Genomic DNA, 144179 nt, shown 5'->3' with positions numbered 1-144179 from the left:
CAACACCATTATTATAAGAATAGCGTGGGCCATGAAATCAAACTATCAAAAACAAAATTCATTAAGCAGGCCAATGTCATGAGAACATATTATGGAGTTGAAATTGGTATTCGTTTGCTAACTTTAAGCCAGTAGTTTTCAAATTGATAAAAAATACATGTCAAAGTTAGCATTGCGTACATTAATAATCAAGAGGCGTTATAAAGAACATCTTAATATTGACTTTTCTGTACATCAATCGATAAAACTATCAGGGGTATTCCCCTTTGTGTAATTTTGTCAACCTCAATTAATCTTAAATGATATATTTAGACAGCTTTTTTTAATTTTTAATCAATCACATTTAAAAACAACTAGACCAAGTTATTAATATTATAATTATATATTTTTTTTGTTCGAGACATTTATTTTATATAACTTCTAAAATACCAGACATTCGACGAAAGCTATGATGCACCAACACGGTACAAAAGCATAGTTAATTTGAACTATTTGATTTTTATACTATATACTGCAAATCATATATTTTTTTGGTCAATATTGTATTTTTCAAGATAAATTGTTATGTTTACTGCAATGTCATTGCTATATTATTGTATTATTTGTTATTGCTACATTTCGATTTGTGCATGTATATGTTATTGGTAGTGTCATGTTTGTATATTTTATTACTATTGTTAAATTTGATTTACGTCTTGTAATAATTGTTATTGATAAGGTTGCTCCCAATGCAGTTTTTACACATGTTTTTGCCTTTGTTATGGAATGACAGGTGACGACGGATCTGTTCTGATTGCCGTTACCACAATCCTGTCCTCTGCTCCCTGCATGTGACCTACCAAAACCAGATTTATCACTAGATGTGTACGTTAATCAGTAATTAAACGGTTCTACACGTGGAGCAGGATCTGCTTAACCTTCCCGAGCACCTGTGTTCACCCAGGGTTTTTGGTGTGATTCGTTTTGCTCAGTTTTGTCATATGGTCGGTTTATTTTTTTTTCGCCATGGCATTATCAGTTTTTTTTAACTTGAGTTCGGTCGACTACCTCTTTAGTATCTGCTGCTTCCCAATTATTTTACGCTCAGTTTCCAGTGGTAGTCAAAATTTCCCCGACTTTCTTTCAGAACGGCCTCTATTACATGAACTTCTTTTTGTAATTATCGTTCTGCACATGCATAACATGCTTGCCTCTGGACAATAAGCATACAACAATCAATCAAACATTACACAAAAAAGATTTTCTACTAAGACATTGACTGTTTTATCCAGCAATGACATGTTTTATTGTTGACTGGGTTTTTTACCTGTCAGGTATGCAACTGCAGAATTGTGCCTACAATAAAACGCGCGCCTGGTGTGTTAAATTATATGTCTAGTAAGCCTGGTAAGTTTTGATGAGGACGAACAAATTCCTTGGACTTTATGTTGTATCTTATAGACTGTTAATGTTTTGTCTTTGTTTCGATATTTCGCACTGGGGTAAGTGCATGAGCGATGACAGTTGTCTTTAAATTTTGAGTCCGCCTCTCTTCACGTAATACTGACCATAACAAATATTCTCAACAGATCTCTTTTTATGACACAGGTCGTTAGTATGAATGTATGGGACTAGTTACAACAAGCTGACTTTAACAATCTATCAATCAAATTTCCACAGAAAGGAATACGTAAATGCCACACTTTGTTTAAACGTTTTGTAGAAATTATATGCTTAATACAAACAACATAAAATTAAACTTATGCTCGTCTCTTTTTTTTTTTAAATGGCTCAAAAACGAGGTTGTCTGGAGCAAGCTACGAATAGAAGTAAATTAAAACAGATTCTTAAGAGGGGACATTGAAATTGAATTAAATATTAAAAAAGGTACATGTAATCTGAAAGGATGTTGGTTATCTGCATAAAAATAAGGTCAAATGAACGTCGTTGTTACACTGAGAACGTTTTGGTGTAATAAACATACATTTACTTCTCATTTCAAATTTGGTATCTTATTTTTCTTATTAATTTTTTTGATGATTTCTTAAAACAAATCTTTTTAATTGTTTGCGAAACAATTGCCATATTTTTTTAATTCTATGCACGGATACTTTATATAATATATGTCACCAGAAGACCTTTAAATGTAACCTATATTTCAAAACAGATATATAATCATCATTTAAATAATTTAAGACCATTTTTTTCATTTAATTACTAAACACATCAATAACAGTTTAGCATAAATCAATAAAAATGCCATAAAATATAAACTTCTCTAAATATTTCTGCACAATGTCAATAGATTATAGTTGACATTTAAATCTGTAATTATCAATTCAATGACGTAGTCAAAGAGCAGAAACTGACTGATATTATATTTCAAATTGACTGAATGTTTCCTTTCAAAACGTTACCGGTACTATTGTTCCGCTTTATTTACAATCAATGTAAGATGTTCTTGTAGGCACAATATTGGTTACATAAAGAGGTAGAACCAATTTACGCTGTATTCACTGTCCTAATCGATTTTTCTGTATTTGTTTCACTCGCAGTGTCATAACATTTCTCCTGAATTCATTTCACTCAATGTGTCGAAATCGCAAATCATTCTCTAGTACTCGCCTCACAAGCAGTGTTAAATCGCAAATTTTTCTCTTGTTTTCATTTCACTAGCAGTGTCAAATCGCAAACCTTTCTCCAGACCTGTACTCGTTTAACTTGCAGTTTTAAATCGCAAACCTTTCTCCAGACCTGTACTCGTTTCACAAGCGGTGTCAAATCGCAAACCTTTATCCAGACCTGTATTCGTTTCATGAGCAGTGTCAAATCGCAAAACTTTCTCCTGTACTCGTTTCACAAGCAATGTCAAATCGCAAACCTTTCTCCTGTATAAGTTTTTTTAAGTTTCCAAGTGTTCCACTCAACCCCTTTCTCAAGTTCTTACTGCCATACTCACTGCAGTCAAAGAAGGACTGCAGAAATATTCCTATAGTCAACTTTCCATTTTTGTGTAGCAACATCCCGGCGGCACCAGCATATGGAGTATATGTGTCCCAATTGAAACGTTACTCTAGAGCTAGCTCAAAGTACGTTGATTTTGTTGAACTAGGAATACTGCTTTCTCAAAAGTTGCTAAGACAGGGCTATGAATCAATCAAATTAAGGTCATCACTCAAGAAATGTTACGGTCGCCTTCATGAGCTGATTGGCCATTATGACAAAAGTTTGTCAGAAATCATATCTGATATTCTTCCTCAGTCATAATAACCTTCCATCATTACTGAACTGAACAAAGAAATAACACGACGAGTGCCGTATACGGTGCAGGAAATGCTAACCCTTCCGGAGCACCTGATTTCACTCCCGGTTTTTAATGGAGTTCGTGTTGTTTCTTAATTGATGATGTAAATGTCATTTGGTTTTGTGAGTCTTTGTTTACTCCTTGGTTTTGATTGTTATTGTCTTTGACATATAAACCATATATTTGCCAATGTACTTTTGGCTTTCTACGTATGTTATATTAGTAACATGTTATTAGTGATAATTTAACTATTGATAGTGCATCAAGCTGTTTTCCTAATATTCAATCGGCTATAAACATCCTGAGTTAATTAAACGATGATTAATGGACATTAACCGTTTTTGTTTTTGAAGAACACGGATATACAGTTTTTTTTAGCAGTGGTTGTTTAATGGCAAGTAAAAAAATGAACAAAAGTACATTTTCTTTGTTTATAGTGATAAAATTTAGTTTAAAATTTTGACATTAATTGGAGTAGAATTATGTTATGGAGTACAAATTATACCATTATCCTTTCCCACAAACAATAAAACATAAAAAGAAACACCACTTTACCTTTGAAGATGACATTTGAAATAAATGATTTAGTAAAAAATTATAGCATTACATTATACAAATGTAAAATAAACCAGTTTTTTGGGATAAGTACTATTAAGTTGAACCCTTTAATCAATTGTTCATAAACTAAAGGGAAAATTAAACAAGGCTCACAACTTGAGCAACATGATGGCTACAACACGTGGAGCAGCTTATCGTTCCGCGGCACCTTAGACCCCCTCAAGTGTTTGGTGGGGTTCGTGTTGCTCATTAATCTTAAGTTTTCTTTATTGATTTGTATTTGCATTATTGTTTTTCTGTTTGTCTTTTTTTCTTTTTTATCAATGGCGTTTACAGTGTATTTTTTGTCTTAAAGGTTTGTATCTTTCACCACTATTTCACAATTTATACTTTCTATCCCTTCATAGAGCAAAACAAATTGCACAAACCGCATAGGTTTACGCCATCAATAGTCGGATAACAGAAATGAGAGTTATACAGCAGCATCTTATGAGACAGTGATACAGTGTTATTTTCTTAGCATGGGCCTAGTTTTCGAAAGCATTATTACACAAAGGCTAACACAGCATATGACATGTCTTAGACTGTAAATAAAGCTTTCGTGGTTAGTCAAAATCAGAATGGTCTTATAAAAGCGCTAAATTATACGCAACTTTTATTTAAAAGTATAATCCATCGTCCACATTTAAAATACCTCGTTTACTTTAATAATTACGGAAGCCGATTAGGGCCATTAAAAAAAAATATGTTGTAATTACGACATAGCATGTCGTAATTACGACATGTTATGTCGTAATTTCGACATAACATGTCGTTATTACGACATCGCTATGTCGTAATTTCGACATAACATGTCGTTATAACGACATCGCTCTGTCGTAATTTCGACATCGCTCTGTCGTAATTTCAACAGACATATCATGTCGTAATAACGACATCACTATGTCGTTTAACGACATACATGTAGCCATGTCGTAATTACGACATCGCTATATATAAAAGAATATGTATATATGATTGCCAAGAGACTAAATGACACAGAAATTAACAACTATAGGTCATCATAATGCCCCAAATAATTAGCAAACCCCCGCATAGTCAGCTATAAAAGAGGGAGGGAAAATACCAGGCAGAGGAAGAGTCCCCGAAATGCTGTGTGGCAGACAGTGTTATTAATTAATTATTAGCTCCCTTGGTAAAACTCCAAATTTCATATTTAATGTATTTCATTGTTAAATAATTTATATGAAGCTTAATAAGTATATATTTCTTAATTGCATAGCTTTTGCTATTTGAATTCATTGGTTAAAGATATTTATTTATATTATAAAGTTTAATATTTGCATCGTCGTAAATCTTTGGTAACCTTCTTTGGATACCTTCAGTCAGAAACTATGCGGAGCTTTTCTAATTATTGGGGGCATTATGATGACGGGTAGTTGTTAATTTCTGTGTCCTTTAAAAAGATAAAAAAAAAAATCTGTGTCCTTTAGTCTCTTGGCATTCATAATACATATTCTTTTATACATAGCTATGTCGTTTAACGACATAGTGATGTCGTTTAACGACATAGTGATGTCGTTACATGTATTACGACATGATATGTCCGACATAGCGATGTCGTTCTAACGACAGGTTATGTCGAAATTCACTTTGCGGGTGCATTGTCTCGGTAGTCCTCTATAGCTAAAGATTATGCACACTGTCATAACGCAAAGGTATTGGATAGTACTGCAACGTGAGGGTGAAGAATTTCTTGGCTAAGTATTTTCTAAGGTCAAACTTTTAATCCGTAACTCAAATAAAACCCACATTTAATAAACTTCGCATTGGGGTCACCCACTTTCCAACCCATTGCCTCGACAGTTCTGTATGGGCTAAATGTAAATAGCTATCTGTTGTTATTTATGTATTATTGTCATTTTATTTATTAGCTCACAAAGGGCCAAGTGAGCTTTTCCCATCACTTGGCGTCCGTCGTCCGTCGTCGTCGTCGTCCGTCGTCGTCGTCGTCCGTCGTCGTTAACTTTTACAAAAATCTTCTCCTCTGAAACTACTGGGCCAAATTAAATCAAACTTGGCCACAATCATCATTGGGGTATATAGTTTAACAAATGTGTGGCGTGACCCGGCCAAACAACCAAGATGGCCGCCATGGCTAAAAATAGAACATAGGGGTAAAATGCAGTTTTTGGCTTGTAACTCAAAAACAAAGCATTTAGAGCAAATCGGACAGCGGTAAAATTGTTTATCAGGTCAAGATCTATGTGCCCTCAAATTGTCAGATGAATCCGACAACCCGTTGTTGGGTTGCTGCCCCTGAACTGGTAATTTTAGGGAATTTTTGCTGTTTTTGGTTATTATCTTGAATATTATTATAGATAGAGATAAACTGTAAACATCAATAATGTTCAACAAAGTAAGATTTATTAATAAGTCAACATGACCAAAATGGTCAGTTGACCCCTTTAAGAGTTATAGACCTTTATAGTAAATTGTTAACCATTTTTCGTAAATCTTTATAGTAATCTTTTACAAAAATCTTCTCCTCTGAAACTACTGGGCCAAATTAATCCAAACTTGGCCACAATTATCTTTGGGATATCTTGTTTAATAAATGTGTGGCGTGACCCGGCCAATCAACCAAGATGGCCACCATGGCTAAAAATAGAACATAGGAGTAAAATGCAGTTTTTGGCTTATAACTCAAAAACCGAAGCATTAAGAGAAAATCTGACAGGGTTTAATTGTTTATCAGGTCACGATCTATCTGCCCTGATATTTTCACATGGATGGGACAACCCGTTGTTAGGTTCCTGTCCTGAATTGGTAATTTTAAGGAAATTTTGCCGTTTTTTTATTATTATCTTGAATATTATTATAGATAGAGATAAACTGTATACAGCAATAACGTTCAGCAAAATAAGATCTACAAATAAGTTTACATGACCAAAATAGTCAATTGACCCCTTAAGGAGTTATTGCCCTTTATAGTTAATTTTTAACATTTTTCATAAATTTTTGTAAATTTTTAGAAAATATTTTCCACTGTTATTACTGGGCCAAGTTCATTATAGATAGAGATAATTGTAGCAACAAGAATGTTCAGTAAAGTAAGATCTACAAACACATCACCATCACCAAAACACAATTATGTCATGAATTTATCTGTGTCCATTGTTTAATATCCACAAGACCAAAGTGAGCGACACAGGCTCTTTAGAGCCTCTAGTTTTCTTTTGTTACATCTTTTGACATCGGACTCGGACTTCTCTTGAACTGAATTTTAATGTGCGTATTGTTATGCGTTTACTTTTCTACATTGGGTAGAGGTATAGGGAGAGGGTTGAGATCTCATAAACATGTTTAACCCCGCCGCAAGTTTGCGCCTGTCCCAAGTCAGGAGTCTCTGGCCTTTGTTAGTCTTGTATGATTTTTAATTTTAGTTTCTTGTGTATAATTCGGAGTTTAGTATGACGTCCATTATCACTAGTACTGTACAAGTATACATATTTTTATGGGCCAACTGAAGGACACCTACGGGTGCGGGAATTCTCGCTACATTGAAGACCCATTGGTGGCCTTCGGCTGTTGTCTGCTCTATGGTCGGGTTGTTGTCGCTTTGACACATTACCCATTTCCTTTCTCAATTTTATTGTATTTAACTACAGCGAGTGGTTAAATAATTTCTGGGGTAAGCATTGTTTAAAGCCCAAAATTTGGTTCAAAATATGGAAATCAAGACAAATTTTATAAAATACTCATTTGGGTCACTTACTTTCCGACCCATTGTCTTGATAGTTCTTTATAGCAAGTGATTACAGACGCTGCCCTGACGAATAGCTTTTTTGTAGTACAACAACGATGGGGTTAAGAATTTCTAGGGTCAGCATTCTAAAAGGCCGAACATGTCGTCCGTAACACGAAAAAAGTCAAATTTGAAAAAATACGCATTGGGGTCACCCACTTTTCAACCCATTGCCTCGGAGTTCTGTGTAGCTAGAGATTGTACACTCTGGTATAATATGATATTGGATAGTACTACAGCGGAAGGGTAAAGAATTTATAGGGTTAGCATTCTTTAAAGTCTGTAACCCGGAAATAGTCAAATTTGATACAATAATCATTGGGGTCATCCACTTTCCAACCCAAGAACAATTGCTAAGCTAGAGAGCCGTGGTGTAGTGGTTAGTGCTTCGGACTACTAACACAAAGGATCCTGGTTCGATTCCCGTCTGGGATGAAAATTTCAGGAACTGAATTTTCGGCTCTCCCTTGACACTATTTGCGAGTATGGTTTCGAGGGAACGATGATAGTCCGTCGGAAGGGGACGATAAATGGCTGACCCGTGTTAAGAGAGAGCCATATCTCTTGCACGTTAAAGACACCCTTGGAGATTTCGAAAAAGAGCAGGCTAATGCCGCTACAAGGCAGCACTCGCACCCGCAAAGTGGAAAGGGATTAATATAAGTAAATATGTTTAAATTAAATTAATTGCTAAGTTGATTAAATCATTGTTATTTCAACGTTTTGCAAGCTTAACAGTTGTTTTGTGTATCTTTGTTTAAAATGCAAATCACATAACTGATCTTATACAACTGAACTATATTTGGTACGGTGTGTTCTCATTTCGCCTTAACTGGAAATTCCAGGTAAAAAAGGTAAAAAATATACTAAGGCCAGATGGGAATTGAATTAAGGCGAAATGTGAATTTAGATGAAAATATTAAATAAACAAATTAAACCTCTGTGTTTTTATTGCAATTTAAGCAACATGCAATTAGGGAATTATTTCTCTTGAATTATTATATTTAATTAAAGTGACCATTTTTATGATTTCAAAAGTTGTGAAATCAGGAAAAATCTAAAATAAAACATTTTTAAGTAGGAAAGTTGCTTCTCTTGAAATATTGTTTTGTTTCATATTTAATAAAAGTTTATGCAGTTAGAAAAATCTAAATAATCTAATTATCCTCAGAATTATCCTTTTACATTATGCAACACACAAAAAAGTTTAATAGAACAAAAAAAAACATGTTTTCAAACAGACTTTTATAGAAGAAACTTTAATAATAAAAAAAAAATGAATTAAAAAAAACTGTGCTTATTGTATATTAAATTTGTAAGGATTCCGTTGAACCTTGTGTCTCGCCTACTTTTGATATTAATCGCAGCCTCAACAAAAATGAGAATTTTTTTTTAAAAGATATTCCTCTCTATGCTAACTTTTGATTGTCCAAGTTTTGTAAAAAAACAGGATAGTTTATGAATCTAATAAATGTTTTAAAAACTTTAACTGCAGACTATATGTAATGCATCTAGAAGAAAAGCTAAGTCCATTGTTAAGTAAAATAACGAAATAAAGACGGAACAAGCTTCTGTCCAAGTTTGGTACAAATCCAGGGGTCGTGTCAACAAAGCTGTCCTAGGACTAAGACATGTCTTAGGATGGTCTTAGGACACGTCTTAGTCCTAAGTCGGGTTAACGAGAGTCTCCTAAAATAAGATATGTCCTAAATTTGGTCCTAAAGTTAGGATATACAATTAGGTGTCTTAGGATAGTCCTAAAGGTTACATCGTCCTAAAACGTAATAAAAACAACAAATATGGCATAAACTCAATACTAAAAATACTAATACAATATTAAATTATCATTAGATAAAATTAATAAAAAAAAAATATTGTTTAATGTTTGTTAAAGATTTAATTGTATTATATTAAATTATTTCGTGCTGCCTTTTTTGAAGCCTAAACAATACTACCATCATAAGCAACATATTTTCGAATATCACAAAATTTTGTGACCATTTACTTTTGTTTTCGTATTAAATTCATTTATATCTTTTATCATATTTAATAACGTATTTATTAGTATTCCGTAAAAACTTTAACTTTTATTTTCAGGGCCGTAACTACATTGAGGCAAATGAGGCAAATGCCTCATCTTTTAAATTTCAAAAAAAAGAAAACTAAAACAAAAGATTGTCTTCATATGATTGTCTTCATATCAAATTGTTTTCACTGAAAGTGTCTTGCAAGAAGCAAGTTCTCTTCACTCTATGATGTCGCCCCTGCATATTTTTCGTAATCCATGTTTCTATTTTACTTTTGGTTTTTAGAGTTGGTGGTCTATTGTTTGTACTTCTGTGTCCCGGGTTTGTCTTTTGTTCATTTATTTTCCTACTTAATGACTAGTCTGAGTGTTGATTTTCATTTATAAATGTGTCACACTGTGTGATGTTGCATGTCCACCGATGTCCAGGCATTATGCGAGAAAATATTTTAAGAATATACGATGCTACTGGACACAGAAAAAAAGTGGTTGGTTTTGCATGGAGAATTGAACTTGATAACAAAGAATACGAAACTGCGTTTCTTGTATATAAAACCATACCCAATTTTTCTTAGTATGGATTGCAAAATTAGGTATTTTCTGTAGGTGAGATATGAACAGAAGTGATAGATATGTATTAAAAATATAAAAAATTGAATATCTTAATCAATAAAAAAAAATTAAAAAAAGTAACTGTATCATATACCCAAGTGTCTGTGGATAAAACTAGATAGCTGACATGGTTTAAATTGAAGTAAGACCACGAATTTCCCGCGGTATCAAATCATTTGTTGGAAAAAAACATCAATAAATTGCCATATGACCTTTTACATTCAAGGGTTAAATTTGCATCAAGTCGTATTCAGACTATTTAACAGAAAATAAAGAAATATGAAATACACGTGCACGGGAGCAAATCGCACACAATGTCAATGTATAGAAAAAAATACAAATGATCAATGGTCAAAGTTTTTATTCTTGTTCTTCATCTTGATAGTTGCTGGAGGGTCTTAAATTATGAAAGAATCATAAAAACCGTAACACAAGGTCATGATATATGGTCCCTAGTGTCGACTTGAGCAGTACTAGTATTTAACGTATATTACTGCACTAATGACTGTCACAGTTTATTTAAATCTAGTCATAAAAATCTCTAGTCAGCACAATTCAAGACAAGAACAGACAGACAGATCCGGTATTAATGATTATGAGAATAACGAGTTTTGCTTTATCCTACATATCGGTCTTTTAATGTTTTGAATTTCCATAAAACTTTCAAGTCTTAAATAACAATGAATCTATGTTTTTGCTTTGAGACCAGAATATTGTCGAAAAAATAGCTAAAAATGATTTGAGATTCTATGTAAGAAAGAGTCCGGGAAACGCTCAGAATGCACGATTTTGCGTTATTTTTCTCAGAGCTTCTGGGGGCCTTAAGCGGCCCCAAAGGCCCCCAGACCCCTCGCCAAAATGTTTTCGCCTCGGTACGCTCGGCGAATTTATTTTGCCTCAGATTTAAAAGGGGCTAGTTACGGCCCTGATTTTGCGTTAATTGTTTTCTATATAAGAGTCATCCTCCCTCTCTTTACATATAGGTTCTAAAATACAATTCAATCCATGTCATACAAATCTCTACATATATTTTCAATTAAAAAAAAATGTGTTAAGATGGTCCTCTTCAAAAAGAGAGATATTGGAAAGACGGGCGTATGACATTTGCGCCGATTTTGAAAATTTTCATTCTTTCATTTGCGCCGATTTCATTTTTTCATTTGCGCCGATTTTATATTTGCTCCTAATTAGATTTACAGGTAAGTTAAAACTTGTACATGTACTGTGCTATACAATTGGTAAAATCTGGTTATAATTGTTTTTCATCCATGTTTAAGTTAATTTTGATTCATATTGTTCTGGAACTTCGTTGTAACTTGATGGTCATATTGCACATTGAAACGGACCGAGAAGTAAATTTCGCAATCATCGAGGGCCATACATATCGGAAGGTCAGTGTTCTCAAACATAACTACATATCTTACTAATGTACCATAAAATCGTGTAAACCCGGAGTTACCACGGATTCTATTATCAAAACACAGATCGAGCATAACCATGTGGTAAATGTCCGAAAGACAGATGCTAAAGAACTACGGATACGGTCAACAAGGAAAAAAGTCTGGAGATGTATCTTGTAGGCCTTCTTCCACCTCCCAGTGGTGAGCAGGGGACAACAGTTATATATACATGTTGTGATTGACAATTCATTACATTTGTACAAGTGGCAAATGGAAGAAGTCTATAATGATAAATGAAAAATAACATGACTTGGATGGAGAGTTCTCTCATTGACACTCACATCTTCTTATATATATTCACCTGTAATTTACCTGTAATAAAATCGGCGCAAAATTAATGAAAACAAAAATCGGCGCAAATGAAAGAAAAAATCGGCGCAAATGAAATGCAGATCGGCGCAAATGCAAAACGCCGTGAAAGACACAAAAAAATACATCTTTTAAAAAGCATTTCAAGACTGATTTTGACATTAAAATAACACATATCAAACATAATTGCAATACAAACAAAGAATAACTTAATTCGATTGTTTACACAAGTTCCCATTTCGCCTTAGTTAATTCTTTTAACCTGAAAATTTGTACTAAGGCAAACTGGGATTAATTTTATATAATAATTTTGACAGCTAAGGCGAAATGAGAATAAGCCTTTGGTACATGCACTAGCATTATCATTGTTTATATAAGTCAATAATCATTCATGCGACGAGACTGTCATTCAAATGTCAATAAACAAAAATAAATGTGAAGAAAAGAGATTGTTAATTGTAATGCGTAGGAGCTACATGTTGTGTAACTTCAATACTAAAGCGCCCTCTTACGATTGTGTCATCCAGAGTTACTGAAGTGATCGCAATAAGCGTATTCATTAATAAAGACTGAATTATTCAGGTTACATGTTCTGTAACTCCTAAGTGGTTTAAATTACCTTGCTAAAAATGGAAAGAAAATTCAAAGGTTTAACATCTAAACGCTTTTATAATGAAAACGAAACTGAAAGTGTAATTTGCTTTGAGTGATAACTGTTGATTTGTGTTTAACGTCCAGAGACAACTATTACGTGTCTATTAGGGTGATTATACGCTAAAGTACTAAAGTGTATAGAGCTCAGATATAGTTCTTGAGATCTATAGAACTGGTATGGAAAGCACGGCCGCACGCCCAAATGTCAATTTAATTGATATATGAACAACTGTGGGAGGTTTAGCTAAAGCTTTTAACCTAGGTTCAAACCACTATTTTATTTTGCAAATACCTGTACCAAGTCAGGAATATGACGGCTGTTAGTTTCCGTTAGTCCCATTGGTTGATAACATTAAATATTGTCATTTTTTATGGACTTCTTTTTTTTTAATTTAACTTGGATTTTTTAAAACGTCGTTAACATACATGTACTAGTCTAGAGGTAATTTTAAAGTTCGCATACAAATGTCACCCTACCTGTGCAAATTATTATGCGAGTGTACCAGTCTTTGTTCTTAGGTAACACATGCTAAACGGTAATGTTTTTCCTTTGTTGTAAATAGATACATTTGTACAAACTTTCGTTATCTTTAATAAAAAATAGGCTTATGAATATAATAAAGAATAGAGAATTATAGGCATAATATACTACAGAAAATGGGCTTATGAAATAAGGAATTGAGAACAATGGATTGCTGTATTACAATGAATAGAGAAAAATTAGCATAAGGGAGCTACCATTTGATTTTTATGGGGGGGGGCTAGGATGAAATTTGAAAAAAATAGGCAGGACAGAAGTTTTGAGTTAAAAAAAAAGGCAGGATGAGACACTTTGCAAAAAAAAAAGGCAGGATGACAATTTAGGTAAAAAAAGTCAGGATAAACTAATAAAAAAAAGGCAGGACCGAATAGAGTGAAAAATGAAAAGGCAGGACAGAGATTACAACTAAAAAAAAATGCAGGACAAAATTTTTCATCCTAGCCCCCCCATAAAAATCAAATGGTAGCTCCCTAAATATAAACAATAGAGAAAATTGATATATGAACTAGATAAAACAGAACTAAAAAATCCCCAATTCAGACCCTCATGAAATACCACAGACAATCTGAGCACTACTTCATAGCTAATGGTACAAAGTTTAACGTCCTTAAGTATAATGTTTAAAATTTTAAAACTGTTTTTGTTTGTAGACATAATGTTTTTTCTGCAATAAATCTATAAAAAGAATCTAAAGAACAGTCTCTATGTAGTATCAATAGGTTGATGTCCTTAAGGTTGTGGTTTTGTTTTAACATGTAAAAGAGGTGAAAACCCGTCAAAGATGTAAGGCTAATTGGTACGATAGACGCTTGTTTTGATTATATAAAACATCTGTGGTGCTCGAATAAAAACAGTTAAGAGGCATAATCAGGCAGCTGTGGTACGAATTCAGATCAAGACTTATGTAGGGTCGAGGTTGACTTATAACATTATTTTTTAAATTAAATCTGAACATACTATACACATGGAAAAAAGTATTGCAACACCAAATTAAAATTGAAATTAAAATAACACTCTTTATTTTTTTGTGATATAATTTGTTAAAATAGAACTTGTTAAACATTATTTAAATATCACCTGAGTTTAAGCAATAAATATCGACTCGAAAATTTCTCATCTGCACATACAGCTACTGTACCCGTGAACAGCAAAACAGTTGTTTGTATCCTGATTATTGTCAACACTTTAAATAACCAAGTTTATAAAGTTATGTGATTGACACCTTGTAATTGGTCATCCACAACTCTTAACTGCAGCAAGATGGCAGATTAACAGCATGAAAGAAGCATGAATGTCGCTGTGACAAATACATGTATTGTTGGTCATCGCCATTCCAATATAAGTCGTTTTGAGAATAAAAATCAGACAATAAACGATGGTAAAGACCTTCCAAGATCCAGAAGACTCCCTATACCATCTGTTAGGGAAATATCAAGCATAATGAAGGTTGGTCAGAAGGAAACACATTGCATACAATACAATCATAAAACGAGAGTGGTGGTCATACAGGAGCCTTTTAACAAGAACTGTTCGAGATCTACTCATCGGTACTGGTTATCGTGCGATAAGACAATTTCGGGGACCTTTGCTTACGAACAGACACACAGTTGCCCGTATCAAATGTAGTGCAGAGCTCGCCAAAATTTCAAATTAGCATCGTAGAGGAAGATCCATTGTTCCAATGGAATTCGGTTCATCTTCCTTGGCCCGATCGTAGCCCGGATTTGAACCACATCGAGCATATATGGGACAATATTGGGCGTAAAGTGCGCAAAAGGACACCCCATTTCAAACACGTCATGAAATAAACAATGCCCTTCATCAGAAATGGTTGCTGCTACCTTAGCAAAAATTTAGTCGATTTATGGCTGGAATCAGAAGACGTTAACAGGCGGTTATCCATTTGAATGGAGGCTGCGCACAAAGTACTAATTCTTTGGCGTATAACAATCAACCATGATGTGAACAATCATCTTACGAATAATTTTGAAATGTCTGACATTTTAAAGTTCGACTACAGTAAAAGTTGTAAAATGCATTTCTTTGTACAAAAAACACTTCATTTTGTTATTAAAATTGTTGTTAGATTACTCATCTTTTTTTCAAACATTTTTTGTTCGTGTAAATGCCAATGTTATCATCAACTACATGTATGTTTTAATATTATTTTACAAATATTTTATCATATTCCATCCAAAACAAGCTGCTGATTTTTCAAGTTTAAAAAAACATACTTTTTTCCATGTGTATATTTACACATTGTGACATGGATGGAAAGTTATCGCATTGGCACTTATTACTTGCATGAAAATACGAATTTTGTGATATATTTAAAATGTGTTGTTACAAAATTCAGGAAACTAAATAAAATTGAGGAATACATCTTCCTCATGCAAAGCTCTCTTCCTTTCCCGGATTTGGCTATACTTTTTTAAAACTTTGTTGGTTTATAGCCGCTAATATTTTTAATTGAAAGCTCTGGAATATCAAATACTGACAGGACAGTGATTGTTGAAATGCGCAGCTGGTGTAAAAAAAAAGGTACCGTTTATGTTTTTATTTATATAAGAATGCAAAATCACGCATAACGATGAAAGCTGTATCGATAGAAAATAGCTTCTGGATTTCTTACTATTCACTATCATGATAAAACAGTTGTACTTAAGAATATTTTTGGATCACAAGAAAAAACTTTGTACCCATTGAGCTATCGCTTAAAAAAAAGGGAAAAGTCAGTTTGTTTCATGGCTACAGTCATTTGTATGGCACATGTTAATTTAAAATAATAATGAAGGGGAATAAACTCCAGAAATAATACGCACAAAACTAACGTTTAAGCTACATGAAGCAACAAAAACATGAAAGCGAACTTGTATGTAGCTTACGTGTGAAAATGTAGTTCCTTTTCCACTAATATCACCGGGCTTCTGCTAGTGACAAGTATATAATTATATGTTTAAGATAAAGAGTTCTTGGTATCATGTATTAAGTGTACCGCTGCTTAATATGCAGTAGGAATCAATTAAATACTTCTTGGTATCAGCCTGAAATTATAACTGACCGTATTTGGTGTATTCGTGTCCATTGGTTGCATAGTTAATGTAAAAGTTGTTCTTGGGTAATTGTGGCACAATCTACTTAATTTCTTTAATATAATCATATATAAAAATAACAAATGTTCAAAAAGATTTAAAAAAAAAAAAGAAATGTTTACTACATTATAGGTATTGGAAAACAAATTACGAAGGAAAAAAAGGACTTCGAAAGGCAGTAAATTTACCCTGATAAGGTGTGTTCAAACCTAAAAATTACATAATTACGTTTGATTTAATTTGTAAATTGGGTTGTTACATTATTCTGGCGCAGTTATCGCCACCTCTTATTTATTCCTTGCAATGTATTATAATAAATATTTCGTACTTTTATTATTACCACTAAAATCAAAATTATTAATCATTGAATATCAAAATCAAAAACTATGGAATTATGAAATAACTGTTACTAATTTGAGCGAACAATATCGCATTACCACAGAGAATTATTTACAATCAAACGGTGTAAACATAAAATTGAGAATGTGTCAAAGAGACAACAACCCGACCATAGAAAAGACAACAGCAGAAGGTCACCAATAGGTCTTCAATGCAGCGAGAAATTCCCGCACCCACATGCGTTCTTCAGCTGGCCCCTAAACAAATATGTTTACTAGTTCAGTGATAATGAACGCCATACTAAACTTCAAATTATACACAAGAAACTAATATTAAAAATAATATAAGACTAACAAAGGCCAGAGGCTCCTGGCTTGGGACAGGCGCAAAAACAACATATATAAAACTGACCATGGATGAGATTAGAAATTTGTCATTTTAGCTGGAAGACAAAAATAAATCTTCAAAATTCATGGACAATAGTAACACGGACCATAAAACTCGTCACTTGCAAATCTGTTCTTCCTAGGTAAGAAGAATAACTCAGATGTACAAGCAAATTTACAAGAAGTACTAATTAACTAAATGATTATCCCCCTTTATAATTATTGTGCTCTTCATTGTTTCACGTTTTTGCGCTTTCCAAACTTTAGAAGTATGACACGCGTTTAAGATGTGGGATAAACTGGTAAGGTGAGGGTGGGGTCTGATTATTTGGGGTAAAACAATGGGAATATGGAATATAGGGAGTAAAAATGTTGGATCTAGGGAAAAAAAGAAAAAAGTGAGAAGTGCGAGAGAGAAAAAAAAGGAAATATAGGAAATAAGGAAATCTTGTCACCCCCTCACACGTTTGGTGTTGTGCTTCTCTGAAGTAGTTTGTTAAAGAAATAAATCAAGCGCTATTCAATATTGACAATTGCCTATAGCTATACATATGGGATCAGTTTTTAATTGCCTTAACATCTGCCAGGAATTGTTAGGAGAAATGGTCTAGAAAATTTGGTAAAACAGTTTTAGAAAAATAATGGCTCTGAAATTACTAAATTTTACAGAATTTGATCTGATCTTTTTAGACATAATTAATAGCAAGGCCATACATTGTATATATAATTTCAGGTATTCTATTCTTTGGAAGATATCCCAAGTGAGAACAACAAAGTATCATATAGTTAACATTATATGATGTATTCCGCTTCATTTCTCTTGAAACTTATTTCGCAAAGGATTTGATTTTAGTCTATGAAGTCATGCTAGAGTGGCAAAGCACGTTCTTGTTTTGACTGCAGATATTGCCATTTCTGTCATTCACAGTTTTAGTTGCTTTATTATGTGCTTGCATAATTAGATTGTACATGTATATGCTTTTTGATTCTGACATTTTTACACATGCACAGTTCAACGGTAGATCAGTTCTGGTTAGAAATGTTCTAAAACTAATTACTACGACAGTTCAAAAGAGTAGTTCGAAATGATCATAACGGCAATGTTTCAGCTCTAACCCGCCTAGTGGAGAATATTTGACAGACAATCAACGGTCTGCAGTCGTAACCAAATTTTCTAATTGATTGGTGGGTGTTTATTGCCATTTTAGCAATATTGGCAATATCATAATGGTAAATTTATTGGTGAACGAGGCGGAGTGCTACCGACCTTTGACAGGAAAACTGGCATTCATGGTCAATTAAGATTGGAATCGAACGTGTTGTGCGGAATTTTAGTTCACAAACTCAGTGTTGGCACGCCCTTGATACAGTAGAGAAATTACATACACAAATCGGCTGTTCAGACCTCCAAATTCGCTGAATGACTGGTATAAATAACGTGTTACAAAAGTAAACTACTTTCAAGGTTCCCGACTTTTGACAGGCATATGAACATTGTGGTGGCTTTTAAGGGTTTATTGGTATCTAAATTGTCAAGTCTCTTTTTAAATTACATGCAATGAATAAAAATAGTTTATGAATCCATACAAAGGTTAATACACTGATACAAACCAGTCTGTAGGATATATCGAAAAAAGTGTTTTTTTGTTTGTTATACCATGCTATTCAAGTGATGGGCGGGAAGTAAAGAGAAGACAAACAAAAGGATGCAAAAAGAGTAATGTCTATTAAACCAAAGTATTCTTTATATCTCTAACATAATACTGGCATGTAATTGTATTATTCTATTAAATGCATGATTAATAAACTTACATTTATAGTTAGAAACTTTAACATTACAGGACAATATAACCCAATGAGAAATAATCTGAAAACAAGAGTACACGGATACCCCATCCGCACTATCATTTTCTATTATGTTCAGTGGACCGGGTGGGGGGGGGGGGGAATCTCTCATTTTGGCATTAAAATTAAAAAGCTCATATCATAGGGAACATGTGTACTAAGTTTCAAGTTGATTGGACTTCAAACTACCTCGACCAAAATTTTTAACCTAAAGCGAGACAGACGGACGAACAGACGAACGAACGAACGGACAGACGGCCAGAACAGAAAACATAATGGGGCATAAAAATAATAGCGAACTGATTTAATAGCACGGCGTTGTTTAAGTGTACATGAAATAGAGGTATTAAAACACAAACACGAATGCATTATATACAGGTGTACTGATAGACGGTCTAGTATTTAGGGGGGGGGGGGGGTTGAACACTAACAAGCGTGTAAAATCCCGCCATATTAACTATCTGTTCAAAGACAATTATTCAGTGTCTGTCGTTGATATCTGTCTGACATATTTGGGTCTTATTTATTGTTTATTTTTGTCATTTTGTCTCGCCGGGCGATTTGATAGATTACTGTGCTGGTTTCATTAGCAATATGATACAGAATGCGATAAATAGGCTATATTCTGTAGGTCATGACTGCGAAAGGAAATGTGACATCAAATAGTAATAGACAAATGTTTTTACAACGAATTTCAGTGAGTATGTAGCTAAATGTAATATCTTTGGTTAGCTTGCTTGATACATAAACCGTGAAGTCATTGTTAGGTAAGGTATGCTACGTACCCTCCTCTAGAAGTAGCCTAGTCCTACATACAGATACATTGGTAATCTGTCGGACTAGTCTATTCTTAAAGGAGGGTAGTTTACCTTACCTAACAATGACTTCACGGTTCAGCTAGCAAGCAATCTAACCAAAGATATTACCTTTAGCTACATACTCATTGAAATCTGCTGTAATTCATGAATTATGGAGGTTAATATACATGTATACGGATCTCAAGCTGTACCATTACATGTAGTTCTGACTGAATATGTTTACAATCTTTAGACTTGTCGGATTTAAATTGTTTAGGTCAGGAACAAGTAAATCGATTTTTTTTTAAATTTCACAGCGACAGTAATACAATCATCTTTACCATGTTCCGAGGTTAATAAATATAATCATTTTTACCAAATATTTATCTTATAATTAGATATCGGTCATCATCGAGTGACAACATCAGTAAACAGAGCTATCGGTTCGGCTGTATTTGGAAAAACACTTTCTGAACTTTGGGTCGACAAAGTGCTTCAATTTCGTACTTTATTTGGCCTATTCAACTTTTTTATTCGAAATTCTAATAGTAGTTGATAAGCACATCTGACGTACATAATTTGTAATCCTAGGTGTTTCTTCTCTGGTGAGTTTATTATCGTACTAACACCAAACACACCATACCTTGTACATGTACATTAAATGAAAAGATGAAAATGAAAACGTATCATGTGATGCAGATAAAAGCAAATGTTATGCGTTATAACAATGCATCAATTTTGACAATGAGTGCTTTGACAATATTATGTAATGCTATAGTAACGTATGTGTCGATCGGGTCTCGATATAATTTCTTCTCCCCTTTCTGGCATGTTTCCAATTTTATAACTCGTTCAGAATGTTAGACACACCAATAAGCGAACAATGATTTCAAGAGGGCGTTTATATCGGCTGAAACTAATTGTTTTGCACCGCAATGCAAAACAAACTCAAACATGACTGACAAAAGCAAATGACAACCACTTAACCAAAGCTCTTGAATTAAGACATTCACATAAAGACTGGGGCGGGGTTTAAAATGTGTGTGAACGTCAAGCCCTCCCCTCACAGTGGGGTAACATCGCAACATAAGGGAGCTACCATTTGATTTTTATGGGGGGGCTAGGATGAAATTTGAAAAAAAAATAGGCAGGACAGGAATTTTGAGTAAAAAAAAAGGCAGGATGAGACACTTGCAAAAAAAAAAATCAGGATGACAATTGCGGTAAAAAAAAAGTCAGGATAAACTAAAAAAAAAAGGCAGGACCGAATAGAGTGAAAAATAAAAAGGCAGGACAGAGATTACAGCTAAAAAGAAATGCAGGACAAAATTTTTCATCCTAGCCCCCCCCCCCCCCCCCCCCCATAAAGATCAAATGGTAGCTACCTAAGGAAGATACAAACAATCAGGAATGGGCCGGACTCATCAGTCGACATAAGGAAGATACAAACGATCAGGAATGGGCCGGACTCATCAGTCGACATAAGGAAGATACAAACGATCAGGAATGGGACGGACTCATCAGTCGACATAAGGAAGATACAAACAATCAGGAATGGGCCGGACTCATCAGTCGACATAAGGAAGATACAAACGATCAGGAATGGGCCGGACTCATCAGTCGACATAAGGAAGATACAAACGATCAGGAATGGGCCGGACTCATCAGTCGACATAAGGAAGATACAAACGATCAGGAATGGGCCGGACTCATCAGTCGACATAAGGAAGATACAAACGATCAGGAATGGGCCGGACTCATCAGTCGACATAAGGAAGATACAAACGATCAGGAATGGGCCGGACTCATCAGTCGACATAAGGAAGATACAAACGATCAGGAATGGGCCGGACTCATCAGTCGACATAAGGAAGATACAAACAATCAGGAATGGGCCGGACTCATCAGTCGACATAAGGAAGATACAAACGATCAGGAATGGGCCGGCCTCATCAGTCGACATAAGGAAGATACAAACGATCAGGAATGGGCCGGACTCATCAGTCGACATAAGGAAGATACAAACGATCAGGAATGGGCCGGACTCATCAGTCGACATAAGGAAGATACAAACAATCAGGAATGGGCCGGACTCATCAGTCGACATAAGGAAGATACAAACGATCAGGAATGGGCCGGACACATCAGTCGACATAAGGAAGATACAAACGATCAGGAATGGGCCGGACTCATCAGTCGACATAAGGAAGATACAAACGATCAGGAATGGGCCGGACTCATCAGTCGACATAAGGAAGATACAAACGATCAGGAATGGGCCGGCCTCATCAGTCGACATAAGGAAGATACAAACGATCAGGAATGGGCCGGCCTCATCAGTCGACATAAGGAAGATACAAACGATCAGGAATGGGCCGGACTCATCAGTCGACATAAGGAAGATACAAACGATCAGGAATGGGCCGGACTCATCAGTCGACATAAGGAAGATACAAACGATCAGGAATGGGCCGGACTCATCAGTCGACATAAGGAAGATACAAACGATCAGGAATGGGCCGGACTCATCAGTCGACATAAGGAAGATACAAACGATCAGGAATGGGCCGGACTCATCAGTCGACATAAGGAAGATACAAACGATCAGGAATGGGCCGGACTCATCAGTCGACATAAGGAAGATACAAACGATCAGGAATGGGCCGGACTCATCAGTCGACATAAGGAAGATACAAACGATCAGGAATGGGCCGGCCTCATCAGTCGACATAAGGAAGATACAAACGATCAGGAATGGGCCGGCCTCATCAGTCGACATAAGGAAGATACAAACGATCAGGAATGGGCCGGACTCATCAGTCGACATAAGGAAGATACAAACAATCAGGAATGGGCCGGACTCATCAGTCGACATAAGGAAGATACAAACGATCAGGAATGGGCCGGACTCATCAGTCGACATAAGGAAGATACAAACAATCAGGAATGGGCCGGACTCATCAGTCGACATAAGGAAGATACAAACAATCAGGAATGGGCCGGACTCATCAGTCGACATAAGGAAGATACAAACAATCAGGAATGGGCCGGACTCATCAGTCGACATAAGGAAGATACAAACGATCAGGAATGGGCCGGACTCATCAGTCGACATAAGGAAGATACAAACGATCAGGAATGGGCCGGACTCATCAGTCGACATAAGGAAGATACAAACGATCAGGAATGGGCCGGACTCATCAGTCGACATAAGGAAGATACAAACGATCAGGAATGGGCCGGACTCATCAGTCGACATAAGGAAGATACAAACGATCAGGAATGGGCCGGACTCATCAGTCGACATAAGGAAGATACAAACGATCAGGAATGGGCCGGACTCATCAGTCGACATAAGGAAGATACAAACGATCAGGAATGGGCCGGACTCATCAGTCGACATAAGGAAGATACAAACAATCAGGAATGGGCCGGACTCATCAGTCGACATAAGGAAGATACAGACGATCAGGAATGGGCCGGACTCATCAGTCGACATAAGGAAGATACAGACGATCAGGAATGGGCCGGACTCATCAGTCGACATAAGGAAGCTACAAACGATCAGGAATGGGCCGGACTCATCAGTCGACATAAGGAAGATACAAACAATCAGGAATGGGCCGGACTCATCAGTCGACATAAGGAAGATACAAACGATCAGGAATGGGCCGGACTCATCAGTCGACATAAGGAAGATACAAACAATCAGGAATGGGCCGGACTCATCAGTCGACATAAGGAAGATACAAACGATCAGGAATGGGCCGGACTCATCAGTCGACATAAGGAAGATACAAACGATCAGGAATGGGCCGGACTCATCAGTCGACATAAGGAAGATACAAACAATCAGGAATGGGCCGGACTCATCAGTCGACATAAGGAAGATACAAACAATCAGGAATGGGCCGGACTCATCAGTCGACATAAGGAAGATACAAACAATCAGGAATGGGCCGGACTCATCAGTCGACATAAGGAAGATACAAACGATCAGGAATGGGCCGGACTCATCAGTCGACATAAGGAAGATACAAACGATCAGGAATGGGCCGGACTCATCAGTCGACATAAGGAAGATACAAACAATCAGGAATGGGCCGGACTCATCAGTCGACATAAGGAAGATACAGACGATCAGGAATGGGCCGGACTCATCAGTCGACATAAGGAAGATACAGACGATCAGGAATGGGCCGGACTCATCAGTCGACATAAGGAAGCTACAAACGATCAGGAATGGGCCGGACTCATCAGTCGACATAAGGAAGATACAAACAATCAGGAATGGGCCGGACTCATCAGTCGACATAAGGAAGATACAAACGATCAGGAATGGGCCGGACTCATCAGTCGACATAAGGAAGATACAGACAATCAGGAATGAGCCGGACTCATCAGTCGACATAAGGAAGATACAGACAATCAGGAATGGGCCGGACTCATCAGTCGACATAAAGTAGATACAAACGATCAGGAATGGGCCGGACTCATCAGTCGACATAAGCAACGAACAAAAAGACAAAATACATAAACTACTAATTTAAAGTACTTATGTTTTAATGTTCGCAGTTATTAAAAGCTATATCAAAGTCAATTCAGACTAATAAACAAATCATGTTTACAAGACTTAAATACATGCATCATCATTACACATGATGAAGTTTATTTGACTGTGTAATTTATAGGTGTTCGTTCGTCCATAAAAATAGTACATGCAAAGAGAATATGTTACATTGATATGAATACATAAATATGAAGTTAGTGTATGATTGTAAATGATCAAACATATACCAGGCGTGGATCCAGAGGGGGGGTTCCGGGGGTTGGAACCCCCCTTTTTTGGACGATCAATGCATTTGAATGAGGACATGTAATTGGAACCCCCCCCCCTTTTTTGTCCTGGGTTAGGAACCACCCCCTTTTTAAAATGGCTGGATCCGCCCCTGCATACCGTTTGAAATCCAATATTTATAGATGGCGAACTGTGAAACAATTTCAAAGAGAAACCAACGGTCTAACTTTAGCTAAATGAGCATATTCAGGTATTCTATTAATCCAGAGTGATAAAGGATGTGTATGATCCAGTAGAAAATTTAGAACAATTAGCATAACTAACTTTTTAATTTTAGACTGTTATTGAAAAATTTAATATCATTATATGTATTAGGAATTAATTATATAATTATGTATTACAATATATACTTGGTGTATTTTCAGATGAAATAAAAATAAATTACAAAAAAAACTTTAGCTAAATGTTATAAATGACAAAACACAATGACAAAACCACAACTAAAGACAACAACTGTAATAGAGGCTCACGAATAATGAAAGGCACATCAAGAATGTGGTTACAGATAGTAAGCGTTTTTAACAACAGTGGTGTAACCACAAAACATAAAAAAAACTTATCATCAGTTGAAAAGTACTTCAAAACTTGTGCATCAGCTCGACACAAAGCTCACAAGTTAAACTGAAAACACAAAAAACAAACATCCTACCTAAGATTACTCTCTGCTAATAAAAACGTATTAGTCCCCTACCGACTAAGTCGAAGTGTACTTCAGGTTTGCACTCAGTCCGTCCGTCTGTCCATCCGTCAGTTCGACAAATCAGTTTTCCAGACTTTTTTCTTCATGCTTGAAGATATTGATTTCATGTTTGGTGTATTGTTTTATCATGACAAATTACAGGTCAAGTTCGATTTTCACGATTTAAGCTTTTCTCCTTGTTTAGTTAAATCCTTTCACTAGAATTAATAATTTGATGAAATACTTATTAATTACTAGATTCTTGTTCAAAGTGAAATAACTCATTATTTTAGAAGATTTGGATTTTTTTTTTTCTTTTCTTTAGAAAATTGTTCCAAGAATATAGTGAAAGGTTTGTTTGTTTCTTACTTTATGTATTTTACACCATGACAAGTTGTAGATCAAGTTAGAATTTTGTTCCATTACATGAATTTTAAACCGGTAGGGGACTGTGTATTGCATGGCAATACGCACAGAATGTTTGTTCAAAATGTATTTCACTCTTTGTAAAAAAAAAGGTTTTATTTTTGGCTTCGAGCATCAATGAATAGACATTACCGGTATTTGCCGAAATGAGTATCCATTGCAGTAAAATTGGTACTGTGTAATATCATTTTTCAACAAATAAATAAGCCGTGCTTTTGTTTATCTTACTAGTCCAAAACGCTGTTCAAGTTCACGATGTAGCAGTCTGCCGAAAGACTTGTATCAAAACCCAGGCACGTAATATCAAGTACATGGTGACAAGTTTATGCCCTGAATTACACGCATCATGCGTAGGAGTATAATAATATTATACATTTATGTTCCGTGCTTGAGGGAGATGTGAATATTTGTTCAACAAAGAAAATTCATATTTCCAGAGGGTCTCGCCCGAGGGCAATATGACTGTTCGAGGGTGATCAAATCTTCATATCTCTCTAAGACAACTTGAAGGGAACTGTATGTGTTATCCCACTGCCTATACTTTGTTAACTACTAAGTACCTGAAAATAAAACATAATAATTATTTATTTATTGTTTTGATTTTACGTCTGCAATAATTTTGAATACGATAGAGACTTTACTATCGCAAATGTTTTTAAAATTGTTCAAACGCTACTTACAATAACCTCGCGCAACGTCACACAAAAAAGACTCGGTCTTGAGAGGGGAATGTGATACTCAGAATGAGATATGCAGTGTTGTTCAATGTCAATATGAATGGTCTTAACCAATCACTGATCAGTATTTTGTAGACGAAGTCGAAACGGCCGTCTGGCGCAAATACAAACTCTAAATTCTAAGATGAGTTAATGTATACATGTAGGGAGTAGCAGTTTATTTTATTTTTATAATTACTGCATTACGTAATGCAGCGCTTGCCTGACTTCATATGTCCGCTCTATATATTAAGTGCAATTTGAAGTAACATGGTTCAATAGTTCAGAATTGCATTCGCTATTTGGGATCTAATTCGTAATTATGAAAGAGAAATAATGAAAAAAAATTCTATGTCGCTTTACCTTATAAGGACATTAATTTCCTTCCTAAATGATTCTTCGATCAGAAGAACATATTGATGTCGAAATGAACGACTACTTAACTCAGCTGTCGTTTCAATCAGGTCAAACCATAGAGGCAATAGGAGATACACATATCATTACATCCAGTGGCATATAGTTCATGCATGCTCAGTATAAGAACTAATTTACAATAAATCCAGTACTAGGGGTCTACGAGAATGAAGAACGGTAATACAAGGCAGTAATATTTACTGTAAATCAATTCGGAATTTCAAATTTCATCAATTTTAATTGAGTTTAACATTAATGCATTCAACTAAAAAATCAAATACAATCACCTGTTCAATCATACTATGGATATATTTTTTTTATAACGCTTAAGATTTCTAAATTCAAGTTCGGTGAAGGTGGAAACCAACATAAAATTGAGAATGGAAATGGGGAATGTGTCAAAGAGACAACAACCCGACCAAATAAAAAACAACAGCAGAGGGTCACCAACAGGTCTTCAATGTAGCGAGAAATTCCCGCACCCGGAGGCGTCCTTCAGCTGGCCCCTAAACAAATATATACTATAGTCCAGTGATAATGAACGCCATACTAATTTCCAAATTGTACACAAGAAACTAAAATTAAAATAATACAAGACTAACAAAGGCCAGAGGCTCCTGACTTTGGACAGTCGCAAAAATGCGGCGGGGTTAAACAAGTTTGTGAGATCTCAACCTTCCCCCTATACCTCTAACCAATGTAGAAAAGTAAACGCATAACAATACGCACATTAAAATTCAGTTCAAGAGAAGTCCGAGTCTGATGTCAGAAGATGTAAACAAAGAAAGTAAACAAAATGACAATAATACATAAATAACAACAGACTACTAGCAGTTAACTGACATGCCAGCTCCAGACTTCAATTAAACTGACTGAAAGATTATGATTTCATCATATGAACATCAGGCACAATCCTTCCCGTTAGGGGTTTAGTATCATACCATCATAACATATATGAGAAGAACATAACCCGTGTCATGCCAACAACTGTTTTTAGAATAAATGTGTTTAGTTCCGATGCAAAGACCTTATCAGTGACTCAATATTAACGCCAAAATATGCAATTTTTAATGACTTGACAACAGTATCGTAATTATATCCCTTCTTAATAAATCTATTCAAAGGTTTTGTAAGTTTCTGAGGTGAATACTGACACCTTTGCGCTTTATAAAGAATATTTCCATAAAAAAATGGATGTGAAATACCTGAACGTATTAGAAGTCTGCACGTTGAGCTATATTTACGAATGATGTCTTTATACCGATGATAAAATTTAGTAAATGTTTTGACTAGTTTGTGATATCGAAAACCCTGGTGTAATAATTTTTCAGTAATACGTAAATTTCTCTCGTTAAAATCTAAAACATTGTTACATACACGAGCGAATCGTACAAGTTGAGATATATAAACACCGTAAGATGGTGACAAGGGAACGTCACCATCTAAAAACGGATAATTAACGATAGGAAATGAAAAATCATCCCTTTTATCATAAATTTTAGTATTCATGCAGCTTTCCATTAGTGATATAGATATCAAGATCGAGAAAAGGGCAGTGGTCATTGTTAGTATTAGCTTTATTTAAAGTAAGTTCAACAGGATAAATTTCATTAATATACATACTGAAGTCGTCATTATTGAGAGCCAAAATATCATCCAAATATCTAAAAGTATTATTAAATTTGTTTATCAGATGTTGTTTCGATGGGTCTTTGCTTATTTTTGTCATAAATTGTAACTCATAACAATACAAAAACAGGTCCGCAATAAGTGGTGCACAGTTAGTCCCCATTGGAATTCCGATAATCTTGCGATATACGGAATCCCCAAAGCGAACAAAAATGTTATCTAGTAAAAATTCAAGGGCATATATAGTATCAAAGCATGTCCAATTAACATAGTTTTAACATGCTTGGATAACATAAGTGTTTTGTATTTGTTAATGCAATTTCTTTTAGTTTAACAGTTCTGAGAGTATATTGCAAGCTGGATATTATATCTACAAAGAGAGACTGTTCTACAAATTCCAAATTTTCTTCACCCCAATGATGACTAAAGTATAATAATAAATATATAATAATATGTTTGCTTTGGGGTTTTCTTTCAATAAGGTAAACCCTGCGACAAGTGGGCGTCCTTTATATATTATTTGAACTGAATGTATAAATACGGCACGCAGCCACGTTCGGTCTGAAAAGGACATTAAAACCGATGCCTTGCATATAGAGTGAGTGGCACGCTCTCTTCACTTTAAGAAACCTTCCAACATTATGGTAGGGCCGTACATAGGTGATACACACATGTATTTACCAACTAGTATATATGTGTTCCTCTCTTCTTCTTCTTCCTTGCTAAGTACTGGATTATTCAAAAGAATGTTATAAGTCCACTAGATGGAGAATGAGACTGCAATTCTCCTGTTACTATTTACAAATAAAACGTTCCGAATATATACAATTTAAAACTATGTACACTTGGCTGCTGTCTATAGGGTTGGTTTCTTTGGTGCACTATTGTTGTCTAGTGCACTCTGGACCCCCTCTATTGTCAGAGCTTCAGTTGTAGCTGTTGGAAGGTGGTTCCACTCTTGTATAGTCCGTGGAAGTATGAGTACTTATATACTCTCTGGTTTGCTGGTGGTTGATATAGGCGTTGTTTGCCTCTAGTACGCCGATCGTTCGGACGTAAGATGGAACTGGCATCAATATCCACTAGCTTATGCTGGATCTTGTAAAGCATGACGAATGACGAGTCGATGGTTACTTCGTCTGTTAGCTAGTGGTTCCCATCCTAGTGTCTTGACCATAGTCAGATGTATTATCAGTGTAGTTGTTGGTTACAAACATGGCGGCCATCATTTGCACTTGTTCTAAACGGTTTATGTCCTCGGTGGTATGAGGGTACCATGCCGCACTAGCATATTCTAGTGTTGTTCTTACCAGAGAGATATAGGCAGCATTTCGTACATTCGTGCTGCATTCTCGAAGGTTACGTCTAATGAATCCGATGGATTTGGATGCTTTTTTGGCAGTAACGTCTACATGATGTTTCCATTGTAGATCCTCACTGAAATTTACTCCTAGATATTTGCTGGTTGGTACAGTTTCGAGAGCTAGTGTGGCCATGTAATTGGTGGTATGTCTCTTTTTTGGATTTACTGTTGGTGCTAATGCGGATGACGGTGCATTTTTCTGGGTGGAATTGCATCTGCCATTTGGTTTCCAAGTCTTCTAGTGCTGAAAGTTTCTGTTGTAGTTTGGCTTCATCCTGGGAATTCTTGATAAGGTGAAATAGGAGGCAGTCGTCAGTGAATAGTTTGACAGTTGAATGTTGAACTGTTTCTGGTAAGTCGTTGATAAATACTAAGAAGAGTAAGGGTCCTAACATAGTTCCTTGTGGGACCCCTGAAAGTACGTCTCTCAGTGTTGACTTACGGCCCTCGACTACCATTTGTTGTTTCCTGTTTTCTAAGAAAGAGTGCATTTTACAGTATTTCCATTTAACAATCGTTTAAAAAAAACCATACGGCTGACTTTGGTGGAGGCATTTTAATGTTATGAATTTAAATTAGCTAATTTAAATGATATTTTTGATCTGAGTTGTTTTTACGACGTTAATTAGATTTTAAATTAAAACTACGAAGGGTATATTTCAAAAGGTACTTAAGCGGATGAAATTTGAGGGGAAAGTCTCATAATTATAAAAAGGCTAACGAGTATCCGAGTAGTAAAATGGTACTCGAGTACTCGACCTTCCGACCGAATACCGAGTACTCGAGTACTCGTTGCCATCCCTAAAAAAACGCATGCAATAATAGCTGTTTATGGTTTTGGTTTTGGTTTAATAATTGAATACGATAAATGCTTTAAAGTTTTAGCTGTTTTCATTATTGCTAAATTACGAGAGGATTGTCACATATTTGTTATAAAACTGTATAAGATGATCAGGTATAATAGCCAATAAAAAAATCCACCAGAGGCCACATGCCGTACATGTAACAGGTGGAAACTATATAGGTCACCGTACGACAGTTTTTCATATTTTTTTTTAACATATAATGTAGCTAAAAAAATGTCAATAAATGTAATACAGCAAGAATAAGAAGAATGTTGTATTCTATTTAAGGTGGTACCTGTACGAAAACGAAAATGACATCAATAATTCGATAATAAAAAAAATAACATTCTGCATCTAGTAGTATAATATCATTTAAAGAATAGTGTAATGAAAATGAACAAAAAGCAAAATTACAAGTCCAACCCTTAACGACAATTTTGTAATCCATACGTACACCTGAGATATATAAGTGTGCCATACATTACCATTTTTCCTATGAAAATTGATTTATTACTTCATGTACAACCTCGAATATGTGCAACCCATGCAGAATGGTATCTACATCTAGCGTAACATTCCGCTGTCACTAGTACTAGGAGACAACTTTAACTTGCACTAAGGTGCGAGGTTTTACTCTGTGTTGATGAACTATTGATGAAGAATAGAAGGATAAGTGCTATTCCTATGCGTTAATTATTGTCGAGTGCGTACTTTGCATCATGAAAAAATACACTTTAATCCTTTTTCTCAAATTAAGCTATTACTTGAATCATGGTGCATTATAATGACCAAGTAACTGTTAGCTTAATGGTAAGAAGAAATTATTTTACCAAAAAACACATATGTTTTTGTTTACTAGTTGCTTAATAGCATTTTTTCATTTATAGGTTAATCAAGTGTTTGTCAGTAACTCCTAAATGTTGCATGCTTAGCGGAGAAGCAGCAAATACCTCTTTTTGAAGTCTTTAGTTTGATCCGAAAAGGGGTTAAACTCCGCTAAGCATGCAACATTTAGGAGTTAGTGTAGCATAATATGTCCAGGTATAGTGACATGTCTTCTTGGAGACTATTACCTTAGTAATTAACACGTAAACAAAAATAGTCCATCGTGTCTGTTTTGTGACACAGCACGGTTAATATTCATATCACATTTATTATAATGTTTTCGTCCTAAATATGCATTTGATGTATTCCCACCCGACGCCAAATGTCCATCTGTGAATCCCACACTTCTCTTATGTTTGTTTCAGTATCGAAAAACTGTCCTAATTATTGATTTTGAACTTTTTATACCCCCGTTTACGGGACGTATTATGGTATACCGTCCGTCGTCAACAAGTCGGACATTAATCACAAAAACGCTTAAACCAATTTAAATATCACTTTAGCGAATTGTTTTTATCTATTTACGTGAGCTCCTTTTCATTCCTTATAAATTTTAGATTTTACTTTTCCGAGTTTTGGGGTTTAATTCATTGCAAAAAGGAGGATTTTCAACTTTTCGGACAATTAATCAAAAATGCTGTCATCAATTTACCTGACACTTTAGTGAATTGTTTATATCCATTTTGTAAACTCCCTTTCAATTTTTTTAAATTTCAGATTATGCGTTTCCTAGTTATTGGTTATTGGGTTCTATTCATTTGATAAGGGGGATTTTCTAGTTTTCAGACAATATCTCAAAAAACGATTTCAGCGGTGTTCATGAAACTTTGTTTAACCGTTGACATCTTGTGTTGTAAGCTCCTGTTCGTTTTTTTTTTTATGAATTTTAAATTTTACGTTTCCTAGTTATGGAATTTTATTCATAAAAAAGGGTGATATTCAAGTATTTTGACGATGTCCTGAAAGTGCTCGAGAAGTTTCATTATGCTCTAGTGACTGATTTATATATATTGGATAAACGTCCCATTAGTTTTTTATATATATTTTTTATATAACATTGAGAAGTTATTGAACTTTGTTCTTTGAAATCACGACGGGTGTATCATGCGCTCATGGCGCAGCTGCTTATTTCAAATTTGCATTTGCTTTGAATATATATTTTTGTTAATGCATTTGTCAAGAATATTAGAATGTTACCGTTATTCGGCCAACGGTCATTCTGATTTTGATTCTGTTAATCCCATTGCATTATTTTTATTCTCATGTTTCGTACCGTCTCATTAAAAAAAAGGGGTATTTTTAATGTTCTATACCAATTCATCTCCTCTTCGACCTAGGAAATTTCGATAAAGTTAAAATAATAATAGCATCTAATAATTGAAATGACACATTCCATGGGTAGTTGTCCATTAATATTTTATGATGTTTTAGAGTGACCATTGGTCATAAACTTTTTTTGCTGTCATAATCCTGTAAAACATACATGTAGTTATGTTCAGAGGCATCAACGTTATGCAACCATTAACACATCACTTTTTGTTCTGTTTTCAATCCTTGTCAACAATGCGTTTAAACTCATATTACGTAAACACATCATGTGGAACATGACAAGTACGTTGACAAAAGTAAGGAACAGAATCTAAACCGGTTTTTAATGCAAAGTTTCGGACATGACTTGGAAAGATGAATATTGCTTATTAGCATTTGTAATTATTTTATTCGTATCAAATGCAAAAAGTCAAAGATCACACCAGGTAAGTGCAACTAATTAATAATCAAATAATGATAATGTATAAATCAAAATCAAAAATGGTAATTAGTGTGACCTCCTGTTACATAAGTGTTCAAAGATCTTCAAATTAAATTTTGATATGCAAACCCACAATCTTAATTTAAATATTATTTTGGGAGCACAGATTTTTTACATGCCGCTTTTATACATATAATTAACAGTCTTTCTAGCTTTCGTATTGTTTATTTTTGTCATTTCTTTTATTAACCAAAATATTATTTTGGGATCATGGATTTTTTTTTATACATATGATTAACAGTCTTTTTAGTTTTCGTATTGTTAATTTTTGTCATTTCTTTAATTAACCAAAATATTATTAGATTTTTTACATGCCACTTTAATACATATAATTAACAGTCTTTTTACTTTTCGTATTGTTTATTTTGGTCATTACTTTTATTAACCGAATGAAACTAGATTTTTTTTTAAATATATAATAACGATACATATATATACCGGGTATATATGTACATATTGATATATTGGTGTTGAACGTGTTAATATAATTAGGTTGTCGTTTTTTTTAAATCAAATATGTGCTGGAATTTATATGCATTGATATTATTTTAGGAAAAATATTTAAAAAAAATGTAGAATTCTGTTATTCTATTTCGCTAAGTTCAATTAAGTGAAGCCATGTTTAAAAAAATATATATAGCCAACTATTGAAAAATATAAAAAGTTTAATATACTTTATTTTGGTTAGATATCATATATTTATCTAATTTGGGTGTTGAAAAACAATCTAAGGAGGATTATAACCTAAAACAGACATTTTTTTATCATTATTTTGCTTTTATTTCAACATTTACTGGATAAAGATTAACAAGTCGCATTTTATATGCTTTAAATAATGGCATGATTTATATAGTAAATGGTCGTGTAATACCACAACTTATAATTAATATAAACATTTATGCATAAAAATGTCCATTAATTAAAGTTTAATTAATAATTTGTGTTAATTGATTACGTTTCAACTTAATTTAGACTTTAATTTAAAGATTTTTTATTGCCCCGCGGGCGTTTAGACGGACAGTATGACAGCTTCCACTGAAATTAAACTACGGAATGATACACGTAAGTGACCTACAGTGATTTATTAATATAATAGGTCTATAACATGTGCATTCAATACATGTACTTGCTCAACATAGTTTGTAAATTGTATATCTCGTTTTCTATCTCTATGATGTCATACTTTAATTACTTTGTAGATTTGCATTTCTGAAGTCAACCTGTAGTAACTTAAATATATTTATATTGGTAAAAAAACGATTTTTTTTTTGTTGATTTTTGTTGTTGATTATTTTACATATTTTAAATGTTTCTAAGAGAACAGCTTATACACATGTAAAGAATTAAACATTATATTTCCAATATACATATTCATACATGTATAAAATTCTCAATGGATATATAGTCACTTGGCGTTGGTTTGAAAAGGGGTGCCCTGTCAGGAACCTTGGCCGCATTTAAGTATATAACACTGGTTGCCTTTTGATAAGTTAATGTCCAAATGTGCATCTAATGAAGTCAACGTTATCATAACTAAATGTTTTGTTTCAAGATTTAACGAATTATGTGTTAATAGCAGTTATGTCTTAAATTAATTCAATATACTCCCAGTTATCTATAAAATACGTGCTCCCTTCGCATACATGGATTTTTCATTAGAGCTGAATTTTTATTTGACACTAGTATAATATAGTTGAAGACAGTGTATCGTATATAGACCACTAGATTCTCTGATTCCTTTTGTTTTGTTAGGCTGCTGTCTCTATGACGGATTCTGAAATATTTCCTTTGCTCATACTGGTTGTCTATAGGCTGGTTTCGGAGGTCTCTTTTGTTCATACTGGTTGAACTTGTCTAAAGGCATTTTTCGGAGGTTAATGGTATTTTTATAAATTTTCACGTTTTATTTTCCGCTTCATATATAAAACTATTTAACATTTTTTTTCAAAAGTGTTTACTTCCAAATAGTATTATGTCATGCAGTCTTTATCGAATTCCCGCATATTTCCATAGATAGGGCGGTTAAGAAATAGTGTGTTTTTGTTTACAGTTAACGAAGGATACGTTTCGATTGTCATAGCCACAAAAAAAAATACCGTCATCTTTTCTCCATTGTGAAATCCCCGAACGAGCCTGAACTTGCACAAGTTCAATGAGTGCCGCAAGTAGAGATAGATCTTCTTACCCTCGCTGAGAACCTGAGATATATCCCGTTTTCTTGTTCCTTCTTTTTTTTTTGGGGGGGGGGGGGGGTGTCCTGAAACTCAGTTTTTCGTTTTCTTCGTTATGTTTTATAGACTGCTGTTTGTCTGCACGGGATTTTTAGGGGATTTTCCATGGCGTTGTCAGTTTGTCTTAGACTTAAGTTTTATCAGCCTCTCTTTGTATTTAGTAAGATTGTTTGCTGATTGAATGTTGGTGACCTAATGTCCAATGGCAAATATAACATGCATATTTCTGACGATATTTAGCATGATATTATGCTTCATTATAATAAATTAACGAAGATATGATTTTTCAAGGTATTACCAATTGCAATAAAAAAAAAACCTGAATGTATGAACACCATCCAGGAATGTAGACATTATAAAACTTGTCTTACACGAGAATTTTCAATGAACATAAATTCTTCGTTTTGAGTGACCTGATTATTTACGTGAATATAAAAGCTACACAGCAACGAATTCCTTTTTGATTGTTTTATATTATTTAAATTCGAAATTGTATAAACTTTTTGGCTAAAACTTTTTTGAATTCGCTTCCAACATTTTTTGTGAATCTGGCGGAAGGTTATAACAGAAACAAGTGTACTGTACAAGTGATTCGGTACAAAACAGTTTTATATTATTTTAGATTTGAATCTCTTTTGAACCAGGATCTGATTATCCTTTCGAAGCATCTGAGATTACCACTTGCTCCTAGTGGGGGTTGTATGTTTTTGTTTAAGTTAACCTGTTTTAAAAGCTGTTGTTTGTCTTTTTCTTGTTTTTTTTTTGGTTTGATAAAGTTGTCTGTGTTTTGTCTACTTTTCATTTTAAATTGTTTTATTAGTATCTTTTGTATTTTTTGACACACCATCATTTGCTTTCGTGAGAAAATGATATTTTTGAATTACGTAATCATTGATATATGTCATATGATATTAATTTTCAGTCAAAGAATGTATTTTGTGTAAAGGGCTCGTCATTGAATTGTGTCAATCATCATAACAAGGGTGGGAATATATATGTCCGTGCACTGTCATCTTGTATTTTTCAATCAAAATCTCACGCTTTTTTCTTCTTCGATTTAATTTTCTTTCCGTTGTTTTTCCGTAAATAATTTAGAAAAAAAAAAATCAATTTTTCCTTTGTCTAACTAAAATATAATAGACAATCCGAAAAAATGCATCCATAAACTGTGATAAGTTGATAAAAGCATATTTTATTTTTTATAGCTATGATGATATAAATTGTTTCCATTTGGACGTGTAATTATATGTATTATGTCTCGTTAAAATAAATTGTCGAATTCAAAATTTCAAATTTTAAATTACAACACGATATTCGTGATATTTCTTTAAAACGCGGACGTTTTAACATGTTTGATCTTAATTGAAATGCATTAATATTTGGTATATGTGTCTCTTAAATTCATAATTTAACATAAAATGATTTTTTTTTCTTTTAAATTCAAATTGCTAATTCTGAAATAAAATTCTTGATTTTTATTTTAAATGCAATGTGCATAATTATTTTCTTTTTTCCCAATCATGGACAAGAAACAAGTTAATATAATTATCTTAGATGTTTCACATGTTATATTTTACATGCATTCCCACGAATACAGTATGTATAAAAATGTATCAAAATGTACATGTTAAAAAACGGTGACAACTACATGATCATGTCAATTTTTTATTGTATGATCACACTTAAACGCTTAAATTATGATTAATTATTACATGATTCTTTTGTTTGCTATTTATTTATAATATCCAGAGGACAACAACAATACGGGCATAGATACGTCTGTTATAACGCGGATACAAAATCCATTATAATTTAGCAACATAATTGATATATGATATACACATACATGCATCTGTCAACCAATCATGTACTCTAGAACATTTTGACATTTTAATAAACACCGTTAATAAAGTTGTTGAGGATGTATGTCATTTACTTACAAATGCGGCAAAGTCTATATTCGGCACATTTACTAAAAGACGTAAGCATACACAAAATTTAAAAAAAAAAAAAAAAAAAAAAATCAAAACCATGTTTGAGAAATAAAGAATCTTGAATCTTGATAATACAAATAGAAATTGGAAACTAAAAGTTAGAATAAATGTTTGGCTTGTCATACAATTATATTAAGTTGCAGCGAAATATTTCTGGATCCGCCGCCACTGATATAAACATTTATAATGCATAAATATGTGAACATTTTTATTATAGGGGAAACGGTATTATTTATTCTGCCATAGGCGACAATACTAACATTTTCTAAATTAACCAGTTTTTATAATAAAAACCTGGATAAAACAGTTATGTGTGGTGTTAGTACTTTATTACTCTATTTTAAAAATTGAAGCCAAATAGTACCATGACCAATTTCCAACGGAGCTTGTTTATGTTATCCATGCCCACCGTCATATTACACCAAATTTATGAAATTTTGGAAGCCTCTTCGAATAATTCTCTAGAAAATATTTCAATAGGTTTTAAAATTTATATTGCAAATTTACACATTGCAGTTATTAATAAATAAATAACAAAATATATTGTACCCTTACATCCAATCACAGCCCTCCTAAGTTGACTTCCTTCACCTGTCTTGGATACACAAAAGGCCAATTTAATACTGGGAAAATGAAATAGTACCGTTTTCCCTGTAATTTCACCACTATTTCCATAATAATAATTGAAAGTAGAGGATCGGAGGAATTTTTGCGGATTGACAATTCATTTTCACAACTGTTGCTAACTTGTAGCAAACATTTATACAAATTAGTAGAACACTTTCGCTTCTTTCTTTCTTATTTTATTGCGAATGACTTTTTTCTTCATCTGTTGATACGCATGTTTAGATTTTGTATTTTCATTTTGCCGCGCGAGAAATAATTTTAAATTTGTACACAACCAGTTTCTAAGTTTTGAGTTGCAGAATACTCATTTATTCATGTACAAATGTACATCGCGTCTTTTGCAATGTTATTTATTACACTAACCAGGCTAGGATAATCATTTTCAAAATCCTCTCCACTATTAGTGTTGATACTTGGTTATAATCGTTTTGGGGATTGATGAAAATGATAAATAATTGGAAGATTTTAATCCACCAAAATGTACCATGTGTAGGTTATGTGCATCTTATGTATGTTACAACTAAATGGATTTTCATGTTACTATTCTGAAATCTCGTCATGACTATGCATATTAAACTATTTGCTACTTGGCGTCAACAAACGAAATTCATTCTTACAAACCACTGTAATAAAATGTAAAGTATGTTTAGAACTGAGAAGAGTATCAAATTATTTGTAAACTTTTATGGTAGACTGTCAGAGAACCAAGGTATACGGTGCTATTTGGTATAAACTAGTATAAAGTATATTTATATGATTTTACATCATGGGTTTATCCTCTTTAATAAGGTTGTTTTTAATTTTCGTTTCAAAATTGTACAAAGATATGTCCTTAGTCAGGAACCTGATTTTCAGTGGTTGTCGTTTGTTCATGTGGTTCATAAGTATTTCTAGTTTCTTATTTTATATATTATAAACCGTTGGTTTTCCAGTTTGAATGGTTTTAGACGAATCATTGTTTGGGACCTTTATAGCTTGATGTTTGGCGTGAGCCAATGCTCTGTCACGTTGACCACCGTGCTTTGACCTATAATGGTTTACTTTTACTTGGGTGGAGAGTTATATATAACACTATGTACAGTAATAAACTATATAAACTAAATAAACTATAATATTCTTTGTACTATATTAAATCAATGTCTAAATACACAGTGAACTTAAATATTTTATTACATTTATTGCAGATAAGTGTACGACCAGGAGCCATTCACATACCTTCCATTAACTCTAGACAGAGGAATATCATCAGCCCGAACGATCTCAGAAATAGTAATGGCGGCAGAACCAGATTCACGGGTACAGATCTACAGAATGCCCTCATAAGAAACAGACCTTTTAATGGAAATAATGGGGTATCTAGAACTATTTCGACTGTATCAGACCCTGCTTTCAGCAATGCACGAAAGACAGAAAAACAACAGCCTAGGACGACATTAGATGACGTACTTAATTCTCGAATCACAGAACAAGCTTCCCAACAACGCCGGTCACGTGATCGAGTGCGACATAGAACTTCGTCAAATTCCGGAACGACTATTTCGAGGATAAGGAGAAAACTTCTTGTCGATTTGCGTACAACGTTTCGTTATATACTAAGGACAGGACAACTTCCCCGAGGTGTAGCTTTTAACATGGAGTCTGGTAGACCACAACTTGTAAAAATAAGCCCTGGATCTCTAGCAGTCAATCCATTCTCTTCCACAGAAGTACGTAGATACCTACGATCAATAGATCGATCATTAAACGATCAGGCAAGTTCACCAACAGATAGAGCAACAGGTAAATCAAATCAAGCTGATAGTACTTCGAGGATAGGAGGTTCTTCAATAAATACAAGACAAAATAATGTTGAAAGTCTCAGGGATATAACATCAGACTTAACATCCACTTCAGGCACGAATCATGGATCAGTAGATCATCTAACTACATCTTCTCGCCAAGGGCTTCATTCGTCCAGAATAGCTTCACAGAATATCAACTCTTTGACCACAAGATCTAGACCTAATTCTCAGAACACAGATATAGTAAGCGAACCGAGAACAACACACATTCAATCTCAAAGCATGCTGCCAGGGATTCCTGTACAAAGACCAGGGGATGGACAGAGTTGGTCAACTACTTTATTTCGAGCTAAAATGTTTAATGAGCCAGACAACACAATTCAAACAACAGGAATAGAGATACCAAGTAAATTTACCCGGACAAGAACTGACAGGAGACAATCGGAACGCCAGGTTCAACAACAGAACACTAAAACAAGAACTGAACAAAGACAACCAGAACGACATGTACAACAGAACACTAGGACAAGAACTGAACATAGACAACCAGAACGATCCGTACAACCGAACACTAGAACAAGAACTGAAAAAAGACTACCAGAACGACATGTACAACAGAACACTAGAATAAGAGCTGAAAATAGACAACCAGAACGAAATGTACACCAGAACACTAGAACAATAACTGAACATAGACAACCAGAACGACATGTACAACATAACACTAGAACAATAACTGAACACAGACAACCAGAACGACATGTACAACATAACACTAGAACAATAACTGAACATAGACAACCAGAACGACATGTACAACATGTACAACATAACACTAGAACAATAACTGAACATATACAACCAGAACGAAATGAGCAACAACTGAACACTAGATCAAGAGCACATGTTTCAACTGTTTTCGAACAACCGACCGCTGATCCAGATTTGAAGGTTTTACTTCAAAAGATAGAAAGAGAAAAGGGATTGTTAACTGATCTGAAACGACAAGAAGAGAAAATAAGAAACAATATCAATTCTTTAAATAATCAACAAACATCGTCATCAAAGTTATTAGAAGATATTGCACTCTTACAAAATATGTTAACTCAAGCAGAATCGAAATCTCCTGCTAATAGTGCAAATTCAAAACACAGCTTTAACCAACAATCAAGTGCGAATCTTCAACCCCCGGAAATCAATCCACATGTTAGTCTGGAGCAACAACTTATACAGCAAACAGGGATATCACAGCCTCCAAATGTCAATCAAAATCTAAACATATTACCAGCCGTTTTGAATCAAAACACGGCACGAAATAGTATTCAAGAACACCATGTAGTGAACGCACCAGTTCAACAAACTGGAAGTAATTTAGCATCATTGGAATCTTTGACAGGACAACCCATTTTTATGAATAATGCTGTACCCTTAAATCAGCTCAAACAGGCACCTATTGGTCACAGTGTTATGCCAATCAATAAGCCCGGGCAGGCACATACAGGTCACAGTAATATGCCAGTAAATCATCCCGGACACGCACCTGTTAGTCACAGTATTATGCCTGTCAGTCAGCCCGGACAGACACATATAGGTAGCAGTATTATGCCTATAAATCAGCCCGGGCAAGCACCTTTGAGTCACAATATTATGCCCAATAATCAGCCCGGACAGTCACATATTGGTCACAGTATTATTCCAGTTAATCAGCCCGGACAAGCACCTATTAGTCACAGTGTCATGCCTGTTAATCAGCCCGGACAGGCACCTATTGGTCACAGTATTATGCCTGTCAATCAGCCCGGACAGGCACCTATAAGTCACAGTATTATGCCTGTAAATCAGCTCGGACAGGCACCTATGAGTCACAATAGTATACCCATTAATCATCACGGACAGACACATATGGGTCACAGTATCATGCCCACCAATCAGTTTGGAACATCACCTTTTGGGTTTAGACTTCCATCGGAGTTCTTACAGGAAATGATGTTTGGGGACACTACTGATCCTCCTGATCCAACTGATCCTCCAACTACGACGGCTGTCCCGACAACACTTCCGCCTACAACTGCGCATGTTTTAACAACTCCCTCATCAAAGCCTCCAGTAAGAAATCAATATCACCAACAAATAAACAATGCCGCTACGTTAAATGATATTTTATCCACACTACAGAATTCTGCAGTAAAAGGAGGCTTTAAATTATTATTTAAACTTCCAGGCTCTAATTCTAGCATACCAATAGAGGTACTTAATTCAAAAAGCACATCTTCGATGAAAGACACCAACCCAACGGTTCAACTTGCAACAACAAGTAATGATAACTTACTTAAAACACACCTTTCTGGCAACGTTCAAACTGCTACAATGAATCCTGACAAGTTACTCCATAAACATCTTTCTGGCAACCTACAAACTGCTGGAATGAGTCCCGACAAGTTACTTCATCAACATCTTTCTGGCAACGTACACACTGCTGCAATGAGTCCCGATGAGTTACTTCATAAACATCTTTCTGGCCAGGAACAAACTTCTAAAATTGGACAGAATGGATTTTTACCAGACATTCCAATGCAAGCTGTGTCTGTGTTATCACATGAAGTGAAAGATTTGCAAAATGACAACCGCAAGACATTGTATACCGACCAATTACTTCCGGTCCAGCCAACAACACAACTGCCACAGGAAGTAAACCCTCATCAGAATTTACAGCAACCACCTTCGTCTTTTAATCAACAGACAAGTCAAAGTACTATCGTTAATACAACCCCAAAAGTCAATCAGTTTGATACTAATAAAACACCCGTTAATTCGGATTCACAGGTAAACAAAATTAATGCGATTCAAATGGAAAACTTCCCATCATATTATGAGTATGACTTAGCAAAAGCCAAAAATGCCAACACTGTTAAAATTCCTGCAGGGAATAGTCTCATTTTAGATATTAAGGGAGACCAGATTTCCCAGACGATGAATACCTTGAATCAACATGGAGTAATATCACAGTCTCTTAAACCAAATCCAGATTTATCGAAAGTCATAATACAGCAGAAACTTCCATCAACAACAACTCCTAGTTACATAATAAATATGATACCGTACAATACGCCTGCTGTTCAACCAATGACAATGAATAGCAATCCAAACATGAACAGTAATGCTAATTTCCAACACTCTGAAATTAACCCTGTAAGGATAGGGCCGAAATCGAATCCTTATATAGAGGCAAACCCGCTTAATGACAGACTTCACCGAATTGAGCACATGATGAACAAATTATTAATGACTACATCTTTACCGCCACCCACTACGCCCTTCATAGAACCTGATGAATTAGAAGGCGAAGAATTACCCATTCAAACTACACCAATGCCGATGACCACCACGCAATTTTTTAGAAATTCACGATGGCAATACAACAATCAACCTCATCATGGTCAACATCCTTATCACAATGCACATCCGAATCAACAACAGATGCCAAATACAGAATATCGACAACATTTATCGAATCAATTCAATAATAATTTTGGTCAAAACCGATTCAACCAGCAATTTCAAAATCCACGTATTAATCAAAATAATGCATTTTCTTATCAAAATCATAATCAACATGGAGGTCATCAATCAAATCAACACAATCAAGACCCAAATTATCGGCAAAACGATGTTAATACGGGCAAACCGCCAGTGTTCAGCAACCAACATGTTCAGCATTCTATAAATCAGCATCACCAGAAGTCAAATATACAAACTCTTGAAACGAGTGCATCCAGTCAACCACAATCAACCAGCACAAAAAACACAACACATGAATGTCATCCTCAGCTTCCTAATTTTGGATGTGAGGGCGTTGCAATGTTTACATCAATGAAATCGATTGGGGCATGGTGTGTCAGCAAGTGTGTACAAGGACAATGTGTGGAATCCGTATGTAAGTGTGGATGTTATATAAATTCTCAAACAAATATCAAGATCAATGAAATCGGAAACGAAATTGCATCTGCATTCTCTGGGAACTCTGGAAATTCTTCTAATGCAAATAAAGCATTGGTAGACCTATACGCCTCATTAAATAAAGATGCTTCTAGTCATGGATATGCCGTTTCTCCAGTAGAAAAGCAAACAAACACGCCCATTACAACAACGGCTGCACCTTCTGACGTAAAGTCACTGATATCGTCAATTGAAAAGCTAATAGAATCGAAATTGTCTCATATAGGACAATCTAACACTAACCCCGATAGCAGCGGTAACAATGAAAACCCAAATATAAAGGAAAACTCCTTTGATCCACGGAAACCAGTAGTGACAAGATCAGATACAACAAACAATATTCATAAATCTCAGGCATCAAATGCCGGTGATTGGAGGACGTCGCACATGTCAAACAATTCCCCAAACAACCAATGGAATCGCCATTTAATGCATCAATCACAGTCACTAGGATGGAATCAACGCCAAGATGTTGGATTTGAAAGACGACGAGCAGATAGCTGGCATATGCAATCAAATAGAAACAATGATAATAATAACTGGAATAATCCTTCACACCATAATAATCCACAAAGTTGGCAACATCATCAACAACACAACCCAACACCTCCAAATAGCCACTGGAGTAATAGTGGGCATCGACAAAACGGTCCAACTTCGCCCGGAAACTGGCATGATTCACGGCATTCTAGAAATGGTGGTTGGCAACCACCGACAACTCAGGGAACTTGGAGTTTTCAGGGAAGACGACACTGGCAATCTAATCCTTTACCAAAACAAGAAGGCAAACGAAAAGGAAAAAAGAAAGGAGGAGGAGAGGAAGAGGAGCAATAGACAGATAAACAAAATATTGTTTTTAAAATCAAAGACGTACAATCGTTGGACTAGAACGCCTGCACTGTAGGTATCATGTTGGAAAAGTCAACCGTGGTTTACTGTATTGATATTTTTGTATTTAGGGAGCTACCATTTGATTTTTATGGGGGGCTAGGATGAAAAATTTTTGTCCTGCATTTTTTTTAGCTGTAATCTCTGTCCTTCCTTTTTAATTTTCACTCTGTTCGGTCCTGCCTTTTTTTTTTTTTTAGTTTATCTTGACTTTTTTTTTACCTAAATTGTCGTCCTGCCTTTTTTTTTGCAAGTGTCTCATCCTGTTTTTTTTAACTCAAAACTCCTGTCCTGCCTATTTTTTTCAAATTTCGTCCTAGCCTCCCCCCCCCCTAAAAATCAAATGGTAGCTCCCTTAACAACATGTTCGTTTATGCTTATAACTGATAGCTAAATTTTTGATAATTGTGTTTTAACGTTATGCAACAAGCTTTCGCTCAAATCTGTGATACTATATGATGTCTCAAAGAGGTGCGTACACTTGTCAAATAATTCTGCCTCATTTCATTTTTATCGACATTTTTTTTAACCACAATATATAGAAAATTTAGTCAAGACATGATAGAAACACAATTTTGAATCCCCTTTTTCAATTTTTGTTTAGTGCAGGGGCGGATGCAGGAATTTTCGAAAGGGGGGGTGCTAACCCAGGGCAAAGGGGGGGTGCAAAACATATGTCCCGATACAAATGCATTGATCGGCAAAAATAAAGGGGGGTGCGCACCCCCGGAACCCCCCCCCCCCCCTGGATCCGCCACTGTAGTGAAAATTATAACACTTGATTTGAATACAATTGTGATCATTGTCAACATGTTAATTCTCATTGAAAATTTTTCTTTAAATTAGAAATAAGGGAAATTAGAGGGGAACAAACATCTTCAAAATGTAAACACTGTTAAAATCTCGTAAAATTTCGACATCTATTTTAAAATGAAAATTCACAAGATTGAAATTTCCTTTCTTAAAATTAACATTAAAAATGGAAGAGTTAGTGTGTAAACCTATGGGAAATTAAATAAGGCATAATTGAAAGCGTTAGAGGTTGCTGGTGGCGTAAAAGTATAAGTTCAAATAGTAAAAATGGTGTCTCTAGGGTTGTGTATTACGTCGTGTTTGGTTCCAATGACAGCATGATATGCTAATACAATCGGCCTGACCAATACTCAGCTCTGTCCAATGATGTAGGTCTTAAATTTAACAAAAAAACATATTTAACGCCAAATACTTTATTTATTTATAATGTTTAAAACATTTACTTTCCTGTACAAATATATCAAAGGAGCTGTAAAATAAAATGCCATAAAAACCAAAGATTTTGATTGGTACTGAAAATACCACTATTGTTATAAAAAATAGTCCTTGTAAATATAAAAGGACTCTAAATATTATAATGTGTGTAAATATACTAATAAAATAATAATATATGCATTCTTTGTTATTGTTGTCCAGATGTAAATATTATAGACACTGCATTCCATACGAGATCACCCCTAGTTTTTTGGTGGGGTTCCTGTTGTTTATTCTTTAGTTTTCTATGTTGTGTCGTGTGTGCTATTGTTTGTTTGTCTTTTTTCATTTTTAGCCATGGCGTTGTCAGTTTGTTTTAGATTTATGAGTTTGACTGTCCCTTTGGTATCTTTCGTCCCTCTTTTAAGATAAATTAAGATTGAAATTTTAGATATTTGTGATAAGATGATGATGGAGTGTATGTACACGTTTTGTAACAATTAAAATGAACATTAAGGACGACAAAATGTCTATAAACTCATCATAAAAAACAGGCTTAAAATATACACAGCATGTGTTTGATCTTCAAAGGACTCACCAGTGACGCTCGAATGAAAAAAGTTAAAAAGGCCAAGAACAAGGAGAACCCAAAATTCCGAAATGTTTTGCAAAATACAGATAAAGCAGTTTATAAATGCATATTATGGCCATTGACACTGTCTTATCGAACATGTTCTCAGACTTTAACTATATATATATATGAAATAACAAGACAAATGGTAATATTTTTCTTTACTATTACATTTGCGCTTACAACCGAAAATAAAAACGCACGTTCTTGGCAATGACACATTTAAAAAGTATTCGAAACTTTAGCACACACAACGAAATGACATATCACTATAAAAACGAATAATGCTCAGAAATATGACGAAAAGGGAGGCACTGGTTGCATAGCAATGAAACAGCAACCAATTATGATACACTCATCAAGAGGTTTTTAATATATCTCAAATCCTGTACGTTAGGCCGAACAATGTCGAGTACTTGGTCAAGCTAAACAGAATGTTCATCAATATTTTTCATGACCCACCTACGATAGTAGAGGGGCATGATTATGTTTTCTGTCTGTGCGCCCGGACCTTCGTTCGTCCGTCTGTCCCGCTTCAGGTTAAAGTTTTTGGTCGAGGTAGTTTTTGATGAAGTTAAAGTACACATGTTGCCTATGATATGATCTTTCTAATTAATTGCACGGTTCACTGAACATAGAAAATGATAGTGCGAGTTGGGCATCCGTGTACTATGGAAACATTCTTGTTTCTATGTATATTAATTATAATACACAGAAAATTCAACAAAATAGAACTAATAGTTGAGATAAAATACCGACGGAGGCTCTGTTCCTAAAAATACACGAACCACATGACTTAAATTAGACTTAAAACAAAAACAGGAGGGATTTGGATTGTGTTTGATATTCATATGATGGCGGCATAATCGTTCAATCAGTTTAATTGAGAGCTGGAGTTGTAATGTCAATAAATGCTAGTAGTCCTTAGATAATTTATGTATTATTGTCATTGTGTTTAGTTTCTTTTGTTACCTATTCTGACATCGGTCTCGACTTCTTTTAAACTGAGTTTAGTTTAACTGTGCGTATTGCAAACAGAGCTGCCAGGTTGAGTCTAGTCGTATTGCTTTATGTTATTTCTACATTGGCTAGAGGTATAGGGGAGGGTTAAAGTTGCTGCCAGCTTGAGTCTAGTCGTATTGCTTTATGTTTTCATATTGGCTAGAGGTATAGGGGAGGGTTGAGATCTCGAAAACCATGTTAAACCTCGCTCCATTTTTGCGCCTGTCCCAAGTCAGATGCCTCTGGCCTTTATTAGTCTTGTATGCTTTTTGATTTTAGTTCATTTATATATTTCGGAGTTAAGCGTGACGTCAATTATCACTGAACTAGTGCAAATTTTTGTTTAGGGGGCAGCTAAAAAACAACTATGGGTGCTGGATTTTTTCGCTGTATTGAAACCCATTGGTGGCCTTTGTCTGTTTTCAGCTCTTTGGTCGGGTTGTTGTCTCTTTGACACATTCCCCATTTCTATTCTCAATTTTATTCCAGAATTATAAAAAACCTTCTTGTGCATCTCGATCAATGATTATATCAAAGTACAAAAACGACAACACGATAAAAAATTAGTTCAAAAACAGGTGCGCTCTGTTACTGACGATACGTTCAGCAATACTTTAGTGCAGACGTATTCTATTTTCCCAGTGTCCGGTTTTATTTTATACACAGCAGTCATCCAATAACAGCCTAGAAATAATGTTTCTTGCCGGAAGTTTTCACCACGGTAAGGAAGTCATGTATGTAAAGTTAGCAGCCGGTTCGATATTCGATATTCAAAATTTAGTTGAAAAGCATAAAAAAAATTAATACTTGATAACATTAAAAGCATGATTTTCATAGTTTAAAGGATTAATAAGATACGTAGGAAATCGTGAAATTACCTCTTTAAGCTGTCATAAATTCTCGTTGTCCTCGAATATAAACCCTTTTCTAAATTGCATATTTGTCTTTTTGTAATACAGATTTTTATCAATAAAACGACTTCAAATATGTACTTTTATATATGACATATTTTATGGACATTGAAAGACCACGGGGGTCTCACCCTCATTTAAGCGGTCTCAGGTAGGTTTTCGCTATATATTTCTTTTTTTGGGCGTTCCATTAAATCTCTATTTCTATTTTATTTCTTAATGTTTCTAGAGTTATAGGTTTTTGTTTTTGTTTTAAGAAATGTCATATATACGTATCTTATTAATCCTTTAAACTATGAAAACCATGCTTTTAATGTTATCAAGTATTACATTTTTTTATGATTTTCAACTAAGTATTGAATATCGAACTGACTGCTAGCAGTCGGTTGGATATTGAATATCGAATAACGAACCGGCTGCTAACGTCACATACATTAGGAAGTCAAAATCGAAAATTGCGGTCGCATGTTTCAAGTGGATATTTCCAGTTCATCTGTTTGAAAAACTAAGCAGATAAAATGTCACGGGATTTCATTGAAACACATATTTCAGTACTTTCCTATGCTAATGCATATCGTTTCAACGAATGATTCAATGAAAAACACACGGATTGAAATGTCACGTGATACAAATTGTTCCACCTTTTCATTGAAACACAAATATATATGAACTCTCCTATGCTTAATACTTCGTTTAAGAGAAGATTCAATCAAAGACACCCAAAAGTCAGAGTGTAATATCACGTGTTACAAATTGATCAACCTCTTCATTGAAACACATTTGCAAATATCTCAGAACTCTCCTATACTATAACATGTCGTTTCAAAAAAGGACCAAATGAAAGACAACGTATGTAACTTCATGCTGAACAAATGAATCATCAGAATATATATAAGAATGATAGACACTAATTAATACGAACCCATGATATCATATTACTCATCTTAAGTTTAGATTACATTTATTCTGTATAGAAATATGGCGATGTGTTATGGTTGCCAATGAGACGACTACCCACCAAAGTTCAAATAATGACAATAAATATAAAGCAATTATAGGTCACTGTATGGCCTTCCACAATGAGAAAAAAACGCATACCATATATTCACCTATAAGAGACCCCGACATGATAAATGTGAAGCAATTAAAACGAGAAAACCAACAGCCTAATTAATAGGGAAAATATTTATGAAAAACAAATATGACCGACATTAACCAACCACAATCACTGAATTGCAAGCGGTGTCTTAGTACGAGTTTCTGTTTGTATTTTTCTATTCTTTTTAATAATGTTGGTCGTTCTTTATTTCTATAGGAACATACTTCCTACTTTTGTTAGGGGGTCAGCTGAGGCGCGTCACCGGGTGTGTGATTTTCTCGATGCGTTGTAGTCTCATTGGTGGCCTTCGGCTATTTTCTGTCCATAGGTCGGCTTGTTGTCTCTTTGACACATTCACTATCTGCATTCTCAATTTCATACATAGTCTAAAATCAGTAGGGTATATGCATTTATTTATAAGTACGGTCCAATTCAAAGCCAGCTTTTGCCGTAAGTTTTCTGTTTAAATTTGTTTATCATATTGTCATCCCAGGAAAAACTTGCCACACGGTATAGGATTGCTCATTCCTGAAGGTCGTAGGATGGAGTGCATAATGTTTTCTGGTATGTACGTTCATTCGTATGTCCGTTCCCTCGCTCGTCCGTTCGTCCCGCTTAAGGTTAAAGTTTTTGGTCAAGGTAGTTTTTGATGAAGTTGAAGTCCAAATAACTTGAAACTTATTTCACATGTTCCTTTTGATATGATCTTTCTAATTGTAATGCCAAATTAGAGTTTTATCCCAATTGCACGGTCCCCTGAACATAGAAAATGATAGTGCGAGCTGGGCATACGTGTACCGGGGACACATTCTTGTTTTTAAATTGTTTGTATGTGTCTTTTGTTCATATGGCTCTTCATGCGTGTCGGTTTTTATACAGTTATCGCTTTCAAATAGTTGTTTCGAGCGGTTCTTATGAAAGACAATATAGAAAAGAGCGTCAGATGCAGCAATTTTACCAAGGTTATGTTTATTTCTAATAGCACTGGGTCGAAACCACTGCAACTGGATTAATTGATTGTTGGTTGCTTAGATGTATCATAAGCAATAATTGTGATAAATAATGTTTGTATCCGACCAATTCTTATTGCAAAGCAATTACTCAAAACAAAAGCCTATCGTTCAGTGGTTGTCGTTTTTGTGTGGTTCATAGGTGTTTTTCGTTTCTCGTTTATATATAGATTATAACGTTTGTATTCCTGTTTGAATGGTTTTACACTAGTCACCTTTATAAAAGAGGGACGAAAGATACCAAAGGGACAGTCAAACTCATAAATCTAAAACAAACTGACAACGCCATGGCTAAAAATGAAAAAGACAAACAGAAAAACAATAGTACACATGACACAACATAGAAAACTAAAGAATAAACAACACGAACCCCACCAAAAACTAGGGGTGATCTCAGGTGCTCCGGAAGGGTAAGCAGATCCTGCTCCACATGTGGCACCCGTCGTGTAACTTGATATTCGGTGTCAGCAAAGTGTTTAAGGCCATACTTTGACCTATGATTGTTAACTGTTTACATTGTGACTTGGATTGATGAAAACTTGACTCATTCTCATTGTCACTAAACTACATCTTCTTATTTATACAAACAAGCAATAAACAAAGTTTAATATTATATCTTTATTCCTAAACGTATTAATACAATCTACAATGTTTACCATGTACGATTAATACAGTTTTTTTTATTTATCCCTCATTCTGTAAAGTCAAAATGTCAATTTTTATTTCTTTCCTGCATAATGTGTCTTTCTGTACACTGGCCGTCTGTATATTGTTCTTTTATATGGACTGGTATGTGATGAAGTGCTGTATTGTGATTTGTAAGTGTAACTCGACTTGGCTGTAATTTTTTTGATAGCATTGTAGATTTGGGTCTGGATTCCAGCGTAATTCTTTACAGTCTGCAATAGAGGAAGAATGATATATAATAGATAATCAAATTCAGTCTGCTAAATATGGGAAAATAAATGATACATTTGACCTTGCAAAAACTGAAAGTGCTAACAATAAATGATAAACTATAGTCTGCAAAAAAATAAGAATAATGTAGAAAAATTATAGATCTTGGTCTTCTAAAAAAGGAGAATACATAAGATGCATAAGGAATGCACGGATACAGTGCAATGGGTAATGACAAACAGACGTACCTCATGCAAAAGGAAAGCCGTTTTTATTGATGTTCTTAAAGAGTTTTGTTTTCAAAACGGCAAATAAGTTCAAAGCTTACTACAGAAAGGCCCTTAGAACCAATAAACGGTAAAGATTGTGCAAGGTATTATTTTTGCCAGGTCGATCTGTGCGCCATAGAACACATATGCTGGGTAATCGCACAGAATAACACATATAATGGTTAATGACAGTGCAAAATACGTTTCCTGGATATAAATATCAATGCAGAACAAATATACCGACTCGTAATATACATGCCTTCTCGGGCAATATAATCTGAATAGGTCCAAAAAATAACTAGAAAAGCGTCCATAATTGATAAAAATAAAAAAAGGCTAAAATGATTACAGCCGATTGCATTGAGTGTGTAGTAAAAGGTAGAATCATTGGTTGGCTTACTTGTTAGCTGAACCGTGAATTCATTATAATGTAAGGTATACTACTCTCCTTTCGAAGAAGTCTAGTCCTACAGACAGATAGTTTGGTTGTTCGTCGGACTGGTCTACTCTTAAAGGAGGGTAGTTTACTTAACCTAATAATGACTTCATGGTTCAGCTAACAAGCAAGCTAACCAAGGATTTTACCTTTCCCGATACACTCAATGAAATCGGCTGTAGCAATGTCCCAAACATGTGCATATCAATTGTATAGTATTGTCAACTACATATGAGGACAAATAACCGTTGATCTAAGAAAATTATTTTTCTTTACAAAATGTTATAACTTCTAATGTCATTGTGTGTAACTGTTTTATGATAACTGATGTAAATATCTTATACACAAGAGAGCAAACCAGAGTTTAAGCTACAAGAACCCAGTAAAAATAACTGAGTGAAATATTGAGCTCGTGAAATGGTCAGCCGATTCTGCTGCGCGTGTTGCATCCATTGGGTTGCACATAAAAGTAAAAAAAAAACGCTTTCTATTATTGAATTTGAGTGAAATGCATATGAAGTATAATGCAACCTGAAATTCCACCGTTAAAGGATAAATTTTAAATTCTAGATATATACATGTACTACCACCAAGGCTCCATGTTGAAGGCCGTACCTTGACTTATAATGGTTTACTTTTATAAATTGTTATTTGGATGGAGAGTTGTCTCATTGGTACTCATACCACATCTTCCTATACCTATGTACTAGTATATAAATTCTGTGCCACTTCTTATTAAATCATTCGGCTCCCGAAGTAGGCCCAGAAAAGACTTTAACCGACCAGGCTATGAACACACATCAGGCGCGATTAATCATGTGTTAAAACATTTTTTACGCACTTGTTAGGCCTTTTAATATTATGTTCGATAAGGTCCTAAAATGGCACTTTATTTAGCTTAATTCCAAGTTAGGATTTATTGACCAATATTAGAATGAATCATAGCTAGTATAGTGACTATATAGGAAATAAGTCTATTTGTTGACAATTTACGTTCCTACGTTATTTTTTGTATACTTACACCAGCATATACTTGGTATGATCCAGGAGTTTTCTTTATGCCATAATGGGTTCCGTATGCTTTTTCTGAAGAAAAAATCCATTTATATCAATATACATTAGCCTGATGGTACCATGTATAAAGCTTGGGCATAATCAAATATCAACGGGCATAATCCTTAAATGAAATGTCTTAACACTTCTTTACCGACATAAATGATGATTTGCATAAACCGAGTTTGACCCATTTAAAACACAACTTTCTCTGCTTTACCTGGATTCTTGAGTGGCAAACTTGGGACCTGTCATAAATGTACAACGCAATTCCCGATTTAAGGGAAGGAGGAAAAACATTTCCTTATTTAAAAAAAAAAAAAAAATTTGTTCCATGATATTTTAGAATCACAATATTCGTATTTGCATACCAGTACTGAAATACTGGCATTTTGGCTGGTGAAGGAAACAAGTCATTTTGTACCTTGACAATTTCGTATATCTGCAATTTCGTACCCAAATTTACCATTGTGTTCTCAACGTTTACCATTTCGTACCCTATTAGGCCAAATGCATGTACCATTTCGTACCTCATGGACTAAATACATGTTGACTTTATCGTATCATATCTTTTTTAAAAGTATACAACATTAAAAGACAGATGTCCGAAATTTTATGTGTCTGATATCTTCAACATATGAAAAATGTAGGCAAAAGCTATAAAATTGAAATTTCTAAAGCATATGAACTGTACCAAAGAAATATTGGAAATAAATTACGCCAGACCAAAAAATCAGATTGTAAAAAGTTTTGGAATATTTTGAATAGTATTGGGTCAGATAACAAAAAAAGGCGTAGACCCTGAAATTTCTATTGAAGCTCTCTATGACTATTTCAAAGATATGAATAGATGGGACTCAAATACTGAGGAACCAAAAGTTAATCTTAATGTACATAATTTTCCAGATGAATTGTATAACGCATCGAATGGTGCTGTAACCGAAGATGAGATTTTTAAAAGTGTAAAAAACTTAAAAAATGATAAAGCTAGTGGATGTGACCAAAATAATTAATGAATATATAAAATGTACTGTATATGATCTTATGCCAATGTATGTTAACTTTTTTAATTTAGTATTAGATACAGGAATAGTTCCAGAGTTATGGTCTCTTGGTATTATGATTCCTACTTTTAAGAATAAAGGTTCCAAAGCAGACCCTGCAAATTATAGAGGTGTAACATTAAACTCTTGTTTAGGAAAGACTTTTTCATCAATAATAAATGAGATTAAATAGTTTCTCAGATGAAGTTGAACTTATATCAGAATCTCAGGCTGGATTTAGAAAACGATTTTCAACTACCGATAATATTTTTGTGCTGCATTCAATTTTATCTATATTTTTTTCGATAAGCAAAAAATTGTTTTGCACATTTGTGGATTTTAAGAGAGCATTTGACACTATTTGGAAAAACAGGGTTATGGTAAAAGTTACAAAAATCTCACATTACTGGGAAAATATTTACAGTTATTTATAGTATGTATCAAAATATAAAGACATGTGTTCGGTATGGAAACTAAAGATCAACTTTCCTTAACTGTGGTGTTGGTTTACGGGGAATTAGGTCGGGTTCCGTTAGATATCTCTATAAAACTTAGGATGGCATCATTTTGGTGCAGAACTATTAAAACAGAGAGCAAACTGTCAAATATCCTTCTAAGACTTATGATTAAACTACATGAAACTAATCCTACCAAATTTAAATGGATTCAATATGTACAATCTATATTTGATGATACAGGTCTTCGTTTTATATGGAACGATCAATTAGTTGTAAATATTGATTGGTTAAAAAGTATGGTTAAACAGCGATTAACAAATCAGTTCTATCAGCATTGGTTCTCGCAGATACATAATGCATCTAGGGGTGAATTCTATTCTTTATTCAAACTCGAGTTTGTTTTGGAACCGTATCTATTGCGATTATTACCCAAGGACAGATATTATATATCTAAACTTCGATTAACAAATTAACACGTAGGATTAATCCTTTCATCGCACTAATTAGTTGTGGATTATCTGGATACCTGGAGGTGTCACAATGATAGAATACGGATCAATGCGTTTCACTTGCATACATGTAATTAAATTGTCAAAACAGCTCGTCAATATGAAGAAGTTGGCTTCTTATTTTGAAAGGTAAATACAAATTATTTTTTGTATTTTTAAGTGAAATTTCCATATATAATTGCATTGTCCAACTAACGGAGTCTCGGTTTAAATTTCATTTATGTACATTTTGAAAAAACATTCATTATGAATGAATTAAATTTGTTTATCTATCTCTTTGAGCCCCCCCCTTTCCCCACCCTTCCTCCAACATCAACAGCAATTCAAGCACTGAAGTTGGTACCGGCATTTGTACAAAGCGCAACATTTGATGAAATTAAACATTTTGTAGACTTTTACCATACTGATTTACCGAGTCCATCTACAATGCCGTCCGAACTGCGTTTGTGGCAAAAGACTTGCGAGTCAATGCTTTCAAAACCAGAAACTGTAGCCGGTGCTCTGAAAGTATGTTGAAAAACAGACTTTCCAAATATTTCTGTTATCTTAAAAATCATAGCTTCCATGGGGGGGGGGGGGGACGAGTTGCGAATATGAGCGATCCAACAGTGAGTTATCATTTTTAAAAACCTACCTGAGAACAACTATGGGACAATCGCGTTTAAACGGACTTGCGTTGGTGCATGTGCACTACAGTTTGGAACTAAACATAAAGACAAATTACAGATAACTTTGCAAGGAAACACCTGCGACGGATGATGTTGAATGAACTGATAAACGACTCTTTGTTAAATTAGTAAATTTTGAACAATTTTACGTAGAACTATTTTTACCGATTCGGAACATTTTAGCTAAACTTATTTTACAGCTTGCCTAATTCAGATGACAGTTGTATGTCGTGCTATTTTAGATTGCAAGATATTGTATAGAGTCTTTAATAAAAATCAGTTTTACATGTCTTTAAATTCCTTTACATAGGAATATGTGCATTGCATGGTGTTGTCCAAATTCATGATCTTCCATAATGTCGAAGGTATTTTTTAACCTTTTTCATACCATTTAAATTGAATATTCATTTGGGACCACCCCAAATTTGTTTTCTGGATCCGCCACTGGGGATGCGTTTCATATATTGTTTACCTGTTAAAATGCTGATGTTTCTGCTCTTAGATCAAAGTTTATACAAAGTTACTATGTAATGAATCCAAGCAAGAACAGATTTACTGGCTAGTTGTCTATATGTAACGTACAAGTTCAAAGGAAATTATCAATTTGTTATATGTTATATATGTTTGTATATATTGTCCTCTTGTACACAAGTATGTGTCTGAGGTTATGAATACAATCTTGAAATCTTGAATCTTGGTATCTTCAAGTGATAAAATAACCGAACTTGTAACAATCTTATATGAGGGTCTTAAATTGAATAAAATTATTGAAATTTATTATATAATGATAAATAAGACTAGCAAAGTTACTTCGTGTGCATTTCAATTTTAACATAAATCCAAAGTCATCAAGTACTTACTGAATGGTCCCATAAAATAATGTCCCAAGAAATCGAAAGCTACGTGAATCATTCCTGAAAAATAATTAATGATTAATAATATTTTTTATTCGTACCTATGCTGTAATCTACATAAGAAATCGACATACGAAATCGAGAGCTACGTGAATCTTCCTGGAAAATATTTAATGATTAATAATAACTTTATTCGTACCAATATTAAATCTACATATAATATAATGAATTAAATACATTAGTGTCTAAATAGTAAATAAACTCATCATATATACCAGGATTAAATTTTGTATTTACACCAGACGCGCGTTTCGTCTTCAAAAGATTCATCAGTGACGCTCGAATCCAAAAAAGTTAAAAAGGCCAAATAAAGTAAAACATGCACAAACAATTTGTAATCACAACGACAGACAATACGTAAAACAATTAGCACGTACGGGTTTTTCTGAAAGACATAAATACTTTCCCAAATAATTAAGGCTAATATTTGAAAGTAAACAGTTTATTTAGATACGAAAGAAGTATTCTGTTTGAAATTAATTTCTTTGCATCGACCTTAAACGATGTAATTTTTTTAAACTTCGGATAAATTCACAGTCAGAAAACGATGATAATTTAAGGTGGTACTCAACACTTTCACTAAAATTAATTTGGCTCGTTTAATTTTCATAAAATTTTGTCAAAGTATTTACTTTAACACTTTAACAAAAAAATAAAATTTTCTAAAAATTTGAACCAACCGTTTTGTCAGAAAAATTACACTGGTTATATAGCAATTTGACAAACACCAATTTTGATCATTGAGAAGCTTAATATTCCTTTTACAACACAACGTAATTAAAACGTTAAGCCGATTTTACAGAGTTATCTCCCTGTAGTGTTAGGTACCACCTTAAGTAATATTTAATCACTTATATGTTGCTCACATTTGCACAACGTATTTGTATACTACGTATTATTATTTCTTTCTTTGTACCTATGAGTGTAAACAGTGGTTTTAAAGAATAATTGTCTTGTCTTGATCACAACAACAAAAGTCACTTAATTTTCGTGTGTTAAATATTTTTATTTCTTATTTGTAGAAGGCTAAACAGAAATCTAAAATGTTTTAATGATTATTCAAAGACTTAAAGAAATACTATTAACATACTTTAAGCTACAACACTGTTGTATTATGGTTTATCGCAACTTCACATGTAAAAAACAAAATAATTACCTGTTTTTCCTTTATCTCCAGTTTCTCCTTTATCTCCCTGAGTTCCTTTGTCTCCCTGTGTCCCTTTGTCTCCTTGTGTCCCTTTGTCTCCTTGTGTTCCTTTGTCCCCTTGTGTTCCTTTGTCCCCTTGTGTTCCTTTCATTCCTTTGACACCTTTCATACCTTGCATTCCTTTTATTCCTTGGTAGCCCATCATTCCCTTCATTCCTTTGATTCCTTTGTCTCCTTGTGTTCCTTTGTCCCCTTGTGTTCCTTTCATTCCTTTGACACCTTTCATACCTTGCATTCCTTTTATTCCTTGGTAGCCCTTCATTCCCTTTTGTCCTGTCATTCCCTTATCGCCTTGTGTTCCTTTTGGCCCTGTCAATCCTTTATCTCCTAACGTTCCCTTTTCACCTGTCATTCCCTTGTCTCCTTGTGTTCCTTTTTGTCCTGTCATTCCTTTATCTCCTTGTGTTCCTTTTGCTCCTGTCATTCCTTTGACGCCTTTCATACCTTGTATTCCTTTTATTCCTTTGTATCCTGCCATTCCCTTCTTTCCTTTGTCTCCTTGAGTACCCGTCATTCCCTTGTCTCCTTGTGTTCCTTTGTTTCCTGTTTCACCTTTGTCTCCTGTCGTTCCTTTCATTCCTTTGTCACCTTGTGTTCCCTTTTGTCCTGTCATTCCCTTATCGCCTTGTGTTCCTTTTGGTCCTGTCATTCCTTTATCTCCTAACGTTCCCTTTTCACCTGTCATTCCTTTGTCTCCTTGTGTTCCTTTTTGTCCTGTCATTCCTTTATCTCCTTGTGTTCCTTTTGCTCCTGTCATTCCTTTGACACCTTTCATACCTTGCATTCCTTTCATTCCTTTGTAGCCTGTCATTCCCTTCTGTCCTTTGTCACCTTGAGTACCTGCAACTCCCTTATCTCCTTGTGTTCCTTTGTTTCCTGTTTCACCTTTGTCCCCAGTCGTTCCCTTCATTCCTTTGTCACCTAGTGTTCCTTTCTCTCCTGTCATTCCCTTATCGCCTTGTGTTCCTTTTTTCCCTGTCATTCCTTTATCTCCCAACGTTCCCTTATTTCCTGTCATTCCCTTGTCTCCTTGTGTTCCTTTTTGTCCTGTCATTCCTTTATCACCTTGTGTTCCCTTTTCTCCTGTCATTCCTTTGACGCCTTTCATTCCTTGCATTCCTTTCATTCCTTTGTAGCCGGTCTCTCCTTTCATTCCTTTATCTCCCTGTGTTCCCTTTGCCCCGCCTTCACCTACAATCAAATATTGTTGGCAACTTGTTAAAAATGTAATGTAAAGGGGCAGGTTAACGAATATTGGTTTAGAAATTATAATTTTTTTTTATCGGAATATTTCAAATATTGCAAGAATTCAAAAAAGTTACGATTTTAAATCCATATTTTTCCATGAAGCTTGCAAATGTAAATATCTTATCGTAGTATTCCTTAGATAAATAGGAACGTGAGTTATATCATATTCTTATATGTATTTTTATACGCCCGTCAAAATTTTGACGGGACGTATTATGGTATACAAATGTCCGGTGTCCGTCCGTCCGTCTGTCCGTCTGTCTGTCCGGCGTAAACATGTCGCACCGTAACTTGAGAACGACTTATCCAAATTTTATGAAACTTAACATAGTTGTTTCTTATGATGGTCAAATGATCTGTATACTTTTTGGTGAAAATAAGATTAAAACTTTTTGAGTTACGGCACTTTGCAACTAAAACAGGGGTTTGTTTTTTCACATGTCGCACCGTATCTCAAAAACGATTCTTGATTATGGCTTAAAACTTTAAACACTTCTTTGTTATATTAATCTTAATATCTGTATACTTTTGGGTGATGATTCAAAATTTTATTTTGAGTTATTGAGTATTTTGTAAAAAAGGGGGAGGTTTTTTTAACATGTCGCACCATATCTCAAAAACGATTTACAAATATTGCTTAAAACTTTACACATGTCTTTGTTATATTAATCTAAAGATCTGTTTACTTTTTGGTGATGATTCAAAATTTCATTTTTGAGTTATTGAGTATTTTGTAAAAAAGTGGGAGTTTTTTTTTACATGTTATGCCGTATCTCAAAAACAATTTATGATTATTGCTTAAAACTTTACACACTTCTTTGTTATATTAATCTAAAGATCTGTATACTTTTTGGTGATGATTCAAAACTTTATTTTTGAGTTATTGAGTATTTTGTTAAACAGGGGAGGTTTTTTTTACATGTCGCGCCGTATCTCAAAAATAATTTATGATTATTGTTTAAAACTTTACACACTTCTTTGTTATATTAATCTAAAGATCTGTATACTTTTTGGTTTTGATTCAAAATTTTATTTTCGTGATATTTAGTTTTTTGTAAAAAAAAACAGGGTTGGGGGTTTCACATGTCCCGCCGTGTCTCAAAAACAATATATGGTTATTGCTTAAAACTTTCTCAGAAACTATTGATGATTATTGCATAAAACTTCCACACAAGACGTCGAGCGTATCATGCGCTCATGGCGCAGCTGTTTATTTGTTTTTGTTAGATAATTCTGTCTTTTTATGCGATGACTTAATTAGAAACTGCTAGAATTCAATAAGTCCGTAAATGGCAATACATGTACATGTATTCCCAATGAATATTTCGACAAATGTCAAATTTTAGTTTTTTTTTCGTTTGACTGTGGACAAAAGTTTGTTTGACCATTGAGAGTTTTTTAAATAATTATTCTGGTAAAAAATGAACAGATTTTAATTCTTTCTGTATGAAGAGTGAAAATGTAAATATTTGAAATGGGGTCATCACTTTTATAAATTGTGACTTGGATGGAGAGTTGTCTCATGTGTATATGTTGGCTAAATCAAGTTTTACTGGTAAAATTAAAGTACGAGTGAATTCCCTTTTTTGAGTTATCACTGAAATAACGCAAATTCTTCTTTTGAAAAATGCTGAATCTATAATTCAGCCGTTTTGTTCGAAAATAACTGTTAATAAATATATTTTGTATTGATAAAAAGCTGCTACACGAAAAGAGCGCAGGAATAAAAACTTGTACGTATATGTAAACAATGGGCACAATGTAGCTGCATACGAACAAACAAACTTTTTATACGAAGTGAAAATGAAGTGAGAGTAGATACATGTATGAGCATACATGTACGACTTTGTGTGTAATCTTTGGAGAAGTTTTGTACATTTCTATTGATTTATAAAAATAGGAGATGTGGTATGATTGCCAATGAGACAACTCTCAACAAAAGACCATGTGACTCAGAAAGAAATTAACAACTATATGTTACCGTACGGCCTTCAACAATGAGCAAATTGTATGTATTATAACTACCTGTGGCTCCTTTGTCTCCTAGTGTGCCTTTATCTCCTGTCGTTCCTTTATCACCCTGAGTGCCCTTTGCCCCAGTCATCCCTTTATCTCCTACTGTTCCTTTGTCTCCTTGTGTTCCCTTGTCCCCTTGTGTTCCGTCTGGACCCTTATTGCCTATTGAATTCAGATATGTATAGTGTATGTATTGATATAGCACTAATTTGATCACTTTTATCTGAACAATTTTCCTTTATAATCCTATTTCAAGTGAATATATTAACCGAACACAAATAAACTATTTTGTTTACTAAACAGATCTTTTTTTATAAAATTTCTATTCATAAAATTTAAAAATCAACGCAAAATATGGATACCCTAACTAATATTTGTATTTTGTTTGTGTCTGATTGCTCTTTAACTGTAATTTGACAATCAAACTGATTTTATTTACGTGCGTGTCTCATTTGATTTATATATATGGACATAACACCCGTTTGGAGTTAAAGATTATGGCCTGATATCTTTTGTTTCTTTTACCGACTAACAGCTGTATATCAAACTTCTAGTATTTGCACAAAACATACCTTTCATTCCTTTGACACCTTTCATTCCTTGCATTCCCTTCATTCCTTTCGATCCTGTCATTCCTTTGTCTCCTTGTGTTCCTTTATCTCCCTTGTCACCGGCTGTTCCCTTGTTTCCTGTCATTCCTTTGTCTCCTTGTGTTCCTTTATCTCCCTTGTCACCGGCTGTTCCCTTGTTTCCTGTCATTCCTTTGTCTCCTTGTGTTCCCACTGCTCCTTTGTCTCCAGTTGTTCCTTTCTGTCCTGTCATTCCTTTATCACCTTGCGTTCCTTTACCTCCTTTATCACCGTCTGTGCCTTTCTGACCTTTCATTCCTTTGACTCCTTTCATTCCCTGCATTCCCTTCATTCCCTTATATCCGGTTTCACCTTTCATGCCCTTGACACCTTTATCTCCTTGTGTTCCTGTCATTCCTTTATCTCCATTCGTTCCTTTATCACCAGCTGTGCCTTTCTGACCTTTCATTCCTTTGACACCCTTCATTCCCTGCATTCCCTTCATTCCCTTATATCCGGTTTCACCTTTCATTCCCTTGGCACCTTTATCTCCTTGTGTTCCTGCCATTCCTTTATCTCCATTCGTTCCTTTATCACCGGTTGTGCCTTTCTGACCTTTCATTCCTTTGACACCTTTCATTCCCTGCATTCCCTTCATTCCCTTATACCCAGTTTCACCTTTCATGCCCTTGACACCTTTATCTCCTTGTGTTCCTTTGGGACCAGCTGGTCCAACTTCTCCCTTTGCTCCCTTATCTCCTACTGTTCCTTTCATTCCTTTATCTCCGTGTGTTCCTTTTTCTCCAGTCATTCCCTTGTCGCCCAATGTCCCTTTTTCGCCTGTCATACCTTTGACACCTTTCATTCCCTGCATTCCTTTCATTCCTTTATATCCTGTCTCTCCTTTCATTCCCTTAACTCCTTTGTCTCCCTGTGTACCCTGTTCTCCTTTTCCACCTTTGTCACCTTGTGTACCTGGCATTCCTTTATCCCCTAGTGTTCCTTTGTTTCCTGTCATACCTTTGTCACCAAGTGTTCCCTTGTTTCCTGTCATTCCTTTGTCACCTTGTGTGCCTTTCTCTCCTGTCATTCCTTTATCCCCAAGTGTTCCTTTTCCACCTGTCATACCCTTATCACCTTCAAAATTATTTTAATTGATCAAGCGTATGTTTTAAAGTTATATACATTTTATCACAACAAAATATAATAAATAAACCTTTTTTTTTTTGTTGGAGATAGTTCAGGTTAAAGGTCATATTTATCTTCTTTAATTAGCGACGTTCATTATTACATATTTTGAATATAAAATTCAATTAATGAAATAGGCATAAATATTATACTGGATAATTTTTATATTATATGAAAGAAAATTTGGTATTGAACACAAAACCATGAACGACAAATGGTATCTAAACTATCGAGTTGTTTCTTCTTTTCATATTTCAAGTAAATTTAATATCTAAAAGTAAAAAAATTAGTACGAGAAAACAAAATGATAGTCATATAGACATGTGTACATATTTAAATATTAAAACAGTTTAAAAAAGGGGTTTACCTTGAGTTCCTTTGTCTCCATCAGTTCCTTTGTCGCCTTGTGTTCCTTTCTCTCCTGTCATTCCTTTGACTCCTTTCATTCCTTGCATTCCCTTCATTCCTTTGTATCCTGTCTCTCCCTTCATTCCCTTTGTTCCTATATCTCCTTGTGTTCCTTTATTTCCATCAGTTCCTTTGTCTCCTTGCGTTCCTTTAGACCCTGTCATGCCTTTGACGCCTTTCATTCCCTGCATTCCTTTCATTCCTTTGTATCCTGTCTCTCCCTTCATTCCCTTGGTACCTTTGTCACCTTGTGTTCCTTTGTTTCCAGTTTCACCTTTGTCCCCTGGAATCGTTTTTAGATAATACGATTTATCAAAGTTTTAAAGGGAAACTCCGCCAAAAAATGAAAAAGTGATATTTTGTTCTTTAAGCACAAAAAAACACATGTTCAGAAAGAAAACAACTTTTATTCTCTTATCGGCATATCCGATCTTTTTCATGTCAGAATTTAACATCTTTTACCGAAAACATCTTTTTATATCGAAGAACAAATAATTCATTTTATATAAAAGACAAATTGAGAAATAGGTTCAAAGTATATTTAATTGTATTATGCAGAAGGAATCAACACACAATCAATCTGTGTAATAACAAACACAAACAATACATAACTGTACACTTTTTCTTTTAAGAGGGTGTCCATGGAAAAACCAGGCAGTGGATGGCACATGACATATTTTGTTTTCAAAATGTTTTCATCTATTTCATATCACAAATTCATTCTTTCTCAAAGTTAAATTTTGTTTTTTTTATTAACTGCAACAAATAAAGAGAAAAAAAATACATAGAAAGCACTGAAGATTCATTGAAAAGGGGAGATAACTCTTCATTTTGTACAAAATTTTGTTGCAGTGTTAGTGAACTTTAAAATCATTTTCTGAGCCATCCACTGTTGATTCAAAAATATCTTTGACATATATATCCTTTGTATGATATAAACATTACATTGGAACCAAAAAATTCATTGGGAAAAAAATTATGTTGTGCCACCCATATCATAGGATTTGCCTGATATTTACTTGGACAGCCTCTTAAATTCTATGAACTTTACAACTAGAAGTTAATAACTGTATCGAACATTTTTTTTTCTGCCAAATTTTGCAATATTTCAGTATGTTTCTAAATAAAGCAAAATTATGTCTTCAACTTACCTTTATCTCCTTGCGTTCCTTTATTTCCAGTCATTCCCTTGTCTCCTAGTGTTCCCTTTTCTCCTGTTGAACCTTTGTCACCATCTGTTCCTTTATCGCCAGTAGTTCCTTTCTCTCCAGTCAACCCTTTGTCGCCTTGTGTTCCCTTAATACCTTTGTCACCTTGTGTACCTTTATTGCCAGTCATTCCTTTGTCTCCTTGTGTCCCCTTTTCACCAGCCATACCTTTAACACCTTTCATTCCCTGCATTCCTTTCATTCCTTTGTAGCCTGTCTCGCCTTTCATTCCCTTTGTACCTATATCGCCTTGTGTTCCTTTTTCACCAGTCATTCCCTTGTCTCCTAATGTCCCTTTGTCGCCAGTCATACCTTTAACACCCTTCATTCCCTGCATTCCTTTCATTCCTTTATAGCCTGTCTCTCCTTTCATTCCCTTTGCACCTTGATCGCCAAGTGTTCCCTTTTCCCCTGTCATTCCTTTATCACCTTGTGTACCTTTCATTCCTGTCATGCCTTTGTCGCCCTGTGTTCCTTTCGTTCCTGTCATACCTTTATCTCCTAGTGTTCCTTTTTCACCGGTCATTCCCTTGTCTCCTTGTGTCCCTTTGTCGCCATTCATTCCTTTAACACCTTTCATTCCCTGCATTCCTTTCATTCCTTTGTAGCCTGTCTCGCCTTTCATTCCCTTTTCACCTTTATCGCCTTGTGTTCCTTTTTGGCCAGTCATTCCTTTGTCTCCTTGTGTACCTTTCACTCCGGTCATTCCCTTGTCTCCTTGTGTCCCTTTCAATCCAGTCATTCCTTTGTCTCCTTGTGTCCCTTTTTCGCCAGTCATTCCTTTTACCCCTTTCATTCCCTGCATTCCTTTCATTCCTTTATAGCCAGTTTCACCTTTCATTCCCTTTGTACCTTTATCGCCTTGTGTTCCTTTTTGTCCCGTCATTCCTTTATCGCCTTGTGTACCCTTCATTCCTGTCATACCTTTGTCGCCTTGTGTACCTTTGTCCCCTATTGTGCCTTTGTCGCCTTGGGTTCCTGACATTCCTTTATCTCCTTGTGTACCTTTTAAAAAGTCACATCAACCGTATTTTAGGTATTACACACATATATGAAATTCAGTTTCTTACATCTGTATTTTAGTTTGATAATAACTTTAAAACATCTTCTAAAGATGATTAGGAATGTTGATTATCATTAATAATTGAATGAAAATTAAACGTAGATTTCTATTTCCATATTCCAATAAATATTTGAGAGCAACAATGTCTTTTATAAAACTTTATTTAGTATATTCCTAAAGAGTTAGACGAAACCGGATTTTCGAACATTTTCTATTAAGATGGATTTATGCATTACTTCCCTAAAAGTGGGGGGTTTATAAGTTTTTTTCAGATATCACAGATTTGTACCTAGGTTTAGAAGAATGCAAAGTTGAGGTCGCTTTTTAGTCAAATTGTGTTTTTTTTAATTTATAAAATGACTACCAATATAGGACTTAAACTTTATTTAATCGGCTATTCACAACTTTCTAACTGAAAAATAACAAACTGCGAGATAAAAGTCATCATGGGTCAAACGAATCATATTGTTTTTGTTGATTTTTGTACCGTATCATAAAGTAACTAATAGTGTAATAAATAAATCTTATAATTCAAACAATTTTTTTTCAATTTTGCTGAAATTTTTGTACCCTCGACCCTCCTTAATATAAAAATTTCGCCGGTTTCATAATTGTTTTAAATCAAAATGTGTATATCAGAAGCAACGAGTATATATTTGTTTTGTGATTTCTATAGGTAAAATATTACTAAATATTCAGAATAATTAAAAACAACGAATAAGTTGCTATATACGTCAAACACCTTCTCAATTATTACCTACCCTTTTCGCCTGTCATTCCTTTGTCACCAACTGTTCCTTTGTCTCCATGTGTTCCTTTTTCTCCTGTCATTCCTTTATCCCCTTGCGTTCCTTTTGATCCGGTCATTCCTTTAACACCTTTCATTCCCTGCATTCCTTTCATACCTTTGTATCCCGTCTCTCCTTTCATTCCCTTTGCTCCTTGATCTCCTTGTGTTCCTTTCATGCCTGTCATTCCTTTGTCTCCCACAGTTCCTTTGTCTCCATCAGTTCCCTTGTCACCATCTGTTCCCTTTGATCCCTTCATTCCTTTGACGCCTTTCATTCCTTGCATTCCTTTCATGCCTTTATATCCCGTCTCTCCCTTCATTCCCTTTGATCCTTTGTCTCCTTGTGTTCCCTTTGCTCCAGTCATTCCTTTATCTCCTTGTGTACCTTTCAATCCAGTCATTCCTTTGTCTCCTTGTGTCCCTTTTTCACCAGTCATGCCTTTGACTCCCTTCATTCCCTGCATTCCTTTCATTCCTTTATAGCCTGTCTCCCCTTTCATTCCCTTTGCACCTTGATCTCCAAGTGTTCCTTTTTCGCCAGTCATTCCTTTATCGCCATTTGTACCTTTCTGGCCAGTCTCTCCTTTCATTCCTTTGTCTCCTTGTGTTCCTTTATTTCCTGGTCCACCTTTTGCACCCTTATCTCCTTCTGTCCCTTTCACTCCTTTATCCCCTGCTGTTCCCTTTGCTCCTGTCATACCCTTGTCTCCTAGTGTTCCTTTCTCACCCTTCATACCTTTGTCTCCTTGTGTCCCCTTTTCGCCAGCCATACCTTTAACACCCTTCATTCCCTGCATTCCTTTCATTCCTTTATAGCCTGTCTCGCCTTTCATTCCCTTAGCACCTTTATCACCTTGTGTTCCTTTTGCTCCTGTCATTCCTTTTACACCTTTCATTCCCTGCATACCTTTCATTCCTTTGTAACCAGTTTCGCCTTTCATTCCTTTCGTTCCCATTTCGCCGGGCATTCCTTTGTCGCCTAGTGTTCCTTTTTCTCCAGTTTGCCCTTTGTCACCTTGAGTACCTTTCAATCCTTTCAAAGTAGAAAATGAAATCAATGAATATATCAGAAGGCCAAATAAAACAATATATGTGTTCCTATTTCCCTACCTACCTTTTATTTTAAGCTTAGAAATAGCCTACCTTAAAGGCTTTTTTGGTCATTTATCAATAAGCACTGTAAAAGTCAGAATGTCTCTCCCATAGACTCAACGAAAAAAAGAATGTAAAAATCAACTACCAATCTACCCTTATTTTTTCAAAGATGTAAAGGAAACACAAGTATTATTTTATTTTGTCTAAACTTAGGAATAAACCGATCTTACTATAGAAAGCGGATAATATTTTAAACTGAAACATTTTATATGTCGTACAGGTCACTAAATGTAGTTGAAAAGAAGAATTACACTCGATACAGCATAAATAAGAATTCAGACAAATACCAAAACTTGAATATATGAAGTTTAAGATGCTTTTGCTAAAAAATGTAGTCAGTTTTCGACTTTATAGATACTAAATTTTATACTGATGTAAATCTTAAGGCAGCATGATTCTTTTTTTGTACTTTCCATTTGATACACAGTAATGTAAGAGCCTGAGATTTAAAAATTTACTTGCATTGTTCATCTGTAAATATCAATACGTTACTAACCTTAAAATTGATTTAACTCAAACAGTGGTAAAATTAAAGGTCAACTGTTTGTATTCATACTAATATATTGCTTCATAATAACAATGGCCGATTTTCAAGTTATCTTAAGATGACAAACGAAAGATCGAATAGTATGCATTTTCGAAATTCATTGGCTTTTTATGTAAGAAGTTGATTTATCAGAATATTATTTGTTCATCAATTAAACGAATATTTTCGATCAATTTCTTAATTTACCTAGATGAAAGATTAACTTTTTATATTAATTATAATACACTACCTTTATCTCCTTGAGTGCCTTTGTTTCCTGTCATTCCTTTATCTCCTAACGTTCCCTTGTCTCCTTGTGTTCCTTTATCTCCTTGCGTTCCTTTATCTCCTGTTGTCCCTTTGTCTCCCTGTGTTCCTTTGCTTCCTGGAGCTCCCTCACCACCTTTTGTTCCTTTGTCTCCCTGTGTTCCTTTCATTCCTTTAACGCCTTTCATTCCCTGCATTCCTTTCATACCTTTATATCCCGTCTCTCCCTTCATTCCCTTTGCTCCTATATCTCCTTGTGTTCCCTTTGTTCCGGTCATACCTTTGTCTCCTTGTGTTCCTTTTTCGCCAGTCATGCCTTTGACACCTTTCATACCCTGCATACCTTTCATTCCTTTATATCCTGTTTCACCTTTCATTCCCTTCGTTCCTGTCTCTCCAGTTGCGCCTTTATCGCCCAAAGTGCCCTTTTGTCCTGTCATTCCTTTATCTCCTTGTGTTCCTTTATCACCAGTTGTTCCTTTATTTCCTGTCATTCCTTTGTCACCTTGTGTTCCTTTATCTCCCGTCGTCCCCTTATCGCCTTCGGTTCCTTTATTGCCTGTCATACCTTTGTCTCCTTGCGTTCCTTTTTCGCCAGTCATGCCTTTGACACCTTTCATACCCTGCATACCTTTCATTCCTTTATATCCTGTTTCACCTTTCATTCCCTTTATTCCTTTCTCTCCTGTTGCGCCTTTATCGCCCATAGTACCCTTTTCTCCCGTCATTCCTTTGTCTCCCATTGTTCCTTTATCACCATCAGTTCCTTTGTCACCTTGTGTTCCTTTCGATCCCGTCATTCCTTTGACTCCTTTCATTCCCTGCATTCCTTTCATACCTTTATATCCCGTCTCTCCCTTCATTCCTTTAGCTCCTTTATCACCTAGTGTTCCCTTTTCTCCAGTTATTCCTTTATCACCTTGAGTGCCCTTGTTTCCTGTCATTCCCTTATCGCCGGTTGTTCCCTTTTCACCTGTCATTCCTTTATCTCCCAATGTTCCTTTTTCTCCCTTATTTCCAATCATTCCTTTATCTCCTTGCGTACCTAAATAACGGATGTATAATTAGCATTGCTTACTAGCTACATGTGATAAAAATTTCAAAAAACAAAATTACTTCGAAAATTGAACAAAAGTGTACAAAGTCTACTTCTATTAAGATAGAAGAAACATATCTCAAACAATTTAAACTTTTAAGAATCAGTCAGATTCACATACAATAAGGTTAACTACATATAATTCTCACCTTTGTCACCAGCCGTTCCTTTATCACCGTCTGTTCCCTTTTCTCCCTTCATTCCTTTGACACCTTTCATTCCTTGCATTCCCTTCATTCCCTTATATCCAGTCTCTCCCTTCATTCCCTTTGATCCTTTATCACCTTGTGTGCCTTTTTCTCCTGTCAATCCCTTATCTCCTTGCGTTCCTTTATCCCCATCAGTTCCTTTGTCACCATATGTTCCTTTTGATCCTGTCATGCCTTTGATACCTTTCATTCCTTGCATTCCTTTCATACCTTTATATCCCGTCTCTCCCTTCATTCCTTTAGCTCCTTGGTCACCATTCGTTCCTTTTTGTCCTGTCATTCCCTTATCTCCTTGCGTTCCTTTATCCCCATCAGTTCCTTTGTCACCATATGTTCCTTTTGATCCTGTCATGCCTTTGATACCTTTCATTCCTTGCATTCCTTTCATACCTTTATATCCCGTCTCTCCCTTCATTCCTTTAGCTCCTTGTTCACCATTTGTTCCTTTTTGTCCTTTCATTCCTTTGTCACCTTGTGTTCCTTTTTTGCCTGTCATTCCTTTGTCTCCCTGTGTTCCTTTTTCACCAGTCATGCCTTTGTCTCCTTGGGTTCCTTTCATTCCTTTATCACCTTGTGTTCCTTTTTCACCGATTTCCCCTTTGTCACCTTGTGTACCCTTATCCCCAAGTGTTCCCTTTTGTCCTTTAGCTCCTTTATCTCCTTGTGTCCCTTTTTCTCCAGTCATTCCCTTCACACCTTTCATTCCCTGCATTCCTTTCATGCCTTTATATCCTGTCTCTCCCTTCATTCCTTTAGCTCCTTTATCGCCGAGTGTTCCTTTTTCACCTGTCATTCCTTTGACGCCTTGCATTCCTTGCATTCCTTTCATTCCTTTATATCCAGTCTCTCCCTTCATTCCTTTTGCTCCTTGATCCCCTTGTGTTCCTTTATCTCCTACTGTTCCCTTTGATCCTGTCATACCCTTATCACCCTGTGTTCCCTTTTTGCCTGTCATTCCTTTGTCTCCTGTTGTTCCTTTCATTCCTTTATCTCCTTGCGTACCTACAATTGATAATGCATATATAAAAATATGTTGACTGAGAAATGTATATAAGAATGGTTGTATTAAATCTTCAACTAGTCGAATAAACATTTAGCAGAATGTGAAGACTCCCTATGTACGATTTATAAGAAATACTGAACGAAGAAAGTAAATATTAGTATTATTCTTTTCGTTTTAAATTCTTCATCAATTTTAGATACAAATAATAATTTAAATACATTTGTTTTACTTGAACTTTGTACATTGTATTTAATGTTTAACCCTATTTTATCCCATCTATAGAATGTAATGGAGGATTTTGAAAAATATAGTAGATAAATATTTGCTGTAACAAGCACTCGTATTAACAATTCTTAAACCCTATCTATGTCCGTGTAAAAAAGACAATTTTATTGAAAATGTTGTCGTTAATTAATTAAGAATCTTGCAACATTAATGATGTAAAATTCCCTGACAACGAGCCTTGTCCAACACAGAGATATTAATAGATAATGAAAATTGTTTTACTTTATTTCAATTTGATACTTATATTTTTTATTCGAGCCTCACTGATTAGTCTTTTGTAGACGAAACGCGGGTCTGGCGTATATATAATAATCCTGGTATCTATGTTGAGTTTATTTAGCTATTATCTTACTCTTTTAAAAAAGACCCATTCATTATCATGACACTGAGTTATCTATCTTACCTTTATCGCCATCAGTTCCCTTGTCACCATCTGTTCCTTTTGATCCCTTCATTCCTTTAACCCCTTTCATACCCTGCATTCCTTTCATGCCTTTATATCCTGTTTCTCCCTTCATTCCTTTGGTTCCTTTATCCCCTTGCGTTCCTTTTGATCCAGTCATTCCTTTGACTCCTTTCATTCCCTGCATTCCTTTCATGCCTTTATATCCCGTCTCTCCTTTCATTCCTTTGGTTCCTTGATCTCCCTGTGTCCCCTTTTCACCAGTCATACCTTTGTCACCTAGTGTTCCTTTTTCGCCTGTCATTCCTTTGTCTCCCTGTGTTCCTTTTTCACCTGTAGCTCCTTTATCTCCATAAGTTCCCTTATCTCCTTGTGTTCCTTTGTCACCATCTGTTCCTTTTGATCCTGTCATTCCTTTGACACCTTTCATTCCCTGCATTCCTTTCATTCCTTTATATCCCGTCTCTCCCTTCATACCTTTTTCTCCTTTATCGCCACGTGTTCCTTTTTGTCCTGTCATTCCTTTGTCTCCTAGTGTACCTTTTTCTCCTGACATTCCTTTATCTCCTTGTGTTCCTTTTTCACCCGTCATTCCTTTGTCGCCCTGCGTTCCTTTGCTTCCTGTCATTCCCTTGTCCCCCTTATCACCATCTGTTCCCTTATTTCCAGTCATTCCTTTGTCACCTTGTGTCCCCTTTTCGCCTTTCATGCCTTTTACTCCCTTCATTCCCTGCATTCCTTTCATTCCTTTGTAGCCTGTCTCGCCTTTCATTCCCTTTGCACCTTTATCACCTAATGTTCCCTTTTCTCCTGCCATTCCTTTTACACCTTTCATTCCCTGCATACCTTTCATTCCTTTGTAACCTGTTTCGCCTTTCATTCCTTTCGTTCCCATGTCGCCTTGTGTTCCTTTTGGTCCTGTCATTCCTTTATCTCCCTGTGTGCCCTTGTTTCCTGTTAGACCTTTGTCTCCCTTTTCTCCCTTGTCACCAAGAGTTCCCTTTTCTCCTGTCATTCCCTTGTCACCAGTTGTTCCTTTCATGCCTTTATCTCCCTGTGTTCCTGAAATCATCAAACATGGCCATGTACATCTAATATGACTGTTTATTGAAGAAAAAAAATCAACATGAATAAAAATTAAAAGTTGAATGTGAAAATAACAAAACTTTGTTTACAATTCCTTTTTTAGAAAATCTCTTGATAGCTTAAGAAATCTTTAAACCTCTTTTTCTATATAAATGAAGTAAAACCTTCCTTTACATAAATATACAGCGGAAAAGTACATTTCTGAAGCAAAGTGACTTATTTAATAAATTTCGCTAATGTAGTACGAGTATCCGATTTTCAGATTTATAGTATTCAAACATGTAATGTTGAAAAAAAAAATGTAACAAAATCAGAAAATCCTAGACCGAATAACCTTATAAAACCAACGAATTTAATTACTTTAAAAACCGTATAAAAAAGTATTATTATTGAAAAGGGTTGAAGCTGACCAAAATCAATCGATTTTACTATCGGATTGTTATATCTGGCTAAACCTCAGAACATTAGGATACAAAGTCTACAAGCCTGGGACCAGCGACTGCTCTACGTACAGTTGTATATGTATTACCCAATGATAACCAAAATACGGGATACAAATGTTGTGTTAACCAATATATTGAGTAAAAAGTGTTCTGTTAACAAACACACAACACACGGGGTAAAAAGTTTTATGTTAACAAATATACGGGGTAAGGGTGTTGTTTTTTCCGATCTACGGGGTAAAGGTGTTGTGTTAATTAATGAACGACCTAAAATGTGTTGTGTTAAACAATAAACTAGGTAAAAAGTGTTTTTAACCAAGTTACGGGGTAAACAAATATATCAGTAAATAGTGTTATTTACTATATAGACATGTATAAATTAATTCATAAATATTTAATGGGATAGATGTGTTTAGATTTCTAGGCAAAGCTACACACGAGTATGTACAACAACGTATATTTTATGTATTCCTTTTTCTCCTGTCATTTATGTGTCCCTTAATATTCCAAGAGCCTTCTATTCACAGTAACTTTTCTTGTTAACCAGCTATAATGAAATTATCACTAGTAATAACTAATAAACTAACATAATAAGTAAACAATAAAAAAAATAACAAAAGTCCATAATTAGGTTCAAATACAAAAAAAATAGAATGTTTTTGAAAAAAGAGATGCATTATTTTTCATCAAACATAAATACAGTTGAAATAATACCGAACCTTTTTCTCCAGTCATTCCTTTATCTCCTTCGGTTCCCTTCTCCCCTTTCATTCCTTTGTCTCCTTGAGTTCCCACCATTCCTTTGTCACCTTGTGTTCCTTTTTGTCCGGTCATTCCCTTATCACCTTGTGTTCCTTTGTCTCCATCAGTTCCTTTATCGCCTTGTGTGCCTTTATCTCCTGTCATTCCTTTGACGCCTTTCATTCCCTGCATTCCTTTCATACCTTTATATCCCGTCTCTCCCTTCATTCCTTTTTCTCCTTGTTCGCCTTTGTTTCCGGTTTCACCTTTGTCACCGTCTGTTCCTTTATTTCCTGTCATTCCCTTATCTCCTTGTGTTCCTTTGTTTCCTGTAGCACCTTTGTCACCTAGAGTTCCCTTTTCTCCTTTGTCACCATCTGTTCCTTTTGATCCTACCATTCCTTTAACACCTTTCATACCTTGCATTCCTTTCATACCCTTATATCCTTGTTCTCCCTTCATACCTTTAGTTCCTTTATCGCCTTGTGTACCATTTTCTCCTGTTGCTCCTTTATCGCCAGATGTTCCTTTACTACCACCCTCTCCAGGTTGTCCCTTATCTCCGTCAGTACCTTTTTGTCCTTTCATACCTTTTACACCTTTCATTCCTTGCATCCCTTTCATTCCTTTGTAACCTGTCTCTCCCTTCATTCCTTTGGCTCCTTTATCGCCTTGTGTTCCTTTTATCCCTGTCATTCCTTTGTCTCCCATTGTTCCTTTATCGCCATCAGTTCCTTTGTCACCTTGAGTTCCTTTTGACCCTGTCATTCCTTTAACACCTTTCATACCCTGCATACCTTTCATTCCTTTGTAACCTGTCTCTCCTTTCATTCCTTTGGCTCCTTTATCGCCTTGTGTTCCTTTTATCCCTGTCATTCCTTTGTCTCCCATTGTTCCTTTATCGCCATCCGTTCCTTTGTCACCTTGTGTTCCTTTTGACCCTGTCATTCCTTTTACACCTTTCATTCCTTGCATTCCTTTCATTCCTTTGTAACCTGTCTCTCCCTTCATTCCCTTTGCTCCTTTATCTCCCTGTGTTCCTAGCAATGATAAGAAATTCATATGTAATAATGGCTAGATTAATTACATTCACAATGCACGGTGACATATAGATGTTTATTTCAGTGTCCTGCCTTTTGTACTTATTGTTAACTTGTTCTCGTCCTAAACATGTATGACATATTGGCCACTGGACGATAAGCAACCAACAATCAATCAATCTTTTAGTGTAATTAGGTCTCCTGTGGGGAGTTTTATCATTTGCAATCATACCACACCTTCTCATTCTTATATTATCATTCAATGTCTTAATCTGATGAAATTCCCTATCACAATGGTGTGAATAAATGACGAGTTTAAAATGCTATATATCATTAAATAAAGATTACTCTTATTTGTCAACGATGCAATACTTTTTTCTCAACAGACGAGACCATACTAATTACATTAGGGAGCTACAATTAGATTTTTATGAGGAAAGAGGGAAGGGGGGGGGGGGACTAGGATGACAAATTTTGACTTGTATTTTTTCAGTTGTAATCTATGCCCTGCCTTTTTTACATAAATTGTTATTCTGCCTTTGTTTTGTAAAGTTGCTCATCCTGTCTTTTTTTTTCAATTTTCATCCTAGCCACCCACCTTCCATAAAAATAAAATGAAACTCTCTTAGGGCACGACCACTTTGGTGGTTCTCAACACCAAAGCGGAAATAAACGAAAAGCACTGTTTTACAGGACCTTACAAATTAAGCTTCTTTTCCGTCTTTAAATCTTCAAGAGTTGTATATGAGAATAATTACATTAGATGTATGTTTCATTATAATATTTTATTCTGATTGGCTAACTGCACATCACGTGTTATTCCGTAAGCAGTTGCATTGCTCAATACAACTTTTCATTCATGATAACACGTGCTCCAAAAATAAAGTGCACAGGTGAATTAAATAATAAAATATATAAAATTCGTGTTTTCATGATCATAGCTAAACAATGTAATTATAAGTATTGAATGCTTCTTTTTGTAACTTTATAGGGTTGTAAAAGCGTTGACCGCGCTTCATACAAAATGTACTTCGGTCAACGCTTTTACACCCTAATAAATTTACAAAAAGAAGCATTCAATTCTTAAGTAATATTAGTCGTACTTGAATGAATTAAACAAGTATTTGTAACTACAAAGCTAGATTTTTGAACTCCTTAAAGGAGATGTGACATGATTTTTTTAAATTTTTTTTTTTGTAAATAAATATTTATTTATACATAATTACCCCCCAAAAAACCTCGAAAGCAATATAATTATCGTTTAAATGGATAAATAATGAATTTAAATGTATCCAACTGTCGTCCTACTAATTATGCATATTTCTATCCCGGAAGTCACTCAGAACGAGGCTGTGACGTCAGTGGTTACATCAATCATATTTGACTGACGGGTGTATAGGCATAATTAGCGCAATTTCATTTTTGAATATCTTCCAAAAAAACCATGACAGTGATTAAAAATGGTTCTGTGTGCTGCCAGTGGATGCAACAATAAGCATAAGGACAGTTTGATATTATTTTTTTCGTTTTCCGAGTAACCCGCAGGCTAGTCCTAGGAAGAGATAGGACTTCCTACCAAGCACTAGTCATAGACTTTGTTCCGCCCACTTTACAAATGTTTGTTACGATTGTGACCCAGAAGTTAGGAAGAATCTCGAGGGATGTCCTACCATGAAGCCAAAACTCCGTCCAAATGCAGTACCTGACATTCCATTGACACAACCAACAACAGCTGAGCCCAGGCCCCTATACCTACGCAGGGAGCTTATGAGAAGCGGAGAAAGGCCGAATAAAATAAAAAAAAATCTTCGCAATTTTTTTTTGCGTCCCTTTATCAGCTGTTTATAATAATAATTTATAGTTTAGTCATATTTGTGTACAATTGTATAGCCAAATATATCGCAATGTTTAAATTTGGTATTGTGTACCTCACTACCTGTTCACGTGTGCAGGTGTGTACACTGAAATTGGACATAATAAATTAAAAGTCATCAACATCGATCAGAAGTTATAGGTATGCGGCACACGTTCTCTGTAATGCTTGGTTTACCTTTGAAGTTGAAAGCTACAGGTGTCATGCCCCCGGGTGGTGATATATAAGTCATCAGCAATACGCACTATTGCGTAACATGCGTCGAATCTGTGTACATCCATGATCACCTACTGGGTTCACAGGTGAGGTTGGAAATTGTTACGGATATAAATTACGTAATGCATATCTGTTTAACCTGTTTGAATAAACAATAGTCAATACCTAACTGTCGGATATGGGGTTTTACAGAATAGAGAAAAAAGGACTGACAGTGCAGCTTAAAAAAGGGGGCGGATAGAAAAAAATGGGTTTGTGAATTTACTATGTAAAGAATAGAGTATAATAAAAATAAGTAAATAAGCAAAATAAATAGAGAATTAAGGAGAAATGCTTCTGAAGTAAAAAATTAATAAAAAAAAAGCCTGTCAGTCCCCATAACTAATACATAACCTGTAGTTGGTACATAAATTTCTTTCTGAGTTTTCTAATTAAAATTCGGCAGGCATGTATGTGTATTGCAATAAGTTATTAGTATTTACCCTTATTATTTTATTTATTTATTAAAAATCATTTTATTTCTTAATAAAAAATAATTGTGAAGAGATGCCAAGTGATGCTTTTAAAATGACAGACCATTGATGCAAGGTTATTGTGGTGAAAAAATTAAATGCAAAAGGTGACTTGAATGAGAAACAAATATTTTGGCTAGTGGATGTATGCAAGTCTTTATATTGCATAAGACATGAAGCTGAATAACATAGTTTTAACTTAAATAATGCAAATAAATTCAATTGATACAGACCTGGGAGTAGTAGATAATGTATTAGTACAGACTGAGTTAGTTGAAACATATTTTATTTGCTGAATTAAAGCAAAATGTATTAGACACAAGTAAATCATACTTATAAAGTCTTCTCCATAATACAATATAAAATTACAATTATAACGGTATAATATAATGGACATACATATAAGGCAAACAGTTTATAGAATAATACTAGCTTTCATACGTAAAAAAGAGAAAAAGAAAGTTTGAAAAGTCATATGATATACATATATGACAGTTGTTATCCATTCGTTTGATGTGTTTGGACTTTTGATTTTGCCTTTTGATTTTTGATTTTCCTTTTTGAATTTTCCTCGGAGTTTAGTATTTTTGTGTTTATACTTTTTCTTTATACATGTATGACCATTTTATGAAATTTTGAACATGTTTGAAAATTTGAATATTTTGTTCATTCATCCATGTGTCCGCAAATTAATAGTTTTGTATCTAAAACAATGCTTTCAGATAGCCAGTTAAGATTATTGAATACGGTTTTTCTACATGATGTGTATTTTGGACAAACAAAAACGTAATGGTAGACATCCTCAATTTCTGACCCACAATGACAAGAAGGATCATTTATAATATTAGCTCTAAATAGATCATTGTTTAAGAATGAAGGGGAACATCTCAATTGCGTTATTGGGCCGTACAAATGAAACCTTTCAATTTTACATAATGGCCTATCGTTTTTTTAAATTTCTGTTATGCATTACTGCTCTCTGTTTTCTGTCGTGTGGATAGTCCTGAAACCAATTCAATAAGTTTTCGTCGATACCATAAGCTTTCATTTTACATATAAGGCCCCTATGCGAAACTTTGTCGAAGTTAGAGACTAGTCACAAAATACAAAACAATTTATAGACTGAAGATATACCACACAGAAAAAATATCAAACAAAATAAGTCAGTACTCGATAGAACATTTTCAATGGGATTATTATGGAGGAGAAAAAGACATATGGATATATTTTACTGTTTTAAACTTCTTAAAATATTACTTTTAATACCCCTACCCCCTGTTATGTCATACTTATTACACATTTATTGGTGACAGCTTTAGTAATTCAAATTTTACACCCGTCATACTTGGTAAGGTGATAGGTAATTTATGACGGTTGTTGATAATTGTTTTTAAATTATAAGACAATGATCTTGAAATATTTTATTTTATTATATTTATTCATTTGCTAGTTTAGGAAATTTTTCATGAAGCTTGATTAATGAAAAAAATATTAAATTTTAATCATGCAAATAACTGACGCAAAAATGAAGCCATTTATAGATACGAAGCCACTTTGGCATGTTATTTTTATAACAATTATTTAATTATTGATATCTATTGAATAATTTTTAGTAACAAAGTTACTTCATATATAATAAATCAAGAATTTTGTATTTTTCTAAATTATTTTTTTCTTGTTAGTAGAAAAACAATTTCGAAAATAAATTGTGACTTTTTGTACTGTGACTTTTTGTCCGTGACTTTTTTGCTGTGACTTTTTGTCCTGTGACCTTTGTCCTACATTCTTTATGACCTGTCTTTTTCTCTTATTAAATGTAATTCAATAACCTGTTTAACTCAAACATTTTTAAGAAATGTATCTTTATTTTTGGTGAAATTATTATTGATATATTATATCGGCATTGCTTGAAAGATCGTCAATGTCGGATGACGAATTTATATCTTCTACTTGATTTTTTCTACAAGTAACGGCTCAAACTGATACGGTCGAATATCTAAAGTTTGAGAGTTGCCTTGAAAACTGATGTTAACACTGACCATTGTTTAATTATGCAGAAATATGATCGACTTCGTCCTTATTGAGACATTTTCTCGGCTTGTATCCACTGACGTCATCACGATCACGTGACCAGTATCTCATTAAAAATCAAAGATTACGACAAGCGCTGAATTCTTTGACCATTAAAAGGCCGTTAAATGAGGTTTTGACAAGAAAAAATTATTACAATACGTTTTTTTTTACCAATTTTTATTAATTAATAAAAAAAAAAAAAAAAAAAAAATTGTGTCACGTCTCCTTTAAAGAAGATATAAAACCATGGTGTTTCTTCGACAGATATGGATATTGTTGAATGAAAAATTGAAAGAATGTATATGGTCTATTATTGCATGACACACAACCTCTACATGAACATAGTGAATCCTATTAATACGAAAAGATTCCTTTTATAATTGTTCTTACTCTAAAAGTCACAGTATGGCATTTGAGAAGTTTAAGGTTAACATCTGCATTCAAGATGTCAACCATCGGTTAAAACGCATTTTTTAAAAACCTTAGACAACTCGACTTTTATGAACTGAGTATTGGGGTAATGTTAACATATTAAAGAGAATAAAAAGCATAGAAATCTGAAAAGAACTGGCATAGTTTGTCAGACAATCTCATTGTAACATACAAATAATAAAATTGATTCTTAATATGTACCTGTACTTCCTTTATCTCCTTGTGTTCCTGGCATTCCTTTGTCTCCTTGTGTTCCTTTGTCTCCTGTAGTTCCTTTTGTGCCAGTCATGCCCTTGTCTCCTAGTGTACCTTTATCTCCCTTCATGCCTTTAACTCCTTTCATTCCTTGCATTCCCTTCATTCCTTTGTATCCTGTCTCGCCTTTCATTCCCTTGACACCCTTGTCACCCTGAGTTCCTGACATTCCTTTGTCTCCTTGGGTACCTCCAGCTCCTTTCTCCCCCTTATTACCTGTTATTCCTTTATCTCCTTGTGTTCCTTTTTCGCCGATCATTCCTTTGTCTCCAACAGTTCCCTTTTCTCCCTTTATTCCTTTTACCCCTTTCATTCCCTGCATTCCTTTCATGCCTTTATATCCCGTCTCTCCCTTCATTCCTTTAGGTCCTTCAGCACCTTGTGGTCCTTCCTGTCCCTTATCTCCTTGTGTTCCTTTTTCTCCTGTCATTCCCTTATCTCCTAAGGTTCCTTTTTCGCCGGTCTTTCCTTTGTCTCCCACAGTTCCTTTGTCTCCATCAGTTCCCTTGTCACCATCTGTTCCTTTTGATCCCTTCATTCCTTTTACACCTTTCATTCCCTGCATTCCTTTCATACCTTTATATCCCGTCTCTCCCTTCATTCCTTTAGTTCCTTTATCTCCTTGTGTACCTTTGGTGCCTGTCATTCCTTTGTCTCCTTGCGTTCCTGTGTTAATTAAATGTAAGTTTTTTTTTAAATCCCTTTTCTTAAAGTAGAATTTTTAATATAAAAACGTATATATAACTAGATGCAAAAAGTTTGTATTTGACAGTTCAACGCTGCTGGCCTAAAATTATGAAATAATGCTGTTTATTAGTTTTGGGAAAAACTGTAACGACTATGCTTGTTAAAACATCGCACAATTCACAAAAGATAAGAAAGCATGCAAAACAGATATTAAAACTAATACTCGGCTTTAAAATAAGAGAGTAATCAATGGAGAACCAGCCACATCTCTTAACTAAGAGCTTCAATGTATAATAGTATTCATATCCGTTGGTTTTCCCGTTTGAATGGTTTTACACTAGTAATTTTGGGTCCCTTAAAAGCTTGTTGTTCGGTGTGAGCCAAGGCTCCGCGTTGAAAGCCGTACTTTGACCTATAATGGTTTACTTTTTTTTAAATTGTTATTCGGATGGAGAGTTTTGTTATTTGGATGGAGAGTTGTCTCATTGGCACTCACACCACATCTTCCTATATCTATTAATTGGTACATAGGATTGATAGCTTATTCATCTCTCATGTGAAATAAGTGAAAAAAAAATCATCGTGCGTAAATAATGTAGACACTTTTTTCAAGAAGGGCAAAATCATGTTACATGCGCGAATTTACTAGGGCAAGTAGTTTATGATTTAATTCGCGGAATAAATACATTTTAACAGTATTTATCTTTAACAATTTACGTACCTTTGTCTCCTCCATCTCCAGGTGCACCTTTATCACCGAGTGTACCCTTTGCTCCAGTCATCCCTTTGTCACCTAGTGTGCCTTTGTCGCCTTGTGTTCCTTTGTCGCCTTGCGTTCCTTTATCTCCATCAGTTCCTTTGTCACCATCTGTTCCTTTTGATCCCTTCATTCCTTTGACACCTTTCATTCCTTGCATCCCTTTCATTCCTTTATATCCTGTTTCTCCCTTCATTCCTTTGGCTCCTTTATCGCCTTGTGTTCCTTTGTCGCCTATTGTGCCCTTATCACCAGCTGTGCCTTTGTCCCCTTGTGTTCCCTTAGATCCAGTTGCACCCTTGACACCTGTTATTGGTAGAGTGAAGTTGTTACACTGATTTTAAAAATTTTAAAAATACCTTGCGTTAGGACCATGCAATAAAAAGTCAGACTAAAATTTTCAATGAAGTTTTCGTACGAGACAAATGGATGAAAACATCCTATTTCATATAAAACAAATGCCAGTGGATAATATAAGAAAAAGTGAGAAAAAAAAAGTTTACGAAAAACATCATTCATCAAATTAAACAAACGGTTACTTTTAAATGTTTCCGACGGCAAACTTTGTGTTTCATCGCCTAATAAATGGTTCTCTCAATTTACATGGTTAAAATCAAGGTAATATCAATTCCGAAAATATCTTTACGGGTGTTCCTTTGTTGGTTTTCGTGTTCATTCCGTGTGAGAACATGTTCCTTCTAGTGTTCTTTCCTGGTGCTATCTTAATATTTCATATAGTTTTGTTCATTACAACTGGCAAGGAAAAAGTAGAAAATTGAACACGAGGTGGATAATATTAAACTCGATTTGTTTGCTTTCTTTAATCTGTAATGATTAAAGATGATGAAATAACTCATTAACAAATAATCAAAATAATGTTATTAAGTCGGCAAAAACAGTTCATGTAATTCTCACCTTTATCACCATTCGTTCCTTTGTCACCATCTGTTCCTTTTGATCCTACCATTCCTTTGACGCCTTTCATTCCCTGCATTCCTTTCATGCCCTTATATCCCGTCTCTCCTTTCATTCCTTTAGCTCCCTTATCGCCTTGTGTTCCTTTTGTTCCTGTCAATCCTTTATCCCCTTGGGTTCCTTTTGCTCCAGTCATTCCTTTGTCACCTATCGTTCCTTTTTCTCCAGTCATACCCTTGTCACCTTGTGTTCCTTTTTCTCCGGTCATACCCTTGTCTCCATCTGTTCCTTTTGATCCTTTCATCCCTTTGACACCTTTCATTCCCTGCATTCCTTTCATGCCTTTATATCCCGTCTCTCCCTTCATTCCTTTGGCTCCTTGCGTACCGATCATACCCTTATCGCCTTGTGTTCCCTTTGATCCAGTCATTCCTTTATCTCCTTGTGTTCCTTTTGTTCCTGTCATACCTTTATCTCCTAGAGTTCCTTTATCACCGTCTGTGCCTTTCTGACCTTTCATTCCCTTGACACCTTTCATTCCTTGCATTCCCTTCATTCCTTTATATCCCGTCTCTCCTTTCATTCCCTTTGTTCCTTTATCGCCCTGTGTGCCCTTTGCTCCTTTATCTCCATGTGTTCCCTTTTCTCCTGTCATTCCTTTGTCTCCTTGAGTTCCTTTCAAGCCAGTAATTCCTTTATCTCCTTGTGTTCCTTTATCTCCATCAGTTCCTTTGTCACCATGTGTTCCTTTTTCGCCTGCCATGCCTTTAACACCTTTCATTCCCTGCATTCCTTTCATACCTTTATAGCCTGTCTCACCTTTCATTCCCTTTGCACCTTGATCACCTTGCGTTCCCTTCTCTCCTGTCATTCCTTTATCTCCTTGTGTCCCCTTAAATCCAGTAATTCCTTTGTCTCCTTGTGTTCCTTTTTCGCCTGCCATGCCTTTAACACCTTTCATTCCCTGCATTCCTTTCATTCCTTTGTATCCTGTCTCCCCTTTCATTCCTTTTGTACCTTTGTCCCCTTGTGTTCCTTTTTCTCCTGACATTCCTTTATCTCCTTGCGTACCGATCATACCCTTATCACCTTGTGTTCCCTTTGATCCAGTCATTCCTTTATCTCCTTGTGTTCCTTTTGTTCCTGTCATACCTTTATCTCCTAGAGTTCCTTTATCTCCGTCTGTTCCTTTCTGACCTTTCATTCCTTTAACACCTTTCATTCCTTGCATTCCCTTCATTCCTTTATATCCCGTCTCTCCTTTCATTCCCTTTGATCCTTTATCGCCTTGTGTGCCCTTTTCTCCTATATCTCCATGTGTTCCCTTTTCTCCTGTCATTCCCTTATCTCCTAGTGTTCCTTTTTCGCCGGTCATTCCTTTGTCTCCAACAGTTCCCTTTTCTCCCTTCATTCCTTTTACCCCTTTCATTCCCTGTATTCCTTTCATGCCTTTATATCCCGTCTCTCCCTTCATTCCTTTAGGTCCTTCAGCACCTTGTGGTCCTTCCTGTCCCTTATCTCCTTGTGTTCCTTTTTCTCCTGTTATTCCCTTATCTCCTAGTGTTCCCTTTTCGCCGGTCATTCCTTTGTCTCCCACAGTTCCTTTGTCTCCATCAGTTCCCTTGTCGCCAGCTGTTCCTTTTGATCCTTTCATTCCTTTGACGCCTTTCATTCCCTGCATTCCTTTCATTCCTTTATATCCAGTTTCTCCCTTCATTCCTTTAGTTCCCTTATCTCCTTGTGTACCTTTGGTGCCAGTCACTCCTTTGTCTCCCTGCGTACCTGTGTTAAGTAAAACAAAGTTGCTAAAACAAATCTCCCTTTATACAAATAGAATGTTTAATCTAAAAACGTATGTTTACTAGATGCATTATAGACATAGAAAATAGTTTTCTATTGAACTACAAAGTTGTCACGAATCAGAACGTATCGGATAGCAACTATTCATGACTTTGACAGTTCACTTATTGATTTTTTTTATTTATTAGAAAAGTTTTATCGCTACATATCATTCAATTTTATACCAAATGAAATCTCTTGAATTAAGAGGTAGTGTTATTTGCCATTACACATTTCATTTGCTGTTATTGAATACCAATTGTATAGTCGACCACGGATTGTCGGGCACGACCTACGTACCCTTTCGAAAACAAACCTGCGTTCGCCACCCGTTTCCATGTGGTTTGTTCACTCTTACTTTTTTTCTGTAACAGTCAATTTAATTTCATAATTTTAAGAGGGGTTTCTGTGTCCATTTTTGTAATAGTGTAAAAATTATAGGTAGAACTCTTATGAGACTGTTTGAAAGAAAGCTCTAATTCTAATTTGAATTAATTGTGACGTCATCATATGTAGTTGACCATGAACTATACGTCAGTGTGTTCCAGGTATTCTATAGGAGTTATGGGACTATTTTTTGGAAGTATTGTAAGATTCACACGTTGTGAACGCAACTCCACTTAGTTTTTTTGACATACTCTCTTATACATACATGTATGGTACATTAACCATATTGTGACAATTATTCCCCGCGAAAAAGGCTTGTTTTCTTAGGTCATGTTGCCTGTTTTGCTTCGACTTATTGCCGCCCTAGCATCTATCAACAATAATTTATGCAATGCATCCAATAGCTTAACACATATGGAAATTCATATACGGAAATTTGATGAAGACAGCATCTTGTGTGGTGTCTTTTAATTCAATTGTGCACATTTCATATAATGTTACGTAAACAGAAAGCTACTCGATATTTCTTCTTTAAGCATATTTTTTTAAAACACAAAGCTGGCCTAGAAAAACACTATAGTTTTAATTAGCCACCAATTAAGGTGGTACCAAACACTTTGACTAAAATTAACTTGACTCGTTTAATCGATATCTTAATAAAAATGTGATTGACCCCTTTGACAAAAAATATAATAATTTCAAATTATTGAACCACACACTTTATCGGAAAATTTTCATGGGACACACGCAAATTTGTTATCAACTAGAAGTTTGATATTTCCTTAACAGTAGAACGTGATAGAAACGTTCCGCTGATTTATACAGAGTTATCGCCCTATAGCGAAATGTACAACCATAAATCTAAATTTAAAAATTACCTTTATTTCCAGTTTCGCCCTTGTCACCTTTATCACCCTGTGTACCCTTATTTCCTGTCATTCCTTTATCCCCTAGTGTTCCCTTTTCTCCTGTCATTCCTTTATCTCCTTGTGTTCCTTTTAGTCCTGTCATTCCTTTGTCTCCTTGTGTTCCTTTATCTCCAGTAGTTCCTTTGTCTCCATTTGTTCCTTTGTCACCATCTGTTCCCTTCTCTCCTGTCATTCCTTTGACACCTTTCATTCCCTGCATTCCTTTCATGCCTTTATATCCCGTCTCTCCCTTCATTCCTTTGGATCCTTTGTCTCCTTGTGTTCCTTTTGGTCCACCAGCTCCTGTCGCTCCTGTTGGAATCAGTCAGATTTTCAATTCAGACAAAATTATGAATGAACGTATTAGACTTAAATAAGCAGTAGGATGCTGGATTATAATATAACGCATTAATGTTTTATTGAAATTTTACGATACTCGGAAAGAAGATATTGTAAAATGAAACAATAGTATCCAGAACCAAGAATTAAATGACCACATCAAACGACAATAAATAGAACCATGCAAATATTACATGCATGCAGGTTCTCTGACACCATTGCATTATTGATCATTTAAAAAAAAAATGTTATTGTATTTACATGGAAATTATTTCAAAGTTTAAGTGTTGAAAGGAAATCCTCCAAATTGAATGTAATGTTGCACATGCACAAAATTTATTTACAGGGATATTAATAGTATATATACAGAGTACGTTGGCAAATACATTGTATGTAGATTTGATATTAAATGCAATGTTTAGCTAAATAAAATCTATGAACGGTCGACACTGTTTTAAAGTATTGTCTCCTCCATGACAGTCTTGAACATTAAAACTAAATATTAAATAAAATACACTGCTTTTTTCAGAAAAACCAGAGAACTCTTTTTGCAAAAAAACTAGAGTATCCACACTGATATATGTCAACACTTGTATCTAGACCAAATAATTGGACTTTTTGTTTTAACATTGAGCTATAGTCTGAATTATAGTATCTGAAATATCAATAACTCTGTCTAAAAACCAAATAAGGATTTTACGAAACATGGACAGAGAGGTAATTTGAAAAATAATGGTTTCTGTATTTACAGATTAAAGGACCTTTATCCGTTTGATATTTGAATAACATTTGGGGTTATTTGTCTAAAGACCCTAATTATTGTGTCAAGCCTCTTCCGAATTCTAAAACCTTGTAGCAGAAGTTTTTCTAGGATTAAGAGATATTCTCGATTGATAAATTTGTAAAAAAAAAAAAAATTAACGATATCAAACAAATATTCCTTTTAAATTCCCAAAGTGTTTTTTTTTTATCAAACAGATGGACTTATTTTTTTCATTCATAATTAGCTTTAACATACATTATGGGATTATATCTTCTTTTTTTTTTGCATTATTACTTTTTTCAAACTTTCATGGGATCTTACGACACTTGAAAATAATTTGATCAAGATAACGTTATAGCATGTAAAGAAAATAATCGATTGTTTTTATTTTGTCAGCAATTTCCCGAAAAAAAATTTGTTGACTGGAAGCAGCAACGGCGCAAGGCAGACACAGGTTTCCATGGGATCCGTTACGAATTTGGCAAATCTGACTACTCCTTTGGGATATACAAACACTATCAAAAATCTGTCTCTGAGTTATCAAAATTAACACACAAAAAAAACCGGTAAAAATATAATGTGAAACTAGTAATTTTGAAATAATTTTGAATGTAGTTGATCCATTCCAAAATATGCAATATTTTTACCTTTAAGCATGCACGAAAAAATCAATTAAGCTTACATAAGAAATAAAATCAAGTACCTTTATCTCCATCTGTTCCCTTATTTCCTGTCATACCCTTGTCTCCTTGTGTTCCTTTCAAACCAGTCATGCCTTTGTCTCCTTGTGTTCCCTTTTCACCAGTCATTCCTTTATCACCAAGTGTTCCTTTGTCGCCCGTTGTTCCTTTGTCTCCGTCAGTTCCTTTATTTCCTGTCATCCCTTTATCACCCTGTGTTCCTGGTACCCCTTTGTCACCATCTGTTCCTTTTGATCCCTTCATTCCTTTGACTCCTTTCATACCCTGCATTCCTTTCATACCCTTGTAGCCGGTCTCGCCTTTCATTCCTTTTGCTCCTTTATCACCGTGTGTTCCTTTTTCTCCTGTTACCCCTTTATCTCCCAGTGTGCCTTTGTCACCGTCTGTTCCTTTGTCACCGTCGGTTCCCTTGTTTCCTTTCATTCCTTTATCACCTAGTGTTCCTTTGTCGCCCGTTGTTCCTTTGTCTCCGTCAGTTCCTTTATTTCCTGTCATCCCTTTATCACCCTGTGTTCCTGGTACCCCTTTGTCACCATCTGTTCCTTTTGATCCCTTCATTCCTTTAACTCCTTTCATACCCTGCATTCCCTTCATACCCTTGTAGCCTGTCTCTCCCTTCATTCCTTTAATTCCTTTATCACCTTGTGTTCCTTTTTCTCCTGTTTCCCCTTTATCTCCCAGTGTTCCTTTGTCACCGTCTGTTCCTTTGTCACCATTGGTTCCCTTGTTTCCTTTCATTCCTTTAACTCCTTTCATACCCTGCATTCCCTTCATACCCTTGTACCCTGTTTCTCCTTTCATTCCTTTTGCACCTTTATCACCTTGTGTTCCCTTTTCTCCTTTGTCACCATCTGTTCCTTTGGATCCCTTCATTCCTTTAACTCCTTTCATACCCTGCATTCCCTTCATTCCCTTGTATCCAGTTTCTCCTTTCATTCCCTTAGCTCCCTTATCACCTTGTGTTCCCTTTTCTCCTGCTTCCCCTTTATCTCCCAGTGTTCCTTTTGCCCCTGTCATTCCTTTATCGCCTTGTGTTCCCTTATTCCCTGTTTCACCTTTGTCTCCATCAGTACCTTTTTCTCCTTTATCACCTTGTGTTCCTTTTTGTCCCTTGTCCCCTTGTGTACCGTCACCACCTATGAAGAAGCATTTGTTTTATAAGCATATCTTATAGAAACGTTGTTTTAGAGAAAATCAAAACCCTCCAAAATCAAATGCATCAAAAACGAAGACTATTATAACGCCTATCACAGTTAATGTATTATAAACCGATCCGGTTGATTGATTGATTGTTGGTTGCTTAAGGTCCAGTGGTAAATATTTCATACATGTTCAGGACTATAATAAACTGTTTTGTAGTAAGGTCATAATTTATAATGATTAGAAATCAATCCCTTCAAAATGTTTGCAAAAATGTTTTAATAGCTATATGAAAACAAGACACAATGTCCCTCAAGAGCCTTCTCAGAAACTATTGAAAATAAAACGAAAAGATCATTCACGAATTTAAACATCGCAGGATGAAATTCTATTTTTCATTTGCTTAAGCTATGAAATATTACCGATTGTGTGGTTTTTTTTTTGTGTCATCGTGTATATCAGGATCTTTCTTTGGTACTTCTTACTATTTGCCATTTTATTAATCTTAACTAGACAAATATAAGGAACATATCATGTATTCCCGAATAACCGCAACCTTTACAAATCTCTACCTTTCTGCCAAGTTAACAAATCTAGGGATAACGGTTTAACTTAAACAGGATAAGATAATCGTTGGTTTTCTACGTGTTTATTTTTCACTTTCGGTAAATTGTTTTACTTGTTCTAGTTTTTTTTATTGCAACAGTGGAATCTTTTTACCATCTTTCATATTACATGTAGGTCGATCCGTAAATATTAAGATTGCACTGTGTAACACCGAGCTTCCAGACAATAAAAAATATAGATACATAAATCAAAATTTACATTACCTTTATCCCCTTGTGTTCCTTTATCTCCCTGTGTTCCTTTCATTCCCTTAACACCTTTAATTCCTTGCATTCCTTTCATGCCTTTATATCCCGTTTCTCCCTTCATTCCTTTAGTTCCTTTATCTCCTTGTGTTCCTTTCTCTCCTGGCATTCCTTTATCTCCTTGCGTTCCTTTATCTCCATCAGTTCCTTTATCACCATATGTTCCTTTGGATCCCTTCATTCCTTTAACTCCTTTCATACCCTGCATTCCCTTCATTCCCTTGTATCCTGTTTCTCCTTTCATTCCTTTAATTCCTTTATCACCTTGTGTTCCTTTTTCTCCGGTTTCCCCTTTATCTCCAGTGGTTCCTTTATCTCCTGTCGTTCCTTTATCTCCATCGGTTCCCTTGTTTCCTGTCATTCCTTTATCTCCAAGAGTTCCTTTATCTCCTGTCGTTCCTTTATCTCCCTGTGTTCCCTTTGGCCCTGTCATTCCTTTGTCACCTAGAGTTCCCTTTTCTCCTTTGTCACCGTCGGTTCCCTTGTTTCCTTTCATTCCTTTAACTCCTTTCATACCCTGCATTCCCTTCATACCCTTGTATCCAGTTTCTCCTTTCATTCCTTTAGTCCCCTTATCGCCTTGAGTTCCTATTTACAAATCAAATATAAATACAAAATATTTGGTAACTACCAGAATATACCGTTGCTAACAATACTCATTACATTTGTTTTACGATATTCTGTATTGGCTAACATTAAATATTGCACATATGTTTCTATTCATTTGAAATGTTTCAGTCATAAGTTTGTTTTTTCCTTGGTGGCATCTTTATGTTCTTCCAAACTGCCATGTTTTACAAAAAACACAAGGCACAATATAAGCTAAAAGGGCAACCAACTGCGGACAATTTAAATCGAAACTGTAACAGGAAATGTTTACGAAAACACAGAGTTTATAGAGTTGATAAGTTTAACTGAAGTAAGAATATTTGAAGACACAGTAGGAACACTTATTTTGGAAGAATTTTTCACTGAAACAGAATTGACGGCCTTAAACAAAACATGCAGTTCTTTGATAGAAGTTGAACTGTCGTTTTTTCTCTCGATATACTATTACGTCCTATAATTCATCAAACATTTAATATAAAAAAGAAGATGTGGTATGATTGCCAATGAGACAAGTTGAACTCTCTACAATAAGTCCACTTAAGTGGGTAGACCATTTGTCTCGGAGCTAACTCTTAAAATTATATTGTTTTCTAAACAGTCTATCCACTTAAATTATTTAAGAGATAACTGTATTGTATTTGAAGCTTTGCGGACGTCCATCGGTAGTTTTACTGTCGCAAATACCCGTTTACCTGTCTCCACTCAGCGTCGCCAGGTAAACTAAATTTGCGACAGTAAAACAACCGATGGACGTCCGCAAAGCTTCAAATACAATACAGTTATCTCTACTCTAATGCAAAATAAGTTCATAATTAAATTGCAATCATTATTTCAGTGTAAAATTTTCATTAAAGAAAATTCCGCGAAAAGATGTTATCTTCGTTGGACCCTACACTAGGTGACGTCATTGGTATTCCTCCGGCCTCAAACACTAACACCGGGCCTTTTCTGGCTTCTGTGCCGCTTCAGAATGTAATAAAATTTGATAAATCGCATTTCAGTCTAAAACGAAAAAAAATGCCATAATAAATGCACAAAATAGTTTCTAAATCTACAGAATCTAAATTCAAAACTCACCTGGTTGTCCTTTATCTCCATCGGTTCCCTTCTTTCCTGTCATTCCTTTATCTCCTCGAGTTCCTTTGTCTCCTTGTGTTCCTTTGTCTCCTAGTGTTCCTTTGTCGCCTGTCGTTCCCTTGTCACCATGTGTTCCTTTCAATCCTTTGACACCCTTCATTCCTTGCATACCTTTCATGCCTTTGAAGCCAGTTTCACCTTTCATTCCTTTATCTCCTTGAGTTCCTTTGTCTCCTTGTGTTCCTTTGTCTCCTAGTGTTCCTTTGTCGCCCGTCGTTCCCTTGTCACCGTATGTTCCTTTCATTCCTTTGACACCCTTCATTCCTTGCATACCTTTCATGCCTTTGTAGCCTGTTTCTCCTTTCATTCCTTTATCTCCTTGAGTTCCTTTCATGCCTGTCATTCCTTTGTCCCCTTGTGTTCCTTTCTCTCCTGTCATTCCTTTATCTCCTTGCGTTCCTTTGTCTCCATCTGTTCCTTTGTCGCCTTCTGTTCCTTTTGCACCTTTCGTTCCTTTTACACCTTTCATTCCCTGCATTCCTTTCATTCCTTTGTAACCTGTCTCGCCTTTCATTCCTTTCGTCCCCTTATCTCCTTGGGTTCCCTTTGCGCCTTTCATTCCTTTGTCACCTTGCGTTCCCGTTGGACCTTTTGTTCCATCTTCTCCTATTGCTCCTTTGTCGCCAACTGTGCCTTTATTACCAGTCATTCCTTTATCTCCCTCTGTTCCTTTTGATCCCTTCATTCCTTTCACTCCCTTCATTCCCTGCATTCCTTTCATTCCTTTGTAGCCTGTCTCGCCTTTCATTCCTTTCGTTCCTTTATCGCCTAGTGTTCCTTTTTCACCTGTTTCACCTTTATCTCCTTGTGTTCCCTTCTGTCCTGTCATTCCTTTATCTCCATCTGTTCCTTTTGATCCCTTCATTCCGTTGACGCCTTTCATTCCTTGCATTCCTTTCATTCCTTTGAAGCCTGTCTCGCCTTTCATTCCTTTCGTTCCTTTATCGCCTAGTGTTCCCTTTTCACCTGTAACACCTTTATCTCCTTGCGTTCCCTTCTGTCCTGTCATTCCTTTATCTCCATCAGTTCCCTTTTCTCCAGTAATTCCTTTGTCACCGTCTGTTCCTTTTGCACCTTTCATTCCTTTAACACCTTTCATTCCCTGCATTCCTTTCATTCCTTTGTAACCTGTTTCGCCTTTCATTCCTTTTGTTCCCTTATCGCCGTGTGTTCCCTTTTGTCCTGTCATTCCTTTATCTCCTTGTGTTCCCTTTTCACCTTTATCTCCGATAGTACCCTTTTCTCCCGTCATTCCTTTGTCACCTTCTGTTCCCTTCTGTCCTGTCATTCCTTTATCTCCTTGTGTTCCTTTATCACCGACTGTACCATTACCGCCATCATTTCCTTTATAAGTAAAGACGTATTGATGTGACATGTATTACAAGACAAAAATTACATTTACGAGATACATGTATAAGTTGAAATACATATACGTGATGTCTACAGGTTTTAAGTAGCACCTAAATCAGAATCATTGACCGACGATTATTTAATTCAACAAATTTTTACAAATATACAAGGATGATTTTGTTCTGTTTTATTTCATTTTATCTGAAATTTTGTTTCCTAGTCGACAAATACAAGGAGTTGTTTTGTATGTTAATGTGTCAATTTGCCGTTTCAGAATCTAACGCCGTCTGGGTAATATTTTCACATGCTTAAACCAAAACGCCGTGATTTGCTAACAACGTCGCAAACAATTGAAACTCAACCAATGACATATGACTTTGTTTTCATTTTAGGGTACGAACAATGAAGTTAACTATTATAGTCTTTTAGCTTCTGAAACGGCGGATTGGGTTTTAATCCCGATGGGTAATTTTGACTTAAGTCTTGTTTTTAATGGCGCTTAAAGATTTTGTCGTAGAAGATGCCAACCCTGCAAACACATCTGATCCCGATCCTTTCTATTTTTTGTCAGTTGTTCGAGTTTTGTTTTTGTGTTGTTGTTTTTTTAATTAGATTTATCTGTATAGTGCTATCATGAAATGTTTCGTTCCTGTAATAAACTTTGAAATACTTACATAGAACACAGTGATAATGAATATTTACATACACACTCTTTTGCTACATGTAACATATAAAAAAGAAGATGTGGTATGATTGACAATGAGAAACTTTCCACAAGAGACCAAATATTACAGAAATTAAGGGCTATATGTCACCGTGTGGCCTTCAACAATGAGCAAAGTCCATATGCTATAGTCAACTATAAACATGTTTGATGTCGTATACCAATGAGAGACTTGCGGCTATGAATAGCCTGTGTCACTCACCTATGTCAATATGCCTCTTCAACAATAGACGCTCTCAAACGTTGTGGATAAGAATAGAATTCATGACATTTTTTTCTATTTAAAAATTTTCTCTAAAATTTTAGCCCAAACACCAAAAAAGGTTAAAAAAAAATCACCATTTAAGGGCAATAACTCCCATCAAGAGTCTACCATGGATATTGGCTAAATTTGAAATATATACAAAATCTTACTTTGCTGATAATTTTTACTTTTAAAGAGTTTCTATATCTTTTATATTTATCTAAATACTCTAGAGAAACGTGGTAAATGTTACTGCTTAGTGGTAAACATTATCATTGAAGAGCAAGAATTCTTATACAGTGTCGACTAAACATTTCATCCATGTTGACTTCATATCAGATATGAACTTGCTGATCATTTTTTGCTATTTAAAGATAGAAGGCAAAATACTAAGTTTTATATTACGTTCATTATCACTGAACTAGTAAAAAAAATATTTAGGGGCCAGCTGAAGGACGCTTCCGGGTTCGGAAGTTTCTCGCTGCATTTAAAACCCATTAGTGACTTTTGAATTTTGACGCTCTTTGGTTGGGTTGTTATTCTTAATGTCCATTCTCAATTTCAAATGGGCAAAGAGAGATAACTCTGAACAGCATTCGACTGACATTTTCGGCCATTAAACTTATTTGTGTATTAATGAATAAATGTTTGCTGATTCAAGCTTTAAAATTGATCTAAAATTATATTAGGATGCAAAAAAAAAAAAACGCAAATGATTGGTAACAATTGTTATCAAAGGGCAATAACTCAAATAAGGAGTCGTCAGAAAATTTCAACTTTGATCGTCTCTAGGGCTGATCATTTCTGATATTTTAAAATTTTCTGTTTTATCTAAAAATTGTTGAAGTCAAAATAACATATAAATCGTAAACTTGTTCATTTAAGAGCAATAATTGTTTTGATAAAAAAAAAAAGGACAGATCTCAGCATCATGGACACATCTACCAATTAATATTTATCTTTCCAATTTTCTCTATTTATAGCAGTTTTCATAATAAAAGACTCAAACTTGCATTTTCCCGCATTTTCTATGTTTAGTCTGTCATGTTGAATTTGTCTACATATTGGATTGTATCAGATGAGAACAAGTTTGTAAAGTTATCGCAAGACAGACGACGGGCGTCTAGTTGTAATAAAAGCTTACTTGACCCTGTACGCCACATGCGCTAACAAATTGAGATGATTAATCAGTTACCACATCATAACTTTTTATTTCAATCACCACACATTTTGTATTGCACAATTGCTAAGTGGACAACAGACCGAGACGGTCAGAATGAGTTTTGTAACATTTATCAAATCACATATATTTACAGGCAAAAATCAAACAGAAAGTGCTGATGCGCATAACCATAGTGAACAACTTTATGAGCGTATAACTGTATTTACTTACCAGGTTCTCCTTTATCTCCGGTGGTGCCTTTACTTCCGGTCATTCCTTTATCTCCCTGTGTTCCTTTGTCTCCTTGTGTTCCTTTGTCCCCTGGTGTTCCTTTTGCTCCTTTCATTCCTGTAACACCTTTCATTCCCTGCATTCCTTTCATTCCTTTGTAGCCTGTCTCTCCCTTCATTCCCTTGGTTCCTTTGTCTCCTTGTGTTCCTTTCCCTCCTGTCATTCCTTTGTCACCTAGTGTGCCTTTGTCCCCAGTCGTCCCTTTGTTTCCTGTCATTCCTTTATCACCAGCTGTTCCCTTATCGCCTTGTGTTCCTTTGTCTCCTTGAGTTCCCTTCATTCCTGTCATCCCTTTATCTCCGTCTGTTCCTTTCTCTCCTGTGAGTCCTTTATCACCTTGTGTTCCTTTCTCTCCAGTCATTCCTTTATCTCCTTGTGTACCTTTCGTTCCTGACATTCCTTTGTCACCATCTGTTCCTTTTGATCCCTTCATTCCTTTAACACCTTTCATTCCCTGCATTCCTTTCATTCCTTTGTAGCCTGTCTCTCCTTTCATTCCTTTCGTTCCCTTGTCGCCTTGTGTTCCTTTATTTCCTGTCATTCCCTTATCACCTTGTGTTCCTTTCATTCCTTTGATACCCTTCATTCCTTGCACACCTTTCATGCCTTTGTTGCCTGTTTCTCCTTTCATACCTTTGTCTCCTTGGGTTCCCTTCATCCCTTTCATTCCATTGTCTCCAAGAGTTCCCTTCATTCCTGGCATTCCTTTATCTCCTTGTGTTCCCTTTTCTCCATCTATTCCTTTGTCACCTTGAGTACCTTTGGAACCTGGTGGTCCTTCTTCTCCTTTCTCACCTTTGTCCCCAAATGTGCCTTTACTTCCTTTCATTCCTTTAACACCTTTCATTCCTTGCATTCCTTTCATCCCTTTATATCCCGTTTCTCCTTTCATTCCTTTAGTTCCTTTATCTCCTTGTGTTCCTTTCTCTCCTGTCATTCCCTTGTCGCCTTGAGTGCCACCTTGACCTTTGTCCCCAATTGTTCCCTGTTCTCCCGTCATTCCTTTGTCGCCTTGTGTTCCTTTACTTCCTTTCATTCCTTTAACACCTTTCATACCTTGCATTCCTTTCATACCTTTATTTCCTGTCTCTCCTTTCATTCCTTTAGTTCCTTTATCTCCTTGTGTACCTTTCTCCCCTGTCATTCCTTTGTCTCCTTGTGTTCCTGGTGTGCCATCTGCTCCTTTGTCACCTTGTGTTCCTTTGACACCTTTGTCCCCAAATGTTCCTTTCTGACCAGTTTCACCTTTATCTCCTTGCGTTCCTTTGTCTCCATCAGTTCCTTTATCACCGTCTGTTCCTTTCTCTCCTTTCATTCCTTTGACTCCCTTCATTCCCTGCATTCCTTTCATACCTTTGTATCCCGTCTCTCCCTTCATTCCCTTTGCTCCTTTGTCTCCTTGTGTTCCTTTCATGCCGGTCATTCCTTTGTCGCCTATAGTTCCCTTTGGTCCTACAGGTCCTTTTGATCCGGTTTCACCTTTATCGCCAATAGTGCCTTTCATTCCCTTCATTCCTTTGTCTCCATCTGTTCCTTTGTCACCCTCTGTTCCCTTTGATCCCTTCATTCCTTTTACCCCTTTCATTCCCTGCATTCCTTTCATGCCTTTATTTCCCGTCTCGCCTTTCATGCCTTTCGTCCCCTTATCACCTTGTGTTCCTTTGTTTCCTAAAAGTAAATGACAGACGTATGGACATTTAAAAGAAATAAAAAGTGTTACACCTCTTACTGCAATGGTTAACGGAAATTTTAAAATACCAAAGTGACCAAACCAGGCATTTCATATCGGAGAAACATGATATATATGCCCTCAATTTTAGAATTTATTTTTACATTTTTGCATTAATATAATTTACCAGGAACACCAGTCCCTCGCTTTTCGTCTGATATTTTAATTACTAAGTTGTTATGTTTTAATGCCTCGTGTCGAAGGCCTCACTGTGATTTGAGATGAAGAAATGCAATAAAAATAAGGGCTTTTCCTTTACTTTGTGTGTGTGTATTTTGTGTTTTGTTTTTTATTTTGCTATGCAAGTATTGGATTTTGTATCATTGATATATACCCTAGTCTATATCCTTTGTTTTTCTATTGTATCTATTTTTCAGCGGCTGACATCGTTTTGGTGTTAAAAAAGAAGGTTTTTTGTAACATAAGGAATATACACCCATTGGTGGTCTTCGGCTGTTGTCTGCTGTATGGTCGGGTTGTTGTCTTTTTGACACTTTCCCCATTTCCATTCTCAATTTTATAATTCAGTGGTATCTATATGGTTATAAACATGGTTTTAATCATTTTTTGTAGTTATGATTTCATCTTTTGTGAGGATGGGTATTTCATAAAATTACTTGTTTGTTATAAATTCCATGAAAGTAAAACGTGTTTTAGAAGCCAAAGAGAAAACAGAAATTGTTTCCATTAAAGATAAGTGGAAACTTACTTCTTGTTAATGGATGATATTGAAAATAAATAGTGTTTTTTTTTTATTAAATCCTAAAAATGTTTGTCCCAAGAAATAAAATCCCACAGGAACATCAGGTTGGTTGGAGCTGGCTTACTTTACCTGCAATTAGAAAAAGTCTCGTACTACATACCTGTTGCGCCTTTGTCTCCTGTCGTTCCTTTGTCACCTTGTGTTCCTTTTTGTCCTGTCATTCCTTTATCACCATCAGTTCCTTTGTCGCCGTCTGTTCCTTTATCTCCAGTCGTCCCTTTGGATCCTGTCATGCCTTTATCACCATCTGTTCCTTTATCGCCTTGTGTTCCTTTAGATCCTTTCATCCCTTTTACACCTTTCATTCCTTGCATTCCTTTCATTCCTTTGTAACCTGTCTCGCCTTTCATTCCTTTAGTTCCTTTGTCTCCTTGAGTTCCTTTTTGACCTGTGATTCCTTTATCTCCTTGTGTTCCTTTATCTCCTGTCGTCCCTTTGTCTCCTAATGTTCCTTTTTCGCCTGTCGTTCCCTTGTCACCTACTGTTCCCTTGTCGCCTATTATAATGAATGATTTAAAAAGAAATTAAAGATCCATAGCAGTGGTGTCGTGTTTAAACCGTTATTTATATAAAACAGATGTGGAGATATATAAGTTATTTTATAATCGTTAAATTCATATTGTATTGTATACAAAATATTACAATGGCATCTCAATTGCTATTCCAAAAATTGAATAGTTGCAATGTATTGAAGATCCAAATATCACTTATTGATTTCGAATGTCCGAAACGCTTTTTTGGTTAACCTTCATACGGAAACATCAAAACTCGAACACTTAAGATCCACTGACTCACAAGAACTAAACATTAAAAAAGTTCTGTAACCAAAGGGGATCTACAATTATCCAAAGTCTTCTGAGCTGCATATTCTTATGCTTTCATTTAGAGTGTTTTTAGTATGTGTCCATTCATAACATTTTACATATTGATTGCAAGTCCTAACATTTTAGCCATTGTTATGATAATGTTTCAGGAGTATGTTCCGGAATTATATGGAACACAAATCATCCAAACAATGGCTCAATTTCAAAGGAGCGATTGATATGACTACATACATGCCAATAAATCATCGCTAAAAATTCCGTTGGACCTCCTACGGCACCCATTAGGGAGCTACCATTTTATTTTTTATGGGGGGGGCTAGGATGAAAAATTTTGTCCTGCATTTTTTTTTAGTTGTAATCTCTGTCCTGCCTTTTTATTTTTCACTCTATTCGGTCCTGCCTTTTTTTTTTAGTTTATCCTGACTTTTTTTTACCTAAATTGTCGTCCTGACTTTTTTTTTGCAAGTGTCTCATCCTGCCTTTTTTTTTTACTCAAAACTGCTGTCCTGCCTATTTTTTTTTCAAATTTCATCCTAGCCCCCCCCCCCCCCCTAAAAATCAAATGGTAGCTCCCTTAGTAAATTCAGATTTAATTTCAATCAACAAATTAATTTATGACCTTTATGTACGTCTCGCTAAGAACATGACCATATACCAAATGGTCAATATTAATCATCCATGTAATTTGCTCTATGGGATATTTGCAGAATTTCAACGGAGGCAATTTCTTGACATGGTTACGTTTTTTTTGGTTTGTTAATTTTGACGCATTAATAAATAAGATTGGAAGTTTACAATCTGATAAAAGAACAGCGGTTATATGATCCTTCCATCGCTCATTCTTGAAAGATTAACATCATTTCTATAATGGAAAACTAAACTTATATATATATTGTGTCGATGTTTATATGCTTTCATCATTTTTCTTCTCGAAGTTGCCAAAATTATATGGTAATCCATTTCTTTGTTCTTCAATTTGTTCTTTCATTTGTGTATTCTTCAATTTGTATGAACATTTTTCTCTTTTTTATATATATATAAATTGGCAATTTTTCCCTTTTCTTTTTTATATATTGACAATCTTTGTCTTTTCGGTTTTGAATTTTTGCCTTGTCTGCACCTTTACCCATTTATTAAAATTCCGAAAAAACTCATACAACACGTTCAATTTCACAGTGTAAATGTGTGTCAAGACTAAGTGTACATAAAGCGATGTCGACCTGTAATTTTATGATGAACTTTTCAACAAACAATTTATTATTTTAATGATTTGATGAAGAATTCCGAAGTTGACTTGAGTATTGTAAGATACATAAGTGTCTTAAAGTATTAGCTTTACGAGCCTAAGAACCAGGTGTAATTCAATCCTCACCGAGCCATTACTCCTGTTTCAAGCCGTGTATTAACGTGGGTGGTTGTATTAAAATAATTTTAAAGAATTCAAAAATCAAAATTATTGGTAAATAAACGTTAAAGGATATGGTATAATCAATGTAAATTAGATATCTGTACAAACCTTTATCTCCTTGTGTTCCTTTATCCCCTTGCGTTCCTTTCGAACCAGGTGTTCCCTTTCCACCTTTTTCTCCGGATGCCCCCTTATCACCTACAGTTCCTTTATCTCCATCTGTTCCTTTAAACCCTTTCATTCCTTTAACACCTTTCATTCCCTGCATTCCTTTCATTCCTTTGTCTCCTTGAGTTCCTTTTAGACCTGTCATTCCTTTGTCTCCTTGAGTTCCTTTTAGACCTGTCATTCCTTTGTCTCCTTGTGGTCCATCTTGTCCTATCATTCCTTTGTCCCCTTGTGTTCCTTTATCCCCTTGTGTTCCTTTCATTCCTGTCAGTCCTTTATCTCCCTGTGTTCCTTTCTGTCCAGTTATGCCTTTATCTCCTTGAGTTCCTTTTTCTCCTGTAATTCCTTTGTCACCATCTGTTCCTTTCTCTCCAGTCATACCCTTGTCTCCTTGTGTTCCCTTCTCTCCTATGAATCCTTTGTCACCTTGCGTTCCTTTAGAACCTTTCATTCCTTTGACGCCTTTCATTCCCTGCATTCCTTTCATTCCTTTAAAACCTGTTTTGCCTTTCATTCCTTTAGTTCCTTTGTCACCTTGTGTTCCTGGTTGACCAATCATTCCCTTGTCTCCATTTGTTCCTTTTTCTCCTTTCATTCCCTTGACTCCTTTCATTCCCTGCATTCCTTTTATTCCTTTGAATCCTGACTCTCCCTTCATTCCCTTGGTTCCTTTGTCTCCTTGTGTTCCTTTCCCTCCTGTCATTCCTTTGTCACCTAGTGTGCCTTTATCTCCCGTCGTTCCCTTATCTCCTTGTGTTCCCTTTCCTCCTGTCATACCTTTGTCTCCTTGCGTTCCTTTAGACCCTTTCATACCTTTGACGCCTTTCATTCCCTGCATTCCTTTCATTCCTTTGTAACCTGTCTCTCCTTTCATTCCTTTGGTTCCTTTGTCTCCTTGGGTTCCTTTTAGACCTGTGATTCCTTTGTCACCTTGTGTTCCATCCTGTCCTTTCATTCCTTTATCCCCCTGTGTTCCTTTATCCCCTTGTGTTCCTTTTGGTCCTATCATTCCTTTATCTCCTAGTGTCCCTTTAGCCCCTATGAAATAATGTTTAATGATGTTAAATAATATCCGTACGTCATGCATTGTTATTTGCAAGGATGTGAAAGAAGTGCTAACAGGTCCGAGTACACAGTTATTTCGTAGTGCATTTCTTTTAGACAATAAATGAAAATTAAAAAATCCCACCTGCGCTTTCTCAATTACATTTTTACAGTGTGTTGAACTACTTTTGGGACAAATTATATCAAAATTATAGAAAACTTCATCAACCCTAGCTCAAAATATGGACAATTGTATGTTAAGGGGGTCTTGAAATCTTTTGACAGCTTCCGAAGTGCTAATTTTTTACCTTTTCAGCTGGACCTAATCACTACTTTATATTAATATTTATGACACAATTTTGTTTACAGTGTCATTTCGACCCCCTACTTGCTATATGAGGCATAAAACATGGAGAAATAAAGGAGTAGGTCCAGTAAGATCCCTTTTTTGGCCCCTAAATATAGCAGTTTTACAAAAGTGTTAAAATGTAAACTTTTAGTCATTTATTGGATAGTAGAAAGGTTCTGCTACATAAATATGGGCTCTTTTTGCCAATACAATGCACATATATTGAGAACTAGCACCATTAATTCATGCTAAATTACTGAAATCTTCACAATTCCAGCATTTTTGTCAAATTTTAGACGGTTTCCGTGTAAAACGAAAGTGGCCGCATTCGTGTTCATCCAAAATATTGAAATGGAAATTGTATTTAATGATAATACATAACATATATATAAAGATTGAGGATGAACACGGATGCGGCCACTTTCGTTTTTGACAAAAACCATCTGAAAAGTGATATTTTTTCGCCTATTTGGTAGATTTCTCATATTTGAGCCAGAATCGGATCGTTTTTAATGACTAAATAAGTTAAAATCTTTCACATAAATTAATTGCATCATATGAAATAGACACTTAAGTGTTTAAAAAGTGGTCAAAATCTTTCGTCAGATGAAACTGAAATTTGAGGCCAAAATCGGTGCTTACCGGACCTACTCCTTTGGGAGGGGTATAAAAAAAAATGGCAAGTAACACACTGTCCACACTAAGGACTATATTCGCAAAGGACGATAACTGTGTACTCGGACCATCAATAGAAAAATAATGTTGCCCAATCATCAGTCTATCCAGTTTAAAAGCATTCAATTAAAAAAAAAGAGTCCGCAAGCATTACATTTTTAGATATTACTTTTCAGTTATTTTCATATGATATGAATTGTTTACAATTTGCAATGTTTGAAATAAGAGAATTGGCAACATAGATTTCTTTATGACATTTAACACCAGTATAAAGATAAATTATAATCATTGTAATCAATTTCCTTAACATGTGTTTTTTTTAGTTGTCCAATTTTTTGCTTCACTTAAAGATGACCAAAATATAACCTGACATAGTATAATTATAGTCAAATTAAAAAAAAAATAAAAGGAACGATTTAACTTTTTTCTTCCGTTCATAAAAAAACTGCCTTTTTACATTCTAAACTGTATTGATATTTGAAATGTAAAAAATATTAAATATTAAATCCTTAATTGGTCCATGTTTTATTGCCAACCCTGCTCAATCTAAAGTTACGATAAGTTAAAATATATTTATAAAATTCTGTAAAAAAATAATAGAACGCCGTAATAAGCCTTTTACCTGTCATTCCTTTATCTCCCATTGTTCCTTTATCACCATCAGTTCCTTTGTCACCATATGTTCCTTTTGTTCCCTTCATTCCTTTTACACCTTTCATTCCCTGAATTCCTTTCATTCCTTTGAATCCTGTCTTTCCTTTCATTCCCTTGGTTCCTTTGTCTCCTTGTGTTCCTTTATTTCCTGTCATACCTTTGTCACCTAGTGTGCCTTTATCTCCCGTCGTTCCCTTATCTCCTTGAGTGCCTTTCATTCCTTTTATACCTTTGTCTCCTTGTGTTCCTTTTGATCCCTTCATTCCTTTTACACCTAGTGTGCCTTTGTCCCCAGTCGTCCCTTTGTATCCCGTTTCTCCCTTCATTCCTTTAGCTCCTTTGTCTCCTTGTGTTCCTTTTTCGCCTGTCATTCCTTTATCTCCATCTGTCCCTTTAGATCCTGTCATTCCTTTGTCACCTAGTGTGCCTTTGTCCCCAGTCGTCCCTTTGTCTCCTGACTCTCCCTTCATTCCCTTGGTTCCTTTGTCTCCTTGTGTTCCTTTCCCTCCTGTCATTCCTTTGTCACCTAGTGTGCCTTTGTCCCCAGTCGTCCCTTTGTTTCCTGTCATTCCTTTATCACCAGCTGTTCCCTTATCGCCTTGTGTTCCTTTTGCTCCTTTCATTCCTTTTACACCTTTCATTCCCTGCATTCCTTTCGTTCCTTTGGAACCTGTCTCGCCTTTCATTCCTTTAGTTCCTTTGTCTCCTTGCGTTCCTGTTTGACCTGTCATTCCTTTGTCACCTTGTGTTCCTTTTGCGCCTGTCATTCCCTTGTCTCCTTGTGTTCCCTTGTCACCGGTCGTACCTTTATTGCCTGTCATTCCTTTATCGCCTAGAGTGCCTGGGTTTCCGTTCATTCCCTTTTCACCTTTATCTCCTTGTGTTCCTTTCATTCCTGTCATACCCTTATCACCATGTGTTCCTTTGTCTCCTTGTGTTCCCTTATTCCCAGTCTCGCCTTTATCACCGTGCGTTCCTTTGTCGCCAGAAGTTCCTGAAAAATGAAGGTTAATGTTACATGTACATGAGTTGTTTACACTATGAAAACGCATTACAATCAATCTATAAAAAAATTAACAAAGTTAAATCACGTGATTGCAGAGTATCAAATACGCTGACCATTTGTTATGTTGTTTGCACGTATTAAAAGAACATGGGCGGAGGTAATATTTCCTTTTTAGACATGTGTAGAGCATATGGGTATGTGGATTATTTTTGTATCTTTATGTATTGTGTAAATACACAATTGTTTTATTAATACAGGTTGTTTTTAAATTGTATATGCTGCACTTTTTATCCCTTTTTTCCCGGAGTGGTATGAGCGAAATATGATTTGGATTAAGTCGCGTATCAAACAAATTTCAAAAGTAGGGGCCTAACTGACTTAAAAATTAGGAGTCCACTGAAGTCATGCTTCAGTTCCCGCTCAAAAGGGGGCGGACAACCACCCCTCCCCCTAAATTCGCCTCTAGGATTCGCTCATATACTGATTACAACCTGTATGCATTGTAGTTTTTAATCTGTTTAAAACAAATTTAAAAGTACCGACTAAATGTTTGAGAAAATGCTGCCATTTTATATATCATTTTATTTCATATATCTTGAAAAGAAAAACCCTACTGTTTGATTATCTTTTGTTCTGTCTTCTTTGTGTTAAAGTTTAAAACATCTACCAACGATAGTAAATGAAAGGTCTCTTTTCAAGCCTTCATATCGGATTTTAAATAATCAATGAGGAACTTCAGACAATCTTTAAACTTTAATAGTGATTATTTAAAATTAGGTGCAGAGGCAAGAGAAGCGACATTTATTAATAACATCCACAATGTAGTAAAATTTCAGCCTTTATGAAAGTACGAGGTTAAACACTTTATACTGTTGTAACTTGTAAAGCGATATCGACCGATTCATAATAATAGTCACGTGTAAAGACATGGAGACCGAAGCTAAATCTAAAGTAACCAACCGTGCACAAACATACCTTTAGATCCTTTATCTCCCGCCATTCCTTTGACGCCTTTCATTCCCTGTACTCCTTTTATTCCTTTATATCCCGTCTGTCCCTTCATTCCTTTTGCTCCTTTGTCACCTTGTGTTCCTTTATTTCCTGTCATTCCCTTATCCCCTTGGGTTCCTTTCGCACCATCTTTGCCATCCTCACCGTCTCCACCTTTGTCACCTTGTGTTCCTGTTGCTCCTTTGTCTCCTTGTGTTCCTTTATTTCCTGTTGTTCCTTTGTCGCCTTGTGTTCCTTTATTTCCTGTCGCTCCTTTATCGCCTTGTGTTCCTGTATTTCCTGTCACTCCTTTATCGCCTTCTGTTCCTTTGTTTCCTGTCATTCCTTTATCACCTTGTGTGCCTTTGTTTCCTGTACCTCCTTTCATTCCCTTGTCGCCCTGTGTTCCCTTGTCTCCTCGTATCCCTTTGTCTCCTGTAGTACCCTTATCTCCTGTTGTACCTTTATTTCCAGTAAATCCTTTGTCGCCTCCTGTTCCTTTCATTCCTTTGATGCCTTTCATTCCTTGCATACCTTTTATGCCTTTGTATCCCATCATTCCTTTTAATCCTTTGATTCCTTGTGTGCCCTGTATTCCTGCCATTCCTTTGTCTCCTTGTGTGCCCTTCTGTCCGGTCATTCCTTTATCACCTTGCGTTCCCTTGTCTCCACGTATTCCTGTTTCATCTATAAAAAAAAAACGATTTTATAACACGGTACGTTCTATAAACTTACGGAGCTCCAGAAAGGGAAAATGAGATTAAAATTAATTTTAAATAATACAGAATGATTCATATAGATGGTGTGTTGTATACCACATTTTTGTTATGAAGAAAATTCAAACGGAAAGTTCCTATCAAAATCAAATGATAAAACACATCAAACGAATGGACAACTACTGTCAGACTTGGTACAGGTAGAAAATACAACAAATGGAAGTTTTTAACGACCTTGACTGGCTAGAAAATGGTGGATTGAACCTGGTTTTATAGCGCTAAACTTCTCACTTGTAAGACAGTCACGTCAAATTCCATTATACCGGGGTATTTAAAACGATGTGTAAACAAAACAGACATAATAGGTAAATTAGTCACAATATCAGTCATCATTGTGTCACAATCTCATATCAAACGATGATTTATAATTTACTGTCAGCTTATACCTGTATATTTAATAAATGTACACCATATGGCTGTACCAAATCATGTAATCTGCTCCGTTGTTTGTCTGTATATATAAAAAAGAAGATGTGGTATGATTGCCAATGAAACAACTGTCCACAAGAAACAAAAATGACACAGACATTAACAACTATAGGTCACCGTACGGCCTTCAACAATTAGCAAAGCCCATACCGCATAGTCAGCTATAAAAGGCCCCGATATGACAATGTAAAAGAATTCAAACGAGAAAACTAACGGCCTTATTTATGTACAAAAATTGAAGAAAATAAATGTGTGACACATAAACAAACGACAACCACTGAAACACAGGCTCCTGACTTAGGACAGGCACATACATAAATAATGTGGTGAACATTAGCTAGTTTGTAAATGATTAACGTGTACTAGCATTATGGCTGTACCAAGTCATGTAATCTGGTTCGTTGTTTGTCTGTATATGAACATTAGCTAGTTTGTAAATGATTAACGTGTACTAGCGTTATGGCTGTACCAAGTCATGTAATCTGGTTCGTTGTTTGTCTGTATATGAACATTAGCTAGTTTGTAAATGATTAACGTGCACTAGCATTATGGCTGTACCAAGTCATGTAATCTGGTTCGTTGTTTGTCTGTATATGAACATTTGCTAGTTTGTAAATGATTAACGTGCACTAGCATTATGGCTGTACCAAGTCATGTAATCTGGTTCGTTGTTTGTCTGTATATGAACATTTGCTAGTTTGTAAATGATTAACGTGCACTAGCATTATGGCTGTACCAAGTCATGTAATCTGGTTCGTTGTTTGTCTGTATATGAACATTAGCTAGTTTTTAAATGATTAACGTGTACTAGCATTATGGCTGTACCAAGTCATGTAATCTGGTTCGTTGTTTGTCTGTATATGAACATTTGCTAATTTTTAAATGATTAACGTGCACTAGCATTATGGCTGTACCAAGTCATGTAATCTGGTTCGTTGTTTGTCTGTATATGAACATTTGCTAATTTTTAAATGATTAACTTGTACTAGCATTAACCTCATGATCAATATTCCAGTAGTTTGGTTTGTTTACTGTGATCAATTCACTGACTTAACTTTATTTAAACTGTTGTAAAGCTTAAGGCCAACAGAAGCAGATCAAAATAAAAATTATTTGAGTTTCAAATGTAATGTTATCTTGGTTATAGGATCTTACCAAAATCAACTGAGCCAACAGCAGATCAAGATAAGAATTATTTGAGTTATAAATGTAATGTTATCTTGGTTATAGGACCTTACCAAAATCAACTGAGCCTCACTTCTGCAAAAAAGAGATGAGCTCTACTCTAGGACTCCAAATAATTTTAGTGAAAAGCATAATTACAATTTAGAATATCAGGTTATAGTTTTGTACTCACTGAGGTCTAACGTCGGCGGCGGATCCAATAGGTCAGCAGATTGTAGTTCTGGAGACTGAAGGGGTATTGATGATTGAACTACAATATAAAACATAAAACGATAATAAAGACAATAGCGTCCATCATTTACCACATGGTAAGAGTTATTGAGCTACCATTTGATTTTAGGGGGGGGGGGGGGGGGCCTAGGATGACAAATTTTGTCCTGCATATTTTTTAGATGTTATCTCTCTCCTGCTTTTTTTTTTTATTTTTCACTCTTTTCTTTCCTACCTTTTTTTTTCTTACTTTATCCTGACTTTTTTTAACAGAAACTGTCATCTGCCTTTTTTTTTTAACTCAAAACTCCTGTCCTGCCTTTTTTCAAATTTCATTCTAGCCCCCATAAAAATCAAATGGTAGCTCCCTTATTCTGGTTAACATGTTTCGCCAACAAGTGTGGCATCTTCAGGACAATATTACATATAAACATGATGAAATCAAACAGGGAAGTACAACTTTGGCGGTTCATGCAGTTTGCCAGAAGTACTGTTACAATATAATTTGTTATAAGGCCGTTTTAGATATAAAATAGAAAGTGAAATAAGAATATAGTTACAGTAAGTTAAATGTGAAAGTTAATCAATAAAGTTGTAAGTCGATGTGGACTGGTTTGCTGCTATTCTCACATGTTTGTATAGTGATTCTCATGGACGTTTCTAGTGGTACTGTTGTAGAAATGATGAAAATAGATCATAAAATGTCAGTTAATTTCGAAATTGGACAATACCCCACTGGTTGGGTTAAAGACAAGTCAGTTTGGAGACAACTTGGACCGTCTCCATAAAAGACCACTCGGACCGTCATTATTAAGAAAACTTGGACTGTTAATAAAACAACTTGGACTGTTAATAAAACAACTTGGACTGTTAATAAAACAACTTGGACCGTCTGTATTAACAACTCAGACTAAGTATAAAATTAGACTTATGACGAATTAATGATTTAATGACTTTCTTTGTCATTTAATTAGATCTACTGTACTGATTGTTCTTTAAATTTATTGATTATGAAAAAAAAATGAATATATTTATTATTGTTTTTGTGAAGAGTCGGGGATTTATAGTTGCTGTATATAGATTGTTTCTCGGAATTACTTTTTGGAGGTATTTATTGGGCTTGTTGTAACGATATTATTAAAAAGGGGGAGGGACATAACGTCACTATTTTGTTCATATATTATATCTTTTTAATTACCACGGGTTATCTGTCCTTTTTGCATGTTTGTCAAATGTTAAATTCACTCATGTGTGTATACATTCTCTACATATATATATTTTTTTTCGTTTAATAAAACAGTAATAACTTAAAGTATTTACCTGGTTGGCTAATTTCTCCCTTTACTCCAGTAGTATTCGTTCCGTTTCCATAGTAAGTATAATTTATTACATGCACATGGTGAACTGTGACATTTGGGACAATATAATTCACGCCGCAAACTAAAATTTTGAAAAAAAACGTCGTTTAGTTAGATATAGTATAGGATATACCTACGACTGAAGTCGTTATATTATACATAATATGCATAATTCAAATTCGTATGTAATCACAAAGAGTATAAACACAACTTTCAAGGGGTGGAGTACCAATTAAGGGCGTTAAAGTGCTTCGTTTTCCCTAATGATAATCATTTGGAAAAAGAAAAATTAAAAGAGATTGCAGTGCGCCATATACGTAGCTATAATAGGTAATTGTCGATATGTCGTGTACATATTGCGATTTTATACAGGTTATAAGTCTTTGAGACCTGGTAGTTGTTTTGGTACCCTTCTTTGGACTCCTTCTTTATCAATATCGTTTTTTGTATGGAGGGAGACCATACTGAACTAGCATAGTCCAAATGAGGTCTTAACATGGTTTTATATAATGGTATATATGAATGTCTTAGTACCCAAGTATTGAAAAGTTCTTTGAGAACTCCAAACATGGAGTTAACCTTATTCACCTTTTCGCTCTTTAACCTTTGCTATTGTATGATTAAGTAGACTGTGATTTGTTGAGCGGTCAGTGTTAGGGAGCTACCATTTGATTTTTATGGGGGGGGGGGGGGCTAGGATGAAATTTGAAAAAAATAGGCAGGACAGGAGTTTTGAGTAAAAAAAAGGCAGGATGAGACACTTTGCAAAAAAAAAGGCAGGATGACAATTTAGGTAAAAAAAAAGTCAGGATAAACTAATAAAAAAAAAAAAGGCAGGACCGAATATAGTGAAAAATAAAAAGGCAGGACAGAGATTACAAGTAAAAAAAAATGCAGGACAACATTTTTCATCCTATCCCCCCCCCCCCCCCCCCCCCCCCATAAAAATCAAATGGTAGCTCCCTTATTTGATTTCTTACATATTTTCATGTATTTACATCTTTCAGGGTGAAATTGTAGTAGCCATTTGTCAATTTTCTTCTTTTGCTTTTCATTAGTGTTCTTTATTATTTAAATGATTTTAATCTTGCATGTTTATTCTGCTTTTTATTTTTTTCAGCAAATTTTGTACAGGTTAAAACCATTTTTAAGCAATATTTTGTACATGTTATAACATGTACGAGTACGAGGTACTTTTGTACATGTTATAACTTGTATTTTAGCATTGTACAAATTATAACATGTACAATATTTTTGTACATGTTATAAACCTGTACAAAATTGCAACTTGTACACGACAGATGTACTGATAAAGGATTTCAATTATTATTTTATAGTGCGTCTTTCTATGTTGTGATGTTACACTATTGTTTCAGATAAAACACAACATGGATAGGTATAGACTTCGCAAAACGAACCGCTAAAAAACTGTTCGACATTTCAAATAAATAGATATAGTAACTTCAAAGTTCTTGGGTCACTTAATCGTTTGTTCGATTTTGTTTTTCTTGAAATTCGTTTTTCTTCTTTTTTTACATGCAAACTTTTTATATAAAGTATTGAAATAACAATGTTAAATTTCCAGTGGCATATATTTCAGGTAAAGAAGGAATTGTAAGGACCTTTAATGTTTAACATATAGATGGATTGCATGAATCCGGATTTTCTGAATGCCACGTCACAAAATTAAAATCTTGCGATCTGTAAATATATATAGAAAATATATTGTGAAATAGAGTATTTTGTAGATAAAAACACAATAGACTACAAACAAGTTGCATAACCAATGTAAGATGTTTTATCCCGTTAATTATAAAAAAAGAAGAAGTATTATGATTGCCAATGAGACAACTCTTCACAATAGACCAAATGACACAAATATTAACAAATATGGGTCACCGTTCGGCCTTCAACAATGAGCAAAGCCTATACCACATAGACATCTATCAAAGGCCCCGAAATACTTGTACTATTGTATGTTAAATACATCATTTTATATTTACTTTGCTCAAAATACAAATATTCGTTAATGATATGTAGTTTTACTGAATAAAATTTTCGATCAAGAAGTATTTTAGTGTATAAAAAACTGTTTTTTTACTTCTGTGTGTTTCTGTCCTGGTTTGCTGGTAAGTTCGTTTGATGTTTTCTACGATGTTAACTAAATAGCATTTATTTATAAATGAATTATTTAAAACAAAATACTTAAAACGAGTTAAGTATTATGTGTAAATGCCACGTTTGCAATTATAGATCTTTTTCGAATTTTAAATTACAAAAAAGTATTCTTTCCATACCTTTCCAGCCATGTATTGTCAAATTGTTAAATTTAGCTTCATAACTGCACATAAAACCGCTAAAACAAACCTTTTCACATTTCTTTTTATATTATCTCGGAATTTTAAATTCACGAAATTCCAATTTTTGTTTCATCACCAGTTAAAAAGCCCAAACTTTTGTAAGCCCAACAATATAAGGAATTATACGAAGAACTTTTAGATATGAATAACAATTACCGTTAGTCCAAAGTCCATGTACGCCATTTATACATGAAAGCAGCAAAAACGCTGCTGACTTCCACTCCATGGTTAGTCCTGTAGCCTAATGACTAGCTAGTTACAGTAGAATGCAAAGAAAACCACGCATTTTACAGTAACAGCTGAAATCATTTGCATAAAATCAATCTATTTTCTTATGAAACAAACGATATCATTAATGTATCTTGTCATATTGACTCGAGTATATAAAATAATACATCGTCATCATTTAATTGAAAACAATGAAAATATTTCATTTTGATTGTTTTTAGTTTCTACTGACGATTAGGCAGCAACCATTTGATTTTCTGGGGGGGGGGGGGGGGGGGGGGCTTTGGTTTTTTTTCTGGACAAAAATGGGAGGGGGCTATCGGTTTTTTTTCTGGACAATTTTTTTTGGCGACAAGTCGAAAACAATTTTTTTTCTTTCGATTTTAGCATTACATATAGTGGCAAGTGAGGGTGAAACAAACAATTTTTTTTTCTCAGAATCAAAAACAAATTATTTTTTTCTCCAAAAACTGGAAACAAACTTTTTTTCAAAAAAACCCCATACCCCCCTCCCCCCCCGATGAAAATCAAATGGTTGCTGCCTTAGAAAAGAAAACACACGAGTGTCCATTAGATAGTGAAAAACAATAACCATAAAAAAAAGCTTTGAACCATACGATATCATTAGTTAAAGTATTTTGTTGTCTTGATTCGAGTTTATATGGAATAATACTTTATTTAATGATTGCTAGACTACAACATTTCTAATGTTCTGCTAGTTTTGTGCTAATCATATTCTAGTTTGTGCTAATCATGTGCTTGTTTCGTGCTATAGTTTGAAATGTTATAATCGTCAGTTGCGCGCGACGCAAAGGAGTGCGTCGACCAAATACTTTTTTTTTTAAATTAGATTGTCCATTAGATAGTGAAAAACAATAACCATAAAAAAAGCTTTGAACCATACGATATCATTAGTTAAAGTATTTTGTTGTCTTGATTCGAGTTGCGCGCGACGCAAAGGAGTGCGTCGACCAAATACTTTTTTTTTAATTCAACGTCTTTTTTTTTTTTCATTTTAAAACAATATTTCAAGTAAAGAAAATTGTATGTCCTGAGGGGGGGGAAAAAATCTCATTTTTATGATTAGTCATTTATATCTAAGTGGGGATAAACTTTAGAGACCGAGGCCTAACTGCCATAATCAACAGATGACGAACAGCAAACAGTGGATTCAACGTTTAATATGTATGAAAGACGACGATGGACACAAAATGATTGCATTAAATAATTTCAAAAACCACCCGATACCGTATGAATTAATTTACATACTTGAACTCGTCTAAGGAATACATTTCTGGACAAAAACGAATTCAGTATACTCACTGAGAAACATGCAGACAACATAGCCTGTAATTCAGTGGTTGTCGTTTGTTTATGGGTTACATATTGTTTTTCGTTCAAAAAACACAAAATTGAATATTGTTTAGAGCAAACTTTTATTGATTTATTGTTGGTTGCTTTACGTTCAGTGGCAAACATTTTATGCATATTCTCATCATTTGGTAAAAGGATATTTTTCTAATCTATTTAAATTTTTACGAATCATATTTTTTTTCCAGACAAAATTATATGTTTTCATATAAATTAACGAATACGAATATTAAGAACATTGCAACCGTAAAGATTCGGTAATTAGTCACATATTAATTGATTTTGAGCATAGAATATCAAATCTTATTATTGTCGACATTTTTATTTCTTTAGACTTGATAACTCTTTAACCCATATTCATTTTAAAAACCGACCACACCCAAATGACACAAGTCAAAGCCATGCACCTATGGCAAATAACTTTATCGGAAGAGAAATAAAATAAAGCAGCATGAATTGTCCTTTTAGTCTGTGTAAATAAGAGCAAACCGTTGGTTATACGTCTTTGTCATTATTAATTACTAGGACTTAAAATAAAAATGGTTCACTGATTTTCGGAAAAATGAAAAAAATAAATCGGCATGTGCATAAAATAGGGATGAAAGATATAATCGATTGATTGATTGTTTGTTGCTTAACGTCCAGTGACAAATATTTCATGCATGTTCAGGACGAGAACAAGTTAACAATAAATACAATAGATAGGTCTTGTAATAATAGAGGCCTTCTGGGATTATGGTCGGGAAACTTTGGACTGCCACTAGAAAATGAGGATATATTGGATAGGGACAGAAATTTTGCCTTGCAACAGGCCACCTACGGACCCCTCAACGGGTTGTTGCAAGGGTTCTTAACGGGCAAAGAGTGTGGCACTCTCTTTTACACGAGGCATCGGATTTAACGTCCCCATTCTCTCCAAACGTTGCTGCAAACTTTAAATTGAGAATGGAAATGGGGAATGTGTCAAAGAGACAACAACCCGACCATAGAACAGACAACAGCAGAAGCTATTTAAGGTCACCAACAGGTCTTCAATGCAGCGAAAAATTCTCGCACCCAGAGACATCTCGTACAGTCAAACGGACGTCCCACTTCGGCAATCGTTTTACTGCCGGTCGGAGGAAGACCAAGTGACAATATTTCTATTTCCCCAGTCAAAGAAAATCTGGCACGTGTCTAAAAGATGGATGAAAGATACAAGAGGGAAATTTAAACTTTTGAATCGAAAACAAACTGACAACGCTATAGCTAAACATTGTTCAATTAATCTTTTATTTGTTATTCTTTTTCGATAAAATTTGGAAAATATGACCGATCTCTACCATAATATGAAAACAATGTTCATGTAACCACACCTCTTCTAGTCCTTGGTGGCATATACTAAGTCCTTAGTGCGCTAAGGAGTATCTAGACGTACCTGACGCAAAGTAAAGTAAATTAGGATTCCTGCTTAGTTATACATCTACAATGTATCAGAGACATAGTGCATGTTTGGTAATATATAATGGTATACTACAATGTTATCATGTACATGTATGTGAATGAATAAACTTAAAGGACAAAATCGGTAGGAAAATACGTTTTAATTGAGATTTTCTTTCTTAGATATTATGTGAAAGCACCTTTCTGCTTACTTTTATTGATTATTCATTTTACAGCAAAAAAAAAAACTAAATACGTATAGTCAATATTTTAAAAATACTCAACTTAAAGTTAAGAAAACAAGCTGTGATTGTGTTTTGCTAAAATGCTGGCTTCATATGTTGACTAAGTAAGCGGACAGAAAGTCACAGGACAAACAGTCACAGGACAAAAAGTCACAAATAATATACTGACAATTGTTTGAATATATAAGAGAAATATCTTGAAATATTTACTTTTTAATACATATATTCATATTAAAGTTTAGGAAATGTGTCATTATACTTGAAAAATCAAGATTTATTTAATTTTAATCTTGCAAAAGAAAGATTTATTGGCACCATGAAGCCATTTAAGTGCCAAGCCACTTTGAACTTTTTTTTTTAAATATTTTATTTACTTAGACATTTTTTTAATAAATTTTGTTTACAAAGTTAGATTTTATACAATAGTTCAAGAGAAATACAAAAATATTTTTGTAGAAATAAGCGTTTTTCATTCAAAGAAACTAGTCAGAGAAAATGAATTGTGAATTGATTTGTCCGTGACTTTTTGTCTGTGACTTTTTGTCCTGTGACTTTCTGTCCTACATTCGTTGACTATAATTGTTATACCAAGGACAATGAAATCTTGAAATCTTGAAGGACAAATCCTGCAGTGTATGAATAAGTTATATGGTATATTCATCAACCAGGGATAATAAATTTTATAGTTTATTCATCAACCAAGGATTTGTTTAGTAAGTCTTACGATGGAAGTATTATATTGTCAATATTAGATACTCCCATGGTCTTACTGTACAAATCCTTGCATTAACTAAATGGATGCTTATGAAAAAATTACCAGAATAGAAAGTACAAAAAATGAAAGAATTTTTCTTAAACAAAATAACGTTTTAAGATATTTTTTTCTTAGAATTTGCAACGGTACATGTAGGAAATAATGCCATTTGTCTTATCAATTTATATAACTTTTGATCTGTGACAATTGTTTATTAATCTTAGCCGTGACTTGTCATGAATAGGGGGCGAATCAACGAAGCGTATCAGTGGTCAAGAGATAATGTCGGAAAACTGTTTACTATACAAATAACATCCGGCCAATAGGAAATACGCTTATGTATATCAAAATCCTACAATGAATATACAACATTTATATGACCTTATATAATACGTTCATTATTTTACATATTTTTAAATATATACGAAATTAAAAAAAACAGCAGCAAATAAAATAAAAATTAAATAAAAATATACAATTTCATCCCTCATTTCTATCTGAGACAACAATAGTAGTCTCAGCTTCTATCGTGAAACTTGTCTTTCAAAAAGACAAGAAAATTGATTGAATCTAAATCTAAATAACAAAACACAGCTTAAACTCTTTGTTCCATGAATCAAATGAATTAGGAAATAAATGAGTGAATGGATGGAATCAAAGTGATTCAAACAATTTCCGAAGTTGCAACAGTACACACTGCTTACCATCAAGTCATCATTTAGTCGGCGTTTTGCATTTGCGCCGATCTGCATTTCATTTGCGCCGATTTTTTCATTCATTTAAGTACCACTTTAGCTTTTTTTTTCATAACAATTATTTGATAATTATTGATTTTAATTGAACAAATTTTAATTACAAAGTTGCTTAAAATAATTATAATAGTTCAAGAATATACTTTTTTTTAAATTAAAATTAGTACTTTTTGTTCAAAGAAAAATATTCTGAAAATGAATTGTGACTTTATGACCTACGCTCGTATGTTTTTATATGTTGCAACTATGGATATAATGCTCTATTTATATCAATTGTGGTTATTATTTTTTTTATATGTATTTCTGTTTAAGACACATTATCTCTATATGCATATTGTGTTTTCATATTTGAGATCACTCTTGATTTTATGATATAAGATTAAATTACAAAATTCGAATTTTAACTGCGTTTATTTGAAGGAGCACATTTTTTCAATCACGCTAGATCTGTCGACAGAATAAAAAATTCCTGTATATAAAATTCATATTTTATTCTGATAAACCGCTGTAGACACAAAGGTACACAGAAGAACATTTAAACATTATACAATAGGGAGAGATCCTTTTGCGCCACCTGTGTTAAAATTACATTGTATCATTTGCGCCAAAAATAAAACATACGATTGCGCCAATTGGAAGAAAAATTACTTTCCTACACCTTTATTAGGACTTGGAACCGGTAGTTTACAGGGCAAATGTTTCCTTTTCTAAAACATACTTTCTTCTTACTGCTGCTGCTGAGTACTTCCTAATTTAATTTATGCAGTAGCTTGTAACTTCACTGTATTGTCCAAAAAGACAAACATTGAAGGATGAAATGCATAAAACAGTTCATAATAATTGTATATGTTTTATGGCAATCAATATGTGACACTTTAATAAACAAATTTATATATATATATATTCCCCGTGGAATGCTTCTGCTCTATAGTTAGTACGTCTTGCGGTAGATAGACGGTTTCAGCCCATACGGATGGTGTGAGCAAAGCACTGTGTCATTAACGTATGTGCCTAAAACATAATCAGCAAAAGCTTATATTTTCTCCTCTTTTAGCATATCTTATATTAAATATTCAGCAAAGCAATAAGTTTGCTTCTTTCTCTGTACGTGGACTGTCTACTGCATTTCAAGTCATTTCTCTCCAGATGCTCATCTTCATGGTGAAATATTTCGGATCATAATGATACTTTTTAAGCCAAACATATTTTTAGAATAAATATTAAACTTCAATATTTACGATAGATATTGTATAGGTAAATTGGCGCAAATAAATTCCGATTATTGGCGCAAATGACACATTTGGAAAACAAAATTTAGCGCAAATGATACCCCTGAAAAACAGTAATTGGCGCAAAAGGACTGCTGCCATACAATACCGGGTATTACAAAGGAACATACAATATGTTGAGGAAATAAACAATACGGTAGAAATGATTTATGCATAATTATAAAAAAAGAAGATGTTGAATGATTGCCAATGAGACTACTCTCCACAAGAGATCAAATGACACAGAAATTAACAAATATAGGTCACCGTGCATACAAAAAGTCATGTATGTTTACATGTTAAAAAAGTGATATAATATATTGAGACCTTAGAATATGACAGAGGAGGGGGAGATTCACTGAGAGAATCCACTGCATCGTTTATAACTCTAATAAAATTACACAAATCTAGATTGTTCGCCCTGAACTTAATAAGAATATTACAAGGTTTTGTGAAAATCAAAGTAGCCGGTATTTCTTTCTTTATGTTGTAAATAAGTTGCATTTGAGGAACATTCTTACTACTGGTAGTTAGGAAAATATAGTTTGGAGTAAGAATGTAATATGTATTGATAATTATTGACTATTAAATATTTGGAACACTCAATATTTTTAGGGAATAACTGGTTGTATGACGCTGTTAAATCAAAATGAACTGACCAGTTCAGACAGACATTGTATGCAACTGTACAGAATTCTCCTAAAGCTTTAAATTATAAATTCTGTAATTCCGGAGATTTTGGCGACGAGTTTCATTATATTTTAGAATGTTTGACAAAAGCCGAAAGTAGATTAATTGATTAATTGTTGGTTGTTTAACGTCCAGTGGCCGAAATATGTTTACGCATGTTCAGGACGAGAACAAGTTAACAATAAATACAATAGGTAGGTCCTGTCATAATAGAGGCCATAAGGGATGATGGTCGGGGAAATTTGGACTGCCACTGGAAAATGAGGGTATATTGGATACGACTACTTCGGCAAATGTTTTACTGCCGGTCGAGGGAAAGACCAAGTGACCATATTTCGTTTCCTCAGTCACCCTTGGAGGTGTCGAAAGTAGACATTGTTTGTATTGACATCTTATAATGCATGTCAATGATTCAGCTGTATACCTAATAACTTTCTTCATTGATGATGAAGCTCATGTCTAGGACGAAGGACAACGCACCTCCTCAAAAGAAAGCACAACAGCTTGATGTAGAGTATCCAAGTACCACACCTGAATATGTGCACGCTACTACCTTGAGGAGAGCAAGCAGAAAACGTAGTAATCCCAATCTAATACATAGCCAAAGGGAGTTTGACAAAAAATACACGCCCGTTAGACAGTACTTTTATTATATATAGGCCCTTAAATTCACCTAGACAGGGGAGTTCAATGTAACACCCCTTTTCACTGGTTCTGTTTACTATACAGATTAAGGACCGTTCATTCCAAACTTTCATTCTCATTCATAATTTTCTGGAACAGTTTATGTAAGACTTTATACACGGCCGACACTCGGCTAACCGAGAGTTTGGTCGGTTAATCTATATTGAGTATGCGGCTATATCGGCGGTTGGTCTGTTAATCGGGTTGGCTAAAGTCTGTTAATCAGGTGTTATCGAGAAAATCATTGCAAGGTCAGTATGTTTCATTGTATAACTTTTTAATTATATTTATATCATAAAAACTATTCATGTCTGACAAAACGATTTGGAGTACTGAATCCAGTGGTGTAATTATTTTTTTTCTAGGTTCAATAAACGATCTATAAAATGAAAAGGCGAGTTACTCATCAGTAAATTTATACACATTTTACACACACAAAATGTACACAAAAATGACAAGTTGGTTGAGTTTACTTGCATGCAATATTTTGAACATCGAAAAAAGACAGGCATTATGTTTGTTTACCATATTAACATCAATATGTAAAAAATCTACACGAAAAACTGTATTTTGGTGACATAAATCAATTTTTGATAAAAATGTGGTCTGTTAATGGGTCGGATGTATAAAACTCGGTCTGTTAATTGGTCTGTTAAGAGTTATGAATGACATTACAAGCATTATTTAATTGCTATATGGGATGCTATCTGAATAAAGGGATAGACTCAAGATTAGGGGCTAGAATATATGGAAACAACACATGAACAATGAAACATAAGTTTAGACAATGGAATCTGAAAATTGATAGAAATGGTTTCAAAAAGTGTAATATCAAAGAAATATTAATTTCAAAAGACAATACATACCGGAAATAAACTCCTCATAGATACCAGGATTGAAATTTTATATTTACGCCTTATATTTACGCCAGACACGCGTTTCGTCTACGAAAAACTCATCAGTGACGAAATTTTTTTTTAAAAGGCCAAATAAAATACGAAGTTGAAAAGCATTGAGGAAACACAACTAATACCGGCGTCACACATCAGCGTATAGCACTGGCGTGTTCAAAATCATTTACGCTGCCAATACGCTAGTAATTTTGGATGCATTTAACCTGTCAATCATATTTGTAACGTGTGCAAAACGAGCTTTAAGCGTGTATTTGGCGTACTAGAAACGTATGTTGGCGTACTAGAAACGTATGTTGGCGTATGTTGTATGTTTTTTTTATGCTGCATACAAATTTCCTGGGATTGTAGCGTTCATCAAGCGTATTTACTTTCCTTCATTTGCTAGAGGAATAGGAGGAGGGTTGATATTCATAAACATGTTTATCTCCGCCGCAATTTTGCGACTGTCCCAAGTCAGGAGCCTCTGGCCTTTGTTAGTCTTGTGTGATCTAGTATACATATTTTTTAAGGGGCCAGCTGAAGGACGCCTACGGGTGCGGGAGTTTCTCTCTACATTGAAGACCCATTGGTGGCCTTGGCCTGCTCTATGGTCGGGTTGTTGTCGCTTTGAAACATTCCCCATTTCCTTTCTCAATTTTACCTTTGTATTTCGACGTACTATAAACTTATGCAACGCGCTTTGAACGATTGCTAAGCGTTCCTATGGCATGCAACTAACGTATACCGACTTTGTCAATTTTCTCTGTACGTTTGGTGGATGCCGGTCTATACGGCAATGTGTGACGCCGGCATAAGGTAATCTATTCCTGAGGTAGAAAAGCCTTAGTATTTCAAAGAAAACTCATGGAATTTAACCAGCTGCATTGCAACACATGACAGATTCATAGATGTTACAGACTTTGAACAGACAAAAAAAAATAAGGCTGATTGATAACTTGGCGTAAATAATAAATTCGTGCGAATTCGAGCGGCCAATCAGTCCAAATAACGCTATATGGAAGTGACACACCCTTCATTGAAATGCAAAGAAATAAAATTAAAATAAAAGTTCTCTTTCTATAAGGATACTGTTGCACCGTATTGTAATTTTTTCGTCACAAGTACATCTCATTTTTTTCAATGTGAAAATATGAACTAAAGTTAGTAAGACTATTGTCGTGGCTAAATAACTCTTAACTGACACGATTTAAATTGTCCAACCCATTAACAGACTGTATTCCCCTAATATTCATAAAAATGTGGTATTACTCAACTTATATAATAATTATGAAATATTTATCAATGACAATTATTTTTTTAGAACCAAAGTACTATTTTGTGTCCTTTAAATCATATATAAAAATGTTTTTTAGCCTTTTATCCAAAATATTGCTATGCGTACAAGCATAAAAACCACATACTTGCGAGACGCCTTTTCGTTTTACTTAAAACTGCGCAGGCTATGCATTTTTTTTACTGGTGGAAAATGTTCTATGATAGATATCATTTTGTCAGACACTTTTCTTTTTTTGATGTGGTTCTCATAATATGGCAAAAATCTGTATATTTAACAGAGTTTAACATTAAATTGTGAGTTTTACTCTTAACAGACGTATAACCAACCCGATTAACAGACCAACCGCCGATATAGCCGCATACTCAATATAGATTAACCGACCAAACTCTCGGTTAGCCGAGTGTCGGCCGTGTTATAGTAAAGGACAAAGTTGAAATGTTTTGCCGGCACAAAAAAGATCGGTCATTAATTGTCCTTTTAAGCTCATCTTGCAAAATGAAAACAGACCGTTGGTTTTCCCGTTTGAATGGTTTTACACTAGTAATTTTGGGGCCCTTTATAGCTTATTGTTCGGTGTGAGCCAAGGCTCCGTGTTGAAGGCCGTACATTGACCTACAATGGTTTACTTTTATAAATTGTTATTTGGATGGAGAGTTATCTCATTGGCACTCATACCACATCATCCTATATCTATTTTCTCCTCATTTGTCATCCGTCGTCCGTCGTCGTCATCGTCGTTAAATTTTACAAATATCTTCTCTAAAACAACTTATATTTTTGTTTGCCCTCTTTTGTGTTTTGTACAAAAACTTTAAAAAAAAATATAAGAAAACAAAAAACAAATTGATCAACAATACATAATCAATAAAACAGAGACTTTTTGATTTTTGTCACGAATTCTATTCTCGTCTTAAATTTTGGAGAGTGTCCTTTGTTGAATATGCAATAATACCAAGGTATGTAAGTAGTTAACACATGCTCTTTAGAGCCTCTATAGTGTATGTGTACAATGCACGTGATTTATGTGCAGATATAAATATAAGACACCAATCGTCACAACTCGGCCGATTCCGTACCTCATCTAACGGACAGAAGGAGAGAAGCGGAGTCACTCGAGGATTGCCGATTGTAGAGTAAGTCATTCGTCACAACTCGGTCGATTCCGTACCTCATCTAACGGATAGAAGGAGAGTAGCGGAGTCACCCGAGAATTGCCGATTGTAGAGTAAGTCATTCGTCACAACTCGGTCGATTCCGTACCTCATCTAACGGATAGAAGGAGAGAAGCGGAGTCACCCGAGGATTGCCGATTGTATAAGACACTAGATTGAGATAAATCAATCCTAAATAAGATAAAGGTGTCTGAACTAATAACATTTGTACACATATCTCTGTTGCATAATTATCTCATTTGCAATCCTACCCCGTGTCCTTGTTTATATCAGGTACTCCGGAAAGGAATAATTATCTCATTTGCAATCTTACCACTTGTCATTGTTTATATCAGGTACTTCGGAACGGAATAATGACCTCATTTGCAATCTTACCACGTGTCCTTATTTATATCAGGTACTCCGGAAAGGAATAATTAACTCGTCCGCAATCATACCACGTGTCCTTATTTATATCAGGTACTCCTGATAGGAACAATTATCTCATTTGCAATCCTACCACGTGTCCTTGTTTATATCAGGTACTCCGGAAAGGAATAATTATTTCATTTGCTATCTTACCACGTGTCTTTGTTTATTTCAAGTACTCCGGCAAGCTGGTTATAAATTGTATGTTAATATGAAGAGACATACAATCTGGAAAGCACGAAATATCACACTTAAGACCAAAATACGCTTGTTCAATTCTAATTTAAAAACCATACTCTTATATGGAGCTGAGACTTGGAAAACAATAAAAAGTCTTCATTAACAACTGCCTCAGGCGCATCATTAACATCAGATGGCCTGAGAAGATATCAAACAAAGATCTTTGGGAAAAGACCAACCAATCCCCAGTTGACGAAGGGTTAAAAAAGAGAAAATGGCGATGGATAGGACACACATTGAGGAAACCAAAAACTAACATTACAAGGCAAGATTTACAGTGGAACCCACAAGGAAAGCTTAGCAGGGGCAGACCAAGATACACCTGGAGAAGGAGTGTTGCAGCCAAGATGGACAAAGAAGGGTACAAGTGGCACGATCTGGAGAGGCCAGCAAAGAACAGAACAAGGTGAAGAAATATCGTCAGTGGCCTATGCTCTACCAAGGGGCAACATTATTGAGTAAGTAAGCATGTAGACATGAGTAGATGGGTTATGAGTGCCAATGATACAACTCTCTATCCAAGTCAAAATTTTTACAAAAGTACACAGTAAAAGATTAAAGAATGGCTATGTCATGTATCTTTCCATTCGGCAATCCTCGGTAGAATCCGCTACTCTACGGAATCGGCCGAGTTGAGACGAATGGTATCTTTTGTCTTGCACTCGCTAATATGTGGTTCATCATAAATGTACTTCAAATGGTTTGGTTCTACCATCAGGCCAAGTGACCATCCACTCGTGACCCATCCACTTATTCAATGATTTTAACAGAGACATATATACAAGTTTGTTTTAAGTTAATTATCATAATACCCTCAGACAAGGTCTAGGTTTTTTGTTTAAGGTAGCTATTTATCGTATAGCACTTCAAATATTCCACTTTTTATACATATTTGATTTTTAAATGTTTGGGTCTAACCGTTCATGATGAGGTAATTCAGGAAAAGCGCTCCGTGCGAACCAAGCGCATAGAAGATTTTTTTTTTCATTTTCAATATTTTAATTATGGATACACTAAACCTGCGAGTTAAGGATATACTGCACAGATAGAATACGCCGGGATATACTGCACCGATAAAATACGGATACACTACACCCATGTCATACGGATACACTGTACCCAAGATATAAGGATACACTGTACCCATGCTATAAGAATACACTGCACTCATAAAATACGGATACATTATATCAATGTCATACGGATACACTGCATTCATAAAATACGTTTACACTGTACCAATGAAATACGGATACACTGTACACATGACATACTGATAGACTGCACACTTGACATACGGATACACGATACCAATGTCATACGGATACACTGCGAAAAAAATGCGGATACACTACACCCATGACATAAGGATACACTGTTTCCATGATCTACGGATACACTGATTCCATGATCTACGGATACACTTAACTCGTGAAATACGAATACACTGCAAATATGACATACGGTCACACAGAACCCATAACATACGGAAACCCGGCACTTGTGACATATGGATACACTGCACTCATGGCATACGGTTAAACTGCACCCGTGTTATATGGTAGCACAGCACCCATTATATTTATATACACTATATCTAGAACATGCAGTTACACTGCACCATTGACATACGAATACACCACACCCATGACACATGGTTACCCATGATACGGATACAATGCACCTGTAATATACTGTTACACATGTACCCATGAAATACAGATCAATCAATCAATGACATGTTGAAACACTGCACCCATGAACTAAGGTTACACTACACCCATGAAATACTAGTACAAATACACTGCCATTATGACATACGGACACACTGTCCTCATGCCATACGGATATACTAAACCAATGACATACGGATACACTACACCCATGAAATACTAGTACGAATACACTGCAACTATGACATACGATTACACTGCACTTGTGGAAAACGGCAACACAGCACCCATGATATATGGATACACTGCACCCATGACAAACGGTGACACTACACCCATGGCATACGGATACACTGCACCCATGACAATCGGTTACACTACACCCATGGCATACGGATACACTGCACTCATGACTAACGGTTACACTATACTCATGGTATATGGATATACTGCACTCATGACAAACGGTTTCACTACACCCATGGCATACGGATACACTGCACTCACGACAAACGGTTACATTGCACCCATGACATACAGATACACTACATCCATGTCATACAAATACACAACACCCATGACATACGGATACATTTCACCCATGACATACAGATACTTTACACCCATGTCATACAGATACACTATACCCATGAAATACGGATACACTGCACCCATGACATACAGACACATCACACCCATGACAAACGGTTACACTACATCCATGGCATACGGATACACTGCACTCATGACTAACGGTTACACTACACCCATGGCATATGGATACACTGCACTCATGACAGACGGTTTCACTACACTCATGGCATACGGATACACTGCACTCACGACAAACGGTTACATTGCACCCATGACATACAGATACACTACACCCATGTCATACAAATACACAACGCCCATGACATACAGATACATTTCACCCATGACATACAGATACTTACACCCATGTCATACAGATACACTACACCGATGATATACGGATACATTGCACCCATGACATACAGACACACAACACCCATGACATACGGATACACTACACTCATAGCATACGGAAACACTGCACTCATGAAATACGGATACACTTTACACATATAATACGGTTACACTGCACCCATGACATAGGGATACACTTCACCCATAGCATACGGATACACTGCATTCATAAAATACATTTACACTGCACTCATGAAATACGGATACACTGTACACATGACATACTGATAGACTGCACACTTGACATACGGATACACGATACCAATGTCATACGGATACACTGCGAAAAAATGCGAATACACTACACCCATGACATAAGGATACACTGTTTCCATGATCTACGGATACACTGTTTCCATGATCTACGGATACTCTTAACCTGTGAAATACGAATACACTGCAAATATGACATACGGTCACACAGAACCCATAACATACGGAAACACGGCACTTGTGACATATGGATACACTGCACTCATGGCATACGGTTAAACTGCACCCGTGTTATATGGTAGCACAGCACCCATTATATTTATATACACTATATCTAGAACATGCAGTTACACTGCACCATTGACATACGAATACACCGCACCCATGACACATGGTTACCCATGATACGGATTCAATGCACCTGTGATATACTGTAACACATGTACCCATGAAATACAGATCAATCAATCAATGACATGTGGAAACACTGCACCCATGAACTAAGGTTACACTACACCCATGAAATTCTAGTACAAATACACTGCCATTATGACATACGGACACACTGTCCCCATGTCATACGGATATACTAAACCAATGACATACGGATACACTACACCCATGAAATACTAGTACGAATACACTTCAACTATGACATACGATTACACTGCACTTGTGGCAAACGGCAACACAGCACCCATGATATATGGATACACTGCACCCATGACAAACGGTGACACTACACCCATGGCATACGGATACACTGCACCCATGACAAACGGTTACACTACACCCATGGCATACGGATACACTGCACTCATGACTAACGGTTACACTACACCCATGGTATATGGATACATTGCACTCATGACAAACGGTTTCACTACACCCATGGCATACGGATACACTGCACTCACGACAAACGGTTACATTGCACCCATGACATACAGATACACTACATCCATGTCATACAAATACACAACACCCATGACATACGGATACATTTCACCCATGACATACAGATACTTTACACCCATGTCATACAGATACACTACACCCATGAAATACGGATACATTGCACCCATGACATACAGACACACCACACCCATGACAAACGGTTACACTACATCCATGGCATACGGATACACTGCACTCATGACTAACGGTTACACTACACCCATGGCATATGGATACACTGCACTCATGACAAACGGTTTCACTACAACCATGGCATACGGATACACTGCACTCACGACAAACGGTTACATTGCACCCATGACATACGGATACACTGCACCCATGTCATACAAATACACAACACCCATGACATACGGATACATTTCACCCATGACATACAGATACTTTAAACCCATGTCATACAGATACACTACACCCATGACATACGGATACATTGCACCCATGACATACAGACACACCACACCCATGACATACGGATACACTACACTCATAGCATACGGAAACACTGCACTCATGAAATACGGATACACTTTACACATATAATACGGTTACACTGCACCCATGACATAGGGATACACTTCACCCATAGCATACGGAAACACTGCACTCATAAAAAATACACGCATGAAATCCGGACACATCGCACTCATAAATACGGTTACACTGCACCCATGACATAAGGATACACATGCATCCATCAAATACGGAAACACCTCACTCATAAAATACGGTTACACTGCACCCATGACATAAGGATACACATGCACCCATAAAATACGGAAACACTACTCATGACAAACGGATACACCGCACCCGTGATATACTGTTGTACTGCCCTATTGACATACAGACACAACACAGCCTTAATGTACTGCACCAATGACATACGGATACACTGTACCCATGACATACGGATACACTACATTCAGGAGAAACAAATAACACAAAAGAAAGTGTGTGTTAAAGTTCAACGACCCCTAATCTCAACTGTTTTAAACCGTCCATGAGTTTGTATGCTGGTCTTGATGGGGGTCTTTCAATACTGGATTTTTCAATGTTTAAGCAAGTTTCTCTATTCCTTATTAATATTGTTTATTACTCTGTCGTACTCTTTTGTAATTTAACACCCAAGTATTCTCTATTCATTTTATTTTGCCTTCTTGTTTCTATTATTAATTTTGGTCTATTTTCTAAAATATCAACCCATTATTCTCTTTTATATAAACGCCCATGACATAAACATTAATTTCTTTAATTTTTTTTTCTTTCAAATATAGTAATTAGCAATGTTATACGCAGTTGTGTACAAAAATGTTTACCTCAGCAATTAGTGAAGATGTTTTCGCAACACCTGCAAACAATAATTTCTCCACATACCAGATGCCACTCAACGATCACAAAATCAATGTACTTCATGTTGCGGTATGTGGCGACATATGATTTAGGATGATTATTTATTTAATTATTTTGCTGAATTTGTAAAAAATAATACAAATTTTATCTTGTAAATTATTCATTTGTTTTAAATCGTTTAATCTGTAATAGATGACTTTAAAAAAAAAATAAATTTGGATACCAAAATTTACTCTGGAAAACATGGAACAAAGAAGCTTGCCTTGACAAAAGAAACAAAACAAATATATGATTTTGATTTAATTTGATTGATTGGTGTTTAAGGGAGCTACAATGTACTATTTTATTTTTATAGGGGGAATGGCTATGTTGAAAAATGTTATCCTGGGTTTTTTAATTGTAATCTCTGTCCTGCCTTTTAATTTTCACTCTATTTGATCCTTCCTTTTTTTTGCATAATTTTCATGCTGCCTTTTCCTTTTTCTCCAAACTCCTGTCTTACTTTTTTTAAAATTTCATCCGTATATGATTGACATTATCAATTCTTACAATATTGGTTGTATATGATAGTGTTCTTATTATGAAATATTTGCCGCTGAACGTTAAACAACAACCAATCAATATTTTTTATGAATTTAAGAAGCATGGTAAAAAAATATAAATCATTAGTTCAAGATTAATTATCTACGTGGGAATTAATGTTAGATATGATTGAATGACTGATTAGGGATGTTAAACGCCACTTTCAATAACGATGATGCACTATAATGCTAGTAGCGAAATGATTTTATTCGTTAAGTAAGGGAGAATACCCAAAGAGAACTACCGACCGGTGTTAGGAATACTGGCTTAGTCTGGCATTCTGAGTTAATTAGAATCAGGGTTGAACACGCATCATACGAGAGAAGTAAAGTGATTAAAATATGTAGAGACAGATTTTATTAATTTCTGTTTCATTCGGTCTCGTGTGGAGAGTTGTCTCATTGGCAAACATACCACATCTTCTTTTTTATATATATACAGAGGCGGATTTAAGGCGGACCCAAGGGACATACATTGTAGCTTCCTGTATGAATGCACAATATACGTCTCTGATGCTAATATATGATTAATACATAGCAAACTAGTAAGTTGTTTAGTTTGGCTCAACAGGACCTCAAGCGTATTTATGTTTCCAAATGTTGATATCATAAACAAAGATTTATACTAGAAAAACTTAAGTATACTTAAAAGTATATGCATGTATGCCGGACTTAACAGCAACGACAAAACGATCTTCCGGTACCATGATAATACTACAATGAAAACCAATCGTATATCTAGGCTCTGTTGAACGTATACCGTGAAAAACAGATTTCAACAGACACGTGTTGTACGTGGCATCGTCAGTTAGGGAGCTACCATTTGATTTTTAGGTGTGAGGGGCTAGGATGAAAAAAAAAACGTTGTCCTGCTTTTTTTTAGTTGTAGTCTCTGTCCTGCCTTTTTATTTTTCATCTATTTAGTCCTGCTATATTTTTTTTAGAGTTTATCCTGCATTATTTTACCTAAATTGTTATTCTGTCTTTTTATTTTGAAAAGTGTCTAGTCCTGCCTTTTTTTAAACTCAAAACTCCTGCCCTGCATATCTTTTTTTTCAAATTTCATCCTAGCCCCTAACCCCCCACACAATCAAATGGTAGCTCCTTTAGAAGAAAGCAAAGCAAATGGTCTTATACTTTCAGAATTAAAAGCTAAAAGAAAGACTGCTTCCATTTATTATGTTTTTTTTCTCAATAAAAAATATCCTTTAAGTTGCACGGTGTTGGCTTAGAAATTTGAAATTTCTTATGTATAGTAGGTTGAGACTCATTAGATAACAATTAAAATATATGGTGGTACATGTAGCACTATAAATTGTACCTAATAAATAAACTAGTAAATATTTTAAGCCCTGGTCAAAACAAACCAACGACACATCTACACAGCTCCACGACATGAAATTTGGTCAAATCGCGGATCATCTGCGATCGTCATACGACAATCTTACGACAGTTGCACGATATTTTGAGCATCGTGGAACTGTCGTGTGTCGTGGGACGAAAATTTGACATGCACCTTTTTTGCTCTACGATTTTTTGTCGTATCACTGTCTTGTGGCTGTCGTGAGAGTGTCGTACCACAGTCGTGCGATTGTTGTGCGATAAACACTTTGCCGTGGGTACCAAACATAAACTATTTTAATAAAACAATCGTCGCAGGACTGTCGTACGACAATCTCACGACTGTCGCAAGACTCCCGTGATTCAGTCGCACGATTGTCTCACGACTTTCAAATTTCGTACGAATCTCGCACAACATCGATTGTCTATTGTAGGACAGTGGTACGTTCATCGTGCAGATTATTTGCGTTTTATTTAGAAAAATACAGTTCGGCGGGATTGAATGTTTGCAAACACATACCGTCTACCGTTTGAAGAGGATGGCTTTTCCACCAGAACAATTATGTTAGGCCCTGTTGGAAAGGCCGGACTCCAACAAGAGCAAAAAATAGTCCTGTTAGCGTTGATTCGAGCCCGTGAACAGTATAGGAACGTCCGACATTGGTGGGGTAAGCCATGGATCTAAAGCGGCCGGAGGTCTAGGCAGTATATTATACTGATGCAAGAGTTGGAACGGTCATCTGCCGATGCTTTCGTTGGATTCATGCGGATGGAGTCTGGCATATTTCAAGAGCTTTTGCTGAGAGTCGCCACTCGCGCTTCGCAGTTTCACCATAGTCGTACGACAGTAGCAAGACAGTAACACGCGCATCACATCATGAAAACCTGAAAAATAGCCCTAAACAACTCACGATTGTCGTACGATTGTCGCACGACCGACTTGCGACAAACACACGACAGAATAATTACATATTATTGTTTGTCTTGTACCCATCGTGGAACCATCGTGGGCATGTCGTAGCTGATGTGACCACTCGAAATATTATTTTGACATTTTGCATGACAGTTATTTTATAGATCTTCCTCGACAAAAAAAATCGTACGATCTGTAGTGACCGGGACATTAAGGGACAACTGAAGCATACCTAATGGTGCAAGTTTTTTTTCACTACGTTGATTACCAATGGGTGGTCTTGGGCTGTTTTCTGGTAGGGTTGTTGTATCTTTGACAAATTCCCCGTTACCATTCTTAATTTTATTAAATGAGATGTTCAAATCACGGTTAGTGGTTGACAATTATTAGAAAAAAATGTAATTTTAACACATGTACAGTACATGTCAATCCTATCTGCAAATAAAACATGCATGTACACGTCAATAGCATGTGTATAACCTGATTTTTGAATTGTAATGATATTAACGAGAATGGTTTATTGATAAATCTCGACATGAATATACCTGAAGACGAGAATGCCATCAGAAGAAGTGTACACTTATATGCCATTCCCCCTTTCACTAGATATTGAATAACATTTGAAACACAATCTAGAGTTTTGATAAGACATGTTAGAATGTACATTACACCAACCGCATTTATGCGCATATCCCAAGTCAGGAACCTCTAGTCTTTATTAGTTTTGTGTGTTTTTTTTTAAATATATGTTTTGGAGTTTTAGTCCAGTCCATTTTGCTTCACTAGTTTGTTTGTATATGTCACAGTCGTAGTTATGTGTGTTATTTAATGTTTGATTTGTTATTCATCAGTTCATTTATTCTGCCCCGATGTTCCGACACCCCGTTAGTCCGACACCCCATTGGTCCGACACCCCATTGGTCCGACAATACAATTAATCCCGACCAATAGTAGTAAGCTGATACACAGAAACTTACTAATTTGTGAACCTAGTGTTAGACCAGTTTTTAGAGAGCAATCGGGGATTCATCGATATTACTATTATGTAAATGTTCAATATCTTTACGAGGAACAACATAAGATAACTTGCATACCGAAACTGTGAACACACACTTTCCACATCAATAAACTTGTCGATTAACCCGCTATCCGAACGGAATTGCTTACCCCTCACCCCTCCATTGCGGGAGATGCAAACAACAATCTTCAACTTCAACTCATTTATTGGTAAATTAATTGATTCAATATTGTTGATTAAAGATATATATGTCGTGTACAAGTTGCGATTTTGTACAGGTTATAACATGTACAAAAATATTGTACATGTTATAACTTGTATAATGCAAAAATACAAGTTATAACATGTACAAAAGTACCTCATACATGTTATAACCTGTACAAAATATTGCTTAAAAATGGTTTTAACTTGTACAAAATTTAAAATAAATTTTTATGAAGTAAAATATACATTTAAATTCACCAATGCATAAAGAACAACAATAAATAGGCCAGAACGTGTCTTTTTCTGTAGAGGACAATGATCGCAAAGTTTCTTATGTTGGCAAAATGTGTTTTCATGTAATTGTATGTTTCATGCAGTCCATCATGGCTTAAATAGGTGTGAAACTATTCACTAAAAGCTTGCATTCCTCAATGACAATTACATTAGATACTATATAGTAACTAAATTCTTCAATAAAATTTAAGAACGACTCCTAATAATTTTGGGAAATACTCCTCCCTCTCGTTTTTATAGCATGCAAAGACTAAAACAATGTCTTATATGCTTACTCTGTAAAAGCAAGAGAGAGCTGAAATAGTTTTCATTGGACCACGCTTCATTATCAATATCTTTGGATCTAGTAGATACTCTTCTACATTTTTGGCCTTCAGCATGACATATGTAAATTTATAACTCATTTTTTGTTTATAAACTATAAGATCATTCATTGCATGAGGCGAATGTCATTTTGATGTTTTAAATATATATCCTCTACTTTGAAAGCATGTATTTGTGGCCTTTGGATGTTGTCTGCTCCATGGGCGGGTTGTTGTCTTTTAGACACATACCCCATTTCAATTCCCAATTTTATTTGTAGACACATCTATCCTGGCTATCCTCTTATGTCTTTTAGTGTCAACTAAAAAGAAAGTATTTTACTATTGCCTTCAAAGTGGACACTCACAATTATAATTCATTAAATAAAGATATGTCCATAGGTAGTCATAAGAGGATCATAAGACATGTCCTAAGATATATCTTATGACAGGTCTTAGGAATGCTTTGTAATACCGACCCCTGGACATTACAGTATCAAAAAAGGAGAAAACACACTATTATGAAGGAATAATACAAAAGTTATGAATAGGTTATTGAGGTCAATATCATCTGTTGCGATAATAGAAAAATATCCTTATTTTTCGATTTTGTACAAGTTAAAACCATTTTTAAGCAATATTTTGTACAGGTTATAACATGTATGAGGTACTTTTGTACATGTTATAACTTGTATTTTTGCATTATACAAGTTATAATATGTACAATATTTTTGTACATGTTATAACCTGTACAAAATCGCAACTTGTACACGACATATACATTCATTGGTTAGTTTGACCGAAACCGAAAACTGTGAGTTCTTTCCATATTTATTTGATTGTTTATTGTTTGTCCTATCAGATAGATCTATTGTATTTGAAATAAAAGTGAACACAAATTCTGGAATTTTTCGACTTAGATCAAGGGGTACCCCTAGAGTATCTATATAAAAGGCAACAAAAAAATCGACCTATAATTATATAAGAAAATAGGACAAAACAAATGTTCTAGTTAAGTAATCCCTATACAGTATTGTTTAGGGGCCAATTGAAACACGACTCCGGGTGCGGGAGTTTTTCGCTGCATTGAAGACCCATTAGTGGCCTTTGGCTGTTGTCTGTTCTTTGGTCTGATTGTTGTCTCTTTGACACATTTCCCATTTCCATGCTCAATTGGACTATTAAATAAAAGTTGTTCAAAACAAAAACTCGCACTCCCAACCTGAAATGTAACTAGGTGATCTGGAAGGATATAAACAACACTACAAAGAAAGTCTCATCAGAAGGTCGTTATATTCTACTTGTTACCGGTATTCGATTGTGCAATAGTAGTTTCACGGAACCAAGAAAAAAAAACCCCACGTACATGTATATTATTACAAAAAGCATCTAGCTAGGCAAGGTACCAAAATATCAACAAAATAAATGCAGGTTCAAATATTGAATGTAATGTTATGGCAGTTCTGTTTTTGTTTTTATACGCCCGTCAAAATTTTGACTGGACGTATTATGGTATACAAATGTCCGTCTGTCCGGCGTAAACATGTCGCATCGTAACTTGAGAACGACTCATCCAAATTTCATGAAACTTAACATAGTTGTTTTTTTATGATAATCAAAAGATCTGTATACTTTTTGATGACAATACGATTAAAACTTTTTGAGTTACGGGACTTTGTAACTAAAACAGGGGTGTAATTTTTTCACATGTCGCGCCATATCTCAAAAGCCATTAATGATTATTGCTTAAGACTTAACATACTTCTTAGTTTTATTAATCTAAAGATCTATATACTTTTTGGTTTTGATTCAAAATTTTATAAAGGGGTGAGGGGGTCATATGTCGCGCCGTATCTCAAAAACAATTTATGATTATTGCTTACAACTTTATACAATTCTTAGTTATATTAATGTTAAGATCTGTATATTTTTTGGTGATGATTCAAACTTTATTTTAGGGTTATTGATTTTTTTTTATAAAAAGGGGGGTTCTCACATGTCACCCCATATGTATGAAACTATAATTTATGATTATTGCATAAAAGTTCACACACATGACGACGGACGTATCATACACTCATGACGCAGCTGTTCATTAAACATGTATTGCTGCGCATATATCTACATACACTGACGTTATCGAAAGCAAAATCGCTTCTTATACCGTATACCGGGTAGTTTTTGCGGGGGTGTAAATTTTCGCGGATAGAATAAAATCTCCAAATTAATTTCCGCAAGTGATCATGCAAAGGTATGATAAAAATTATGAATCCGCCAAAACAATAACTTCCAAAATATTTCGCATGTATACCTTATTCAATGAAAATCGTGAATTGTTACACCCGCGAAAATAAGCCGCTATACGGTATATTAATATAACCAATGAAATTTCAAGACCATATTTGTTTTAATAAAATTGAGAATGGAAATGGGGAATATGTTAAAGAGACAACAACCCAGTCAAAGAGCATACAACTTTTCTTTGTCAAAATGTTCAAACTTCTTGAGAAATATTTATCAGTAAAAACCATGCATATCATAGTCATGATAATATAACGCATAATAGCGTTCGCAGGTACCTAGATACATGGGTCCTCTTATTGGCCATTATGCACGCGAATGCATTACAAGAATTGTATGCATGCTCCTTATTAATCACATAATATTAGGACGTACTTATACAGGCATTTTCCTTTTGAATACTATCACCAGTTGTGTGTATACGTATACCTAGTAGTTTATAACATACACACATGTACATAGACAATATATACTGTCATCTCATGACTGTACATAATTCAACTAGAGGCTCCCAAGAGCCTGTGTCGCTAACCTGCATTTACTGATGATTAGAGAATCATGTAAAATAAGGTTAAAATCATAATTAATAGTATTAAATATTATATATTATAATGATAACAAAAAACTGCAAAATGTCCGTAAAAATACAAACTCAGGGTAGCAACCTAACAACGGGTTGTCGGATTCGGCTGAAAATGTCAGGGCAGATAAATCTAAATCCAATAAACATTTTTGACACCTGTCAGACTTGCTCTCTATGCTTTAGTTTCATAGATATAAGCCAAAAACTGCATTGTATCCCTATGTTCTATGTTTAGCCATGTCGGCCATGTTGGTTGGCAAGCGTGGTCATCGATCGGACACATGTTTTAAACTAGATACCCTAGTGATGATTGTGGCCAAGTTTGGTTAAAATTGGGCCATTAAATTAAGAGAAGAATATTTTTGTTAAAGTGAACAGACAACGCCGCACGCCAAGTGATGAGAAAAGCTTACTTGAACTTTCAAGTCAGGTGAACTAAAACTGTCCCTATTTATTAGCATATGATAGTCATATTACACGGAGTCTAATGCACAGCTTGATTATCATTGAATAGAATTAAGGAGTAGTTGATCCTCAATGCTCTTCAACTTTGTACATGTTTGGCTTTATCAATATTTCGATTTGAGCGTCACTGATGAGTCTTATGTAGACGAAACGCGCGTCTGGCGTACTAAATTATAATCCTGGTACTTTTGATAACTATGATAACATAAATAATAACTTAAAGTAAAAGTTAAAAAATCAGAAGATAGTACTGTAACAAAATCGACGTTCCTCAATTAAAGTTTTTATGATTTTGCTAATTTTCAGGTAGGCTTCAACAAGTGGATATATGAAACACCTTTTAGGAATTTATAAGTCAATTGCGATCCCTGAAATGGAAGTTGTTTCCCCTAAAATTGTGTGGTGACGTTGTTTTAATCGTGCCGGTATATATATATAAAAGAAGATGTGGTATAATAGCAAATGAAACAAATCTCCACAAGAGACCAACATGACACAGAAATTTACAACTATAGGTCATCGTACGGTCTTCAACAATGAATAAAGTTCATACCGTATAGTAAGCTTTTAATTTTGAAAAAGGCCCCACAATGACAATGTAAAACAATTCAAACGAGAAAACTAACGGCCTTATCCTTAAAAAAAATGAACGAAAAACAAAAAGGTAACACATAAACAAACGACAACCACTGCATTCCAGGCTCCTGACAGGCACATACATACATAATGTGGCGGGATTAAATATGTTAGCAACCCCCCCCCCCCCCTGCTAACCTGGGATAGTGGTGCAAATGTATAACAGTACAACATAAGAACGAACTATACAAATCAGTTGAAAATGGCTTAACTCTTCAAATGGACAAAAATACAAGTGAACGTGGCCGGGCACTTGTACATCCCAACAAGAAATAGACACTAGGAACAGATTTGTTAGCGTGTTTTTGAGTGCTTTTAGTGTACGACGAATGCAGTTTGCAATTATGTCTTTCAGTATTTCAAACATTTGCATAGTTATATATAATGTCATAATCTATGTTAAAAGTGTCGGACTAGTGGGGTGTCGGACTATTAGGGTGTCGGACCAATGAGGTGTCGGACTAACGGGGTATCGGAATATCGGGGCGACCCCAAATATTTATTTCATTCATTCCATTTTCTGTTTCGACATGCTCATTATGACGTTTGATTGAGAATGACGACATTTCATATACATGTCACTACACACCTGAACGATTTGGATAGAATAAAATATTATTGCACGAGCTCGGGAAAATAAATGTACGCCTTATTTTTATGAAGATTTTTAGTATTTCATTGAATGACTGATAGCCGCCTTTCTATGTGGACGCTTAAATGCTAAAGCAATATTTGCAGGTTAGTAGAAAAAGTTTTGAAAAGTTTTATTTACAGTTTCTTGATAAGTTTCATTTATTAAAAGTTTGATGGAAATATTATGATAGTTTTATAAAAAAAATCTACATTAAAAGACAATACGGCTTTTCCGTACTTTTTACATAGTTTAATAGTGAAGTTCAAAACTACTGAATTACAGCTATAAATTGTTTTATTGGCGATATTAATTCATGGCGTGATTTTAAAGTGCTTTGTCGAATTCATTAGTCTGTCAACTGTTCTTGACTCATTGTAGTTTGTGGTTTTATATTTAGGTTATGAATGAATATAATTGTTTTCGAATTTGCTGAATGTATGTTGAAATAAATATGTATTTGCAGTTAATAAAAGTGATATCAAAGTCCAGGGGCGGATCCAGCCATTTTAAAGGGGGGGGGGGGTCCAACTATATGTCACTATTTAAATGCATTGATCGTTCAAAAAAGGGGGTTCTAACCCCCGGAACCCTCCCCTGGATCCGCCACTGAAGTCACTGTCTGATATTAGCCATCACGATAATTTGGTGTAACTTATTACTATGTCCAGTTCATTGTGACATAATTGCAAATATCTGCTTTGCAACAGAGGATTAAAATGAGACGTACATCAAATGGACATCAATCCAACAAAACACATACATTTCTAAGAACATTCTATCAGTATGATAGTTTCGAAATAGTTGTATAATTTCGAATTTACAGAAGGAGTATAAATAATTGATTGTTGGTTGCTTAACGTCCAGTGGCAAATAATTCATGCATATTCAGGACGAGAACAAGTTAAAAATAAATACAATAAGGAGGTTGTTATTATAGAGGCCATCTAGGATGATGGTCGGGGAAATTTGGACTGTCACTGGAAAATGAGGGTATATATTGGATAGGGACAGAAATTTTGCCTTGTAACAGGCCACCTACGGTCCCCGCAAAGAGTTGTTGCAAGGATTCTTAACGTGCAAAGAGCGTAGTACTCTCTTTACACGAGGCATCAGATTTAACGTCCCCCTTCTAACCGGACTAGACTGCGAACTTGATACATCCCGCACAGCCAAACGGACGCCCCACTTCGGCAAGCGTTTTACTGCCGGTCGGGAGAAGACCAAGTGACCATATTTTTTTACCTTAGTCACCATTGGGGTTGAGTATAAATAATGATATAATTTCACCAAACTGATTCTTCTACACGACATGTTTTTTTTTTTTAATTTGATTTGAAATATTTTGAAATCCCCCACCCCATAAAGAATCACGCTCTTCGCAATCTTGCTGTATTGTGGAATAGTTGTACACTTCTTTTTAAAAGTCACGAAACCTCTCTTTGTTTTTGCGTGTTAGTGCCGATACCATGTGGCATCTATTTCTGTAATATTAAATGAGAGTCTTCCGAGGTAGACGTGTGTAGCCTGCCGTCTCTAAATGATACGATCGCCACTTACAAACATGCAGAAACGAAAAAGAGGTTCCACAATTTTCGGACAGAAGTGTGCAAACATCTGTTGCATTTCATGTAAATTTTCAACAAAAAAATCATACCAATGTGTACGCTCGAGTCGTCCCTTATAATATTTTGTCTGTGAACCAAGGCAATGATGGGGAAGTCGCCCCTTATGATAGTTTGTCTGTGAAGTCGTCCCTAGCTTTAAGATATCATAAGGGGCGACTTCACAGACAAAATATCATAAGTGCGACTTCATAAGCAAAATATCATAAAGCACGACTTCAAAGTCAAAATATCACAAGGAACGACTTCGCAGACAAAATATCAGAACTATGTCATGCATTTGTAGGGCTATAGAACAAACTAACAATAAATACAAAAAGTATGTCCTTAAAAAAAAGGTCGTTTAAGATGAAGGTCGGGGAAATTTGAACTGCCACTGGGAAATGAGGGTGAAATGGGATAGAGGTAGACATTTTGCATTACAACAGGCCAGCTATACACACAGACTGGTTCTTTTAAAACGCGAAAAGGGCTAGTCATTGTCTTTACGCGAGGCATAGAAGAAACCTCTCCATTCTGACCGGTCGTCCGAATAATTATGACAGTAAATTACGCGAGAATCAGAATCAGTTAAAATGCACACATAACTAAAGTAGTAAATTAATTTCAATGTATGTAGAATTTCCTACAAACAGTAAGTACATGTAATTCTTTGCAACCAATGTAATTATTTACGTTTCCGCATTTTTAGCAAAATTCCAGTTTGTTTCACGTTTTCGCATTTCGTGCACTACTGTTCCGAGATAAATAGATACCATCTTTCCGCATTTTTACCTGTCTTTCACCTGTAAAAAAATTGTAATAATGTATGTAAGACTTTATTTTCTGATTACATCCTAGAAAACTACGTTGCCGTTGATTTTAAGTTTTCACCGCAAATAAGGGCATCTCCTCTCGACACAGAAACCAAAAGAACCACAAATGGACCGGAATCGTTTCATTCTCATTTTAACTCCCAGTTCTCTGCATGTCAACCAAGTATATTTGTTTTTATGGACGTTTTGCAGAAGATCCAAACAACAACTAACATCAAAATTCGGTCTTCATCAGCAATAGCACCAGTTCGTAAAAATGACTGCGAACGAATTGAATTCGTATCCGACCAGTTTATCAAGTATTGACGAGAAGAAATTACGAGGTCAGACTTCAAAAAGTCAGTCGGCTACATTTTTTCCGCTTTGACAAATATGTAAACTGTGCTATATGTACTGTATAATAGTATACTGACGTTTATAGTTTTATCTGTATATATATAAACTTTTAGTGCTGAACATTGACTTTTAATTGATATATGAACATGTATGATTTTTATCAATTTAAGTTAATAGTTTCATTTTAATTATAAGGACTTACCTATCCTGCTCGATGAGAAATTAAAATGCGAAAACGTAAATATTGATTGATTGATTGTTGTTTGCTTTACGCCGCATTAGCACAAAAATGCTATATCGCGGCGAGAGCTTATTTGAATATTTTTACGATTTTAAAATCGGACAAAAGGTCCTTCAATAAACTATAATTCTAGAGTAAAGCAAATTGATTATATACAATTTAATTTTAGTATTTTGTATAGCTTGTAAGCATGAAAGTGAATAACATTAAGCAAAATCAATCTAAAACAATGCGGAAAAAGAGTACTTTAAAAATGCGGAAACGTAGGAATCCCAATACGGAAACGTAAAACGCCGCAAAACATCATATATCATATTAATCCAATCGTTGGGCGCGTGTCTCTGTTTAATGCAAAGTATACACATCTTGGAGGTGTCAATCCTATATGAATAAATGAATAGATAATTTATTAAAGTGCAATCTGAATTGCCATTATATAATACAAATGTTATGAAAATTGTTATTTTCAGCCAGCCTTATAGGCTTACGAAGCACTGTCATTTTAAAACATTATTATACATGTATAGCTAAATTTGATTTGACATAAAATATAAAGTTTTACCAGTTTTTACGTCATGTAGTTTTGGTAAAGAAAAAATGTTTATATAACATCTTGTCTTATCCTTAAACAGTCTATGATAAAGTTTGCCACCGTTATCGGGTTGCTGTTTAACAGTTATTTTAGTGTTTCTTCTGGGGAGTTATGTTCTTCTCCTATATGTTATGATGGTATGTATAATGATACTAAACCCCTAACGGGAAGGATTGTGCCGGATGTTCACAAGCTTACAAACCTTTAAACAGACCTATTAAGAAGGGATATAGTTACGATACTGTTGTCAGGTCATTAAGGATTGCATATTTTGGCTTTAATATTGATTCACTTATAGAGTCTTTGCATCGGAACTAAACACATTTATTTAAAAAAAAAACAGTTATTGACATGACACGGGTTATGTTCTTCTCATATATTTTATGATAGTATGATACTAAACCCCTAACGGGAGGGATTGTGCCTGATATTCATATGATGAAGACATAATCTTTCAGTCAGTTTAATTGAAGTCTGCAGCTGGCATTTCAGTTAACTGCTAGTAGTCTGTTGTTATTTATGTATTATTGTCATTTTGTTTATTTTCTTTGGTTACATCTTCTGACATCAGACTCGGACGTCTCTTGAACTGAATTTTAAATGTGCGTATTGTTATGCGTTTACTTTTCTACATTGGCTAGAGGTATAGGGGGAGGGTTGAGATCTCACAAACATGTTTAACCCCGCCGCATTTTTGCGCCTGTCCCAAGTCAGGAGCCTTTGTTAGTCTTGTATTATTTTAATTTTAGTTTCTTGTGTACAATTTGGAAATTAGTATGGCGTTCATTATCACTGAACTAGTATATATTTGTTTAGGGGCCAGCTGAAGGACGCGTCCGGGTGCGGGAATTTCTCGCTACACTGAAGTCCTGTTGGTGACCTTCTGCTGTTGTTTTTTTCTATGGTCGGGTTGTTGTCGCTTTGGCCCATTCCCCATTTCCATTCTCAATTTTGTTTTATTCAAGGTTTACATAGGTCAGTTCTTGTCTGAGTTCGTTCCTTCTAGAAGAGTAACGGTCACACAACAACAAAAAGTGGATTTCATCTTCAGTCACATTAAAGTTGCACACTTTACAGATTCTCCGGTCGGCTGGAATATTTCGATATCGCCTCGGTCGACTTCTAAAGGTAGTGTACCGCATCGAATTCTAGCTATAATCGATCGCTGTTTTCTGGACAAGAACTTTTTAACATACGGTTCAGTACAAAATTTGGTCTTAAGTAACTTGTATGTTCTTAGTTTTGACATGTTCTGAACATTAATTGTCCATTAACTTTTGAAAGTATCTACCAGTTTAGTTTTAATGGATTCAATTACGTATTTTGTTGGGATCATATCGTGGTTGTTTGTACAGTTAATTAAGGCTGATAGACCACTATTGTTCATTATAGTTTTAACACTGTTGAACCAGGTGTTCTTGTAGAGTGTGACAAAATCGGTATCACAAAGGAATACTTTACAACTGATCCTGAAATCAGGCAATTTCATAAGTCTACACCATAAACGAACTATATTACATTGATTGTTTACAAGTATAGAAGTCCACCCCATATCACCTGTTATTGCTTGAATCGGCGAGGTTTTTCCAACACCCAAGAAAGTTCGGATTGCTCTATACTCGAGTCTTTCAAGTACATCATAACGCTTTGATCCCTACACCCCTGACGCATAGTCCATTACAGGGATAATCGTATTTTCGAATATCTTTGTATATGTAGCAAAGTCCATATTACCCATATAAAGGTATTTTGATGTAAGTGACCCAAGCGCCCTACTAGCTGCTGTTGAGAGCTCTTTCACAGAAACAGCGTAGTCCATATCTTCAGATATAATTAAGCCTAGATAGCGATATTTATTAGCGAAATCAATCCGGGTATTTCCAAGCATAAATTCTGAGTCACATCTAGCGGCAGAAGCTTTCCGATTATCCATGATCTTCGTTTAATCAATATTGACATGTAAACAGTTTATTTTTGTCCATTCATGTAGAGTTTCCAGCTGAGTTTGTAAAACATGAGCACTTTCAGATATAAACACAATATCATCTGCATACAGTAAGCCACTGATCATATCATTTCCAATGGGACTCCGTAAGATAGACACTAGGCTGTCTATGAATAAAGCAAAAAGTGTCGTAGCGGGTTATTTAACAGTGGGCACCACATTTTTTTATGCTATTTCGAATAGACAAAAAAAATATTACAGTCATTTCTTATAATTTAATTCTAAATTCTATTTTAAACCGTAGAAAACCATGAAAAAAACGTTGATGACGTCACGGTCACATGACTAAATATGTCTATGGGCTCATAACAAAATAACGTCAGCCAATCAGAAGACGCGTTACATCCAAAATTAAATTATTTAGGGATGTTGTCGATTCCAACTGCTTTGCCATTCTTTAACCTTTACAATGTACGTTTTGTTTCTTCAAGTGAGATCGGATCGTTCATGAGTTGTAAATCCGTATCAATAGTTTCGGTAGAAGGATTGAGAGTTTCATATTCATGTTTTTTTTTTGTTCGTTTAATTGCTGTAATTGCTCAATAAATTCAGAGTCGGCTTGCTGGATCTCCCTGGAAAAGAGTCTTGAATATTCCTATCGATATTTGTATTAGCTTTTCCCGGACCAAGTTTATTTACTTCCCGCCAAAACTCTTTTTGATTATTACGGTTAAGTGTTTTAATATAATTATTAAGTCTCTGAGCTTTATAAATTGCGTTCTTCCTGGCGTAAACGTTTGTCAAATTGTTGCCTTTTTTCTTTTAAATGTGTTTTTTAAATTGTTTTTCAGTCGCCTGTGTCCTTTAAAATGTAGATAGTTTATCTCTGCTTTGTTCGTAATTCGTTGTTACAGTATGGCTTAGCGTTACGTCGGTTGCGTTTGTTAGAGCTTGGAATGAAGTCTATGTAGTCCATGTTGTCTTCCATTTCATTGTGGAGGGCGTCAATGAGGGTTTCATAAATAGTGTTTATTCTTCCGCCAATGCTACGAACATCAAGTATTGAGCCACCACATGTTCAAGACATCTTGTGCATCGCTCACTCGCGAAGAAACCTTGTGGTATTGCGGAAACATTATTTTGTTTCAAGACTTTTATACATATTTTACATTCAGGCTCTAGCAGTAATAGGAGCACCATCATCACCCCGAACAGCACCAGCATCCCCACAACCACTTGACGATACGTTTCCAGATCATTCATTTGATAGAACACTTAAAGTAGCAGTGGAAAATTTAGTTGTTGAGAGGTATTTGGGTTAAACTAATCATATTTTTTTTTATTATGGTCTCGTATTTTGTTTTACTATTTCAAATTTATTAAATGTATTTGAAGAAAAAAGGTTCGATCCACGGACATATATAAATTATTAGTTATAATTAGGAATACATTTTTTTTAAAGTTAAAAATGTTATTTTCAGGCAAAAATAGCATTAATTATTTTTAATTTCGTACAGATGTTAAAACAAAAAATCCATCAAGATAATATCTCTAATTTATAAATGAGTTTTGTTAAAGTTACAAATGTAATAGACAGCAGCGATCATTTAATTACGTAAATACCTGTATATGATATATTAAATCAGACAAAAAAAACCAAGTT

General features: G+C 35.2%; 4 protein-coding genes across 6 annotated transcripts; 3 read left to right on the top strand and 1 right to left on the bottom strand.

The window, feature by feature from the left end:
* The first annotated feature begins 33164 nt into the window (after positions 1–33164).
* LOC139495813 (uncharacterized) lies at positions 33165–45022 on the top strand. Its single transcript, XM_071284189.1, has 2 exons — positions 33165–33279; positions 39372–45022. Exons 1-2 carry the CDS (start codon positions 33196–33198, stop codon positions 44796–44798), a joined length of 5511 nt encoding a protein of 1836 aa, XP_071140290.1. The 5' UTR covers positions 33165–33195; the 3' UTR covers positions 44799–45022.
* A 6313-nt stretch (positions 45023–51335) lies between these two features.
* On the bottom strand, positions 51336–111335 carry LOC139495816 (uncharacterized). 3 transcript variants are annotated; one of them, XM_071284195.1, is made up of 28 exons: positions 111201–111335; positions 108647–108766; positions 107289–107366; positions 104712–105413; positions 102699–103724; positions 99949–101046; positions 97709–98104; positions 95057–96784; positions 91286–92689; positions 89558–90187; positions 87590–88723; positions 85755–86096; positions 82651–84432; positions 81700–82041; positions 80238–80957; positions 73869–74930; positions 71621–72682; positions 69870–70931; positions 68608–69669; positions 66648–67709; positions 64767–65828; positions 63575–63898; positions 62023–63156; positions 61460–61612; positions 58136–59377; positions 56926–56979; positions 53356–53420; positions 51336–51631 (listed from the first exon to the last, which is right to left on the bottom strand). In XM_071284195.1, the coding sequence occupies exons 1-28, from the start codon at positions 111268–111270 to the stop codon at positions 51452–51454; spliced, it is 21096 nt and encodes a 7031-aa protein (XP_071140296.1). In that variant the 5' UTR covers positions 111271–111335; the 3' UTR covers positions 51336–51451. The 3 variants fall into 3 exon arrangements, with proteins under 3 accessions (XP_071140296.1, XP_071140297.1, XP_071140298.1); XM_071284196.1 differs by lacking the exon at positions 73869–74930; XM_071284197.1 differs by lacking the exons at positions 89558–90187; positions 91286–92689; positions 95057–96784; positions 97709–98104.
* A 13047-nt stretch (positions 111336–124382) lies between these two features.
* LOC139494378 (ice nucleation protein-like) lies at positions 124383–125129 on the top strand. The gene has a single exon (XM_071282540.1). The coding sequence runs from the start codon at positions 124383–124385 to the stop codon at positions 125127–125129; it is 747 nt and encodes a 248-aa protein (XP_071138641.1).
* Positions 125130–126013: 884 nt separating this feature from the next.
* Positions 126014–126883, top strand: LOC139494377 (ice nucleation protein-like). The gene has a single exon (XM_071282539.1). It carries the CDS (start codon positions 126014–126016, stop codon positions 126881–126883), a length of 870 nt encoding a protein of 289 aa, XP_071138640.1.
* Positions 126884–144179: the final 17296 nt, after the last annotated feature.

Source organism: Mytilus edulis, chromosome 11 (genome assembly GCF_963676685.1).
Source record: "Mytilus edulis chromosome 11, xbMytEdul2.2, whole genome shotgun sequence".
Lineage (NCBI taxonomy): Eukaryota > Metazoa > Mollusca > Bivalvia > Mytilida > Mytilidae > Mytilus > Mytilus edulis.
This window is presented reverse-complemented; position numbering and strand designations above follow the sequence as displayed.

Excerpts from the sequence above, each read along its gene's own strand:
- LOC139495813 (XM_071284189.1), top strand. The coding sequence starts at position 33,196 with ATGACTTGGAAAGATGAATATTGCTTATTAGCATTTGTAATTATTTTA. Across the intron at positions 33,280-39,371 it reads AAAGTCAAAGATCACACCAG|ATAAGTGTACGACCAGGAGC; the intron begins GTAAGTGCAACT and ends CATTTATTGCAG.
- LOC139494378 (XM_071282540.1), top strand. The coding sequence starts at position 124,383 with ATGACATACGATTACACTGCACTTGTGGAAAACGGCAACACAGCACCC.
- LOC139494377 (XM_071282539.1), top strand. The coding sequence starts at position 126,014 with ATGACATACGATTACACTGCACTTGTGGCAAACGGCAACACAGCACCC.
- LOC139495816 (XM_071284195.1), bottom strand. The coding sequence starts at position 111,270 with ATGGAGTGGAAGTCAGCAGCGTTTTTGCTGCTTTCATGTATAAATGGC. Across the intron at positions 61,613-62,022 it reads AGGTGTCAAAGGAATGAAAG|GCAATAAGGGTCCAGACGGA; the intron begins GTATGTTTTGTG and ends TGAATTCAATAG. Across the intron at positions 59,378-61,459 it reads AGGAGACAAAGGAGCCACAG|GTGAAGGCGGGGCAAAGGGA; the intron begins GTAGTTATAATA and ends ATTTGATTGTAG.